At 38.8% G+C, this 121,896-nt stretch overlaps 1 protein-coding gene across 5 annotated transcripts; it reads right to left on the bottom strand.

Annotated features, from left to right (window-relative positions):
- Positions 1 to 3,440: 3,440 nt before the first annotated feature.
- FIG4 (FIG4 phosphoinositide 5-phosphatase) lies at positions 3,441 to 121,544 on the bottom strand. 5 transcript variants are annotated; one of them, XM_036248236.1, is made up of 24 exons: positions 121,315 to 121,544; positions 106,142 to 106,240; positions 104,482 to 104,605; positions 96,393 to 96,549; positions 93,347 to 93,397; positions 87,871 to 88,031; positions 84,274 to 84,402; positions 82,844 to 82,944; positions 80,587 to 80,749; positions 80,078 to 80,175; positions 73,630 to 73,763; positions 72,273 to 72,389; positions 70,485 to 70,530; positions 69,677 to 69,825; positions 68,248 to 68,414; positions 56,772 to 56,910; positions 51,049 to 51,107; positions 49,673 to 49,820; positions 46,626 to 46,709; positions 44,639 to 44,834; positions 43,571 to 43,653; positions 39,595 to 39,681; positions 3,629 to 3,802; positions 3,518 to 3,539 (listed from the first exon to the last, which is right to left on the bottom strand). In XM_036248236.1, the coding sequence occupies exons 1-24, from the start codon at positions 121,378 to 121,380 to the stop codon at positions 3,533 to 3,535; spliced, it is 2,739 nt and encodes a 912-aa protein (XP_036104129.1). In that variant the 5' UTR covers positions 121,381 to 121,544; the 3' UTR covers positions 3,518 to 3,532. The 5 variants fall into 5 exon arrangements, with proteins under 5 accessions (XP_036104131.1, XP_036104129.1, XP_036104130.1 ...); XM_036248237.1 differs by having other exon boundaries at positions 87,871 to 88,019; positions 121,315 to 121,542; XM_036248239.1 differs by lacking the exon at positions 121,315 to 121,544 and adding an exon at positions 120,205 to 120,223.
- Between the last annotated feature and the right edge of the window lie 352 nt (positions 121,545 to 121,896).

Genomic DNA, 121,896 nt, shown 5'->3' on the forward strand with positions numbered 1-121,896 from the left:
TTACAGATGTTTCTTTTTTTCCTCCATTGACTCCCTCCTCCGAAAAAGTTACTTCCCTCCCCCCCCCCCAAATGCTATTTGACATGTGAGGAGTTTATTATGTTTTGTTTTGGAGAAGTTGTTTTTCATAAAAATATTCTGTTTATATTAACATGGGATGGGTTTATTTTTAATATCTTTATACATATTTGAAAATTATGTATAATTTCGCCCTGGCCGGTTTGGCTCAGCGGTTAGAGCGTCGGCCTGCGGTCTAGAGAGACCTGGGTTCGGTTCCCGCTAAGGGCACATACCTCGGTTGCAGTTTGTCCCTGGCCTTGGTTGTGTTGTGTGACCGTTCAATGTGTCCTTTTCACATCGATGTTTCTTTCTTTCTCTCTCTCTCTCCCTCCCACTCTACCTGAACAAAAAAATGGAAAAATGTCCTCGAGTGAGGATAAAAAAAAAAAGTTGTTACTTTCAGTTTTTAAGTGTGATCAATATTGATAGACAGGACCCATATAAATGAGAGCTCTTTGGGATCTTCAATAATTTTTTTAAGATTGTAATGGGGTTCTGAGAGCACCGCGTTAGCCTAATCTCACCTGACTTACCTTTCCAACTTTATTTCCCAACCTTTCTCTTCTCATCTGTCTACCTCCTGTCCTTCTACCTCTAACTCCATGTCCAGCAGTGACTAAGGACTCTCTGGCCCCCAAATAGTCTGCGTTCCTTGTTTCTGTTGTTCTTTTGCATGCCCTCCCTGCTACCCTTATGTGTCAGGTTTCTTGTGATTCTCTTTTTAAAAGTTCAGTAACAATTTCCGTCATTTTCCTAGAAAGTTAGTAACACCCTCCTTGGGGCCTCAGGGGCTTTGTGCAGAGCAGTGATCGTGAGAATTTATTTTGCATGAGATTATTCACAAAGCTGTCTTTCCCTCTATGCTGCAGTCATCAGGGCAAGGAACAGTCTTCTTCACCCTTAACTCATTAAGCTCCAGCACCTGGCATGGCTCCCAGTACACTGCTGGTGTTGAACAAATTCAGGAAAAGGAGAAACAGAGAGGAATTTCATGTCAGTCTCCTGCCCTGACCTAATGCCTCTGGGTCAGAAGGAGGGATCTCGGCGGGTAGTGTGCAAGGGAGGCACTCCTCAGAAGACGAGATGTACTAGACACATCAGCAGGCGCACGCTCAAACCCTAGCTGCCCAGCAGACACACAAACTTTCTTTTCCCCAAACACTTCCAGAAATGTCTTCAAACACAGCCAGAGATTCCCCACACACAAACATAAGCATGTACCCCCTCTCCCTCCACACAGGAAATCACTCAGAACCCAATCCAGCTATTGCAGCCAGAGAAGCACCACGATGCCGCTGCTCCCTGTCTGCGGCACCTGGAATACACCTGGCTTAGCTATTCTGCCACCTTGGGACCAGGTGGCAAATTTTATCACCAGCCCAACTACCTCTAAAGTACAATCATGGCGGGGGGGGGGGAGGTTGTATTTAAATTATAATTCCCATATTTAAAGGAAAAATGATGGTAGATGGTAGGTGAGTGCTGGAATAATTTGCTTTTCAGCAGAAACAAAAAAAATGTAGATGGAGGCACTTTTCTTCTTTCTGCACCTAACCTTGAACCCACAGTGTCTGAGACCTTCCCCCTTTATCCAGGCCACGTTTCTCTCACTTTTCAACAGCATCCTAGCTGCTGACTGTTTGAGCAAATCCCATTTGCCCGTCTTTCTCTTGTTCTATAAACTAATGCATGTGGTTTAGTTTTGTGATTTTCTTTATGAAAAAATCTTCTTTAGCTACCGGGGATCAGTTTCAGACTGCAATTCTTATTTACCAGCTGGATGGCAATTACATCGGAGTCCATTCAGATGAATGCACCAAAGAAAGGAACTCATAAAAATACTTGTGTGTGGGTACTACAGTTAAATGATAGCTTTCTGTTCTTTATTAGTAAATGGCCCTCCAGCTTCTGAAAAAGAAAAGGGGTCTCAAGAGTCTATTGAAGGAAGCTGTTCATGTGCGGATAGAGAAACCTGACCTACGCCAGGAGCACATTAGAACACGTGCAGTTTTCAGAATAATCCTCGCCTCTTCCAAAGGGAGCAAATTCAGTCTCAATAAGGAAGCAAAACAGATAATTTTTCCTTCATAAAGGGTTCATTTAACCATACCAATCATCAGTTAGCTCTATTGTTTGTTAGGCAGGAGAGATTGAGAAAACAAATAAAAAATGACAGAAGGCAAACCAGAAAAAAAGAATATATTTTAAAACTTGAATGTATTTTCAAAGAGCAAAACGTGACTTCAAGAAACGCGTGTTTGAAGCATTGGGCCAGCTGCGCCTTCTCTGACCACTCTAAGCGTTTTATTCTGACCGGACAACACCAAATTCCTTTTGGTCATAATTTTGTTATTTTTTTCATCCTGGTTTTAGGATGCCATCAATCAAATATGTCTATTATTACGGGCTTCACTTTTTTTTTTTTTAATGTTTTTTATTGGTTTTAGAGAGGGGGGGAAGGGAGAGGGAGAGAGAAACATCGATTGGTTGCCTCCTGTACCCATGAACCTGTAACCTAGGTATATACCCAGACCGAGAATCAGACCCATGACCTTTTGGACCCGTATGGGAGGAGGCTCAGCCAACTGAGTCACACTGGCCAGGGCAGGGGGAGGGGCTTAACTTTTATCTGCAGTGTAGACTCTTCCACAGAATCCCAGCATCTCAGGGTTGGAGATACCTTCAAGGTCACTTTGGCTGATCAGTTTTTTTCTCCCATTAGATGCTTGGTTTTCTTCTCTATTTTATTTATGAGGAGGGAGAACTGAGACAACTTGGGCGGGGGGGGGGAGCACAGACATCATGAGATCAAACCATTTGTGTTTAACTGTTAGAAAATGCTGAAAGTTGTCCCTGTGACGTTGAACTGAACAGAGAACGGACCGTGTGTGTATGTGAGGAGTAGACCCTGACGACACCAGATGTCACATCACGTAACACAATCGCACAACTAATTTTTAATGTCTGATTTTATTTAATTCCGTATCTATAGAAATAGTTCAAAGAACTGTTTACTCTTTCTCAGATTTACAATGATGACTAATATTTGGCTGACATCTTGTCCCTTTATCCATAAATATTTCAGGGTTTTCAAAGTAATACATTTTTGATCAAGACACAAAGTTAACATAAAAACCATCAGAATAAAATTTAAAAATATGTTAACTACAAAGAAAAATTATCTGACTTCACTTTAAACAAGAGAGGAATTCACTGGTCTGCTTAGTTCACTGTGATACTCCCAGCCCTCCCACAGCGCCCGGCACACAGCGGGGCTCGTGGGTAACTGTTAAATTCACACTCAGTGGGACGGCGTGATACGATACTGACCATATTTCTAAACAAAATATTTTAAAAATAAAGCAAAGGTAATGACAGCAAAATATTCAGTCATTTCTTTATTACCTGTAATTTATAATTCACCAGTTTCAAAAAGAGGAAAAACCTTCTGATGTAAAGAACTGACAGAAAATCACCCTCTTAAAACGAGACAAAGCAGATTACGACATAAGCAAACTGACTTCGTTGGTCCCCCTCGGGGCCACCACGAGGACCTGCTCTCCCTCACAGGTAGCGGTTCCTGATGTATTCCCGGTACACGGAGGTGTCTTCTTTCTTCAGGGGCTGCATGACACCTTGACTGGCCTGGATGTGGGCCTGGAAGATCTCTGTAGATTTTCTGTCTACTCTTGGAGGCTGCACTTCATAGATATTATCTGCTGAGAAAGCTGAGATGGGTGTTCTGTAAAGAGAAGAGAGGGCTACATGAAAGGGAGCCGTGGCCTCGAGGCATCTGCGAGCTGCTGACCTTGAACACTCGGACTTAGTAGTAACAAGGGGCTATAGTGGCCTCTGTCCCCTCGGGGAGGCTTCCTCCTCCGCCTAGAGGACAGAGCTGGGCCAGCACCTGCCCAGGGAGCTCTCCCTGAAGCGCAGGCTGGGCGGGCACCTCCCCTGTTCCCACAGCCACGGGCACACCCACACCTGGGCTCACCTGCCTCCCTCACACGACCGGAGAGACTGTAGGTGGGGGCTGTTGACATGCTCCCTGGCCACATGGCAGACAGGCACTCAATCATTTTTTTAAATATTGATTTTGTATCCTGCAAATGACTGAATTCATTTTTCAGTTCTAATAGTTATCAATGTTTTTTAAAGGCAGATTTAGTAGGAATCAGCGAAGTAGAAAATACTAATAATTCCTACCTCTCAGGCCGATGAGAGGAGTAAATGAGTTTATGTGTACTCACTCAGCATGCACAGTGCCTGGCACACTGTAAGTAAACGTGAACCATCGTTAATAACTGTAGATGCATAATTCCTTATCTGCAATTCTGAAATCCTAAAAGCTTTCATAACCTAATGTGACTCTGCTGGGGAAACCTGACCCAACGGGGACTCATTGGCGGCACATCCTAACATGAGCTGACAACACACCTCCCGCTTCGTGTTATCATTAATGCGTTTCCTGGTCAGACAGGCCTCATGCCACACTGCGGATACCAGTGCAGGCACATGTACAGCCCCAGAGCTCTGAATTCGGAAACACATCTGGCCCCAGGCTTCAGGATGAGGACCGTGGATCTGTCATGGGCAACTTCCTTCCTTTCAGAGGTGATCTGGAAAAGCAATCAAGAATCTCTCTATTCAGAAATCCCCCTCCATTCCCCCCCACCCCAGCCTGCTGCCATGCTTGAAATTGTCCTCTGTCCCTCGGGGAAGGCTGTTTCCAGAAAGGCCTTGCCCTAATGCAGCGGTGTCTGACACACCCTCTCCTCAAGGGAGGTTGAGCACCTACTAGTTATTACACTCTTAGCTGGGGGCAAGTCCTCAAGGGATGAGTCAACTAAGTAGGTGTGCTGCAGAGTGAGTAAGTGCACACTGTGGGTGGAAGGTCAAGAAGAGGCCACCCACAGGGGAGGGTGTAAGCTAAAGCGATGTTGTGAGGGATCCGTGTACAAAGACAACACCCTCGGCCACTTGGCCGGGGCAGCTCTCCACTGCAGAGCACCCAGGTCTGCAGAACCTCCTCTGCTGGGCTGGGACCTAGTTTTGCTCATGTGCACCTTTATCGGGGGACCCAGGAGGACATCCTGGATGCTAGGCTGCTAGGCTGCTAGGTTAGCGGGGACCCCTGGAGCTAACCTCAATGGTTTTTACCTCGGTAATATATTTCAACTCAAATTTGGTATATAGTTTATGAAATACTCTCATTTTCTCAAAGCACTCTGATAATTTCTAAAAAAACCTTAGACTGGATCCTCATTTAAGTAAACAACAATCAAAGGATAAAATGGTTTATTCAAAGTTTAAAAAAAACTATCTAAGGGCTAAGGTGAAAGAATCCTGAGATTCTGAACCTCAGTTTGTACACCAGCCTGGCTATAGTGATTTTCTTCAAAATACAAATGTTACAGTTATATGTCTGTGGTTGACACATTATAATGGTGAATAATTAGGATGATTAATATATGAACTCTTCTCAATATTCCCTCACAAACACAGCAACTCTGCAGTCATTCACATAATCCAAAGTGAGATGCTAGAACCCTTTAACGGTTGATAATACTCAGTCAACTCATTTTAACCTGACCTTTAAAATGCAGCGCTTTCTGAGGTTGTCATCAAAGCATCAGCCATAGCAACGCCTCCCGAACCACACCCTCCACACCTGTCCACTATCTCCTCCTTTGCACGTTCCTTTCACATATATTCTCTTATTTAATTTTTGCACCCATCTTGGAGGCAGGAAGCACAGGGATTATCTTCTTTTTTTTTTTTTTTCAGATGAGACATTTAAAGTCAATTTTTAAATAGGACTAATGGTTTCTGTCCTGTCTTTGAAGCCAGACCTTTGCCCGGAACCCTCTGTGCATTAATGAAGAACTCTCTGGCTGAAATCACACAGACATCCCACAAATGGAGCAAGACACAGTCTGGGAACTAAACCTTAATGTAGCTGAGAAGGGAAAATGCCAAGTCACCCGGTTACTGCTTTGTCCTTCAAAGGTCTCAGCTGAAAACACAGGCATGCAGGCTGAGGGGGGTGACAGGCCCAGGGCCCAGCGGCTGGCTGAGGATGTGGGGCCAGGATGACTACAAACAGGGTCATGGACCAGCCACTTCACCCACTGCTTCGGGTTCAGTAAATCAGCCAGGAGTCCTCACTCTAGTTCTCAGTAACAGCTTCACGGCCGTATTAGTCCTGGGAAACCATTACAAATACTCTCAATACGAAATGCCAAACACTGGCCTTAAATGGTTCCAGACTGAGTGGCAGGTGGGTTCAGGCCTCTACACCCTCTCACTAAAGTTTCAAAACAATGTAGGAAGTCAGCAAATGCATCAACTGCCCCTTGGTCCTTTTTATTCTTCTAGATCCAAGGTCTATTATTAAGCAACAAACTTGTAATGTTAAAATGTTTATTAATAGATTTGGGCCAGAAAGAAGCCTAAGGCATACCCATAATCAGAATGAGTTCCTCAGTCTTAAGGCCTGTTCTTCAAGTGTAGTCCCCAGACCAGCAGCATTAGCGTCACCCAGAAACGTGTTAGAAATATGAATTCTCAGGCCCACTCCAGATGTACTGAGTCAGAAACCCTGGGGGTGGGGAGCAGCAAAGGCAGGACAAGTCCTCCAGGTGAGTTTGATACCTGGTAAAGTTTAAGAATCTCTAGAGGGTCTAAGGAGACTAAAATGCTACCCAAAATCTTATTTGAGGACAATGAGCAAAACTGACTATTTTATTCATTTATTTATTTTTATCCTCACCTGAGGACATTTTTTCATTTTTTGTTCAGACAGAGTAGGAGGGAGAGAGAGAGAAACATCAACATGAAAGGGACACATTGAGTGGCTGCCACCCGCACGACGCAACCAGGGCCGGGGACAAACTGCAACTGAGGTACGCGCCCTTAGCAGGAACTGAACCCGGGTCTCTCAGGACCACAGGCCGACGCTCTAACCGCTGAGCCAAACCGGCCAGGGTAAAATGGACTTTTTTAAAGTAAGAGCTTTCTTTCTGATACTATCACTAACCCTACATGATGTATCATCATTTAACATGTAAGTGTACAGAGAAGCAGCAATGTTAGATTCACCACATACTTCCTAGTGATTACCCTGCTGGCTTTCACGTATCCAAGGTCAGGAGGAAATACAAAGCTATCAGAGACTCTCGCAGGGGGCTGCTGGCTGGCCTTTTGTCTCTGAAGGCACTGGGTAGAAATGGAAGTAAACCCACTAACATTCCCAATACTACATGAAATTGTCTTGTTATTAGCTTATATGGCAACGGTTTCTGGATGAAAAAAAACAACAACAAACCACAGTATTTAAACACTAAATGATGTGAAAATGGTAAGACTATATTTTTTTATTCATTCTAGTAAAAAGAGTTGGCTTATTACTGTACTTTCACGGTGGGGAAAAATGGATCCCCATTTCTCTGCTAACCATAAACAGAGGGAAGACTTTTTTTTCCAGCTTCTCCTTATGGCCCCCAAAGGCATAAGAACTCTTGCCCCTAAGTCAAATGCTAGCTGTATTTCTGGAGATAAAATATTACACTTACAAATTTGCAGGCTTCTTTTCATCTATAATACCTAGTTCCATCTTTAAGAAGAATTTTGTACTTCCCCTCAAAGAATGTGACAGTCTTGTTTGGAATAATGTATTTGCCAGCTCATTTATGGGCTCCTTAACCCGTATTGCTGGGTGCACTCAGACCCCGAGGATGGATGACACTTAGCCTTGAATGCAGTTCCCAATCACAGAAGAGAAGCACTTCAGGCAGAAATCCATTAGCCACAACACATATTTTTATAAAGAAAATCTTATTGGTGCCCTTTTATGCTCTTTCTTAAATGTGGTATTACTCGCTTGGTTAAAATCTGACCTTGTCTGATAATAACCATATCTCACACTTGGATGCAGAACTAATGTTTGAATCCCTTTTAAAGTTCAATTCCTGCCCTGGCCAGTTTAGCTCAGCGGTTAGAGGGTCGGCCTGCGGTCTCCAGAGAGACCCGGGTTCAGTTCCTGCTAAGGGCACGTACCTCGGTTGCAGTTTGTCCCCAGCCCTGGTTGGTCATGCAGGTGGTAGCCACTCGATGTGTCCTTTTCACGTCGATGTTTCTCTCTCTCTCCCTCCCACCCTATCTGAGCAAAAAAATGAAAAAATGTCCTCAAGTGAGGATAAAAAAAAGTTCAATTCCTGTTGAAGTTTTTTTTTACTTATACCCAATAAACACATGCAGGTTTCACAAGCAATTATTTAATTGGTCAGATTGAAATGTCTTCTGAATTTAGTGATGTCATGATGATTTGTAGTTAGTGATAGAAAAACTAGACAATATTTGTGTAATTTCAATAATGTTATATATGTGATAGTTTTCCATATGTTAAAATCTTACACTTTTCCTATCATTAGCATTTGGGCATATATCAAACCCCATCTGGCATTTCCAGAAAACTTAGTAATGGTTCCAGACACAATATATTTCCCTTCCTGTGGTCCCTTCTACTACTACCACAAACTCCAAGTTTCCTCCCAACACAGTTGTTTTCATCTGACCAAATCATTCTTCGTTGGTCATGACTGAGTCACAGAATCAAAAGAAAAGCTTAGCTGCACAAAACTTTGCAGAAGATCTTGACCAACTCCTGTATTTGCAGATGACGGTCATCATTAGCTTGTTTCTCTCATTTTGCTACTTTCTAGGAGAAAACTATAATTAGGGCACGTTCACATTGATCAGATACTCTGAGCTCAGTGGAGCAAAACCTCAGCAAATGCTCAGATAGTACTAGCCCTTGATTGTTAATCTATTTGTCTTTGTGCCAGCTTTGTAACTTCTATTAGGAAATAACCCTCATCCTCTAACTGGCAGAGGGGCCTATGATGTATACATTGCCATGAAATGATTTTTCTCTCTTCCTTGCCTTTAATATTTCTCAGGCCCTTTGCCCTTGTTTGTGGATGCCATTCGAACAGTTGTGTGTGTGACCATCCATTGCTTGTCTTTAGTCCCCTTGTTAGGTTGCTCATCTCTTCCCAACAAATTACTCACGGAGTCAAGTCTGATCGTGAATCTCTTCTACCAAGGTGATCTAGTGACAACGAGTTTGCTTCTTTGTATTAAGAAATCAAGCGAATGTTGCATATTAGTCACATTTCTTACACAAGTGTAGACACCTAAGTAGCTCTCAAACTGCACTTGTCCAGTATGGTAGCCATTAGCTACATGTGGCTATTTAAATTTATGCTTAAATTAATTAAATAAAATTTAAAATGAGTTCCTCAGCAGCACTAGCCATAGTTTAAGTGCCTGATAGCCACACACAGCTAGTGGTCACTGTCCTAGACAGTGCAGATACGGGACACTTCTATTGTCATAGAAAATTCTATTGGACTGTTTTAGAACCACGTTGCTCTTATTTTTTCCTCAGCAACTCTGGGTACTTTTATGTCTTTCTAAGCCCATTACCCTAATATAACATGCTCCTCATAGTACTTACCAGTACCCAAATCTTTATTTATGTATGTACTTACTTGGATGTGAATGTCATCTCTATCACCCCTGGATCCCCAGTGCCCAGAGCAGCACCTGACACATAGTAAATGCTCAGTAATTATTTACTGAATGAATGAAGAAGGTGTGGTGAAGAAGGACGATTTACTTCAGGTTTTGAAATGCAGACCCTGAGTTCAGTGTGACCTTGGTCTCTCTAGCCATAGGGAAGCCAGGATTTCCCATCAGAAGCCTTGCCCTCAGTTCCTGTCCTCAAATAACCTGCAGGTTTATCTTTCCAAAGGGCAAAGCTATCAAAGGGACTCAGAAACAAGGGTGAGGCAGGAGAGGTGAGCTGTTATTCCCCTTTAGAGGTGAGAGAATAGTGACTCAGAGAGATTAATAAATTTACTAAATGGGCTGAAATCAAGAGGAAAGTGTCAATCTTCAAACCACATCTAATAAAACAAAACAAAAGGCAAAAAATATAGGATCCTAGACAGCAGGCTCTGCCTACACTTGCTTTCATGCACCCTGTCACACCCATCTCAGTGCTGGAACTGGGTAATCACTCGATTGTTTTGCTGCCTTGCCCGCCCAGGGCACTTTCATCTTTGGGTAGATATATGACCCCACAGAGCAGAGGTGGCAGGCTTGAGGGACAAGCACTTAAACGTGCGCAGGCCATTAAAAACCCATGTTATTAGCCGCTGGTGACATTCTAAACATCCTAAAGTAAAGAATATGATTTCCCTTTTTACTCCTGCTACAAGACATAAATCTATACACACAATTTACATACACACAAGATGCTGTGAATCTAATACATGATCCCCAACAGAGTCCAATTGCTTCAGTCTTATTATGCCATTGACAGATAACGAATGACACAATATAGTAAACAGATCTGACTCCTTCAGGTGCAAACATTCCATATCCTTTTAACAGCTGCTGTTGTAATGGGATGGCTGGAAGTCCTCCAGCAGAGATAGTGAAAGGAAGGTTAGAAATTTCACAGGCAGGTCAAAATTCATTAAAGCAAAGATGACAATAATGCCAATCTCTAAATAAACTACCATTAAAAGGAGCAAAGAGGGTGATAAGAAAGAAGGAAAGATAAAAATCTGTGATGCTGGACCAGAAAATGTACAACCTTGCAGACCAGGAATGCATATAAGGCCCTTCAAAGGCTCAGCAATAAGGAATCTTAACTCCTTAGAGCAGAGCAAGTCTTTAAAGATTTTGACAGGGGTAGAATAGGTGGCATTTTGGTTATGGAGAGAGTATGAGGACAGCAAGACCCTTACTGGGTATGTTTCTGAGACTTATCTGCCTCCAGCCTGTCAGGGAGCCACGTCGATGGAAGGCAAACAGTCTTGTAAAAGTTGAGGATTTTATGCCTAAGCCTAAGCGTCATCAACATCACAGAACAATTATTTACAGATGAAAGTACAAATGATCTTAATATCGCTCAAAGAAATTGATGCTTTTGTAATGACTATAACTGCTAAACTCTATCTTTTGAAGACTCATTTGCCATCAGATCCACTAAATGAAAAATTAGCATTATGTGCAAGCACACATGTAATTGATATATTTATATATAATATATATTTACATCTATATACACTGATATATTTTATATATATATATATATATTCTTTTTTTTTTTTAATCCTCACCCGAGTATATTTTTCTTTTTATCTTCAGATAGAGTGGGAGGGAGAGAGAGAGAAACATCAATGTGAGAGGAACACATCGACTGGTTGCCTCCCACACAACCCCGATCAGGGCCGGGGACAAACCACAGGCAAGGTATGTGCCCGGAATCGAACCAGCGACTGGCCTGCAGGCCGACACTCTACTGCTGAGCCAAACCGGTCAGGGCCATGTATATATTCTTTAAACACAATGCTGCGGAAAGGGCAATATATATGTATTTCAACCCTCCCCACAAAGTGATATACTTCAAATGAGTCCATGTGAACTCAGTTTTACAATGTCCAACCTAATGTGCAGATACTGAAACAAAAGTATAGTTGATGAACATCTGGGGTAAGGGAGCCAATAAATCTAGATAACATATTGTAACATTTACTATCTCTTAGAGTTGGAACATCATGCTCTTAAAAGGTAACTTTATATCTTTATATATATAGATCAATACACATAAGAGCCTTGGAGGCTGTTATAAGCTTGTCAGAGGGGAAGTGGAGAGAAGGTGGTAGAGCCCTTAGGTATATAAGGGCTACTGGCTACTGAGCATCTGTCTACCCAGGCGGTGCCTCTGGGGCAGCAGAAGTACAGCTAGCCTTAGGGACATTAAAAAAAAGACTGTTTATCAGCTATACCTTTAATGCAGCTAGTGAGCGATGTGGCTAGTACACCAAGGACCTTACTCCACTCCAAACAGGGTGCTTTCCGCACTCTTGCCTCGTGGGATTTGATCACTGCTGACAGCAGTGGCCGTTGTGCTTCCCATTCTCTCCCTTCCTGAATGAGTTTTCTTTCCCTCTGCCATTGCATGTTGGGAGCAGACAGGCAGTCTTTTTGTTTATAGGTCACTCGATTAGAAGAAGCCTCATCTGGACCTGATAAAGATCGCTGCACAAAACCCAGAGGTCTGGACTCTGTGGGATGCAATAACTTAGTGGTGGGGGGCGGGGAGTGGGTTCTACTTATAACGAGAGGAGTATGTGTGGATAACTGGACAGCTACAGGGACAGGCTGACAGATAACAGATTAGATTTCTTAATAGCCACTTGAACTCCTCTCCTAGCGTGCAGAGGCTCAAAAGCAAAAAATAATAACCCAGACTCTCTTGGAATTCAGGTTCAAAATGTGATTTAGGTTCTACCCACCACTTGTACCACAGAAGGCTCAGACATGGAACTGAGTCATACGTAAAAAAGCAAGATGTATGGTATCTGTTTTGTAGACTGTGGCAAAGGTGACATGGTCCTGAGGTGGCCACCGCAGTGGCAGCTTCCTGATTGTGGCTGAGGTGGCTGGTTTTGCAGCCAGCAGCTGCTGTGATAACTTCCTGACAAAGGCAGATGCAGCAGCCACTCCAAGAGTTTGCCATATGGTTTTGGGAGTTGTTCCCGGAAGCTTGGTCTACAGTCTGTTTCTTTGGCCCTCCAGTGATTCTGCAAACTGATTCCCTCCCATCTGCAGAGCATATTACCTCTCTTGTTATAAAATGAAATGCAGTTTTCCTCTGTTCCAGCTGTGTTTTATTACAAACACCAGAGGAGTGGCCAACAGTATTTGGCTGCATTGTTTGTAGGTTATAACTTGAACATTTCAGCTGTTGTTTAATAAGAGAACACCTAAGTGGCTCTAAGCCACTGGCCGCAGGGACTGGTTCCCAGGGTCTACCCTGCCAAGAAAGGACAGGTTGCGCATCAAGGGCATAACAGCTGTTCTCACAGGCAAAGAATGGGAATCATCCTTTCCCCCTGCCTGTGTGCAGACCTCCGCTCTCCCTTGGGGTACTGGTCACCTACCAGACATTTACACAGAGACCTTTGAGAGCAATCTGTCCCTTTTGTCCTCAAATTTCCTGCAAGAACAGCAACAATGGCCTGTCATTCCTGGAAACTCAGACCAAAGGGTGACAGTAATGGTCATATGCCTTACCTGCCATTTGGCAGTGATGACATCCTCTTACATTCTTCATGCCCATTCAAGTATTTCTACCTCTCCTTGAAAACTCACAAAGGGCTGCCCACTGAGTATGCCATGTCATATCATTACATCTCTTATAACTTTCATCTTTCTTCTAATAAACTTTTTATTTTAAAACCACTTTAGATTATAGAATTACTGTGCAAAATACAGAGAGTTCTCACATATCCCATACCCAGTTTCCCCTATTATTATTTTTTCTTTTATTGATTTGAGGGAGAGAGAAAAAGTGAGGAGAGAGATAGAAACATTGATGAGAGAACATCAATTGGCCGCCTCCTGCATGCCCCCCACTGGGGATTTGGCTCACAACCTGGGCATGTGTCCTGACTGGGAATCGAACGGATGACCTCTTGGTGCATGGGTCGATGCTCAACCACTGAGCCACACCAGCTGGGCAGTTTCCCCTATTATTAACCTCTTCCACTAGCATGATATATTTGTTGCAATTAATCAACTAATACTGACACATTATTATTAACTGAAGTCCATGCTTAGTTTGGACCTAATATCCTTTTTCTGTTCCAGGATCCCATCCAGGGTACATTACATTTAGTCAGCATGTCCCCTTCAGTTCCTCTTGGCAGTGACAGTAGATCTTCCTTACTTTCAATGACCCTGGAAGTTTTGAAGAGTATATAACCTGCATCTTCTCAGAGTTGGCCTTTTCTTAACTTAATCTTTCTTTTCTTTCTTTCTTTCTTTCTTTCTTTCTTTCTTTCTTTCTTTCTTTCTTTCTTTCTTTCTTATTTACTTATTATTTATTTCTAACAATAAGAATCAGAGAAAACTATCTTTCGGAAGCAGGTATTAATAGGATCACGAGTCTTCAAAACAAAACCTAACTATCCTCAGTTTTCAGAGACTGTGGCTTTATCTCCATGTTCGTCTGTGATGGCGTGTTGGGTGTGCTGCCCAGTGGATGTTCGGACAGCAGCTGAGGGACTCTTGGGGAGAATTTGGTGGAGTTAGGGTTCCCCAGTGGAGAATTTCATGCAGCACAGATGCCCAGGCCTCAGCCCAGGTGCACTGAATCAGAACCTCTAGCAACAGGCAGGTTAAAATTCTGTAATTTGTATCCCTTTAAAAAGAAAATAATAATGCTTATTTTACTTTTAATATAAAAAATCTCTAAAGAAAATATGGCCCATACTGTCAGTATTATTAATTTACATAGAAGTATAAATGTAGAAAATTTAAAGAGTAACCAGAAGTCCAAAATGAAAACTGAATGCCTCTCCATAATCTATCTAAGCATTTTTTAGGGACACTCATTGCTCCCCGTTTTTATTGTTGTCTTTCGTTTGCATTGGGATTTGCATTTCAATAAGCTTCATATGATACTCTGGCACAACCAGAAATTTGGAACCCACTACCACAGAGGAAAGTCACGTTGGCTGTGGAGGCGCAACGGCCCTTTCACTGCTGCTGCCCATCATAAAGTTATAAAGCCCTGCTCCTCCCCCTCCTCCCCCTCCTCCCCCTCCTCCCCCTCCTCCTCCTCCTCTCCTTCCTCCCCCTCCTCCTCCCCTTCCTCCCCTTCCTCCCCCTCCTGCTCCTCCCCTTCCTCCCCCTCCTCCTCCCGCTCCTCCCCTTCCTCACCCTCCTCCCCTTCCTCTTCTGAACAAGTCAGCCCTAAAGCCATTAAATGGGGCAGAGCAAGAAGAGACAGCCCGTGACAGCATGTGGGGAATCAGAGCCCAGGCAGGGTGCAGGGGGTGTCCCGACAGAGAACAGATCCAGCTGGGGAGTTCCAGGCTGTGGGCTGAGGAGGGCGTCCATGTGTGGGGGTAGCCTGAGGAGGTATGTTAGAGCCTGAGCAAGCAGAGGTGGGTGTGAGTATCCATGTGGAGGGGGGGCCTGCAGCCCAAGGGGATGAAGGGGCGTTCATGAGAGGTGGTGTTTTGCAATGGAGTCAGAGCCTGAATGGAGGGTGTCCACGTTTGGGAAAGGGTGATGCGGTGGAGATGGGAGACTGGTTATGGATGGAGGAATTAATCAAGTAAATAAATAAATATAATAAGGGTAAAAGGAGTCCAGTTTCTCACTGGAGAAGAAAGTACTAATATGGAAATGGAGATAGAAAAAACACTGAGGTGTCAGCATGAACTTAAGAATTTAAATATATATATTTACCTATATTTATTTACATGATATTTATAAAAACATGTATATACATATATGTATACATTTACCTATACAGGTTTGCATATATTTACATGTATATGTATATGTAAATATGTGTATGTTCTATGAATGGGCCTGGGAGCAGCAGCACCCCAATAGCAAAAGGCACACCTAGTGCCCAGATCTTGGCTTTAATATCATTTTCCACTAAAAGGAACTAGGGATCCTTAGAAAAATGACTGATTTCAGGGCTAGGGCAAGCAAAGAACATGATGAAATTAGAACATCTTGTGCCAGAAATCAAGGATGTGCTCAAAAAACGATGAGAACTTGTCCTAAGAACATAAGAGCCAAGCTAAAGGTACTCTTGTAAAATTTGGGACAATTTGAACATCAAAATAAATAATGATAGTAACAAATTATTCACCATTGAATAAAACAAGAAACTAAGATCTCATACTGAAAATAAATAAGTAAATAAACTGAAAGATTGATGAAGGGATATTTCTATAGTTTCAAAGTCTCTCCCACAAAATATTCACTACTTAAAAGAGACTAAAAAAAGAGTAACTGCACAGTGGAAAAGCCCAGAGGATCCAGAAGATACCACTTTAATCAAGGGATTGAAATACAGACCATTAGTAACGGGACGAACTGAAACAGTCTGTCACCTGATAGGACATAATAAAACGAACACATCATCACTTCTGTGCTATTCCTGCCCGTGTGTATTCATTATATACCTTAAGCCAACAAGCACTTATTATGTCACAGTTTCTGGGGGTCAGGAATCTGAGAGTGGCTTAGTTGGGTGGTTCTGGTTCAAGGTCTCTCACAAGGTCAAAGTTAAACTGTCTGCCAGGACGACAGTCAACTCGAGTTTTAACTTGGGCTGAAGAATCCACATCCAAGCTCCTTCGACATGGTTGGCAGGCCTCAGTTTCTCACTGGCTGTTGGAGGGCCACTTCAATTCCTTGCCTTTGGGCCTATCTATAGGACTGCTCACAAGATGAAGCTTGCTTCCCCAAGAACAAGTAATCCAAGAGGTCACTTTTATAACCTGATCACTTCTGATATATGCTTTTGGTCACAAAAATCAGCTCTGGTACAATGTGGGAGGAGACTGCATAAGGGTGTGAACAGCAGGAGGTCGGGCCAATCTGAAGGCTGGCTACTCTACTGCCAAAGGTTCATAATCTGAAGATAATCATAGCAAACCCAAATCGAGGGCCATTATACAACCTAATTGGCCTGTATTTTTCAAAGTGTCATGGTCAGACCAGTTGGCTTCACTAGTAAATTCTACCAAACATTCAAAAAAAAATTTGATACTTGTCCTAAAACTCTTCTAAAAAATTGAAGAAGCGGCAGTACTTTCTAACACATTTTATGAGGCCAACATAACCCTGATACCAAAACCTGGCATGATAACACTGAAAAAGAAAACTAGAGACCAATATCTCTGATGAATATAGATGTAAAAATCCTAAACAAAATACTAGCAAATTTAATACAATAATATATTTAAAAAATAATACATAATAATCAAGATGGGTCCATTCCAGGGGCACAAGGATAGTTCAACATATGCAAATCGATCAATGCAATACACAACATTAACAAAATAAAGGATAAAAATCATATGATCTTACCAATAGATGCAGAAGAAGCATTTGATAAGATACAACATCCATTTATGATCAAAACACTCAATAAAACGGGTATAAAAGGAAAGTACATCAACATAATAAAGGCCATATATAACAAACCCTCAGCCAATATCATACTGAATGATGAAAAACTGAAATATTTTCTTCTAAAATCAGGAACAAGACAAGGATGCCCACTCTCACCACTCTTATTCAACATAGTTCTAGAAGTCCTAGCCAGAGCAATCAGGCAAAAGAAAGAAATAAAAGGCATCCAAATTGGGAAGGAAGAAGTAAAAGTATCACTTTTTGCAGATGACATGATTCTGTATATAGAAAACCCTAAGAATGCCACCAAAAAACTCTTAGAAAAAATAAACCAAGTTGCAGGATACAAAATCAATGTACAAAAATTCACTCTTTCCTATATACTAACAATAAAACTTCACAAGTGAAAAAACAAACAAACCTAGGAATAAAGTTAACAATGAATGTGAAGAACCTATATAATGAAAATTTCAAAGCAATATTAAAAGAGATTTAAAAAGATACATGAAATGGAAAGATATTCCATGTTCATGGATTGGAAGAATCAATATAGTTAAAATGGTCATATTACCCAAAGCAATATACAGATTTAATGCAATCTCCATCAAAATCCCAATGTCATTTTTTAAAGAAATAGAACAAAAAATCACCAGATTTGTACGAAACCACAAAAAACCCTGAATAGCCAAAGCAATCCTAAGGAAAAAAAGGACAAAGCCAGAGGTATCACACGAGCTAACTTGAAATTATACTACAAAGATACAATAATCAAAACAGTATGGTACTGCCAGAAGAATAGACACACAGACCAATGGAACAGAATTGAGAGCCTAGAAATAAAACCACAGGTGTATGGGCAAATAATTTTTGACAAAGGAGCTAAAGGCACCCAATGGAGAAAAAAATTCCTCTTCAGTAAATGATGCTAAGAGAATTGAAAAGCCATGTGTAAAAGAATAAAACTAGACTACAGTTTGTCCCCATGTACAAAAATTAAAGTGGATCAAAGACCTAAATATAATATCAGAAACAATAAAGTACATAGAAAAAAACATAGGTACTAAACTTATGGACCTTGGTCATAGAAAACATTTTGTGAATTTGGCCTCAAAGGCAAAAGAAGTAAAGGCAAAAATGAATGAATGGGACTATATCAAACTGAAAAGCTTCTGCACAGTGAAGAAACTGACAATAAGACAAAAAGGCAATCAACAGAACAGATGTTATGTGCAAACAACAGCTAAGACAAGGGGTTAATATCCAAAACATATAACTCAACACCAAACAAACAATCCATTTACAAAATGGGCAGAGGACCTGAATAGACACCACTCCCAAGAAGACATACAAATAGTTATTGGTTATATGAAAAAATGCTCAACTTTAGCTATTAGGGAAACGCAAATCAAAACTATAATGAAGACTTCCGGTCAAGATGGCGGCGTAGGTAAACGCGGTATCGCGTCCTCCCACAACCACATCCAAGTTACAACTAAACTACAGAACAACCATCATTCAAAACCGCCTGAAATCAAGCTGAATGGAAGTCCTACAACTATGGAATTAAAGCAGCAGCTACATCGAGACTGGTAGGAGGGGCGGAGGCACGAGGGGCAGCGGGGAGACGGGCTGGTCCCACACCCACGTGTGGCGGATAAAAATCAGGAGGACACCTCGGCTGGGAAGGTCCTTCCTGAGGACTGAGGGGTCCCCGTCCCACACCAGGTGCCCCGCTCAGGGTTCCAGTGCTAGGAAGAGAAGTCCCCATCACTTCTGGCTGGAAAAATCAGTAGGAACTGAGGCTCAGGGAGGCTGAAGCGGCTGGAGCCCCAGGCAGCTCCTTAAAGGGCCCGCACGGACTTATCGGACTCTCTCCCTCTAAGCTCGGAAGGGAGGCAGCTCGAGGGGCACCAGAGACATACAGGAAAGAACTGAGCTGTTTGGCACTGGAGCAAGGGCTGGACAGGGGGCTTTCTCCGGGACAAACGTGTTGTAAGAGGGCTTTGTTCCTTTGGTGAGCCCTTCCCGGGGGCGACAGATAGTCTCCATATCTGGGACTCCAGCAACCTGGCTCACACTGGTAGCCCCGCCCTGCTGACTCCCTGAGGCCCCGCCCCGCCCACCCAACTTTCAAGCCCACCCAACTTTCAAGCCCACCCAACTTTCAAGTCCACCCAAGCTGTTGCCACTTGCTTAACCATAGGATTGGCCTGTCTTGGATCCTTCTTCAGGTTTTTCCTAAATTCTTTCAAACGAGCAGCATCTGGTCTCAGCGAGCCCCATATCTCTCATTAAGTAATACACGGAAACACAGGGAGGCAGCCAAAGTGAGGAGACAAAGAAACAGGTCCCAAATGAAAGAGCAGAACAAAACCCCAATAAAAGAACTAAGCGAAATGGAGATAAGCAACCTAACAGATGCTGAGTTCAAAATACTGCTTATAAGGATGCTCAATGAACTTAGTGAGAACCTCAGTGAACTTAGGGAGGGCCTCAAGAGCATAAAAAAGGACCAGTCAGAAATCATGGATACACAGTTAAAATTGAAGGAGGCATTAACTGAAATAAAGAATAATTTACACAGCTTCAATAATAGAGTATGTAAATCCAAGGAGCAAACCATCGATTTGGAATATAAGGAAGCAAAAAGTGCCCAATCAGAACAGCAAAAAAAAAAGAATCCAAAAAAATGAGGATAGTATAAGGAGCCTCTGGGACAACTTCCAGCGTGCCAACATTCGCATCTTGGGGGTGCCAGAGGAGAAGAGCGAGACCAAGAAATTGAAAACCTGTTTGAAACAATAATGGCAGAAAACTTTCCTAACTTGGTGAAGGAAACAGACATACAAGTCCAGGAAGCACAGAGAGTCCCAAACAAGATGAACCCCAAGAGGCCCACACCAAGACACATCATCATCAAAATGCAAAAGGTTCAAGACAAAGAGAGAATCTTAAAAGCAGCAAGAGAAAGGCAGCTAGTTACCTACAAGGGAGTTCCCATTAGGCTGTCAGCTGATTTCTCAAAATAAACTTTGCAGGCCAGAAGGGAGTGGCAAGAAGTATTCAGAGTAATGAAAAGCAAGAACCTACAACCAAGATTACTCTATCCTGCAAAGCTGTCATTTAGAATCGATGGCCATATAAAGACTTTCCCAGACAAGAAAAAGAAAAGTTAAAGGAGTTCATCACCACCAAACCATTATATGAAATGATGAAGGGTCTTTTTGAAGAAAAAGATAAAATATATGAACAAACAAAATGGCAATGAATACATATCTATCAACAATGGAATCTACAAACAAATTGAACAGGTAGAACAGAAACATTCTCATAGATACAGAGAACATTTTGTTGTTTGCCAGTTGGGAGGGGGGTTGGAGGAATGGGTGAAAAAGGTGAAAGGATTAAGAAGTACAAATGCATTGCTAGACTGACAAACCTCAAAGGGAAAGGGGTTGGGGAGGAGTGGGAAGAAATAACCAAAGAACTTATATGCATAACCAATGGACACAGACAATAGTGGGGGAAAAGGTGGGAGGGGGGCGGGAGTGGGGAGGAAGGGGTCAATGGGGGGAAAAATGTGGAACATCTGTAATACATTTTACATCCAACAATAAAAATAAAAAATAAAAAAAAAACTATAATGAGACACAGCCTCCTCACTGTTAGGATGGCTATTATCAACAAGACAGGTAATAACAAGTGTTGAAGAGGTTGTGGAGAAAAAGGAATCCTCATTCACTGCTGGTGGGAATGTAAACTGATACAGCAACTATGGAAAGCAGTATGTCAGTTTCTCAAAAAGCTAAAAATAGAGTTACCATATGACCCAGCAATCCCTCTTCTGGGTATCTACCCAAAAATCTCAAAAACATTTATTCCCAAAGATACATGCACCCCCATGTTCAATGCAGCATTATTCACCGTGACCAAGACATGGAGACAACCAAAGTGTCCTTTGATAGATGATTGGACAAAGAAAATATGAAACATATATACTATGCACTACTACTCAGCCGTAAGAAAAGATGAAATACTGCCACTTGTGACAACGTGGATGGACCTTGAGAATATTATGCTAAGCAAAATAAGTCAGTCAGAAAAAGCTAAAAACAAAATAATTTCACTTACACGTGAAATATAAAACCGAAACTCAGAGACAGAGCTAGATAACAGTGTGGTGGTTACCAGGGGGAAGGAGGTGGAAGGTGGTAGAGGGTAAAGGGGGCCAAATATATGGTTATGGAAGATGATTTGACTTTGGGTGGTGGGCACACAATGAAATGAACAGATCGTGTATCATAGTAATGTATGCTTGAAACCTGTATGACCTTGTTAGCCAATGTCACCCCAATACATTTCATTGTTAAAAGTGTCATAGTCATGAAAATCAAAGAAGAGTGGGGCACTGTTCCAGAATGAAGGAGACTACAGGGACATGACATTTAAATGCAATGTGAGCCTGGCCGGGGTGGCTCAGTGGCTGAGTGCATCAGCCCATGCACCAAGAAGTCGCTGGTTCGATTCCCGGTCAGGGCACATGCCCAGGTTGTGGGCCAAATCCCCAGTGAGGGGCATTCAGGAAGCGGCCAATGGATGTTCTCTCACTGATGTTTATATCTCTCTCTCCCTCCCCCTTCTTCTCTAAAAATCAATAAAGAAAAAAGAATTAAAAAATAAATGCAACGTGAGATGTTAGACTAGAGTTGTGGGGGATTAAAGATATTATTGAAATAACTGGCAAAAACTTGAATGGAGTTTCAATAGCTTCATCAGAGGATTAGCTAGTAGCTATGTATTGATGTTAATGTTCTGATTTTACTAGAGTGTATTGTGATTTTGTAGGAAAATGTTCTTATTTACAGGTAATACCTACTCAAATGTTAGGGAGAGATAGGATATGAGGTCTGCAACTTAGTCTCAAATGGTTTGGTTGGGAGGAATGGTTTTTCTTTAATTACAACTTTTAGATAAGTTTGAGATTGTTTCCAAATTAAAAATGTATATAAATTATAAAGACCTATGAGAGAAGTTTAAAATTGTCTAAGTTAAAGTAGAAAAATCTTAGTTCTATTAGGTAGAATTATGTAACTGCTGTTTTTATAGGTCAAAAATGTGTGTATATTGGTAATTTCATATGGTTCAACTTAATACAGAAAATCCCAACAAACGAATCACCATCAAAGATAACGAAACTATGGGTTTCAATAAAAACGCAAAACAATTTTTTGTCCATAATCACCAGCATCTGCATTTGCACAGCCCCCTTCCATTAGCACAGAGTAGCTGCTGCAGCCACTCTTATCTCAGAACAGCTTGATGTCACATTGACCTTCAGATACAATCCAATTTCTTTGCACCCCTTTACAGCATTTTTTATAAGAATGGTTTCTACTCCCCGTGTTCTGTTAATCACTTCCCATTTTTTCCTAAATTCGCTCCAAGTGGACTTGCAAGTTACTGCCCATAAACATTTTCTAATCAAGGCCATCAATAATCTTCCTGCTAATTTTTCTGTATTCAACACTGCTGCCCACTCCTCCCTTCTTTTGTTTTTTTTAATCCTCACCTGAGGATATGTTTTTTTGTTTTTGTTTTTTATTGACATTAAAGAGACAGAGAGAGAAACATCAATGTGAGAAACAACAATTGATGCCTCCTGTGTGCACCTTGACAGACTGAATCTGAAACCTGGGTATGTGCACTGGCCGAGAATTGACTCCCCAACCTTTTTGGGGTACAGGACGATGCTCCAACAAAGTGGAGTGGCCAGGGCCCACTTCTCACTCTTTTCTTTACTTGGCTTCTGTAAACCTGCACTTCTCTTGAGTTTCTAATTTCCCTCTTTGTTTACTTCCTTGTCCCCTTTCAGTCATCCTCCAGAGAGTACCCATAGTCATCTTTACAGATGTGAATCAGAGAACACCCCCCTTTACTGAAAATCCTTCAGCGTCTTCCCACTGGACAGAAGAACAGCTAAGCCCCTGTGGGACCTGGCCGCCACCCATGCCTTACTCCATCCAGAGCACATTCCTCTAGACCTGTCCTTCAGCCTTCGCAAACATGTCGGCCCGGTTCCTGCCCTGGTCGTTCAGGCACGTTCTCTCAGCTTCGAACACTCTTTCCAGTTATCTCTGGCCAGACACCTCCTTTCCGTTCACGTCTCAGCTTGAATGTTAAGTCCTCAAAGACTTTCGCTCAAAACCTAATCTAAAACAGATCACTCTCTCCCATCACCCTGGCTGATGTTCTTCAGGGTTTTTATCCTAACATGCAGTTGTCTTATTTGTTAGTTCAATGTTTGTCTGCCTACCCTAGGACATAAATCCCCTGAGGCATCTTGTCAGGCTTGTTCTTTACTGTATCTCCGGTGTCTCAAGGGGTGCCTGATACATAGTAGGTACTTGATAAATATTTAATGAATAAAGGAATCACCTTTTTGTTTCAAACTAATGATCCCAACCACCAGATGTCCCATGGCCTTGATAATAATTATAGAATCTTAGAGATGACCTACTTTCTGAATCATCTTGTCCAATCTCAGATCGAATGAAGAAACTCTCCACAACAATGCTGAAAGGTTACCCAGCCTCTGCTTTAGTACGCTCAGCAATAGAGATCTCATGACTTTTAATTAATGGACTATTGTTGATAGTTCTACTTATTGGAAAGATTTTCTCTTCAGTGGCCCTAAATCTTCTTCCCTGAATGTTCCACTTATTGGTCCCCAAAGTAACTTAAAAAAAGACTTGTTTCACCTATTACTTGGGGGACTGATCACATGACTTCTCATTCTTTTTCCCAAGATAAATACTCCCTGCTATCTCAACACTTCAGGTGACATGAAAAATTAACCAACAATGCACATGAGAAAAGGCTTCAAAATTTTAGTGGCTTAGTTTTAAAAAACAAAACCTTTCTAAGCATTTTATCTTAAAGATAAAGTTTAAGAGTACCCTTGGGTATTCGGAGAACATGGTCCCATGTCCCCTGGCTGTCTTTCTGTTTTTGATGCCTGCTTCTCTACGACACACTCTTTCTGATACTGAGAGAACTGTAACGATCATAGACAGCCAGGCCCCCAGTGTCTTTCCTGAGGACAAAGACATCTTTTTCAGAATATATTTGTGGGTCTGTGTTCTCACTTCTGAATACATTTTCAATTTTAATAAGATGAGAGAGAACTCTCAATGATGTAACTGTCTGTTAATGAGCTTTGTGGCAAGGGCTCCTAGCTGAAGGCATTAAACAGTTTATTCTGTAAGTAAAGAAAGTTTAGATCTTACTTCCCTTTGGGCTTTCAATGTGTGCACAGTACAGGAGGAAGAACACGTGTGTGGTCCAACAGGTGGCATCCTAGTGCAGCCCTGGATCTTCCCCGTGACTTCCGCAACAGAGTAAACACTATAGATAGCATGGAATGAAGGAATCCGTGGGTGAAGAAAGGAACCAATGAACCAGAAGATACCAGAACTAGCGCTCTAGCCAAGCCCTCATTTTACAGAAGAGGGAGATGGGAAGGACCATAGCTCAACAATATCAGATGTGGGACCAGACCGAGGGCTCCTGATTCTCAGGCTCAGGGTTCTTTCCACAGGTTTGTGCTTCCTCTCTTATTGGGCACCTGTGCAAATGAATTGCCAGTTAACTGGACAAGTAAAAAGGATTTTTTTCTTTCATTTTGTTCTTGAATAACTAAGTCATTGTGAATGACTTCTTCACATCCATGTCCCCCAGAACAATAACTTTAGGCCAATCACAGCCCATGGCCCTTGGCGGTGACAAGTTCAGGGATTGGCATGTGACCCAACCCAGGACCCACTGAAGCCATCCTGCTAGTAGTCTGAAGATGGAAGAGCAAACAGATGGACAGAAACTGGGCACTTTATGATTCTAAGAAGCTCCTGAATCAAGCAACTCTGGAACTTGCCCTAGGTGCAATCCTTCAGGGAAGTAGGAACTGTACATTAGCTTATAGTTTAAACCAGCTGAGTTAGACATTCTGTTGTTTGGAGCAGAAAATATCTTTAGAGGTCCAAAGAAATTTTTTGATAGAATCCTTTCAAAATAATATTTGATTCCTTAATTCTTGAAAAAATAAATAAATAAATAAAACACAAACACATAAAAAATAAACCAATATTTATTCAACCAGTCAGGAATATGCTGCTGGCCAGGACCAAGAAAGGCTACTGTGCAGTAATGCCTCGGCTGCCTCAGTGGGGGCTTTCTGACATAAACAGTCAAATATTCTGTGCCTTTTACTGTCAGAACACTTTACACTCTTTTTTTTTTAATTTAATATTTTTTCTTTATTTTTAGAGAGGGGGAGAGAGAAACAATAAGAGAGAACATCAACTGGCCACCTCCTGCATGGCCCCAACTGGGGATTTGGTCCACAACCTGGGCATGTGCCTTGACTGGGAATCGAACTGGTGACCTCTTGGTGCATGGGTCAATGCTCAACCACTGAACTACACTAGCCGGGCAACACCTTACACTCTTAAAAACATTACTGAGGACCCCAGTAAGCTTTGGTTTATATAGGATTGTATCTACTGACATTTAGTGTATTAGAAATTTTAAAATATTTATTAACTTATTTAAAAATAACAATTAATAGCCCTGGCCGGTTTGGCTCAGTGGTTGGAGTGTCGCCTGCGTACCAGAGAGTCCCGGGTTCAGTTCTCGCTAGGGGCATGTACCAAAAATAAATAAATAAATAAATAAATAAATAAATAAATAAATAAATAAATAACAATAATAAACCCAATATGAACATAAATAACATATTTTAATAAAAAATAACCATATTTTCTAAAACAAAAGATGATTAGTGAAAAGGGTAGCAATGTTTTACATGTTTGCAAATATCTTCAGTGTCTGATTTAATAGAAAACAACCAAATTTTCAAATGTGCTCTGAAACCGTCAGGACATGTTGTTTTGGTTGAAGTAGATAAGCTAAATCTGACCTCACAGAGATATGTAGTTGGAAAAAGAAGTATTTTAATAGCCTTTCCAAATAATTTTGGATATTTTTCTTTGATACTACACCAAAACTTGATATGTTTCTTAAAGGTTAGTTGCAATGTAGAATCTGATACCATACCAATGAACTTTCATATGCTTTTATCTTAAAATCCACTGGTCTACCTTGTACTTGGAATGAGTTTTCTTACCCATGGATGATTTTTAAATGCCATGCATTGGTTATTTGGACAATACTGGTTCATAGAGATCTTTCAAATCGTAACACATTTCATTATACAATATTTTTAGAATCATATTTATTAAGATTGTTACCAATCGCATCAGAAAAACCTTCAAGTATTGTTCATGATGGTGGATACAAGTTTTCTAAAATTCTGATTTGGGCTTTTATCATTATTAAAAAAAAAAAAAAAACTTCTCAATTGTTTTTCTTAAGGTAAAGGGCTTACTTTGTTCTTTTTGAGAAAGTACCTGCCAAATACCCAAGTCTGAAGAATCACATTTTTTTCTGTCATCATTTCAGTTGGTGTTCCATGAAAAAAGTTGCAAGTTCAGCTCACAGCTTAGATAATCTTACAAGTGCTTTTCCTTGAGACAACCATCATATTTGGATAATCAATGAAAGTGTTTTATGTATGTTTCCTGTTTTGTCACAATGAATACTAAAAAGACATGCATTTGAGGGTTGGTACTTAATTCTTACTGCTTCATCAAGGACTTAAGTAAAAGTGGCTGGTCTCTCTTTCTCTCTCTCTCTCTCTCTCTCTCTCTCTCTCTCTCTCTCTCTGGCAGTGAAGAAAATGACCACTCACTGAAAGTCTCACTGCTTCATGTTTATTTTTTCCTTTTCTTTGGTAACAACCAGTTGGATGTCAGTGTTTGTCACTATCCATGCTCCTGTGGGAGACTCCTCCACTTTTATCTGCACCCAATAGTGGTATGGGTTGAGAAATTCCAGTTGCCAGGCTCAGGACAGCATATTATTGGACTTAGGGTTAAGTTCCAAAGAAATAAATTTTAGTTCTAGCTTTATCATTTAAAGGTTTTGTAACTCTGATTGAGTTGCAGCCCTTCTCCAGGCCTTATTTTCTTAGAAAAATCAGAATACTGAATCTAGGGATCTCTAGGCATTTTCCAGGTCTCGGATTTTATAGTCTTGTTAGGCACTAAACGTATACTAATGGGACATTCTTAGAGCAGCATCTGGCCCCTCTCCACATAGATCTGATTGTATCTTTGTATCTCTAGAATCCATTATAGGCAGGCTTTGGGAAGAAAGATGTATATGAAAAATTCAGATGATACCAACTGATTTTCTCATTATGACTGTTGAAAAATACCAAAGATTGCAGATGTAAAAAAAAAAAAAAAAAATTAAAGGCTAAAATAAATTTAAACTAGTAAACAATAAATTTAATTTAATTATATCATTTACATGATCTATAAACAAACCAATAACTGGTTTTGTTACAGCATGAGAAAATCCAAGAAGAGTATTATTACCTACTGTGTTAAAACTGTTCAAAACACGTAAAAACAAAATATCTGGGCCAATAAAAATAATAATGAGTAGAAAACGATGTGTGGGATAAAGTTACCAGTCTGAGAAACTTCAAATATAATTCTGTTTAGCGTTCCCCCCCAATACCTAAAATAACATTTTAGTTCTTTTCTATCTGCTAAATATTTACTGATGCTTCTGAGATTATTAAAATGTTTTTCCTAGCCCTGTTCTATTATTATTTGAATGCACTAACTGTATTTTGTTAATTTCCTTTCCTGTTTTCAAACTACATGATAAAGGAACTACCAATTTAGCTATTCATCTTTTGAAACAAGTCTAAAAGAGTTTTATTTGCAAAAAAGTATTAGTTTGATGTACAATGCTTAAAAATCACTAATTGACTTTTATTTTGACATTAATGAACTTCTAATAATTATAAGCAGCAAAACAAAATGGTTTAAAAAGTCAGAATAGTCTTAATCCCTCTTTTCTTTTAGATAAGAACAGGATACATTTTGTTCAGATATTCTGGGGCTTAATTGTGTTTTGGTGACATTATATACACAGAATAGACACTGTGACCCATCATTAATAGACATGAACACCTTACAAAGAGTGCTTTGCAAGCTAACGGGAAGTGGTTTGAGAGGGAAGATTTTTTTAAATGTAAAAATTTCCATTCTTTGCAACTGAGATCAAACTGCCATAACTTTTTTAAAATATAAGGGCCTAAGAGTAAAGTATATATAAAAACAAAACAAAACTTTTAGAGTTTCCTATATTTGGAAACAACAGGCAGAGAAAAATCAGGAAATCATGGTTTAGTTCTAGGTATGTTGATCAAGGGATTTCAAGAGATGGTTATATATGGGGGAGAATTCTTTCGAAGAGCTTCAGCAATTTGGTAGCAATAAGGAATTAAAAATCAGAAAACCATGGACCAAGATGGCACTATAGGTCATTCCCCACTGCAACCACCCCCCACAAGAAGACCAACTAGCAACTACCATAGACAAGAGATCACTGCGAAAATCTCAGCACCCCCTCTACCCACAGAGATGAAGGACGACATTAGATGTAAGAGGAGTGGCAACACTCTGACCTCATTGCTCCTCCCCTGGACAGTCTCAGCACTGAACTGAGAGGGTCCCTGGGCCTACAGTTTCTATAGTGGGGGGTAAAAAGAGCCCATGGTGGCTATCCATTTCCCCCAGCAGGGTATTTCCCAGGAGTCCCACTTGGGTCTTGCCTCACAGGGATCACTGGGGAAATCTGAGGGGCTTGACCACAGAGGATCAGAATCAAAGAAGTAGGTGGAGCAGACAGTAACCAGCACTCAGATTTTGGAGACTACATTCCTCCTTGTAGCTACAGCTGAAAAGAGATCCTAGCCAGGGGCTCTTTCCAGCTGCAGAGCTAAGCTGGTGGCGCTGTTTGGCCAGGAAGCTGGGTGGAAAGTGGAAATAAAAGGATGCTAATTAATATTGCAAAAATATATGAATGTGTAAATCTCACTGGTAATAGTAAGTATATAATCAAAGTCAGATTCTCTACTATTGTAATGGTGGTGTATAATTCACCTGTAACTCTAGTTTAAAAGTTAAAAAACAAACAGTAAAAATAACCATAACTAAAATAATTTTATTGGATATATAAAAAAGATATAAACAGTAATATCAGTAACCTAAAATGTAAGGGAGAAATGTAAAAATATAAAGTTTCTGTATGCTATTAAAGTTATTATCAACTTAAAATTGGATGTTATAAATATATTTTATATAAGCCTCGTGAAAACCACAAATAACTTGTAGTACATACAAAAATGATTATGATACAGGAGTCAAACTAGAATGCTATGAAAAGTCATCCAATTACAGAAGAAGACAGCATGAGAAGAATCAAGGAATAAAGGATCTACAAACAGAAAATAATGAATAAAGTGGCAACAGTAAGTCCTTACCTATCAATAACTTCTTTAAACATAAATTTAAACATAAATTGGAGATTAGATTCTCCAATTAAAAGACAGAGTGAATGAACAGTGAAAAACGAGATCCAATGATATGCTGTCTACAAGAAAAGAATAATCTCTTCAATAAACAGTGCTAGAAAAACTAGATATTCACATGTAAAACAATGAACATGGCCCTGGCCGCTTTGGCTCAGCAGTTAGAGCGTCGGTCCGCAGACTGAAGAGTCACAGGTTTGATTCCCATCAAGGGCATGTACCTCAGTTGCAGTTTGTCCTCGGCCCTGGTCGGGGTCGTGCAGTAGGCAACCAGTCGAAGTATCTCTCTCACATCAATGTTTCTCTCTCTCTCCCTCCCACTCTATCTGAAGATAAATGGAAAAATGTCCTCACGTGAGGATTAAAAAAAGAATGAAAATGGACCCCTAATTTAAACCATACACAAAAAATAACCCAAAACAGATCAAAGACTTAAGTGTAAGACATGAAACCATAAAACTCCTTAAAGAAAACATAGGAAAAAGCTTCTGGAAACTGGTCTTGGCAATGAATTTATGGATATAATAACAAAAGCACAAGCAACAAAAGCAAAAATAAATGAAACTACATCAAACTTAAAACCTTCTGTGCAGCAAAAGAAATGATCAACAAAATGAAAAGGCAACCTAGAGAATGGGAGAAAATATCTGTAAACTCTATATCTGGTAAGGTGTTAATATCCAACATATAAGGAACTCATACCACTCAATAACAAAAAAGCAAATAATCCAATTAAAATTGGCAAAGGACTTGAATAGACATTTTTTCCAAATAAGACATAAATAGCTAACAGGAACATGAAAAGGTGCTCAACATCGCTAATTATCAGAGAAATGCAAATAAGGTATCATCTAACAATTATCAGAATAGTTATTAGCAAAAAAATAAGAGATAACAAGTGCTGGTCAGGATGTGGCGAAAAGGGAACCCTGTACACTGTTGGTAGGAATGTAAACTGGTATGCCACTATGGAAAACAGTATAAAGTTTCCTCAAGAAATTAAAAATAGAACTATCACATGATTCAGCAATCCCAATTCTAGGCATTTACCTAAACAAAACAAAATAACTAACCTGAAAAGATATATACACCCCATGTTCACTGTGGCATTACTTATAACAGCCAAGACATGGAAGCAACCTAAGTGTCTACAGATGAATGAATGGATAAAGAAGATGTGCATATTATTCAACCATAAAAAGAGAGGGAAATCCTGCCATTTGCAACAACATGGATAGACCTAGAGAGCACTATGCTAAGTGAAATAGAGCAGAGAAAGACAAATACTGTTTGATCTCACTAACAGGTGAAAATAAAAACAAAACAAAACCCCAAACTAATGGAATCAGAGAACAGACTGTTGACTGCCAGAGGCAGGCATGGGAGGTAGGAAACATGTGAAAGTGAAGGTGATCAAAGGTACAAACTTCTGCTTATAATATAAATAAGTCCTGAGGATGTAATGTTCAGCCTGGTGACTCTAGTAAATACTAATAATCCTGTACTGTATATGTGAAAATTGTTAAGCAAGTAGATTTTTAAAGTTTTCATCACACACACACACACACACACACTCACACTACGTGAGGAGATGGAAGTGTTAACTAATTTTCTTGTAATCATTTTGCAGTATGTACATATATCAAATCATTACATTGTACCCCTTAAACTTACATGTTATATCAATTATATCTCAAAAGAGCAGGAAAAATTAAATTTAACTTTAAAAATCGTGACCTTATTTTAGCGTGTCCTTCCAACATAATGTATAAATTAACAATAAGGACAGCAATAGTTTGTTAATTGAAAAAATGCTGAGATACCTGCCAAGAACTCTGAGTTGTTACATCTAAAACTGAAAATAAACTCTAGTGAAATAAAAACTTACAAACATTTATCATTTGCTTTGCTATTTGCTTCAATTTGTTAACCCTGGAATTTCTCTCTTTCTCCCTCACACTTAATTTTGCACAATATTCCTAAAAGAGGTAAAAATATTGAATATTAAATAAACTACAAATATCATTTATAATTTATTTAATGCTTACTGTATACCAAGTACTGCACTACATCCTAGGGATACAAAGCCCTGGCCTTAAGTAACTTATAGTCTTTTTCAATTTGTTTTAGATTAAAAATACCACCTACTGGGTTCTATTTACCAAGGAATTTCCATTCCTATAAAATTAGGAGAGATGGCAGAAGGATGTTTATAGAATATGAACAGTCCTTTAATTATGAAGACAATGCAATTAATTTCCATGGTAGTATTTCTCAAATTTTTTCATAAGACCATAAGGAAAATAAATAGCAATATTACAATATTAAACATAAAAATTACTTAAAAAACATTAAAAGACTATTGGTGAATTTTAAGCATAATTGGGACTTAATGAGATTTGTTACTTTATTTTCAAAACCACGTGTACAAGCCCCAAAGGGTTCTGAGTCACACATAGGATAGTAAAGCTCCATTTAAATATAAAACTGAAATTTTTTTTTTTCTTTATTTCAACCAAAAATTTATCTTAACTGAAAATACTTCTCATATATGGTCAAAGAAGACAAGGGCAATGAATACATCATACTTGGGCACACATCTTCATTGTGCAAAAGAAATGGTTGTCAGAAAGCCACGGTGACATAGCACAGGCTCAATAATCATTCCATCTGCCCCCAATCTTCCCACTTACCTTCCATACACATGGATGATCATGCGGTAAAATAACAAAATATCAAAAGGTTAAACAGTTACAAAATGTGATTCTATTATGTAGGGAGCTAAGAAAACCAGTAAGTAATAACCCTCACATGGCCGTATCAGCTATCCAAATCTGTTCCCACAGGATTAACCTGCGTGCTCATGTAAAAAATAACACAGCGTTTTATGGGCTAAAAATACACTTAAAACCATAATAAATTCTTCCTCTCTCTCAGTAATTAAAGAACTATTTTTCCCTTTCACCTGATCATGAATCTTCAGGAAATTTCAAAGCACATATAATAATCTATTTGCCTTTGAGCCCCCTCAGAGAAAGTTAAGAAATTTCACTTACTTGCTCTTTAAGTCAAGAGCGGAATAAAACTAAATTATTGAATCTGTTTAAACTAAATCCTCTCTAGCTCTAGAAAATCATCTTGAGTGCCCTATAATTGTCACAAAAAACCACCTGAGCCCCCAAATTTGGTTTGTCATGTATTTCCAATCCTGGTGACCCACCACTGTAGCAAGCCAACCAAGCTAGAAAACTCCTGCCTCTCATGTGTTCTTCACACCGATCCATAACCAAGTTTCGCCAAGTTCTACAGATTCTACATTTACAAAATAATCCCCTTCTTTATTTCAACCGCCAGTCACTTTGTCCTGTTTCCTACAGATACGTTGTTTATCTCCCTTCCTCCAATCCATTCTCCATGCTATTTCCAGAGTGACCTTTCTAAAATGCAAATGTAAGCCTCACTCCCCCTGATTAAAACAGGCTTTCAATAAAATAAGGGTCACTCTCTTTCACTTAGCATCTCCTCCTGATCCTGTTCCTACCTGTCTGCGTCTCTCGACTCCTCCTTGATTATCCCCTGGTATTAGACACGGAATTATGCATGGGTCTCCAAAAGTGCTATATGGAGCTCCTGCCCTTTGCCCTCCGAGCCTTCTTCAACCAGATAACTTCATCTTTCCCTTAGAATTTACCCCTGCCCAGGAATCTCTATCTGATTTGTATTCTTTCCTATAGTCCCACAGCCCGCTCTACTAACACCTTCACACCTCCCCACCACCCAGAACAATGGCAATGTAAACCCCACAATGTATACCCTCAGAGTCAGGGGTCTTAGCTCATTCAACTCCGTATTGTGAGCACTTAACCTGGCACATGGTGAGGAGCATTCAGTAACTACCTGCCATGTAATGCCTTCAAGGTCTTACCAGTAAGGTAAGCATACCTTACCTTACAGAGACCTACATTCCTGAAAAAATCACCACCACCACAAAAACCCATGTTAAGCTGGGTGGGCACCCAAGACCTCCTGAGAACCTGTGAAAGTTTCCAAAATAAGACAGGCAATACACTAAATTAAGAAAAAAATATGAAAGTCATTTTAAATACCTTTAATTAATAACACAAGTACCTACAATTAAATTTACATTTATTATTTGTAATAAATCCTTTCAGGATAGTCCCTGAAAGTTTCAACAAATTCACCTTTTCATTGAACTTATCTTGTTTAACATAGTGTACAGATGCTACTGTAGATAATATTCAAACAAAGAGGCAATCACTTTATCTAATGGCCTTTTCATTTTGACATTCAGCTGTAGCTTCCTGCACATGCCCGTCTCAGCTCTCAGTTTGTTCTAAGTAATGAAAGTGTATTTTCTAAGGCCTACATTTATTTTACCCACTATGGATATAACACAGAAACCTCTCTCGTGTCTTCCTGTCCCCTTTCCTGACTTATCTTCCCCTTTTCTAATTATTCCCAACAGGAATTATTCACACATCCTTTATTAAGGACCTAGGTGCCAGGAACAGAGCTAAATTTTTTAATTCATGTGGTTCCAGAAAAGGTGCATTCATATAAATCCAACCTGTGACTGTTACCTATGGTGAGAAATGCACTTTGCATGGCAAATCAGTATACACAGATTTATTTGTATGTATTGATGAAGCTACATTTATGCACAGAAACAAAATTTCATGAAATAAGGCTAAACCATACCATATGCCATGCACTGGAACTTTCTGTTGGATTCAGCCAGTTTTATTTCGTTTCACTGTGTGGTGGCCTACTAAATTAATTTTATGACACACTAATTAGTTAAAAAGTACAGCCAGAAAAGCAATATCCTAGAATATATGAAGGAAACTTGTGTTTTGGAGAGATTACTGTATTAAAAAAAAAAAATACCCTGGCCCGGCCAGTGTGGCTCAGTGGCTGAGTGTTGACCTATGTACCAGAGGTCGCTGGTTCGATTCCCAGTCAGGGCAGGGCACATGCCCCAGTGGGGGCATGCAGGAGGCGGCCAATCGATGTTCTCGCTCGTCGATGTTTCTATCTCTCTCTCCCTCTCCGTTCCTCTCTCTCTAAAATCAATAAAGAAAAAAAAAAATTTTTTTAATACCCTGGAGGGAATGGAGAGAGGATGGTGAGGGAGAAAGAAGGAAAAAGAAATAAAAGAAATGGGAGTGGAGATTTGGGATGAGGCAGAATAAGCTAAAATAGACATAGAAGATATACAGGAAAAGCCAGAGAGGGTTAAGAGAAAGAAAGTGAAAAGTAAAGGCCAGCGTGAAAACAGGGCTGAGGAGTTGTCACCTATCATCTCCTGCCTGTGGAGGGAATTAGCTGATTAATCATTGATCATGGCCTCCCAATTGCTCTAATCCTTAAACCTTTAAAGACTAGACTCCCCAGTGTTTGGGAAAGATAACAAGAGTTGCCCATTAAGGCAGAAATAATTTAGCCTGCAGCACAGAGACCAGAGCATTATCTACAGAGGACTAGATGAAATCAGTGGGGTGGGACCCCCACCGTGACTTGTATATAGGGGCACTGTATTGAAAATGCTATCATGAAAAGTAAACAAAGTTAAGCTAATCATGGCCATTGTGTCACACTTGTCTCATCCATGTGAAAAGGTGTGCTAATTCTGACTGTGTAAGAGTACCCTCTGATTTGTGAAACACTTCCCCCGACAGAGTCCATGCCCGGGTGCATTCACTCTGAGGTCAATAAATGCTTCTTATTATAAGATGTGCTCAGGGAGTAAATTCAATCTTAAGGTCCTAAAACATACTTATTTACCTTTTTTACATTTCAGCTCATCCTGCATTGGAAAAATCCTAAGTTAGACAGTATTTATACAAACTCTATGTGTTATATTTTGAACCATTTCTTGAAGGTAATTTCTAAATGAGTGAGACATATTCCTGGAATAGGTGAGCCACAGAATAGCAGGCACTAATAATATATGTGCTCATGTTCCATACTAATTGGCGTTTGCCGCTTAAAGACTCCCAGAGAACTGGTAAGAGTGTAGAATGAGAACAGGTGGGTCCCACCTGCCCCTGCCCAGCAAGTCCTTCCACTCCGGCCCTCTCTGCATTTGCTCACAGGTGCAAGTGGAAACAGAGAAAGAGGGAAAAAAAGCTAAAAATTTGGTGTACATTTTTTTTCTTTTATCAGAAGGCAGTAGGGGCACCAAAAAACAGGAGGGGGGCATAGAGGGCTTACAAGCAGAAAACAGAATGGGAGAAGAACTAAAAAATGCTCAGGGGTTGGGGGGAAGAAGCCACTGGGAGGATAGCTAAAAACAGGGAGGCACTGGGTGAGGTGGGCTTCTAGGGATGCTCAAGGGGCCTCATACAGACTGACAGTAATGGAAGGGATTGGGGGAACGAAATTCAGTCCATTTCGCTAAGCATTTACTGAGCCCTTAATTTCAGGTACTATTCCGGGGTCAGCAGGGCCATCCTCTAGGCACATATAACTGATAACCTAGTAGTATAACAATAACCCTAAATAGCAGCAGCACTGTTCTGATGATGGCTCCACACCATGTCATGAGTCAAGCAGAGTATGCTTGCCCAGGAAGCATGTCTGCATTAGGCACAGCATGCTGGATACTGGGAAAAGAATAAAAGTATATTACCTTAAAATATTTTTAAAGATTCAAGATCAACAGAGCAGAAATATTATGTATGCATACAGATTATGTCAGAGAATCAAAAGGAGGAATGTTCACACTAATGATAAAGTACTTCTATCACAGTGGTTTTAAAAGTAACTGGTAACCCCAGGCATTTATAGCTTAGTGATGGAGAGCCAGCCTGTCTGAGTTTGAATCCTGGTTCCTTCACCTGCTAGATGTCTGACCTTGGGCAAGTTACATACTTCTCTGTGCTTCAATTTCCCATCTACAAAATGAAGGTGATAGAGAGTTCTACTTCACAGGGTAATTGTGAGAATGAAGTTAATACGGGTTAAGGGGTTAAGGTACATAGAAGCATTACACACCGAGTGCCCAGTAAATGTTGGCTGATGTCATTTCTCCCTGATCACCACCCACACACTTAGAAATCGGTATGAAACAAAGGGAGGGGTCACATGCAAACAAAGCACAGCTCTGAGTGGGCTGACAGTGCAGACAGTGACAGGTTTGGGTTTAACACCCACTTCTAAAACATGTCCTGCAAGACCTTGGGTGGAAGTGTCCAGCTCCTCCATCCAGGTTTCTGCAGCTCTGCTGTTGTATTTATCTCATAGTTAGGAAAGAAATATTGGTTGCCTCATGATTTCAAGAAAAACTGGTTACATTATGAATTATACAGAGATGAGTAGATAAATATGTATGTAAACTTAAAATAAACATATTACCATTTTAAAATCTACTAGAACCTAAAACATAACAAGATGAGGATTTTGATAATCTCATATAAATCTAAATTATCTTGGTTTTTGCATCTGTAATACTTTTAACAATAAAGGCAAATTTAAAATAAAATAAAAATAGTTGACATTTTAAGAACTTACAATTTCAATTTAAAGTACACACCCATGCACAAACACACATACACAAAACAACAATAACACTCTTGGGCAGTTGCCATGACAACATAATGCAGAGCCTACCAGGCTCTTTGTTATCCTACTGATAACACACTCATGTTAGATTCTTTACTAATTAATTAGAAAAGGTTAAAAAAATCTAGATCTACATGGTTTTCATATGTGTTAGCAAGTACTCAGAAAAGCAAGTACTAAATACTTTAAGAAAAGAATTTAAAGTAGTAACTGCAAGATCAATTATGGATCAAAGTAGTCCCTATGTTAAAGAAAACAGGGGAGCCCTGGCCAGTTTGGCTCAGCATTTAGAGCATTGGCCCAAGGTCCGAAGAGTTTCTGGTTCAATTCTGGTCAAGGGAACATACCTCAGTTGTGGTTCAATCCCTTGCCCTGGTCAGGGTCATGCGGGAGGCAACAAATCAATGTGTCTCTCTCACATCGATGTTTCTCTCTCTCCCCTGCCTCCCTTCCCTCTCTCCCACTCTATCTAAAAAAGAAAAAGAAAAAAATCAATGAAAAAATATCCTCAGGTGAGGATTAAAAAAAAAACACAAAAAACGGGAAAGTTTTTCTTTGATTTTGTATGCTATATTCATTTCATCGCCTTCTCCTAAGTTGTGCCATATTATTTTAATGGAACGATCAATTTATATAATACAATTAGTTAACAGAGTCTCTTATTTTACTAACACATTTAAATACTTTTCTTCTATGGCTACATATATTTCAATTTATTTGGGAACCCAACTTCCACATGCTAATTAAACATAAGAAAGAAAAACTGTCTCTAAATTAATAAGAGTTTGTATGTTTTCATAGAAGATGGAAAAAAGAAAGAAAAAAAAATAGTGATGGAATAAGAAGGGATAAATGCCGCTTTGAGGGCTGTGCTAAATGGCCTGTTTTCCTTCCCTTTCGGTATCACCCATCTCTGCCGCCCCTGCAGGTGTCTCCCTACCTCAGCTGTCAGACCCCTCCAGACTCAGCTGTAGCTCTCTTCTCACTCTACTCTTCCCTACGTGGTCTCATTCTTAGCCAGTGGCTTTAATTATCACCCACATGATTTACATCCCCTGAAGGCTCATTTCTGAGTTCCAGATCAGTTGACTCAGCTGCTTCCTAAACAGGCCACTTTGATGATACTTTAAAGGCAAAATGATCCTTCTGAAGTGCTCCTTACCTCGGCAAATGGCAGCTTTGAATGGTCCTAACACAGATATACTCAGTACCTACCTGCTAAATGAATAAATTAATCAATCAACTAATGAAACCTGTTACACAAACCAAAATACCTAAGGGTCATCCTTGATGTGGCCTTCTTCCTCCATGATGAGTCAGGTTCCAAGTCCTGTCCACTTCACCTCCTAAATATTCCCCAAATCCATCCCATTCCCAAACTCCTCCTAGCCACTACTCTCTATGACACCAGTCTTTTCTGGATTACTATAATAGCCTCTTAACTACTGATCAGAAACAAGGAGATGTAGTACACAGTGAAGTTAAGCACTTAGTATCTATCAAATAATTTACTGAACTGATGAGGTTCGTCAAGAAAAGGGAAGATAATCTACATGTCAACTATATGCCAGGCACTAATCTAAACACCTCGTGTATGCTAACTGCCTCATTCAGTCTGCACACTGACCCATTTTCTAGAAGAAAGTCCACTGAGCATATGGCATCAGGCGGCCTCTCCTGGTCACAGCCTTTGCTTCGTTTGGTCCCAATAAGTGAGAATGATAATGAATATAAGGAAACGATGATGATGGTGATGACTACAACATATTGAGGACTTTTTCCAGACACTGGTCTAAGTACTTTGTATTCTTTCATTTAAGCCTACCACCCTTTTGCAAAGCAGGTGTGATTATTATCCCATTTTGCAGATGAGGAAACAAAGCTACACGAGACTTAAGTTAGGTGCTCAAGACAAAAACAAAAAAAACAACACACCAAGAAGTGGTACAGCTGTGATGCTGTGATTCCAGGATATGAAACTAGTTCTGTTTAAGAATTTACTAAACACCTGTTTAACTTATTGTAAGTTATTAGAACTGGTGAGGCTATACAGTTAGAAGAGACAGGGCCATCCCGGCCTTCAAGGGTCTTGCATTGAACTTGAAGAGCCTGTCTGCAGGATCCGAGCAGTTCTGTCATCCCACCTCCACCCAGTGGAGAGCAGAGTTCATAGAGAGAAGCCTCCTTCAACTCCAATCCCACCTCCTAAGGGTGCATTTAAGGACAGCCAACACTGCCCATCTCTTCTCTACCCGCACAGCTACCCAGTTTTCCTTGGATAAGGTACCAAAAGGAGATGCTTTAGTGTTTATACTAATACGATGACAAGACTATTTTTCTTAAAAAATCTTAAGTTAAAGCACTATGAATGGCATGCATACAAGTGTGTGTTTTTAAAGGTTTAATCAAGTACTCACAATTTTATAACCCCATCTGGGCACCTGGAGCAGAGCTGCTGGCTGCTCTTGTCTTGTTGATGTTGACTCTGACCCAGCTGAACGAATCTGCAAATTACAACGGGTAAGAAGTAAGCTAGAGACAAAACTACTTGCAATAAATTCGATAGATCACACAAAATGGACTGAGCGTTCAAATGACAACAGTGTGCTTACTGCAGAAAAGCACACAAGAGCACCCTATGTAACACAAGTCTTGACTCGTCAGTGGCTGCCTGATTTTAGAGTGGGTTTGTAAGAAGTAAATGAGGGTGGATTTCACTTAAAATGTACATCCGAGCCATAGATATAAGAATGACAAGAGATGTGTACTATAATGCGTTTCTATTTGCTTAAATGTTATTTAAAAAAACAAAACTAAACCAATGTTCTGAATCCAAACACATGATCTTTCAGGACCTCAATATCTGCGAGTGACTGTGGCAGGACTCATGGGGCAGCACGAGGAGAGGGGTTTGTGGTGAGACAAAAATGACGAGGACAGGGCAGGATCAGGCTAGGGATCCACCTCCTGAAGCAGGAACACCGCTGAGAACCCAGGATCTACACTGTTTCCTCAGGACCACAAGACTTGTCAAGCGTGCTCCAGTCACTCCAAAGAGTACTTTCAAGAGAGATGGGGAGGACTGAGGAGGCCACCTACTGAGCACCACTGTATACCACCCTTCCTTAGAAAGGCTGGGACAACACTAAGTCAGCCTTAACGCTAAGAGCCAGAAAGAATCACCCTGGGCCGCCCCAGCAGGGTAAGCGGGCCAGCCGCTGGTTCGCAAGAGCAGACCTGTCTGGGTGTAGCTGGCTTGCAGTTTTGCTATAATGTGCCCCGAGGAGGTTAGAGCGCAGGATTAAAGGGCTGATCCCCTTTTCAGCGTTCTACTATTTTAAATACTTTCTTTTGATGACTATAAACACTTCTTTTACATAGCTTACTTTTATCCAATGTTTTATCTTCACTAAGTGAAAATTATTGATGCTTTTTTTTGGGGGGCTGTCACATAATATCTAACATTTGTACAGAACTTTAAACTTACCAAATCACGCACACAATCATGTAGAATTAAAAAGAAAAAGGTTTGGTAGGGGTCTGAGGCTTTGAATTAGTAAGTAAATTTCTGGGTCTGGTCAAAAAAGCAAAGATATCAGAAAAGATGAGGGCAAAGGAAGGTGCAGAGAATAAAGCTCAGCAGTTAGAACAAAACTATAAAACTAAGAACTTGCCCTGGCCAGTTTGGCTCAGCGGTTGGGGTGTTGGCCTGCGGACCGGAGAGTCCCGGGTTCAGTTCCTGCGAAGGGCACGTACCTCGACTGCAGCTTGTTCCCGGCCCCGGTTGGGGTTGTGTGGATGGCGGCCAGTCTCTCTCACATCAATGTTTCTCTCTCCCTCTCTTCCTCCCTCTCTCTCTCTCTCCCCCGCTCTATCTAGAGATGAATGCAAAAAAAAAAAAAAAAAAAAACCCCACAAAAAAACAACTAAGATATCTTCATGAAGATGGTTGAGGGTCAACACAGGAAAACAGGCAGGAGAACAGGAAGTGGGAAGACAGGCTGCAGAGGCCAGTTCTCCCCACAGTGTTGTGTGGTAGCTCAGGCGGCAGCTGCGACAGGTAAGCCAGGCGAGCGCACCATCTTCACATGCACAAACTTTGGTGAATCGCCAACTGGCGGAGAACAGCAGTGGGGAGGGCTCCACACAATATAGGGCAGAACTACATGGGCTCTCGCCCTGCCCTTCAAGCTCTGCTCTCTGGATCAGAAGAAGCACGAAGAGGGCCCCAGGACCCAGCTGGGACAAGAGGGGGTTCCGATCTGTCCCTGAACGTCCTTGGCCAGCCCGTGGCACAGCTATCCACCCCCAGGTACTGATGGAGGGAGGCTTCCTCTGCCTACAGCAATGCCCATGGCAGATGGAGAGGAGAGACGGCCCTAGGAAGGGGAAGAGATGGTCAGGCCCTGTTTCTCCCCTTCCCCCAGGTCTGCATCATAAGCAGAGGCAGCTGATATTATCAAGAGAATAAAGAGAATGGCACAGTCTAAGACCAGAGATACCCAAGAAGCACAAGACAGGTCTCCTGGATAAGTCACTGAATGGCTCTTTCTGTGCTCTCAGCCTATAAAGAGGGATAATAACATCTTTTTGATCTACTACAGAGTTGTCTAAAGAACAAATAAAACACTCTGAAGTGTTATATTCCTCAAAGGAGGAGGTGTTGCTCTTCAGAATACCAAACACAGAATCTTATTCCAGATCATGGGTTCCTTCCTCCCTGCAGTCATCACTGTCCTACAGGACTTCCCTTGAGCCCTTCTTTGATGGTTTCTCGGGGGTGTTATGGCTGAACAAGGCTGTATCTCACTCCCCAAGAAGGGAGAACTAGAAGTGGGCCTCAGGGGCAATCTGAGCCCAAAAGACCGCAGGTGAAAGTCATGCCTGAAGCAAGAGACACTTTTTGCTTAATTAACGTGAGCCAACATTTCGGTCCTTGACATGTACACTCATGCAAAGTCATATTATTCAGTCACTAACCCCCGATAATACATTCTTCCAGCCTGTGTTCCCTACAAAGGCCCACTTTAACTGATACAGAGTTTAGCTACACTGTTGTGACAAGGGATGAATAAGCCACTGCAAGTCTTTGTGTCCAGGGATGAGGAGGGTGTGGCTGAGCTCTGGATGACTAAGCTGACTTCTGGTAAGACAGTGATGCAGTCATACCAGTGCTTTTGCAGACAAGAAATGATGTGCATTTTTATGTTACACATTATATAGCAGATCTTACGCATTTGAAGTAAAAAGCTGACAATATCCAGTACGACGAATTCTAAAAATGAAATGCCCTCCTTAAAAAAGAATGGAAGATCAGTGCTCACGTATGTTACAGAGTTTACATATGCCAAACTTATATGAATGAGGGTCTCTTTATAGAATTATCATAGCTCTATATTTAATAAACGCCTCTGCAATTGTGTTTTGATTGGAAATTCCTTTAGTGTCAGTTGTTTAGAAGCTAATGTTTGCCAGAGAAATTCACATCCATAGAAATATGTCATAGTTTCATGGAACTTTGTTTGAAGGGGCACTGTGCACACAGAGTTCATTTCTAGTTTGATAGAATTGTACTCAGTTTTCTATTATCCTTGACTTTTTAAGAGTTGTACTATAATGAAAATAGTTCTATCTTACTGTTAAAATCTAATTACTTATGCTTTAGGATTTTCCAAGACAGTCCTTTAGGTCCAGTAAATATGAATTTTGACATAATAACTGCTAATAAAATTATACTGAAACAGTGAAAAAAAATTAAATCTTCTCAATGCATGTATTAGGTTGGGGGGTTGTTTACAGTGGATCCATCGGTTTCTTGAGGATTTCTAGGTGAGAGATTTTTTTTTGAGAATCTCATATAATCTTCTTAAAAAACACACATATACACAAAATTATGTAAGTGATTTCAGGGAATGCCTTTCGGTGGATCTCTCCTTTCAGCTAATTCTGCCTAACAAAGATCTGTAACATTCTGAATTGGCATCCTTATATCATTGCTTTCTTTCTCCTCCGCAGACACCCTCCCGCCAGCAGCCCAGGGCCAAAGAGACTGCGAGGTCCTCGGTCGGCAATATCCTGGGTTTGTTTTGTACCTGATCTTGAGGATGTTACTGCAGAACTGTGTTTGTACTTCGGCTTATAACGCAGGCAGTGAAAATACATGTACACACCATAGATTTTTATCACTGAGAGGCACTGACAGTCCTTTACCTCCAAACATAAATTATTTCCAAAGTCTTTCTGAATTTGACTTTCGAAATGCTACCACTGTATTCCAGATAGTATTCATTTCCTTCTGTATTGACTACTTTAATTTTTTTAAGTTATACTAGATATGTTATTGTAATAATACATTTGCATTTTTTCCTCACTCTCTACCTGGAAATAGTTTACCTTGAATAAATGGAGAGATCTTCCTCTGAGAGGCCATCGAAGAGGTTGATTCCATACACCTCTTTCATCGGCTGGACCACATTCTGGGGTTTAAAAAAAAAAGGAAATCAGGAAGAGTTTTCAGACATCTAGCATATTAATTATTTCCAAAGGTGAAGAAAATGAACCTATTTTTCCACAAAGGGAATCATGTTTCTTCAATCTATTCATTAAACTTCTCAGTTAATGGTTTTTGTTTTTTAAATCTGATTTTATTTCCACTAAAAATAGTTTGTTTTAGGGTAAAAAAAAAAAAAAGTTAAATAATTGTTAGTTGCTTTTGTATAATACAGGAGCTAGCAAGCATTTCTGCAAAGGGCCATACAGTAAATATTTTAGGGTCATACGTAAAATATTTACTTTTCTACAGCTACTACTCAACTGCTTTCACCAGGCAAAAGCAGCCACAGACACATGTAAGCAAGTAGACAGGGCTGTGTGCCAAGAAAACAGACAGTGGGCGGGATGTGGCCAGTCGTCTGTAGTTTGCCAACTCCTGGGATAATGGATTCAGGTTTGTATTATCACATTTTATTTGTCATGTCGACCTCTAATAACTTCTGGCTATTTCTAGAAATCAAGTTTCCTCCAAAGCTAGATTTTCTTCTTTGGTTGTTTACTTCCCTTTTGTTTTCCCTTACTATACTGGTAATACCAAACTGAACAGGATGAGCCTCCCACCGGGGCTGTGCAGAGACTAAGGCCCAGGTCCAAACCTGCATCCCAACAGTGTCCTAGCAAAGGAATGAAGGAACCGCAAGTGGGTGAGCTGCTCAAGACAGGCAGGACTCTGAAGTCAGAAGGATTTCACTGTTATACATGGGAGCAAATACACCCATTTTATTTCAAAATGAAGTCCTTTTTATTTTGTCTGTCTATGCTAAATCTATTTATCTCCACAGTGCCTCAAACACCACACATTAGAATGGTGTGACCTTGTCTTGCCCTCAGCCTTCTAACTGAAAGTGGACCTTTAGAGATCATTCTCTAGAGCTTCCTGCTGGGCCACACGAGCTGCTCTCCCCGCACCTCAGTCACTTTGGCACTGTCTCCCGCATCGGTCATCTTCACTGGAGTGGAGCGCTGAGACACAGAGCCCTCGTCTTCCCGGTCGGTCCCAGAGTCATCCTCAGAGCTGCTGGACACAGCCTCCTCGCTGGGGGGCGGCGGGGCACTGGCGGCCGTTTTCCGCTGTAACACAGCTTCTTCTCTATTGCTTTTGTTTCTTAGAAAAGATAAATATGAAGGTGAAGCCTCTTTAACATTCAGCACTCACTGTGCATCACTCTGTCCCAAAGCCTTAGTCCTAGTGATGTCTAAGACAATGACTGTGAGAAACCAGTTTCTGAGTTCAAGTTGTACTAAATGGAAAGTCTTAATATTTTACCATGTACAAGCACAGGCCTTATATGAATTTCAACCCTGTTATAAATTCTGGAAGTAAACCAGTATGTGAGTGTCAGAAAAGTCTTCTGACCGACCACTGTGTCTTCCTTGGGTAGCTGAAATCAATACTTTCAAAATGTATGGTACAGTAACAGACTATATGTTTTGAGATACTACCAAAATTACCTATAACTTGTAAAAGCTTCAAGAGAAGGTCAAAAGCCAAATCCATGTATATTTTCTTCTCGCCTATGATTTTTTCAAAGTATCAGCTGATTATTTGGACCAGAATAATGAGCAACTGATGAACATGAACTAAATTTTAAAATGTATTGTGTTATTAGTAAGTAATTATATTTGCTAAACATCTCTTCTAACACTAGGGACTAGATTGGGGGGGCAGAAAAAAATGACACATAGAAGTATTTATTTTCATTTTAATTCTAAATTTAAGAGTAGTATAAATATTGTTTTTTAATTCACAAAATATTTTATAATAATATTTTGGCTTTTATGAAAAATGTTTAATATTTCACTCTTTGAAAAAATTATCTACAAGGGACCATAATATTCCATAAAATACCATAATATTCTGAAATGTTCTAGTAAAGGAAAATGCCATACCATGTGACTATGGGTTAGATATTATACAAAATAAATTAGTTTCTGACTTTCTGCAACTGAAAATTAAAGTTGATAGCATTTCTGTGCCATACACAAATTCAGCTGGTCGTTTATGTATTTGTCCCAGGAAGTCCTTGAATTCTACACTCCTGAGGAAATTCTTTCTTTTAAATTCCTTAGCATCTGGTCCAGGGCTTAACATGTAGCTATTTAAAGTAACTTATTTAAGCCATAGAAATGGTGTGTCTGGAAAATAGCAATATATATCCCATTGTATGAATCACATGGAGCTAAAATCCAATCAGGACCCCATGCACACTCCTAAATACAATTAGGATTTAGTATCTACAGTCTGGCCAGGGTTTCTGGTCAGAGCCTAGAAGAAGCCTTATCACGGGGATTATTCAGTTCACAGGCAGTAACAGAGATTCTTATGCTAGAACACAACACATTCTGCTCCAGTCTCTAAGCATGAAGATGTAAACTAGATTTGTCTTCTTCCCTGTTATTGGATATAATAAATTAACAGTCTTCCCCAAAACAGTGTCACAATAATACACAGAAAATCTATTAATCTCTCTGAGCATGTTTGCTTTAATGTTTCCTCAGGATGCAAACAAAAATAAATACTATGAATAAAACAAAAATAAATACTACAACTATCAATTTTTACTTAAATATTTTATGTTCAGAGAAACAGAGGATGTTGAGTTATTTATAGAACATGGCACATAACAACTGCTACCTGTCTTTATTCCATCTGTGATATTCCTAATTTAAAATAATAAAATGCACCATGTTGCTTAAATTCCCATAAATTCTACTTTCCATGTTGAATACTTTAGTGATCCCAGTGCTATAAATAAATTACCTGTATAGATGCAATAAATGGACTGTGCCCCCAACTATGTGACTTAAAGTTATTAGTTCTGGGTGGAAATTATATTGCAAGTGCTGTATTATTTTACATGAATCTTTAAAATTTCATTCTATATGCAAATCTTACCCCAATACTGATTTTCCAGTTTCATCTGGTTTACGCACAGTAAATGGACTTGGATCGATACCAATGGTCTTAGGCATAAAGTCACTGAAAAGGGGGGGAAAATTCCACATGAATCATTGTACATCCAGATAATATTAGCTTCATTTCAACTCACGTTTTTCTACTATTCCTTCTTAGCCCTTGGAGCTACATACAGAGATGGGGCAAAAGTAGGTTTACAGTTGTGAGTACACGAAACAGAGTTAATTCTTGTATTATTATTTATTAATTATTATATTGTTATTATAACTGTAAACCTACTTTTGCCCAACCCTGTATATTCTGAGTCAAATGTTCAAGGGAGCTTAGGTGATCAGGATCATAAAACCCCATGAATTAACAACACTGGGTAACTTCAATTTTATCAGTCTTCACTATAAATTTCCTTTATGATTATGAGGCCCAATGGTTATGAATTTAAGACTGTGTTCACTGGAACAGAGTTGATATCTGAATTACTGCTACGGGTACCTTCTGGTTATACATCATGATTAGTTTTCAGGTAAAATTAAACTCATAAATATGAATGACAAAACACTAAGCCACCCAGTTTTATAGACACTGTTTTTATTACACTATACCACCTAAGGAGGCTGACATAATGATCAAAAACACAGTGGAACTAATTAAATATCAACATCTACCTCATTAGGCTAAGGTTAATTCATGAAAACACTGTTGGAACACTTTAAACAGAAACTTTTAATTTACCACCTACTAAGAAGCTGAAGCTACTTCCTCACTATGCAAGGCTTACCTACCTATTACTGCTGAAGCCAGACCCAACTCCTCACTAGATACTAAAAAGGCAACAGTTACTGGCAAGGATACTGCTCCAAGTGTGATTCACTATTACATCTTTTTGAAGGAAAAGAAAGTAATATTGAATCTGATTCAAAATACCTCTTTTTAAACAGTCTGAAATGTTTTTGTTTTTTTTAATTTAAGTGGCTTAATTTCTCTTTCTTTTGAACATATACAGTTGATCATCATTATTCGTAGACTCCATATCTGAGAATTTGCTTACTCACTGAAATGTATTTGTAATTCCCAAATCAACCCTCATAACCCTCATACGCATGTGCAGAAAATGAAACATTAGAGTAACCTAACACTCATGTTCCCAGCTGAGGCAGAACCAGGTCACATCCTGCCTTCATACTGTTAACAAGTATCCTTTTCATAGTCTATTTAGTGCCATGTTTTTCACATTTTTGTGCTTTTTTTGTGTGATCTCACTGGCTAAAATGCACTCCAAACACAGTGCTGAAACTGTCTTGTATTTCTAAGCATAAGAAAGTTGTATGTCAGAGAGAAAATAAGTGTGCTATAATAGCTCCATCCAGGCATGAGTTATAATGCTACTGGCTGTATGTTCAATGCTAATGAACTGACAATATATATTAAATATGGTATCTTTAAACAGAAACACACAAAGCAAGGTTATGTACTGAATGGTTGAAGAAATGTGACCAGAGGCTTACAGGAACCTAACCCTATATTTCTTCTAGGAGCAAAGATTCAATGTTCTCTAATTTAGTGTCTGCAGGAACTTTATAGAATATAACTTCTGCAATTAAAAAAAAAAATCAACTGTGTATCTGTCTGTATACATACATGTAACATCACTCATACTTTGTTGAATTGAAAACTTCTGGAAATGACAATGACCGTATGGTTAAAACAGCTCAACTTTAACAAGATTAACTGAAAATCAAGCATGTAAAAATTCCAAATTTCCATCTAAAACGGGAGCAAAATGTAGAGTAATTTCTAGGAAACAAAACCATAAAATATATTTCTACGTGACATTAAGCTTATATCACATTTCAAGAAAATTTAAAATACAAAAATGCAAACTTTAGTATTAAACATGATAATCAAGAAGAAGTGATTTGCTCTGCCTGCTTTTCTTATTGTGATCTCATCCTTTTTCTCAGAGGCCCCACCAAAATTTAAAAGAGGCACAGAAAAATAAAGTATGTTCAAAGGTGGCAAATTAGTACGGAAAGTCTGAAAACAATGTCACACGAGTTATAAAAGAAAGAATGAAGGCTATTTACCTTGAAAAAATTAATTATGCTTCCCGAACTATCTGGAGAGCTATCAGACAGAAGAGGGACTAGATTTGCCCTATGAATCCCGAACTATCTGGAGAGCTATCAGACAGAAGAGGGACTAGATTTGCCCTATGCCTAATAAAAACTGTAATATAGCCCTGACCAGTGTGGCTCAGTGGCTAGAGTGTCAGCCTGCTCCACTAAAGGGTCTCAGGCTCAATTTCTGGTCAAGGGCATGTACCTGGTTTGCAGGTTTGATCTCCAGTTCCAGCTTGGGTGCATGTAGGAGGAAACCAATCAATATGTCTCTCTCACATCAATGTTTCTCTCTCTCTCTCTCTCTCTCTCCACCCCCTCTTCCTCTCTCTCAATGAAATAAATAAATGGAAGAAAATATCCTTGGGTGAGGATTAACCAAAAAAAATTGTAATATAATGATAGCCACCATTTAGCAGTCATCCATCTGTGTCTGGTACTATATTAGGCACTTGATATATGTATGAATATATATGTGTGGTGAAATGAAGAAACTGAGACTTAGATAAGTTAAATAATCTTCTTAAAGTAACACAAGTAGGCATTGGCTGGTCTAAGATTCATATCCCAACCTTTCTAGTACCAAAGACTATGCTTTTTCCCACTAATTATGTTAGCTCTCAATTTCGATGTTCACTTTTAAAAATTGAGTTTATTTCAAATGACAAATTAGGAGCAATGGGAGGAAAATTTCAGCTTATCAAAAGGTAGACACTAAATGCAGTTTTCTAACAACAGAGGGGACTGTCTCCTGAAGTAGCAGGCTCCCAATCACAGGAGGTATTCAGTGGCTGAACAACCACCTGCTAGCAGGCTTGTAAAATAGATTTCTGGTAAAATAAGACACATCTACATAATCTAGAAAAACTATAGTTCCCAAATCCTTACAGTATCAGAGTACTCACAACATACCGTGCTGAACTTGTCATGGCCAAGCAAAAGGTATCATCAAAACTACTCAGTTCATACGGTCGGAAGAACTCATTGTGGATGTCAATCTCTTCTTCGTGTTTGTGAAATTTCTTCACTATCAACTTCTTTAAGTTCTCAGCACAGATAACTAAGAGAGATATGGTCTGTTACTCTTGAAGTCTTTAGATGACATCTAGTGAACATCCCTGTAATAAACTGCGTTCCCAGAGTGCACGGAGCAAAGTCCCGCTCCACCTCTGGCACTGACACACCATGAAGAGACGAGATGCGGACACAGCCCGCACAATGCAAAGCTGAGTGGGACGAGGAGGCAGGAGAGTCTTTGGAGTCAGGGTGGGAGCAGGGAGTTGTTTTAGAAGTTAAATCACTCAGCTTTTTAAATTATTTTTTGCTCTTAAATAAATACCTTCTGCCTTCTATGTATAACTCATGTAGTTATTTCACTAAAATTTCCTTTATATTTCAAATTCTGTTTATGGTCAATTGTTAGACTGCTAAAGTCCTTTCCTCTGTTCCAGCACAACCAAATCGTCATAGCAATATGAGTTAAGACTTTACCCAGAATTTCAAGGTTACAAATGATTTTTAAAATCAGTGAATAATGGATTAAGAACTAAAAATCACGTTCGATCTTCTTACTTCATGGCCTTCATCACCCAAAGTTGGATGGTTGACCATGACTACATGAGTCCTCAACTACAGTGCTCCAGCTTGGCAACAGATCTTTCTCAGTACTCTCTCACAAACGGGCTCACCCAGAGTCAGGGAAGTCGATGAGAGCCAGGATTAAACTCTATTTAAAACTGGGCAATTATTTACATTTGGAAACATCATCCTAATGTACTGTACATTTGAGGGTATTCTTTTAATACAAAAATTTTCCTGCCTTTGTGACAAATTAATACAATTTAAACTTTAGTGACTAAAATATACTTTTATACACACAATTATACCTTTTTTAACTGCTTAGACACAGGAAAAGTTTTTATTTCTCCTTATGAATGGTCTTCATTTCCTCCCCATTCTCCCCAAATACCTAGAAATATAATCAGTACTAATTTCAAATGACAGAGTAATATATCTTCTAAGTATTTGAGGAACATACCTAAGAACTGTAAGACACAATACATTGGTCAACTTAAAAAGAAAAGAATTATAACACAATCCCTGACCTTTAAAAAGCTAAGATGTCACAATATCTTAGCTTATCTATTCTAACAGCAACACAGTACTGAGTGGCCATTCATTTCTTTCTAATAAAAAATTACATGCAAAGAATTTAATGCTTTGAGCTCATTTAGAAACAATTCCAAAATATGTTAGTATACAAACTAAAAGAGAAACAGTGTACCTACCTTCATCATAAGGCAATGGTAAATGTTTTATTATCTCTGGTGTCCACCAGTAAGTATAACTATAAAATTAAACAAACAAACAAAAAAAAAAAAGATAAGATGAACCAAATGTAAAAGTTGGTTTTCTACAATTTACTAGATAAAAAGGGATGTATGGTCTATAGTAAGATACTGCCTCATAGGGCAGTTAATTTCTTTTTTTAAAAAAACATGTTTATGCTGGTGGGAATGCAGACTGGTGCAGCCACTATGGAAAACACTATGGTGTTACCGCAACAAATTAAAAATTGAATTGCCATTTGACCCAGTGATCCCACTCCTAGAAATATACCCTAAGAAACCTGAAGCACCAATCAGAAAGAATATATGTACCCCCATGTACATAGCAGCACTATTTACAATAGCTAAGATCTAAAAACGGCCCAAGTGTACATCAGTGGACAAATGGATAAAAAAGCTGTGGTACTTATACACAATGGAGTACTATGCCGCTGTAAGAAAGAAAGATCTCTTATCCTTGGAGGGAACTAGAAAGTATTATGCTAAGTGAAACAATCCAAGCAGAGAAAGACAAGTATCACATGATCTCACTTATTTGTGGAATATAATGAACATAACAGTCTGAGGAATGGGGTAGTCCCAGAGACATGGAAGTGGGGTACAGACTGAAAATCCCCAGAAGAGGGGGTGGGGGGGATAGATAAACCACAGAACTTATATGCAAGTTTGCATGAACAATGGACATGGACAACAAAGCTGGGGACAGGGCGGGGAGGGAGGGTGAGGAGGGTGTCAATGGGGAGAAAAGGAAAAACATCTGTAACAAAAACCAATAAATAAAATAAATAATTTTATAAGTGATAACGCCCAAAGTTGGTAATGATAAAAGAAAGTGAGAATCTCATATATTGGGGATTAGAGAATTAAGTAATATAAGCTTTCAATAACAGTTTGACAATAACCACCAAAAGCTTTAAAATGGTTCATACATCAGTTCTCCTTCTGGAAATTAACCTAGTGGATTACTACTAAAGTAAGTGAGGATTTAATTTTAAGGTTGTTTATTAGAAATAAAAAACAATATAGAAAACAAATCTTATGTACCAAAAAGATGGTGACTGCTTTATATGTTCATATATTTATATTTCATATATTAATATTTTACATATATTATTTCACACATATATATTCATGTTTCACATAAAACTGCTAAAAACATAGTGGTGTACTTATAAACATAGGAAGGTGTTGATGTATTCAGTGAAACGAGATTATAAGATTACAGAGTATTTATTTTTGTATATTCTAGTATCTAGCAGAGTGCTTTCCAAAAAGTATACAATATATGTTTATTGAATGAATAGACGAATGTCACTCTTGTCATTTTAAATTGGATTACTGACCATTTGTGCACTGTGATACTCACCTAGGAGTAAATGTCATGTTACACAAATTCTTTTGCTAATTTTATTTTTGTTAACTTTTGGGTTATGTCTGAAATCTGTATACAGAGTTATTTTTGAAGTCACTTCCATATTTATTTATTCACATTCTCTCTACTGTATTGATGAAATATCTTTGGTTTTATCTCAATATAGTCTTTATACTTTTTAATGTATTCTATTTGCAAGTGAAATATTATTGTGGTAATCAATAAAGAAAATATTTAATTATTAAAAAAAAGAAAAAATCATGTTTGTGAAACTTTGGGCACAGTAAGTCTTCAACATGTTAATTCTCGTCCAAACCTCTTTCTTGTTTCAACTATGTCACAGATCTACAAAAATGCCACAAACATATCTGAGAGTCAAGATGCTCTGATGTACTTACTTTTATTTTATTTTATTTTTGTTAATCCTCACCTGAGGATATTTTTTCATTGATTTTTAGACAGAGTAGAAGAGAGGGAAGGTAGGGGGGGAGAGAAGAGAGAAAGAGAGAGAAGGGTGAGAGGGACACATCGATTGGCTATCTATCCCCTGTACAACCCTGACCGGGGCCGGAATTGAACCTGCAACCCAGATATGTGCCCTTGACCAGGAATCAAACCCATGACCCGTGGGCCAATGCTCTAACTGCTGAGCCAAACCAGGCAGGGCTGATGTACTTACTTTTAGATAATAAAAGATCTGGGTATACTCTGCCAGACTCTATGAGCTGCTGTTTACTCTCCCCAGGGACTGTGCCTGCATTATTCTGCCACCAGTAAGAAGCAGGGCCTTGACCCAAGTCCCACATCCAGGATTCTCTTGCACGTAGTTATCTGAGAACTAGATTACTTTTTCTACTCTGCTCTGTGTATATGGGTCTGTGCGTATAGTTAACTGAAAGAGTGGAGCAAAGTCGTTAAGTGAATGGACAGCCCTAAACAACAAGTTCCCTCAGAAACTAGTATAAACTATGTTAATCTCTAATTGCAAGTATTCACTACTTGATCATAGGGGCCAGACAGAGTAAGGTAGGCAATTTCAATAATCTGGATTTTTGCTAGAACACTCATCTGTTATGAGCAGAGAATCAGAAAAAAACCCTGAACTGCCTCAGACCAATGAATTTAATTCTAAATCAAATTCTAATGAAATAGATATTTATGAGAGCTAGGAAGGGGAATGATGTGAAATGGTACATCAAAATTTTTTCAAAAGGTGAGAAAAAAGACCCTATTGCCAAAAATGCTAAAAAAATATAATTTTAAATTAATGAAAGTCTTTCTAAAAATAAAGTGCTGACATTAAAATTCTGAATAATCCCAATAATGAAGAATGGGGGAGTATTTAAATGAAACAGGCAACATAAAGAACTCCCTTAGAGATGGCAAGCGGAATACATAACCAATGATGATGAAAAAAGGAACATGAAGCCTAATGAACTGTGTGTGGAGGGGGGGGGTCACCGGATTTGGGGGGGGGGCTATAATAACAGGAAAGGTTCCTAAGATTCTGCTTGAGACTGAAGTTGTACTTTAGAGCAGTACTTCTCAAAATTCAGCACACACGTGAATCATTTTGAGATCTTGTCAAAAGGCAGATTCTGACTTTTGTGGGGCCTGAGATTCTGCATTAAGACAGGCTCCCGGGTGGTGTCAAAGGGGCTGCTCCTCAGACTGCTTTTTGAATAGTAAGCTTTATAGCATGAAAAGAATAGAAAAGGGATAAGTCTGCTGCTTTCAGACTTATTAGCCTTTCAACATTTATTAAGCATCTGCTGTGTGTCAAGTACGGCTCTGTGTGTTAGAAATGCCACGTTGAAAATAATGACAGAGAGTACAGCTACTTAATTCCAATACTGTATTTATCTTTACCAGCCATGGTAAGTTTTATGCTGATAAAAGAAAAACCTAAGATAAGGGGGAACTATACACAGCCTAAGGGACAGAAGAAAGCAACAGAGCATCTCTAAAAGCATTCAAGTGTCTTGGCACAGTTGAGATCAATACTATTTTAAGGAACAGTAAAGAGTGGAACTTACACTGGAAATGGGCAAAAGTAGTCTTGATGCTCAGAGGCAAGAGGGTGATCTATTCCAAAAGCTATACATCACTGAGTGTGATGTCAATCCCAGCAAGATAATAGACTCAGGTATTCACTACAGATGTGTTGTGAGTAACCTAAAGATGACCAGTGATTTCTATGAACCCACATATATTCACTGAAACGAGACACACCAGGCTAATCTCACTTTCTTTTCTGGTAGGAGAATAAGGCTATCAGATCAGGGGAATGAAAAAGACATGGACTAACTGTTTAACAGGTGTGTGTGTGTGTGTAAGAGAGAGAGATAAGTTCTATTTTGTGATGAGCTAACTTTGGCAGAAGAGGAAAGTAGAGAAAGTACCAGGTAGTATACAAAGAATTTTGCTCACAATTATGTTACTTAGAAAAAAGTAAACATTATTAAAAATGTGTTTTAACTCTGAAGGAACCATGTGGAGAAAAAGAATTATGAGAATTGTATTAGTGATTTGAGACCAGGCCATAAGTTTTTTAAAAATATTACTAAACTGTGTCCCTAAGCAAAACAAAGCAACTTAATACTTTTTTAAAAGTCTAACTACTGAGAGTAGTTCTCAGCAGCAAAGAGGTCCTGGAGAAATATCTGCCCTGGGGAAGACGAGCTGAGATGGGTGGAGGATGAAGAACGTCTGAGAGGACTAAACCTAGGACGGGAATCATTACCTCCACCAACAGTACATTTACTCAGAGAAGGAGCACCTGCGCCAGGACAGATATCTGCTTTGGGACCAGGGATCAGAGGATGAAGACGCATTTTGGTGCAACCCCTTCCTTTGCATACAGTTCCTAATAAGTAAACATCTTTTCTCTTTTTCATTCCTTAGTATTAAAAGTGCTCAATTCCACTGGCACACAGTGGATTCTTTAATTCCCCTAACTAACTTGAGAGTCCTCTGAAAGAACGTACATGGACTTGGGCAAAGCAATCGATACTTGTGAACAAGATAGAGAAATGTGGGCAGAATGACAGTATAATTAAGTAATGACAATATGGTAAGTTACAGCTGTTTAAATAATTCCCTCCAAAAATTATGAAACAATTTTAAGGGGGGAGAAGTGGTCTGGTGGTATCCCACAAGGGTCTGCTAGCTACCCTATTCTACTGAACATTTTTCATCATGGACTTGTATTAGGATCATGATGACCCAGCTGATTAAATCTGAAGAAGCTACAAAAGCACTAGGTGCGTAATTAATAAAAAGGATACACATTTAAATACCTTTTTGGAAGCAAGCAGAGCATATATGAACATGACAAGAATGGTACAGATAAGGCATAGCAGTAGGACATGTTAAAAAGACGTAGGAATAGTAATAGGAAGCTCAGAGAGTTAACAATGCGACGGCATTGCTGAAAACAGCTGATGTACTCTAATACTTAATGATAACAACAAACTATCCAGGACAAAGAGAGGAGTGGTCCTAGTGGCCCCACAATAGTTGGCACAAATCAGACCAAACTCCACTATCGGACTTAGGTCTGGGTACCACTGTTTAAAAAATGTTGACACTGACTAGAATACACACAGAAAAGCATTCTGAACACTAATGATGCTTGGAACCCCAATATAGAGAAGGAACAGCTGAAAAGGGTGGGGCTATTTTACTTGGAGATGATGAGATTTTGAGAATGTGTGAACTTGTCTTCAAATATTTAAAAGACTATCAACTGGGTGAGGAAATCATGTTCTTAAGGTCTCAGTGGGTTGAACAAAGATTAGTAGGTCAAGTTACAGAGAAGCAGATCTCAGCATGATATGAGAAAGAACTGTGTAGGTCCACTGTCCACAAAAAACTGCCTCCTCAACCAGACTCATCCTGGTTGACGAACCAGGACCAGCCAAGCACAAACCCAGTGACCTCTTCCTGGGAAGATACAGAGGGAACTCACATATCAGAGAGAGAATGGAGCCAGGAAACCTCTCAACAGAGCCAATAAAATAGTTAATGCTTAATATATATCTAAGAACTCTTGGTGACATTATAAGCACTGGTTCAATAAATAGGATCTTAGATGATATATGACATAGTAATCTAATTGAGAACAAAGCTTCAATTAGAGGTTAATGTGAGATTTTGAGTAACAGTAGTAAGTTACCTACTGACTACTTTAGCCTATTTGATTATTTCTAAAAAAAAAAAAAAAAAAAAGAAGTATCTCATTTTCAAAATAATATGAAATCTGAGTTTACATAGTAGGAAGAAAAAATACCTTCTTGTTGTTGGTAAAAGCCGCATGGTGTTTTTATGATGCAAATAAAAATCTGTTGGGAGTTCCCAGAGATGAGGTTTTCCTTCAGTGGGATGGAAAACTCCCAGGAAGAGATTAATGGAATCCTGTCTATCAGCATCTAAAAAGCAAAAATATATATTTCAGAAATTCCATTGCTGACATATACAACTCAGAGAATATTTTCTCATGAAGATATGGGAACAACTGTAATTTCACAGAATATACCTTTGAAAATAATAGTATATATACTTCAAAAATCATATACACAGCCCTGGCCGGTTTGGCTCAGCGGTTAGAGCGTCGGCCTGTGGTCCGGAGAGACCTAGGTTTGGTTCCCGTTAAGGGCATGTACCTCGGTTGCAGTTTGTCCCCGGCCCTGGTTGGTCGTGCGGGTGGCAGCCACTCGATGTGTCCCTTTCACATCGATGTTTCTCTCTCTCTCCCTCCTGCTCTGTCTGAACAAAGAATGAAAAAGTGTCCTCAGGTGAGGATAAAAAAAAAAAAAATCATATACACAAACAAAATCTAACAAGTCACCAAGATTTGGAGCAGAATTCAAAACTGCTTCAAAATGTTTCCTTTTTATTCCATACCTCTCATAATATAGAGGATAGTGCATATGAACTGCTTCTTGAATTGTCAGACTCTTAAAAATCTTAAGCACTGCCACAATATCATAGTGATTTTAAGTAATTTTATTTATTTATTTATTTATTTATTTATTTATTTATTTATTTATTTATTTAATACTTACCCGAGGACATTTTTCCATTTTTTGTTCAGACAGAGCGGTAGGGGGAGAGAGAGAGAGAGAGAAACATCGATGTGAAAGGGACACATCGAGTGGAAACTGCAACAGAGGTACGTGCCCTTAGCAGGAACCAAACCCAGGTCTCTCTGGACCGCAGGCCAACACTCTAACCGCTGAGCTGAACTGGCCAGGGCTAAGTAATTTTATTTTTAAGAATAAAACATATTCTCACCATTTGTTGGTGTTCTTAAAACAAATACATCTCCACTTTATTGCAAAGATAATCAGAGACATTAGAGACATAAAATAACCCAATTACTATCCATATTCTGTTGTACAACTTGAACAAGTTGGTTTTGCATAGTTTCTACTTTTAATCCTTAGAAATGTCTTCTCCATTTCTTTGTTTTTAATCCTCACCAGAGGACATTTTTCCATTTTTTTGTTCAGAAAGAGTGGAAGGAAGAGAGGAAGAGAGAGAAACATTGATGTGAAAGGGACACATCGCGTGGCTGCCACCCGCACGACCCAACCAGGGCCAGGGACAAACTGCAACCGAGGCACATGCCCTTAGCGGGAACCGAACCCGGGTCCCTTGGGACTGTAGGCTGACGTTCTAACCGCTGAGCCAAACTAGCCAGGGCTCTTTTCCATTTCTTTAGCAAAGAATATATTTACAACATTTTCTGTCCTCCCCGCCCCAGCTATGGACCTGGCCCATTCCTTTTGTGTTAGATAATGAAGACAGAACAGGCACACAGATAACCACCTCGTTCTAACTATTCAACCACTCCAAAATCACTGACTACATATATATGTATATATTGTATTTCCTCTTAAGTTTATAGGTAAATCTTGGTAAAAATGATGATAAGCACTGAAGTGGCCTCATGAACCACCCTCTCAGTCTGCACTGTCTTCTCCCTAGCATCCTTCATTCTTTCCCTTCATTTCCTCCTTTCCATTCTTGTCTCAGAGCCCTGTGTATTCAAATTTGGGGCAGACATCCACAGTGTAAGTCACCTCTTTCTAAAAATGAGTACAGAACCCAAAAGAAAGCACAGTAGTAATGAGTGCTTTTGAAATAAGATAACATTATCATAAAATCAATTTTCTTCCAACAGCAATTGTGAACACAGACATATCTGAAATTAGCAACACTGTTTTCATTGGGCTATTTGGTCATTTCAGTAAAAGCAATAAATGAAATATGGTCCATCAAACATGTATTTTCACAGGAAGCATTCCATTAAAACAGCACTTACCTTTCAGGCTAACATTAATATATAAAGGCATGTGTTTATATGATGAATATCTTTGGGGGCTTTTTGTCATTTGCTGGGAGAAAACATCAAATATTAAATGATGCAGGCATTATCACACCCTCTTCACACAATACGAAAGTAAACATATGGTTTTCACAGTAATTACATTCTTTATGCTTCTGGAATAGCTTTAATCACCCTTATTAATTCATCTATGTGATACCTCAAAATACCTCAATTGTATCTAGAGAAGCTTTCCATTTTTGCAGCTGTGTTTTCAAGGAATTTCTTTCATCCTTTAAACCTAATGGTAGCTTCAATTTTAAGCAAATATGATAAAGCGCAGGATGTGAGAAAAATAACCAAATAAAGGATATTCTTTCAAAGGCTCACAATGAAGACTTCTTGAATGCACTGCTGTGGTTTTGTTTTTTTTAACTTAAAATATCTCTGTGGAGTTTATGGTTACTTACTAAGCTTGGACTATCATGCCAGCTCTCGTGAACCCGAGGATCTTTTCCTGGCTAATTTTGACTGAAAGTAAGACAATCACTCTCAGAAAGACAGTAGTACTTTGGATATGGACAAGAGGTTCTCTGTAGGAAAAAATGATTCTCTATTTTTGTACTCAATTGTGCTTTAAAGGAAAAGAGAATATGTACCACTTAATCTCCATTCATACAGCTAAACATTAACCCATTTTATTATGTACTACATTTAAATGGACCAGGTGTGAATATAACAATTCTTTTTAATTGGCCAAAAACTTTATTTTGGAACTAAAGTATCCATTATTAATATATGATATTAATATTAAAGTTTGTGATAAAGTGGTCTCTGAAATCAGTAATAGAAAGAAACATTATTCGACTGCGATAAAAGCTGCTGAAAGGTTGAGTAAAATAAAGACAAAAAAAGTGAGCACTGGGATTAGGCACTGTGGAGATTGCTGGTGGTTTTGATAAGCACAGTTTCAGTGTCATGATAAGGCACATGCCCAGTGAAGCCGTTGAAGTAAAACAGAACATGAGAGGAAACAGGCATGTAGATGACTCTTTCCAGAGGTTGTGCTTATGCAGAGAAATATGACGTGTGATCACGGATAGAAGGAAAGGTTAGATGGAAAACATTAAGGTGTGCTTTTATGCTAATGAAAAGAGGCAGTAAAGAGGGAGAAACTGATGATGTACAGTAACAAGCATATAATTACAGGGACTGCAGGAAGGAATGGGATTCAGAGCACAGTGGACGGGTTGGCCTAAGATGATGGGACAGGGATACTCCAACACTGTAATACAATACAATGTAGACGCTATGGGTGCAGATAAAGACAGGCTCTGCATGTGGTGATAAGATGAAGATGGAGTTCACAATGACTTATTTTCTCAGCAATGTATAAAGCAAGGTCATCAGCTGAAACTGGGGTGCTGTGGATTTAGGTAGAGAAGACAGGCATGAAATGGTCATTTTGGAGGGTGGAAGAATGGACATACCAGAGAAATGTGTGTCCATCAAGCTGTATTGAGTGTCCTTTGGAGAAAGAAGTGCAGTTTAAACTAAGAGTAATAAGTTACAGTTTTTTCTCTTGCCAAGTTTAATTGTAGGAGAGATGAACAGTTCATTTTTAATCAGTTATTAATGCTATTTAAAATGTTATTAAAGCAACATTTTTTGAATTGTTTTCTTTCTGCTATAGCCACACAGCTTATTCACCCTAAACCTGCCTAAGAGGGATGCCCTTAGAAAGCTAACTCACTATTCTTTTTTTAAATTAAAAAAATTGTTTTTAATTTAAATTTTTTATTGTTGACACTATTGCAGATGTCCCCCATTCCCCCACCTTTGCCCACCTCCATCCAGCCCCTGACCTCCTCTCTTAGCTCTCCCCACACTATTGTCTGTGTCCACGGGCTATGCATATGTTCTTTAGCTAATCCCTTCACCTTCAATTATCCAGTCTTCCCCACCTCCCTTCCCTCTGACATTTGTCAGTCTATTCCATGTATCCATGCCTCTGGACCTATTTTGTTCATCAGTCTAGTTTGTTCATTAGATCCCACATATTAGTGAGATCATATAGTATCTGTCTTTCTCTAGCTTATTTCGCTTAGCATAATACTCTCCTCGCTCAGCAGGTTCATCCATGCTGTCACAAAGGGTAAGAGTTCCTTCTTTTTTACAGCCATGTAGCATTCCATGGTGTAAATGCACCACAGTTTTTCTTTTTTTTATCCTCACCTAAAGAAATTTTTCCATTTATCTGCAGATAGACTGTGAGGGAGGGAGAGAGAGAAAATCGATGTAAGATACATTGATTGGCTGCCTCTTGCACGACCTTGACCAGGGCTGGGTACAAACTGCAACCCAGGTACTTGGCCAGCATCAAACCCGGGACTCTTTGGTCCAAGGATCAACGTTCTAACCACTGAGCCAAACAACCAGGGTGTACCACAGCTTTTTTATCCACTCATCTACTGATAAGTACTTGGGCTGTTTCCAGATCTTGGTGATTATAAATAGTGCTACTATGAACATAAGGGTACGTATATTATTTCTGATTGCTGTTTTGAGATTCTTAGAATATATACCCAGAAGTGGGATCACTGGATTAAAAGGCAGTTCCATTAATTTTTTTAGGAAACTCCATATTTTTCATAGTGGCTGCACCATTCGAAATTCCCACCAACACTGCACTAGGGTTCCCTTTTCTCCACATCCTCACCAGCACTTGTTTGTTGATTTATTGACAGTAGCCATTCTGTCAGGTGTAAGGTGTTACCTTATTATAGTTTTGATTTGCATCTCCCTGATGATTATTGACCTTGTGCATTTTTTCATATGTCTACTGGCCATCTGCATGTCCTGTTGAAAGAAGTGTCTATTCAGGTTCTTTGCCCATTTTTAATTGGATTGTCTGTCTTCCTGGTTTTGAGTTGTATTAGTTCTTTATATATTTTGGAAATTGACTCTTTATCAGATGAATCATTGGCAAATATATTCTCCATGTGGTGGGTTTCCTTTTTATTTTGTTGATGGTTTCTTTAGCTGTGCAGAAACTTTTAGTTTGATGTAGTCCCACTTGTTTATTTATTTTTTCCTGTGTTTCCCTTGACCATAAAGGTGTGGGTTGATTTCTGGGCTCTCTGTTCTGTTCCACTGATCTATATGTCTGTTCTTGTGTCAGTACTAGGCTCTTTTGAGTACAATGGCTTTGTGGTATAGTTTGATTTCTAGTATTGTGATCCCTCCAACTTTGTTCTTCTTTCTCGAAATTGCTGAAGCTATTCAGGGTCTTTTTTTTGTTTGTTTCATATAAATTTTTGGAATATTTGTTCTACATCTGTAAAATATGCCATTGGCATTTTAATAGGAATTGCATTGGATAGTATGGCCATTTTAATTCTTCCATCTATGAACATGGTATATGCTTCCACTTATTTCCATCTTCCTCTATTTCTTTCTTCAATGTCCAAAAGTTTTCTAATCATAGGTCTTTTACCTCCTTAGTTAAGTTTATTCCAAGATATCTTTTTTGTTGCTGTTGTTGCAATAGTAAATAAGATTGTTTCTTTAGTTTCTCTTTCTGAAAGTTTGTTATTGGAGTATAAAAAATGCCACCAATTTCTGAATATTAACTTTGTATTCTACTTTGCTGAATTCATTTAATAGATCTAGTAGAAGTTTTTTTTGGTAGTGGTCTTTAGGGTTTTCTATGTACAATATCATATTATCTGTGAGTAATGACAGTTTTACTTCTTCTTTTTCAATTTGGATGCCTTTTATTTCTTCTTCTTATCTGATCACTGTGGCTAGGACTTCCAGCACTATGTTGAATAAGAGTGGTGAAAGCAGACATCCCTGTCTTGTTCCTGATCTTAAGAGAAACACTTTCAGTTTTATTGGGTTTTTTAATCCTCACCCGAGGACATTTTTGCATTTATCTTCAGATAGAGTGGGAGGGAGGGAGGAAGAGAGTCAGAGAAACATCAACGTAAGAGAGGCACATCAAGTGGTTGCTACCCACATGACCCTAACTGGGACCAGGGACAAACTGCAACTGAGGTATGTGCCCTTAATGGGAACCAAACCTGGGAATCTCTGGTCCGCAGGCTGATGCTCTAACCACTCAGCCAAACCGATCACGGCAAAACACTTTCAGCTTTGCCCACTGCGTATGTTATATTGGTTGTAAGGTTTTCATATATGGCCTTTATTATGTTGAGGTATGTTCTATTATCTCTTGCTGCCTTTAAGATTTTTTGTCTTTCGCCTTTGCCATTTTAATTATGATTTGTCTTGGTGTGGGTCTCTTTGGATTCATCTTGAATGGGACTCTCTGTGCTTCCTTAAGTTCTGTGACTTTTTCCTTCACTAGTTAGGGAAGTTTTCTGTCATTATTTATTCAGAGAGGTTTTCTATCCTTCGGACACTTTCTTCTCCTGGTACCCCTTGAATGTGGATATTATTATGTTTCATATTTTTCCAAAGTTCCCTTAAACTATCTTTGTTTTCTGTGGGGACTTTTAAAAATTTTTTCTTTTTGTTGCTCTAATTGGGTATTGTTTTTTTTTTTACTTGTCTTCCAAATCACTGATTCAGTCCTCTGCTTTATCCAGCCTACTTTTAACTCCTTCCAGTGTATTCTTGATGTCAGATGTGGTTTCTTTGTATTTTTTCATACTGATGTAGTTCCCATTAAGTTCTGTGTAGTTTTCACTAAGTTCCTTGAACATCCTTATAATCATCACTCTGAACTCTACTTCTAATAAATTGCTTGTCTCTGCTTCATTTAGCTCTTTTTCCAGAGATTCTTCCTTTCCTTTCATTTGGGGGTTATTTCTTTGTCTCTCCATTTTAGCTATCTCTTTGTGTTTGTTTCTATGTATTAGATAGAACTGCTATGACTCCCCATCTTTGTGGGGTGACCTTATGTAGTAGGTGTCCTGTGGGACCGACTGGCGCAGTTTCTGATATCCTGATCTGGGTGCTTCAGGAATGTCTCTTATGTGCATTATTTGGCTTCTCCTATTGTAACTGGTCTTGATTGTTGTCCCGTTCATGGGTGGGATATCCTCTTAGGCTGGCTGACTGTGAGGTTCAATGCTGACCACATCATGTGAGCTGTTGTATAGGTGCAGTCTCGAGGTGCTTTCTGCCCTTCCTTGTTTAAAAAGTCTCCTCTTCAGCTAGTCTTCAGTTGGTAATTCAGGGTGAATGTTCCCCAAGTTAGTTTTATTTCCAGTTTGGTTTTAAAAGGAGGTGCAAGAAAGATCCACCTAGTCGGCTACCATCTTGAAAAAACACTTTATTTTTTTAATCTTCAACCAAGGACATGCTTAAAGAAAGAGAGGGAGGGAGAGAGGGAGAGAGGGAGGGTGGAGAAAGGGAGAGAGAGAAAGAAAGAGAAACATCGACTGCTTGCCTTCCATACATGCCCCAACCAGAATCAAAACTGAAACAGATTCGATTTTGGTACACAGGATGACACTCAACCAACTAAACCACTCTGGCTAGGCAACATCCACTATAATTTAAAAATAAGTTGTAAACCCTCAATGATACCATGTTTCTCAAAATAGAGTCCATTTTAGTCACATTATTTGTTAAGTAATTTCTATCACAGTAGTTCCTCTTTCAATTGCACATAATTTTGCTCTGCTTTTCTATTATATACATGTTGCTTTTTCATAACCATCTTCCATCTTTTAATAGTACTCCTTTTAATCAATGTTTTTATTGATTACAGAGAGAGGAAGGAAGAGGAAGAGAGAAAGAGAAACACAGATAAGGGAGAAACATTGATTAGGTGCCTGTTGTATAACCCCTACTGGGGATCAAACTGGCGACCTCCTGGTGCATGGGTCAATGTTCAACTACTGAGCCAAAACAGCTGGCCTACTCCTTGTTTTTTTAATCATGTACAGATACATGCTCATTCTCCCTGTCCTCTAGTCTTATTACAAAACAAACTATGTGGTCCTTAAGTATTAATAACACCTCCCATTACTGGTACAACGATGACAGAAGGGCAGAAGAGTAAATGTTGGTTCCATCAGGAAAATTTTAATTTTTTTCATTGTAACACACGCCTAGAGGAATATGCATCTGTTGGCACATGACATACACAATTCAATTCAAAAATTGAATTGTGTCCCCTAAAAAGACATGTTGAAGTCTTAAGCCCGATACCTGTGAATATGACCTTATCTGTAAATTGGACCTTGGCCAGTTTGGCTCAGCAGTTGGAGCATCGGCCCATGGTACAGAAAGACCCAAGTTCAGTTCCCACTAAGGAGACGTACCTAGGTTGCAGTTAGTCCCCGGCCCCCGATGGGGTCATGTGGGTGGCAACCACTCGATGTATCTCTCTCACATCAATGTTTCTCCCTTCCTCTCATCCTCCCTCTCCCTCTCCCTCTCGTTCTATCTGAAGATAAGTGCAAAAATGTCCTCAGGTGAGGATAAAAAAAAATTGGGTCTTAGTAGATAAAATCAAGTTAGGATGCAGTCACACTAGAACAGGCTGGATCCATAATCCAATATGACTGGTGTCCTTATAAAAAGAAAGAGACACACAGGAAAATGCCTTGAAGACACAGACACAAGGGGAGAATGTCTTGTTTCCAGAGGTAGAAATTAAAGTGCTGCAGTTGTAAACAAGGACCAGCAGAAACCATCAGGAGCTAAGAGGCAAGGATCAATCCTCCCCTGGAGCCTTCAGAAGGAGCACAGCCCTGCTGACACCTGAATTTCTGACTTCCAGCCTCCAGAACTGTGAGACAATCCATTTCTGCTGTTTTAAGCCACCAGCTTGTGGTATTTTGTTACAGAAGCCCTAGGAAACTAGTAAAACAATACAGCATAGCCAGTGAGAATGACTTTAGAGAGATAATGTTAAAACTGTTCTTATTTATAAAAACAAACAAAACATTTGTAAGTTTGTTTTTAGCTATTGATAATAATCAATTATTTCCAACATGCATTATAGCCAGTTGAAATACATCAGTAATATTAACATCTTTACTGGGAACCAGAGAAGTAGGTATAATAAAGGATGATAGAAATACTTTAATATTTTCACTTTAGAAATCTAGAATTTAAATTCATGCCACTGATCAGAATTTCTAAATTCTATTTTCCTAACTTGTAATTTTGGCTCAAAAGAATAGAATTTGATTTTTTTGTTGTTGTTGTTGTTAATCTTTACCTGAGGATATTTTTCCATTGACTTTTAGAAAGAGTGGAAGGAAGGGAGGGAGACACCTCAACTGGATGCCTCCCACATGACTCTGACTGGGGCCAGGGATCAAACCTGCAACCCAGGTACATGCCCCTGACCAGAATCAAACCCTTGATCCTTTGGTCTGAGGGCCAACGTTCTAATGGCTGAGCCAAACCAGCCAGGGCTAGATTGATTTTTAAGTTCCTAAACCCAGTTCAAGGAATAATGCAAAAAAAGGAATATCTAAATACTCTTCATGTCTATAGTAGACTCTGTGGTTTATGTTATACTAATACAGATTTCCCTTGTGGGTGGGTGAGATCCATGATTTACTTCTGAGCAATGGGATATGGCAAGGGGATTAGACATCACTCCAATGATCACATTATGTTCTATAAGACTGTATGCTAGTAGACTCATTCTAGAGACTCGTTCCTTTGTTGGCTGTGAAGAAGCAAGCTGTTCTGAGTCCTAAAGCCCAAGGAACTGCACGGAACTGAATTCCATCAACAAACACATGAGTGGAAAGCACCTCCTTCCCTAGTCAGACCTCCAAATGAGACCAGAACCTGGCTGACATCTTATCTGCAGCTTTGTAAGACTCTATACAGAAACTCCAGCTAAGTTATGAATGGACTTCTGACCCACAGAAATCATGAGATAATAAATGCATGTTATTTTAAATGCATGTTGTTTTTAGTAATTTGTTATATAGTATAAAAAAATTGCCCTGGCCGGTTTGGCTCAGCGGTTGGAGCGTCGGCCTGCGCGGTACAGAGAGACCCGGGTTCGGTTCCCGCTAAGGGCATGTACCTCGGTTGCAGTTTGTTCCCGGCCCTGGTTGGTCGTGCGGGTGGCAGCCACTCGATGTGTCCCTTCACATCAATGTTTCTCTCTCTCTTCCTCTCTCTCCCTCCTGCTCTATCTGATAAAAAAAATGAAAAAAAAAAAAATTAATACACAGTCATATAGCAAATTGGCTTTGCATTTTCTCTGGGCATGAAAAATGTTGAAAGATGACTTTCTTGTAGATGCCTTCATGCTCACGTCAGAGGTTCCCATCACTGGGGACTCTCTGGCAGTTCCCTTGGTGTGGGCACAGGAATCTTTTCGTATCAGTCCATTTCCTGCAACTCCTTCGTTATGAATCCAGTGGTCACTTCCTGGTTCCTGCTGCTAGGGTCCCTCTGACCAGGACTTAGGCCAACCCCATATCAGCACCCTTCCTCAGGAGCCTATATCTGGTCACCAGTAAATACTCAAGGACCTTTTGGCCCAACCAGCTCTAGGAGAACAGGCAATTTCCAACATGGCAGCCCTCTTCTCGGCCTGTCCCTCTGCTTCAGCTTTGCTACACGCAGTCCAAAGCCAACAGCTCCATGCGGTCCTTCCAGCAGTAGGATACGGCATCAAGTTTGCCCAGAATCCTGTTGAAGCCTGCTCTCTCTAGGCTTGAGGTAAAGGAGTGGAGTGGTAACAGTCACTGCCTGGCAACAGTTCATTTCAAAGAATCTCTTTACCAATCTTTCTTCTCCACATTCTGTAAACTTTTTTATGCTTGACCTAGTTCAAGAACCTAAGACTCACAGAATCAGTTCATGTAAATTTTGTGCATGGGGATTTGCCTCATAATCACTTTGGTCTGTGACATCTATCGCATTGGAAATTCCATCAGAATGGAGGCAGGAAAAGTGCCATTTTAATAACCTGTTACTTTTAGTATTCACAAGTCATAAAATAAAAAAATTACTTTGTGTCAATGTTACCATTCATTTACAGCTGGTATTTTAAAAAATCAGTGATATTGACATTCTTAGACAATTGTCAAGACTATGAACCCTATTCAAAAAATAATGATTCAACACCCTCAAACATTTTTAATCTATATATCACAAGCAGAAATACAGAGACAAAAGCCTGGGAATCAAAGTATTTTCTAAATAACTGTTGCATTATATAAAAGTTCCAGTCATGGGTGGCAAAATGCAAACACGCCCTATTTAAAATATAAAGGTTATTCACGCATTTATTGAACAAATGATTATTGAGTACTGTCTAAGTGACAGATTCTATTTTACTTAAACTTTATAAACATTTGATTTTGAATTTTACTTAGCCAGATAGCTAAAAAAAAAAAAAAAAAAAAAAAAAGTATATGTATTAGAAGGACAATGCACATTGGAATAAGCTTAGTAATGCTTAATACTACAATATTACCTGAAAAAGCATTGCTGTAATATCTAGACAGTGTCTGCATGATATCTTTTGAGTGCTGGGTCCACGGTGCTATCTTCCTGTAGGTTTTTACACGATGAACAAGTTGAGAACCACCATACTGAAGGGACAGAGTGTCCCCATGATCTTCATAGAGTTCCTCAAATAACCTAAGCAAAAGAAATATAAACATTAAAGAAATTTAGAGAAAGTATTACATGTTATGCACTTAGTCAGAGACTCAAAATGTCTTTTACTTTATAAATGCTCTGAACCATCCCTTTCATGTAGACTCTTCAATATCTTGAACGTAAACACAAATGCAAAATATTTTATATTTTATAGCAATAGTGTAATGAGCAACAAGGTCACAGAAAACACTAAAAAGGAAGCAGGAGCACCAAAAACATAACCCACCAAAGCCAGATCAAGTTGGTTCTAACCTTATTAAAAGATGACTAACTTTCTGCCGCCTGCCAGGTCAGTTTATCTCCCATGGCAGACTTTTCTGTTTTCTCAGAATTGCCTTTTTAAAAGAAGAGCATGCTCTGATCACAGACAGATAAACCATATTCTTTCCTGAAAATACATGTTTGAAACTTGTGTTTCTTCAAGCGCCTGTTAAAGACTTTCAGTGCATTGTTATCTGTGGATCCGCCTACTTGCAAGCTGATCACTTCCCTTGACAGCCTTTCTGACTATCTCAGATGACCAATAACAGCTATCATTGTATTTTCAAGAAACAGTACTTCATGCAATGCCATGGATCCAATGGACAGTGAATGAACCATTCTTGAATGAAGACGCAATCATTTATATGTCTTCTATTTTAAATTCAAAATGTATGAAACCATATTTTATTTTGTCTGGATTCATTTTTAAAAACTTACTAGTTCGGATTTATTTAAAGTATTTTGGGTTTGTCTAAAAAACACTGTGTCTTTTTTTATTTTTTATTAATTTATTTCTTTTTGTTACAGATGTTTCTCCTTTTCCCCCACTGATTCCCCCCTCCCTCTCCCTCCCTGCCCTGTCCCCAGCTTTGTTGTCCATATCCACTGTTCATGCATAAATGCATATAAGTTCTGTGGTTTATCCCTCCCCCACCACCCCCTCTTATGGGGATTGTCAATCTGTACCCCACTTTTTCGTCTCTGGAACTACCCCATTCCTCAGACTGTTATGTTCATTATATTCCACAAATAAGTGAGATCATATGATAGAACACTGTGTTTACTGATAAATTAACACAAAAAAACATAGCAACAATATACAAGTATTTAATAAAAATATTTATTACAGGGTTAACTTGAATAATAGAAATGTAATTTTTGAGAAGCTAAAAGTCTAAACAGTACATAAAAGTCCTTATTATCAATCAGGTTTGCTTTCTGTCATTACCAGCAATTAAAAGACAGAAACTAAGGCTTACCTGACTGCGTCTGTATCAAACTGCAGATTAGGCTTGTCAATCAATCCCAAGGAATACAGCTGGTAAGCCAGAGCACATTTTCCCACCATAAACTGCGCTGTGTTGGTGCGATCTAAACAGTCCACACAGTTGGTTCGAAGAACGCCAGTCTAAAAGAGAAATACCTTAAGACTTTTCATCATTATTCAGTCACCAAAATAACTTCTACCCTACTTAGATTTCTTTTCTTTAAGAAGTAGAAGAAAAGCTACAGGCAGGGCACTATTCCTGAACAAATAATGAACACTTCTTAAATTATGAAAGGTCACAGTTGCTGCTCACTGCCGCATCATTTCACCTTCTAGTCTAAATCTGAATTTTCTTCTTTAGTTTAACGAGATGAAACACATTTTTTCCACATGTATCAATTAGTAAAATATGTGCTTTTTCCCCCCTGATATGTCTCCTTTACTGTACAAACCAAATATTCAGTGGTTGAGGCCATATATCTCTTAGAGCATAACAAGTATATATAGTGATCATACCTGGCTCATTTTCCAAAGTCATTCTAACTTATATTTTTCACGTTTCTATTTATGTTTCTATTTCCAGTAATAAAATTTATGATATATACAAAAAAAATCTATGGGCCATTATTATTTTAGCTGTGCATACTTTGTAGGAGTTAAACACCAGCAGTAAGCTTTTTAAAATTACTACCAAACGATGAATAATTTTGTATTAAGAAAGAAGCATGTCTCTCAATGGTTGCTTTCAGAAAACATATACTATGATACAGATTCTATCGTGAATATAAGGTTGTCTATACCTGTAGGCGACCAGTGGGAATCACAAATCCTCCTAGTTCATTCCACCTGTTTAAAAATATATGCTTTAAAAAAATGTTTAATAATATACTCTGTATTCATTTTTGGTACTAGATTTTTATTAAGAATCAAGTGAATAGAGTTAAATGTGCCAACATAATCAACTGATTCTGCTTACTTTCATTCTTTCGAGCAAGTTAATATGCATATAACTGAGATGGAAGGCTGTCCATGCTTTCCTCAAAGAGAGCCCAGGAAAGAAGCATCTTGTCCCAGGACCCCACATTCTGGCATTCTGTCACCCGTGTTCAACCAAAACTTCTCTTGCTTTAATTTCAGCTAATTTCTTGCTTGGTTTCTACAGAGATGAATAATAATTGCAGGGCATCTTTCTAATAAAATAAAATCTTCCAAGCCTTATCCTTCTCCCCTCATTATTAGGATTATCTACCTCCTCTAGCTTTTCTTATGGAGCTTTGTTATGTTCCTTTGGTTGTTCTTGCAGACTTCCTTATTATGTTCCTTCTACGTATGTTCTTTTACATTTGCTAATGACTGCATGGGGATATGTTCTAAGCACACTATAATATTAATATTTTATTGTAATTATTGAAAAGGATATGCAGTGCAGAAAATAGTTAACATAGGAATCCTGACTGCTATCCTCAGAAAGGTCTGCTTACAAGGCTGGCCACTGGCTGGCATCTGAGAACTTGAGTTCTCACCATCCCAGAACAGATAAGAGTGGCTCACTGGGTCTAAACTGTTTGTAGAAACAATATGGTTTTGCTGAATATCCCCTTTCCTTCTGGGAGTCTAGAACTTTGGTATATGCCAAGCAGACTGCCTATGGGACCAGCCTCCAATAAAAACAAAAACAAACAAACAAAAAAAAAACCTGGCACTGAGTCTCTAATAATCTGTCCTCTTTGGCAACATTTCACACATGCTGTCACAAGTTGTTTGGGGAATTAAGCATGTTCTGTGTGACTCCACTGGGAGTTTGCGTCTGATGCCTCTGGACTTTGCCCCAGGTGCCTTTTCCCTTTGCTGATTTTGCTTTGTATCCTCTGACTGTAATAAATCACAGCCATGAGTACAATAGGCTGAGTCCTTACAGTTCTCCTAGTAAGTCACTGCGCCTGGGAGTGGTCTTGGACACCCCCATTACAGGTGCCATAAAATTCAAACTATAAAAAAGGATTACCTCCAAAGACATACACACTACTAGTTGGTTGTTTTTTGGGGCGTGGGAGGGGATTGCACCATTATAATCAACTTTGTTAATGGAAAATATATAATATTGGTTCCTTAAAAGGTAAATAAAACTTGGATCCTTAATCTGAAGAAGCTCACAAGCATTTTGGTACATAATGGTAATGAAAAAAGATTTGTGAACAAAAAAACTAACTACAGTACAATGAGAAATACTATTTTCATTAAAATGTTAGCATTTCATCTATAAGAAAAAAACTGTCCTGCTCCTATTTAATACTAAAAAAATAAATTCACTGCAGAAAATGTACTTTACAAGAATATGTTATGTACTGTGCATTGCATGAAGCAGGATACAAAGACCACATGGCTTCCACCTTGGGCACAGAACCACTCGGGGAAATCTGACGTCCATAGTGAACACTCATCACAATCACACGAGCAGCTTGTCTCGTCTGCCCAAAGGAATAAGTTCATTCATCTTCCGAGTACTACAAATTGTTCATATTTAAAATATTTTTATCCACAGAGCAAAATTATTTGATTTATTTTAAATTTTTAAACACTATACATACTTTTCATCTGGCCGCAATACGTTACAGTAAGAATCGGGACGGTTTACAAAGAAACCTGTTTTCTTCACCACACTCTCTGCAATCACATTCAGTCGATCAAGAACATTACACAGCTTGCTGAGGAGAGGAGGAAGAGGAGAAAAATGAGAAGAACCCCAGTTTTAACACATATTTATCCTTGCATCTAAAGCAAATAAGTTCTGTAGTCATGATATTCAGGAATTTAATTTTTAAAAACTCTGGTTTGTACTCAACAGGGACATTGTAGCAATTTCTAGAATATAATGTACACTCAATAACTAACAAGATTTGGTGCAAAGAGACATGAAGGGCCTGGAATTTAATATCAACTATTGCCAAGCCTTACTCTTGGCAAGAGCTTTTCCCAAAGCCTTTCACTACTCAAGAATCAAGTCAGTCACGTCAATACACATTCATAAAATTACTGTGACAAGAGCACAATGCATAGTGCAGGTGGCAGGTGAAGGAAACACTGGAAAATTAATATGAATGGCACCAACCTATAATCAGGCTTATTATACTCCAGGAAAGTGTGTGTGTGTGTGTGTGTGTGTGTGTGTGTGTGTGTTGTGTTTGTGTGTATCTGACTACATAAAATGATTTAGAAAATGGTATAATGAGTTAAGTGTAAAACAATACAGTAACATTATTAAAAAAAAAAAGACTTCAAAATAGACCTACTTTTTGTATGATGCCTAGTAAATGAGTAAAAAGACAACACAAGGTTAATGAAAGAAAGCTCCTTGGAGATGTTCTGAATCAGACCATGACAAGTAAGAGAGGTGGGGAAGCACCTGGGGAGAAGTGGAAGGAAGGTGGGGGGCCAGTAGCAAGAACAAAGACTCAGAAATGGGACTTTGGCTACCACATTGGGGGCAGAGCATGAAGTTGTTTTTCAGGAACAGAACAGCCCTGGGAATAAAAAAGTGATTATATTCTGGAACCAACCAGGTGATGGGGCTTCAACGTTACATCTAGAGTTTAGATTTATTATAAACACTGCAAGTTTATCTACGAGTGAGATATCTGAGTCAGAGAAAGTGACTAAGCAGGGAGAGAGAATAAAACAGAAAGAAGTGAAATGAATGCCTTTAAGGAAAGGGAGTGGAGTAGTGATCTTATGAAATGACTAGCTACTTCAAAAAGAACTTGTAAATGGTATAAAAAGTGGGCAAAAAAAACCTGGTCTATTATTTTAAGCTCTCATCAGCCCCTTTGCAGGTTCATAAAAGATATTTAAAAGAGTCACATTTACTTTACTTTATCATAGCTTTCCACTATTTTACATCACAAGAAAAGAAAAATATCACAACCAGACATATTAATATCTACTCACCTTTTTGTGTACTTGGCCATATCCCAAGGAATGTAAATAATAGTGTGCTCAGGAGGCAGAAACTGGTTGAGGTAAGTCACAGCAGCTACAAGTTCTTCACTGAGAATTCTTTCATGCTTTCTTTTCTCTCGTTCCTTTGTCAAAAATTAAACATTCCAGTGTTCTAATTACTTTAAATCAAAGGAACAGACTTTTGACATTTTTGCTTTTCAGACAAGATAAGACAAAAAGCCTGTCTTAAATGTACTGAAATAAAACATACCTATGAAGATTAGAAAGTTGTGGTACATTTACACAATGGAATATTATGCAGCTATTAAAAAAAAAAAAGGAGCTCTTCCCCTTTGCGACAGCATGGATGGACCTGGTGATTACCGTGCTAAGTGAAATAAACCACTAAGATAAAGACAAGTAAGACCTGATCTCACTTACATGTGGACTCTAATGAACAAAATAAACTGATGAACAAAACAGGTCCAGAGGCATGGATGCAGAGAACAGAAAGATAGATCTTGGCAGCAGGGGAGAGTGGGCGGGTGGTGGTGGGGAGTGAAGGGGATGGAAAGAGATTTTAATACACATTTATCCTTACATTCAAAGAAAATAAAAGTCTATAGTCATGATATTCAGGGTGTGTACTCAATAGGGACATTGTAGCAATCTCTATAATATAATGTATATTCAATAACTAACAAGACTTGGTGGAAAGGGACATAAAGGACCTGTAACTTAACAGAAACTATTGGCAGGCCTTACTCTTGGCACATTACATCCTTGCAAGAGCTTTTCCCAAAGCCTTTCACATACATGCATATATGCATAACCCATGGACACCAACAACATGTGGGGAAGGCCTGGGGAGGGGTGGGACTAGGTGGAGGGGGCAAAGGGGGCAAAAATGGGGGACTCTGTAATATGTCAACAATAAATAAAGAAATAAATACTTTATTGAATAAAAGTCAACAGATAAAGTATCTCTAAAGACTCAAGGAGATCAGATTTCTTCCTAGTAACTTCCTGCAGCCCCAAGAAGCCCAGCTCATCCTCCATAGGCTTGGTCTATATACTCCATACCCTACCCTGGCAGAGGAGAACCCCCAAGGATCAAAAGAAGGGAATCCCAACTCCAGCCCGCTAAGGACCAGACAGAGCAACTGGGTCTGGGTGGATAATCCCAAACTGGCAAAGCAGAGAGCGCTTTCGCAGCCTTTACATGCTTTTATTTAATTTATTTATGATTTTTTAATTGAATTTATTGGGGTGACATTGGTTAATAAAACTATACAGGCTTCAGGTGTACAATTCTACAATACATGATATATATACTGTATTGTGTGTTTACCACCTCAAGGCAAGTCTCTGTCATCACCATTTATCACCTCCTTTACCTTCTTCTACCTCCCCATCCCCCTTCCCTCTGGCAATCACCATACTGTTCGTCGTGTGTTTGTTTTGATTAATACTCACCTGAGTACATTTTTCCATTTATTTATTTTTTTAAGATAGAGTGGAAGGGATGGGGAGAGAGAAAGAAAAACATTGATGTGAGAGCGACACATCGGCCGGTTGCCTCCTGCATGACCCCAACCAGGGCTGGGATCAAACCTGCAACCCAGGTACCTGCCCTTGACTTGGAATTGAACCCATGACCCTTCGGTCTGCAGGCCAATGCTCTACCCTCTGAGCCAAACCTGCCAGGGCACCATACTGTTTTTAAATTTGACTCTCACAAAATACCCTGTGAGGAAGCCACACAGATACCTTTCCTTTTTAAACCTGTGGTTGAATGATCTGAACTTGCGAGGCATTCATGGGACTAACCCTTACTTTCTCTCTCCTGGCCTGCTTGCCCCCTCAGACAGTACACGGCCCCTCACCCAGGAGGCGCTAGTGCATACTGTACAGCCTGTGGTTGGAATGCTGGCTCCGCCACGTGGCCTTGGACAAGGTTTGCAGCTTTCCTCAGCCTCCATTTCTTCATCTATAAAATGGGGTAACAACAGTATCTCCTTTATGGCATTAATGTGAGGTTTACATCAGGTAAAATATGATAATTAACATCTAGCACATAGTAAGTATTAATAAAAATTAACTATTTTATTGTCATCCTGATAGGTCTTCACTCAGAAACATACAAACAAGTTAATTCCGCAGCAGTGACGCCGGCATGGCCACTGAGGCACAACCACGGCATCACAGTAGGTCTCTGCTGTTCTCAGCTGTCATGAATTTAACCAGACAAAAAGGGGATCTACTTTGTGCAGCTAAATAAGTCACATGGAGAAATCAGAACAGAGCTGACTAAAATCAGTGGTATATCAGTTTAAGATAAACATATATTTAGTTTATTTTTATATCTGAGAAAATTATGTATCTGGAATTTTTCTTAAAAGCACTTTAAATCAACTAGGGAAACAAAACCTTTTTGAAACTCTTATATGAAATCTGACATTTTATGAGATGGAAAGAAAAGATTATGTAATCAACCTTTGATCATTTCTAGGCAAAGAACCTGCTTTATGGACTGTCTGTCCACAGTGGGTTAGTGGTAGTGGATTGGTTAGTCAACCTCCTTAGGGTCACAGATCCCTTTAACAATGAAAACTTCACATACACAAGTGATTTTGAGTATCACTTCAAAGGGTTCAGAGAATCCCCTAATGGCCATCCATGGCCCTCAGATTAAAAACCTCTGATGAACAGTTATGCTTGATCTCAGGTTGACTCTCTATGGATTCCCAGGCATATGGATTGCTGCAAAATGTCTGTCAACCAGTGCCCTTGAACTTCCACGGTCAAGATGTGAGGGTTAGGGGTAGGGAGCTCACAACACAGGGAAAAAGAGAAAAAGAAATCAAGAAAAGGATTTCACTTTAGTAACTTCACATGGAGGCAGAATAAAAAGTGAATAGCCTTGGTATTATTCTACACACACATTTTTTGACTCCTTAGTCACAAGTTAATAAGGATGTCTTCTAGGTAAACTGAATAAACATCTTCTTCTATCCTATGAATAAAATAACTGATGACAAAAGCAACAAACTTTTTCTTTCTATTCCACAAAATAGCCACTTAATCTCCAAACTATTTTGAGTTGATCTCTAGTTATTGCCAGGATTTTTATGACAATGAGACAATAGACTGGCCTTTAAATATTAAAAAAAATAAATAAATAAACACCAAATGTACTTTTGAGAAATCTGGGCAAGAGAGCACTGTACAAAATCACATGTATCAGACATTATTTTTTGAATCTGTGTATTTAATAGAGAATTATTTCAAACATCATACACTGAATCTCCATTTAACTATAGCTTCTAACCAACTATCAGGACTCTGCAAAACATGAAGAATATCCACAATTTACGTCAATGTTTACATTCTGATAATACATTATAATTTAGTGCTTTAGCAGTAATTTATTTCTATACAATCAACATTTTATTTTATTTTTTTAAATTGTTTTTCTTTATTGATTTTTAGAGACAGAGGAAGGAAGAGAGAGAAACATTGATGAGAGAGAACATCGACTGCCCACCTCCTGCATGCCCCCAACTGGGGGTTGGGCCCACAACTTGGGCATGTGCTCTGACTGGGAATCGAACTGGCAACCTCTTGGTGCATGGGTCGACGCTCAACCAGTGAGCCATATCGGCCGGGCAACATTTTATTTTCTATACATTTCTAGAAAAGTGTTCGTGATGGTCTCTGTTATTAGAGCTATCCTACTTTAGTTTTTCAATTATATATATTATAGCTACTGTTCAATACTAGGCTGAGGTTACAGATCATCCAGCTATTGTCTTATATTATTCTGAGCTGACAGGAGGAGAGACCTGAAGATAAAATTTCTGAATTAATGTGAACAAAAGTCTAGAAAATTAAGTATTTACTATCTGAATGATTTCTTTGTCAAAGTCAATCCCTGGTAGGATGCAATAATTATATAAACCAAAGAGCAACAAAGGAAGAAACGAAGCTCCTGCCTCACTGTGCAAGGCTTCCCTCCTCATGAGCCTCCCTCCCTGTGGCCTGGCCACTTTCAGACTTCCAGGCCCTGTTCCTCAGAACCCTTGGTTTGAAACACACACACACACACACACGCACACGCACACGCACACGCACACGCACAGCCCTGCACCCTTGCTATTCTCTGAAGTCCCATTAACATAACTCCTCCCTCAGTGTTTCAGATTTCCTCCTTCCCTCCTTTCCTAAGTACAGGATGCCACTGATCATCTTTCCTCTCCTGTGCTTTTTAACTCTCCTCGAGGGCCTCAAATGGATCCTTCCCAGTCTTTTAAACACATCATTATGATCTCTTTTTAAACACTGATGAAAACACCAACTCTTCTGCATTTTTCACTACCTACTTCCCCTACCCCGCCCCCAGCAGAGGGGGGCTCGGCTCACTGCCACCGATGCCAGCTTTCATCCCACACCTCAGTCTGCTCAGCCAGGGCCCTGGGTGCTGCCAGCACCAATCAGAACATCTGCCCTTTTCATCTCACCCGACCTGTCAACATTCTCCACTGTGGACCACTTCCTTCCTTCATCATAAAATATGTTTTCTCTTGTTTTTCATGACATAGCACTCATTTGGTTTTCCTCCTTTTGTCTGTTTTTCTCTCTGATTCCTTTACAGACTCAGACCCCTGTAACTGGATATTAAGAGCTGGAGGTCCTCAAGACTGGACTGAAGGCTCTTCCTCTCCTCTCTCTATAACCTCCATATGGGCAGCCCATCCATATCCATGCCTTCAAATAGCACCTGTACACAGATGAATCATAAAAATCACAGCCCAGACCTCTCCTGTGAGCTTCCAACTTGCAAACTGAATACCTACTTGCATCTCCTTTAGAGCCTCAGATACTCATAAACCTCAGCACGTCCAAACCATACTCACAATCTACCCCTGCCCCCCACTCCCTGGACTGAGCCAGCATCAAGGGCATCACCATCCATCTACCTGAGCAAATCAAAAACCTAAGAATCAAGGCCCACCTCAAATCCTGTCTTTCACCAAGTCTACCTCCTCCATCCACTTCTCTACACCTCTACCACACTACCCTAGGACAAGCCAGAGTCATCCCTTTTCTGGTTAATTATAACAGCCTCCTATGTGGTCTTCCAGCACTGACTTTAGCCTTGCACCAATCTATGTGTTCTCTATGTGGATGTCAGGACAATCTTTTCAAAACGTAAATCATTGACCCTCTCAACCATGCAAAACCTTCAATGGTTTTCCGTTACTCTCAGGATAAAGACCAGACTCATTAATGCACCCTACAAGGTTCTGCACGGTCTCACCATAACTTTCTGCAGCCTCATCTCACAACAGGCTCACCTGCCCTCACTCTCTGGGCCCCAGCCACAAAGACCTTTTCTACCTCAAATATACCACATCCCCTCCTCTTTCAAGGCCTTTGTACCCACTGTTCTGAGTTGAAGACTATTCTCAGGCTTTTTGGACCAATTAATGCCTCTTCCCCCTTCCTTCAGGCTGCACCGACCCATCACTTCCTCAGGGAAGAATCTTGGTACCTCCGCGTTACTTCACCATCTCCTCCATTAGACCGTGAGCTCTGTGAAGGCAGGAATGGTTTCTATGATTGCCTTGGCACAAAGGAAACCTTCAAAAATACTTGTTAAACAGTGGAATAAATGAACACAGAATTCCTTGATTTTTCATTAAATTGAGTTACATTTATTAACCAACCTCTCGACACTAGTAGGCTGCTGGCCACTGCCACAATAATACAATGTTGTTTTCCATACTCTCCTGCCTGCAGGCTGAGATTCTTTCAATTCACTTGGTTGCAACAAATAGAGATACAATTTCTTATCCTGTCTCCCTATCCTCCATCCTAGGCCTCTGATCTGTGTGCCTACTCATACACGAGATACGGTGACCATGGTGTAGTCTGACAAGGAAGCACAGAACTAGGAGGCCAAGCCACCACTTTGTCCACCTGAACCTTAGCCACAACAGCACCCCAATTTCTGTATCTAGCCTTGAGGTCCTATTACTATGTATTAACTTGCCCAGGAGATCTTGTGGATCGTTAAGGGAACTGGCTGTATCAAGGCTGGGCTGTGACTGTTTGATCTCCATGCTTCCTTCTCCACACTGTCCTGGAAGCTAAGGCAGAATTTCACCCACATCTACTTCACCCAAGGAAATCAGGAGTCTGACACACTGCATAACACTCTTCCCCTGGAAACAGATCACTGATTCTCCTAGGTACCCATGGAAGAGGCCACATGGAATCTGAAGTCAGAGGACAGAGGCTCAGACAGCTCCCACCCAGTGAGTATCAGAGCCTGCTAAGTCTACAAGTCCCTCCTCTGGGGAAAAGTAAAGCAAGGCTGTTACACCCTTTGTGCTGAGGAGAAGGCTGTCCACTGTGGTTGAATTTCATAACCAGAAAGGCGAGCACATCGTACCTTCACTAAATTCAAGATGATGATGGGGGAGCCGAATCTCTGAAGCATCTGGTCAAAGTGAAGGGCAGCCACATGTGCAAACGGATCTGCCTGATCCACTAGGGAGAAAAAATGAATAAATACCAGAATGAAGACTATAAAGCAAGAATAAAAGGATAGAGTTTTGTTTTGTTACTCAATGTTTATAGAAATGCAATTCAATTAATCCAGTAGTCTCACTTCCCAAATTCCTGTCCAACCTATCAAGACACTCATTCTTCATGTATTTATTGAAGTTGAATGATTTTTACATTTCTGAAGTAAAATATAAATAATTTACTTGCAGCCAATATTAAAGAAAAAATATAAAGCTACTGCATAAACATAATAGAATTATCTTCTAAACTGCCTTCTTTCCAGTACTAAAACTTTGTCAAAACATAAGCATTTATGAGATTTTTGTGACAATAGTCAATTATCTCTAAATGTGGTTAAAGTAGAGTTACTATTAAAAAGATTGTTGCACGTACATGTAATAGGTGGTTTAGGCATCATAGTTGAAATGTCCTGAGACCAGTACAAAGGAACTGATCCTCTAACTTGTACATAAGAAGAATAACTTCCTGCAGTAAAAGACATCACAGAAGCATCACAGAGTATTTGTTCAGTCTCCACTTCATTTGCAACATCACCCTGAAAAGAAAGGTACATTTAAAGATATTTTATGTTCTTAGAATTTTTAATAAAAAAAAATCAAGTATACAATTGAATTATAATTTCTCTTCTTAGAATGTTATGAAAGAGATAAATTTGTTGATCAATATTCCCTGTGTACATTAGAAAAGGAAAACCACTGAAGTACAATAAAGGAAGGCAATTAAAAATATCAGAGAATATGCCCTCGGCTGGTGTGGCTCAGTGGTTGAGGGTTGACCCATGCACCAAGAGGTCACATGCCCAGGTTGTGGGCCCGATCCCCAATCAGGGGTATGCAGGAGGCGGTCAACTGATGTTCTCTCTCATCGATGTTTCTCTCTCTCTCTCCCTCTCCCTTCCTTTCTCTCTAAAATCAATAAAGAAACAGTATTTAAAAAAAAAAAAATAGCAGAGAATAGGCTAGGAAACATTAAATGAAATAGCCATAAAACAAACAGCAGAGAACATCTTTTTTTTTTTGTATCCTCACCCAAGGACATTTTTTCATTTTTTGTTCAGATAGAGTGGGAGGGAGAGAGAGAGAGAAATATCGACGTGAAAGGTACACATCAAGTGGCTGCCACCCACATGACCCAACCAGGGCCGGGGACAAACTGTAATCGAGATACGTGCCCTTAGCGGGAACCGAACCCATGTCTCTCTGGACCACAGGCTGATGCTCTAACTGCTGAGCAAAACCTGCCAGGGCGAGAACATCTTTTTTTTTTTTTTAGTGTTAACAGTATGACAGATGTCCCCCATTTCCCCCACTTTGTCCCCCCTCCACCCAACCCCCCACCCCACCCCAGTCCTTCACCACACTATTATCTGTGTCTATGGGCTACACATATATGCATATATGGTAGAGAACATCTCGAGTGATACAAATAGCAGAAAGGGAGAGAAAAGAAAAACAACTACATGGAATTATATAGGAGGTTAGGAAGATCAGTGGAATATAAAAATTTAATTCCAAAGAAGAAAAGAAAGGACAAGAGTGAGATTCACATGTCTGATGGACAGAAGGGAAAAAAAGGGGGTCCTGGGGTGGCTTTATCTATAAAAGTATATAAGGATATGACAACAAATGGTTTTAGAGGCATTAATAGCAAGCCTGTCGGGTTACCCTTTGAATATTCTAAAGTAAATAATATAGCTACAACATTCTGATTTTTTAAAGCACCAGTTACAAATATTTTCATTGTTGATATAATTTTAAGAACAATGTTACTATTTTGACATTGGATCAAAACCCAGTATCTCACTGCCCTGGCCGGTTTTGCTCAGTGGTTAGAGCCTCGGACCAGAGACTAAAGGGTCTAGGGTTTGATTCCTGGTCAAGGTCACATACCCGGGTTGTAGGTTCGATCCCCAGCCCCAGTCAGGGTTTGAGAGACAAACAATCAATGTGACTCTCTCACATCCATGTTTATCTCCCTCCCTCTCTTCCTCTCTCTCTAAAAATCAATGAAAAAATATCCTCAGGTGAGGATTAACAACAAAAAGAAAACAATGTTTCACTCAATCTGTCTACTCAATCACACATTTGTTTAAGACTCAACTTGTCTACTGAAAACAGAGACCAGGGGATTCAAGACTGATGACAGGGTAGATGAATCTTGGTTGTTGTTATTCTAGTGGTGAACAGAATAGGTTCTGCCTTGAGCCAAACTAAAGCAGAGGGAAGAAGATAGTTTCCCATGTCTTCCTCTCCTTATTGTTCTCATCAAGGATGCATTTCCAAGTGCTCCCCTCCACTTATTCCTTGAATGGAGGTGCTTTGCTATTTTAGTCTCTACACAAAATATGTACTACATTTTTTTCATATATTACAGAAATGGTTCATCCTCCAAAACATTAGATATTTTATAACTCCCTAAGGCATTGCATAACTTACTCTAAGACAGCTGACTCTTCAGAACATCTGCATATTAGTCATATTCTCACAAATTTCAGATACTCTGGAAAAGTATTCTCTTGATAATGTCCCAAACTAAGACATTCCACTTTCTAAAATTCGACATGGTGCATCTGTCAGCAAGGCTGCTGGAAAGGTCCAAGTGCCAGCAGTGTGGCTGTTCCCCATCTTACCTCACAGTTTGCACCTCTCTTGAGAAAACGGGTCCCGGCAAACTTACTGGATCGTCTAGCTATTAGAGTGACATACACTGGTCGTCCATAGATCAACAGTTCTTAGAAATTAAGTTAAAGCTGTTCAGTATTCATGACTGTCACACCAAACCAAGTGAATCATTATACCTTAAATGCACATTTAACTACAACTTGTTGACTGGGTTAATACCAAAAAGCTCCACCCAAGAAAAAAGAGCATTGAGTTCAACTGTTCTTCCTAATTGTGCAGGTATTTAAGGGAAAAACAGACTTGCTTAAGGTGTGGTTTCTAAGAATTTCGGAGGAAATGGTAACCAGGCTGTAGGGATACTGGCCTAGGGAAGACCTAGTCTGTCCTTTTAGCCAGCTAAAGCATGTAAACAGGTACAACTAATCCTTCCTTCGTCTTTAGAGACCAGCCACCTCTCAAAGAAAGCACATGCCACTTGACAGGATACTTAAATTATGACGCAATATACAATACTGAGGGGAAGGCATGAGGATGAAAGCAATCCAAAGCTGTCACCTAACTGCAAAAACTGAACTGAAGAAAGATTTCAACACAGCTAGAAATTAAATGAAAGAAAAAAAGTAGTTATAAAATTGAATTCATCAGTTTAATCCAAGGCTACTTCTATTTAATCTATCATACTCTTTCCAATCAGGCCTTCATTACTCATTACCTTATACCTGAACCACTGTGATTTTTTCCCTCACTCATGTCCTTTGTTCTAGTCTCGTTTCACTTAACTGAGCTTGAAAATGACTGTCAACTCAAGTTTCCTAAGTACTACTTTGTACATCACATTCTCGAAAAAATAAATTTTTTTTCCAAAAGTTCTAGCGCCAAACCCAAAGTCCTTAGCCTGACCACCAAAGCAATCTGGTGACTGGCAATCTGACTCCCCCCCACCCAGCTCCGTCCCGCTACACTGTACCTCCCAGGGTTTTAAACACAAGCCACAAGAACACTCTCAAGAACTTCACCTCTACACTCATGGTACTTCCCCAGCCCATGATCTCCCTCCCTGCTCTCTGCTAAGGCCTGACTTTTGTTTAGGGTCCAGGTCAAGTTTGACTTTTCCTATGAGCCTGCCCCACCCTCCCCACCTGTCAGTGTTTCTGCTCCCTTTCTCAGGGAAGAATATTTATCACCTATATAATTTATGATGCACACAGCATTTGCTTCCTTGATTTTTTTTTTTTTTTTTATCTTTCTGCATACGTAACAGATCTGTTCAAATGATTTGCAATCTTTTATATTTTTACTACATGGTATCATGGGTGAATTCGCCTGTTAGGCACATAGTGTGATAATTATAATCTTGTAATTCATAGATAGCTTGCTACAAAAATTGGTGCAGCGTAAGTTTAATAATACATTATCTTAATTTTTTAAAAAAGGATACTTGACTGCCCACAGAACCCGTGAATAATATACAACAGCCAGTCACGATGCACAGTATCCTTAATTATAGCCAGAAGTTCACCATTCCACACATACTTCATATAAGGCTCACCACAGATCCCAAATACACCTGAAAAACAAAAGTTGGTATCAAAAAGATAGAGAAATTGGTTGACATCCAACTCATTTTTAAGACCTTAAGCTTCTGTTTTTAACTTCAAAATAAGATGCCTGATTAACAGCATTGCCATTTCAGGGAATATAATACATATTACTGTCAATGTGTTCATACTACACAAAGTCAAAGAAAAAAAACACAATTTCTGATTTGTGAGTTTTTAACCTGAGAGAAAAGAAAATAACAGGGAAAACAAGGACATGTACAAATACATGAACAAGGCTGACAGGCAGCACTGAGCAGTTTGGGAGCACCGCTCGGGTCAGAGTGCCTGGGTCCAAATCCTGACTCTGCCTCTCATCATCAAGGTGACAGGTGTGACCAAGAGTGTTACTTGCTACCTCAGTGCCCACTTTCTCACCTGTACCTATATCATGTGGCTCTTGTAAAGATGAACTAAGCTGATAATGCACACGAAGTGCTTAAAACAGGTTCGGTGCCTTAGCGATACTTCCATAGTGGTAGTTATTATATCAGGCTTTTTCTATGTGAAGAAATTAGTTTTATCAAACACAATTTCAGCATATTGAGATACATTTATTGAACATCAATGAATTTTACATAAGTTATATAAAGTGTAAAATAATAAATAAGTATATTTATAAGATAATGCTTTAAAAAATTGTGACAGTTCTGGATAGCAGACAATCAACACTATTTTTCTTCTCAAAACATGATATACCAAGAGTATTTGTATACTATGACGAATACACTTGTTTTAATGCATTACACAGAACATGTAGAGACATGGATTGGAGTCCTGTCTTTGCCACTCTGTGACCTTTGGCAAGTTACTTAACATCTCTGAACCTCAATTTGCCAAATTGTAAAATGATGATACTATAACTACTCACCTCAGAGATACTGTTCAGATTAAATAAAATAATATATGCTGACTAATACATTACTTGAGACAGCAGAGACTTTTAAACATGTATCATTTTCCTTTTCTACCTATCCCCATAGCTTCTACCCTCACTCTCTGCTTACTATTAGTTTCCTCGTGTGGTAGGAAAATAATGATCCCCCATGTCTATGTCCTAATCACCAGAACCTGTGAATGTGTTACATCACACAGCAAAAAGGAATTCAACTGCAGATGGAATTAGGTTGCTAATCAGATGACCCTGAGATGGGGAGATTATTTTGGATTATCCAGGTAGGTCCAATGTAATCAGTCCTTATAAATGAAAGAGAAAAACAGAAGTGTCATAATAATGTAACATAAAAAAAACCTTGGCTGCCCACTATGGCTTTGACGATGGAAGGGGCCATGAGTCAGGAAATGCAGGCAGCCTCTAGAAGGTGGAAAGGCAAGAAAACCAATTTCCCCTTGAGTTTTCAAGCAAAGAATGCAGCCCTGCCGACACCCAAATTTTAATCCACTGAGAATTATTTTGGACTTCTGACTTCCATAAGATAATAAATTTGTATAGTTCTAAGTCATTATGTTTTCAGTAATGTGTTATAGCAGCTATACACACCTAATACACACTGTTATTCATATCTATCAAGAAGAATTGCTCTAGAGATAGTAAAGATTAAGTGGCTGCAGAGATTTAATTCAGATCCCAAAATATATATTCAAATTTTTACTTAGGAAGACACATAGTGCAAATTTAATACTACTTCTAGCTTTTCTATTACTAAGGATGATATTTAGAAGAAATGATGCAAGCAAATATTCAGGCATATTACTTTACTCTCCACCTGTCTCTAGTAGTACAGGTTACAGTTCACATATCTGAGTCAGGGCAAAAGTATGTGATCTGGATGTTCTGGAGTAAGGAGGGTGCACTGGGTTTGATCTTACCTCAAGTGATAGTCGATCAAATAAACTAACAGGAGTTAAGGGCAATGACAGAAATGGCATTTAGTGTTAGTAATAGTCTAAGTCTTCTTAGAATAGACCAGAACCTTTGGCAAAATGCTCATAGAGCACAGCCTCTTCTTGAGGGTCCTGCAAGGATGAACTTTCTAGAACTTTACATTACATTCTACCTCCTACACCCACATCTTCATCAGTATCACTTAAGCCACTTAGAGAGAAACAAACAAGACACTAATGACGCCCTGGCCGGTTTGGCTCAGCGGTTAGAGCATCGGCCTGCGGTCCGGAGAGACCCGGGTTCGGTTCCCGCTAAGGGCACGTACTTTGGTTGCAGTTTGTCCCCGGCCCTGGTTGGTCGTGCGGTGGCAGCCACTCGATGTGTCCCTTCACGTCGATGTTTCTCTCTCTCTGTCTCTTCCTCTCTCTCCCTCCCACTCTATCTGAACAAAAAATGGAAAAATGTCCTCGGGTGAGGATAAAAAAAAAAAAAGACACTAATGACTTACTACATTTCCACAGTAAGTCCAATTCAGCTAAACTGTCTTAACTTTGAGGTTGAAATGATTCCTTCACAACATTCACTTTAGCAATGCCTCTGGTTTTAGAGATCTAGACCAACTCAAAAATCTAGGGATAAAGCTACTGATTCTGTTGTGTGACTGTTTAGTCCCAAATCTCCAGGGTTACCCTAGACTAGTCACACAATGCTCCTGCAGTGATCCTGACAGAGCAAGGCCTATGAGGGACCAGTGGGTCAAGGGGGGACCAAAGTACACATAGCCTCTGACACGCTGCACTTGTTGCTCTGGACACCGGTCATGTGATCTTAATTTCGGCCCTCAGGTCTTTATTTCTTTAAAAATATATTATACCGCCCAGCCAGTGTGGCTCAGTGGTTGAGTGTCGACCCATGCACCAAGAGGTTGCCAGTTCGATTCCCGGTCAGGGCACATGCCCAGGTTGTGCGTCCGATCCCCAGTGGGGGGCATGCAGGAGGTGGCCAATCAATGTTCTCTCTCATCCATGTTTCTGTCTCATCGATGCTTCTCTCTCTCTCTCTCTTCCTTCCTTTCCTCTCTCTAACATTAGTAAAGAAAAAAAAAATTTTTTTTTAAGTATAGTATACCAATTAAACAGTTTTTGTGAGGATTAGGGAATTTGTATGTAAATATCTAAGACGCAACAGAGCACCCATGGTAATCTTTTTTCTAAAATTCAGCTCATATTGAACTGGTGACCATGAAAAAAATAAATAAATAAGGTGGTAGGATGTATTCTCCAATATTTAAAAATGAAATTCCTATTTTAACTTCTCTAAAGTGTAGACCTGAATAAATTCCATAAAAAGCACATAAAAATTTGCTATGAAATGTCACCATATAATTTTCTGGCTGGCCCACAGAATCACCTGGTGATTAATGAACTCTGTAAAAATGAATTGGCCAAGTTCATATATCTGAAAGAACCTCATGTAAGGACAAAGAGCAACAAGGAATGGAAATATATGAGGGAAATATGAGTGGATTTAATGAGATGCCATTTCATGGATGCCACAGTAAGATACAGTAAATGTGTTAAAAATCACCTACCACTTCCACCCTGTGTAATTAATCCTTCATCTTCAAAGATGTCAAAACTCTCCGGGCGAGTCTGGGTTGTTTCTGACTTTAACATCTCCAAGGGCATTCGCAAGACAGTGAGATTATACTGAAGTGAGTGGGATAAATCATAGCTGTAACTGAGAACAGAACTGAAAGTGAATAAGAATTACAAAAGCAAAACATATTTCCCAGTCTTGGCTACCATATGGAATTAAAAGGTGTGAACTTAGCAACTGTTAAGTTAACTAAATTACTTAGCAACTGTTACTTTACCTAAAAGCAATGTTGTTCAAATGAGCACTGTAAAACATAATAAACCATAAATATAACTGGAAATTTAAAAATCACTGCATGATCAAACAACAAGTGCTGGTGAGGGTGTGGAGAAAAGGGGACTCTAGTACACTGCTGGTGGGAATGTACACTGGTGCTACCACTATGGAAAACACTATGGTGTTACCTCAAAAAATTAAAAATTGAATTGCCATTTGACCCAGTGATCCCACTTGTAGGAATATACTCTAAGAAGCCTGAAACACCAATCAGAAAGAATATATGTACCCCTATGTTCATAGCAGCACTATTTACAATAGCTAAGATCTGGAAACAACCTAAGTGTCCATCAGTAGATGAGTGGATAAAAAAGCTGTGGTACATGTACACAATGGAGTACTATACAGCTAAAAAAGGAAGATGTCTTATCCTTTGAGATGACATGGAGGGACCTGGAGAGTATTATGCTAAGCGAAACAAGCCAAGCAGAGAAAGACAAATATCACATGATCTCACTTATTTGTGGAATATAATGAACTAAACAAACTGATGAACAAAATCGACTCAGAGACATAGAGGTGGTGTACAGATTGACAAACCTCAGAAGAGCAGGTGTTGGGGGGGGGGTAAACCACAGAACCTACATGCATTTATGTATAACCAATGGACATAGACAACAAAGCCGGAGATGGAGTGGTGAGGATGGGGAGGAGGGTGTCAATGGGGGAAAAAGGAGACACATCTGTAACATCTGTAACAAAAACAAATTAATAAAAATAATTTTTAAAAATTAAATTAAATAAATAAAAATAAAAATCACTGCATGAGTTTGGCATTTGCATGGTTAGAAATACACAATGCAATGTGAGTAACCTATACTCATTGATGTGTTATGTGCATTCTTTGCTTCACACTGAAATCAATCTAACTTCACGGCCTTATACAAAGGTGTCACACTTCTCTCGTGTATCTGAATGGAGTTCTATCGACGTTACAATTTCCACTGCAACAGTGCATGGTCTGTATTCCAGTTTAACTATGAACAAAAATAATTGTATGAATTATTAATGGAAGTACCATAACTGACTTTGTCATAAAACGGGAATAAGAATATAACTTAAACCATTACAGTGAGACGTTTTAGGAAGTGACAGCCACCCAAGTAATTATAACAGTCTGAACAGTCTGTGCAAATAAAATTTGGCCTTTGAGCCAAAAGAAATCTTTTAAATTCTGATTTAATATAACTAACAATTTTTATGAATATCTCTAGCTATATATATTTTAGCACAGAATTTCATAAATCATCTAGACTTCTTTACATTTGTACATTTGTACAAATTCATAAAATATTTTATTATTATTTTAAGATGGTTACAATTCTGTCTGGAGACACACATTATTTCAATTATTATTTATTCATGTAATTTGGCTGAAATTTATTTGTTTCATCTGTGAAATTCAATTTTACCATACTTGCTTGATGATAGAGCAATTGATTTTACTCAATCTATGTGAGCCACATAGATAAAAACTGTTGGTTTTTCAATCTCATTTACAAGAACATCAGAAAAAATTAAAATACTTTGGAATAAATTAAACCAAGGAGGTAAAAGCTCTCTATGCTAAAAATTATGACATTGATGGAATAAATTAAAGAAGACATAAACAAAAGGAAAGATATTCTGTGTTCATGAAACAGAAGAATTGATATTGTTTAAATGCCCATATTACTCAAAGACAGGTATAGATTCAGTGCAATCCCTATCAAAATTCAATGGTATTTTTCATAGAAATTTTTAAAAAATTCCAAACTTCATATGGAATCACAAAAGACCCGTAATAGCCAAAGCAATCTGGAGGAACAAAGCTGGAGACATCACACTTCCCGATTTAAACTTTATTATAAAGTTAAAAAAAAAAAAAAAGTGATAGCATTCAAAACAGTATGATACTAGCATAAAAAGACTCACAGACCAATGAAACAGAATTGAAAGCCCAGAAATAAATCTACTCATATACATCCAACTACTATCTGACAAGGGAACCAAAAAGATGCAATGGGGAAAGGATACTCTTGTGGTGATGGGAAAACTGGATAACCCCCTGCAGAAGAATAAAAGTAGACTCCTGCTTACACCACTCACAAAAATTAACTCAAAATGGATTGAAGACTTAAATGTAAGACCCCAAACTATAAAACTACTAAAAGAAAACATAGGTGAAAAGCTCCTTGATATTTGGCAAAGATTTTTTGGAAATAACACCAAAAACATAAGCAACAAAAGCAAAAATAAGTGAACCTACATTAAACTGAAAAACTCTACACAGAAGAAACAGTCAGCAAAATAAAAAGGCAACTTTGGAATAGGAGAAAGTATCTGCAAACCATCTATTTGATAAGGGATTAATATCCAAAATATACAAGGAACTCAAACAATTCAATAGCAAAAAAATAAGCAATCCAATTAAAACATGGGCAAAATGGGCAAAGGATCTGAATAGACTTGAATAGACAAAACATAGAAATGGCTAACAAATTCATGAAAACATTTCAACATCACATTAGGGAAGAACAAATTAAAACTATAATGAGATATCACCTCACACCTCTTAGAATGGCTACTATTAAAAAAAAAAAAAAACAAGAAACAAGTATTGGCAAGAATGTTAAAGGAACACTTTGCACTGTTGGTGGGAATGTAAACTGGTATGGCCACTGTAGAAAACAGTATGGAGATTCTTCAAAAAATTAAATGTAGAACTACCACATGATCCAGCAATCCCATTTCTGGGCATATATACAAAGGAAATGAAGTTACTATCTCAGAGATATCTGCACCTCCATATTCATTGCAAGATTATTTGCAATAGCCAAGATGTGGAAACAACCTAAGAGTCCATCACCAAATTAATATATAAAGATGTGAACACACACACACGTGCATGCATGCATAATGTGAGATTATTCAGCTATAAAAAAATCTTGCCTTTTGTAGCATCATGAATGGATCTTGACAGCATTATGCAAAGTGAAATAAGTCAGACAGAGAAAGACGAATACTGTATGTTCTCACTTGTATTCAGAATCTAAAAAAACAAACTACAGACAGTAGAACTATAGTTGCCAGGAGTGGGGATTGGGGTTTGGGGGTGGAAATGGGAGATGTTTGTCCAAGTGTAAAAACTCCCATCTATACGATAAAATCTGGGGATCTAATGTATAGCATGGTAACTATAATTAACAATACTGAACTATATACTTGAAATTTGTTAAGAGAGTAATTTAAATGTTACCCCCCACACACAAAAATCAAAATTATGTGGGGGGTAACAGGTGTTAACTAACCTTATTGTGGTAATCATTTTGTAGTAAATACATGTATGTAATCATCACGTTGTATACTTTGAACTTACCTGTCATATGTCAGTAAAAACTCAATGAAGCTGGCAGAAGTTTTTTTACTTGTAACTGTCAATTCTTCCTATTTAAAACAATTGTTTTATTCTAGCTGAATCATAAGAATGTAGTAGAGTGTTTTTTAAAGCTTACTTATGAAACAAAAACTTTAGCCTGTATATTTTTACTTATGGAATGACTTGATCAGAAGTCAAAATGGGCATGCAGACAAAGCTGAAGAACAGGAAGCAAGAGAAGACTATTTCTAACAGTACCACCAAACTTCAGAATTAACTCACAGATGCTACAAACATAAAATTAGCAATAAAGACTGAAAGCTGATGACTGAGACAAATACAATGGAAATGTATATTCAATAAACATTTGTGAAAGTGAAAAATACTTCTTTAGGAGTCCTTCACTACATAGTGTTACTGTTAAAATAATTAACTTCCTTCAGAGTTTCACATCGATGAAGACATAGTCCACTCTGTATAGTAGATATGTTTTTTTTTTTCTTCAGAAGTAAATGGTTAATTATATTAAGAATTTAAAAATAAGTTTAGCCCTGGACAGTTTGGCTCAGTGGTTGGAGCGTCAGTCTGTGGACCAGAGTCCCGGGTTCGGTTACCGCTAGGGGCACGTACCAAAAAAAATAAAAAATAAAAATAAGTTTAAAATAATGCAAATTATCCCATCAGTATAAAACACCAATAGCTACAACACTGTAGGTCTTCTTTTAGTCCCTGTAATCAAGTCCTTATTGGTGCACGCTATTTTATGTTCTACTTTTTAGTTTTCACATTATAGCTGATAGAATTTTCCATTTCGCACAACTCTGTATCTATTTGGCCTACATATTGGTCACATCAGTGGTGGTATAATACTCTGTCATGTTGCTCTACTATAATTTACTTGCCTGCTATTCAATCATCAATATTTGGGTCGTCCCTGTGATGACAGGTTTGCCTGTTTGGGCTATGCTAAATAGAAACTACAACTGTCTCTACAGATAGGGATTAATATTTTCTCTCCTGGCTTATTTCCTTAGAATACATTTTCATATATACTCAACGCTATATTCCGCTCCAGAAAAAGTATTCCTTTACAATGCCATTAGCAGTACGTTGGTATTACAACAGTTCTTCTGTTTTGAATTTATTTTTACCTAATTTTACTAAATTGGTAACTAAAACCTGAAATGTATAATTGTTAGAACTCTGTATTAGCAATTGAATGCAAATTCATTTTTAATTCAAAATTATAAAATAAAAATATTTCATTAAAATCCCATCTAAAACAAAATTGATTTTTTTTTTAATCCTCACCCGAGGACATCTTTCCATTTTTTGTACAGATAGAGTGGGAGGGAGAGAGAGTAAGAGAGAGAGAGAAACATTGACATGAAAGGGACACATTGAATGGCTGCCACCCACACGACCAACCAGGGCTGGGGACAAACTGCAACCAAGGTACGCGCCCCTAGCGGGAACCGAACCCAGGTCTCTCTGGACCGCAGGCCGACGCTCTAACCACTGAGCCAACCCGGCCAGGGCCAAAATTGATTTTTATAGTGAGAATAATTAACCTTTAATTTGTCCATTCAAATACCAATTTTTTAACAGAAGGAAATACCTGTATCATTGCAGTCTTAGATGAAATAATTTGGCTATTTAGAAAAAATAAAAAATAGAGGAAGTTCTAATGTGTCCTCTGATTCTGTTTTTACCTCCTGGAAAATAATATAAACATTTAAGTGGCTGATAGGAGAAAAACCAAGCTCAAGCTTACCTGAAGTAAAAATTGCTAGATAGGTCTACATTTTGAAATATTCGTAGATACCTAAAAAAAAAAAAAAAAAAATCAAAGCATATTACTATAATTTTTTCATGGCTTAACATATACTCAAATATACATTTATGTTTGTAAATTCACTCATTAAAATTGAGGAATCCGTACCGGAATAAGGATTTCATCTGACACAATTTCTAAGTCTGTTGATCATCCCTTCAGAGACTCCTAACCTGACAGTTTGACCATTTCCTCATCACTGATTGTGCCACAGAAGGAAAGTCATGCGCTTGCAGGGGACACTTAGACTTGGGGCAAGGCAGGAGTAAATAAGTGTTTTTGTTTTTACAGCATGCTTCATAAATGCTTTGAGGTTGGAGACAGGAAGAATAACTAAAATATAATAACCAAAATTTTTGTGAATCAGCATAATTTTAAATTGCAAAGTGTTTTAAATTGAAAAAAAATTTTACAGGAAAAAAATATCCACATATCTACTATTCAGCATTAAGAAATGTTAACATTTTTTTCATATTCATTTTAACTTTTTAGACATTTGATCACAAATGGGTATTGAAACAGTCAAATACAGTTTCTACAAATAAGATAATCATATTTTTTTCAAACAATATTTTAATGTGGTAAATTATTCTAGCAAATTTTCTAATGTTGATACAACTATGTATTACACTCAGGGGTAGGGCACCTTTTTTCTGCCAAAACTAAATTATCAACTTAAAAATTAGCCTGCTATATTTGGTCAGGCTAATCTGGTGAGGCGTGTGATGTTAGCTGGTATTGATTCCGAGGGCCTTATATGGCCCTCAGGCCAAACATTCCCCACCCCTGTACCTCTACTTGTCATTATATATGAAATGTTTGTATGAACTGTATGTATGAAATAGCACTGTATTTTACTTTCTAATATTTACCAAATATTTTAACTTAAATACATTACTGGATTATATCATTTTATAAGTCTTGCCCTGGCCGGTTTGGCTCAGCAGTTAGAGCGTCAGCCTGTGGTCCAGAGAGACCAGGGTTCAGTTCCCGATAAGGACGTGTACCTCGGTTGCGGTTTGTCCCAGCCCTGGTTGGTCGTGGTGGCAGCCACTCGATGTGTCCCTGGTGGCAGCCACTCGATGTTTCTCTCTCTCTCTCTTCCTCTCTCTCCCTCCCACTCTACCCGAACAAAAAATGAAAGAATGTCCTCGGGTGAGGATTAAAAAAAAAAAAGTGTTACCTAGCTAGTAATAGTACTTCAGCCTACCTATAGCATGTTATTAATACAATTGTATCTTATTCTAGATAATGTCTATTTGGAACAGAGTATTTCACTCTTTAAAGATAGTCAAATCACTATATAGAACAACATAGTTTGTGTTACTATTCATAGCTAAAGAATCATAAAGGTGGGTTTATAAATAATTTAGACCTCTTCAACTTTTCCCATCCCTTGGATTCATATGCACTAGTATAGCTGAGTCACTTTAATCAATATCCTATGCCGGCCTTTGTAAGCTATGTGGGATACCAATTTACTCTACCTGGTAAATTCTACTTACCTTCATCTGAAACAAATTATTTTTTAACAACCCCACTTCCAAATATCATCAAAGACAATGTCACAAGAGTCCAGAAAGCTACTATATAAAGGGTCTTTTAGGGAGCCACACCATCTTTAAAGTGTGGTTCATGTATCTAGGACAACACTATAAAAGTACAGAGTGTAATGAAAATCTATTGTTACCATCTCTAAGAACGTGTAAGCATGGCTAACTTTCTTCCATTTAACTTTTACATTATATTTATAATAAATAAATTTACTTATTAAAATAAAGCAATTCTATTCTTTTCCTCATCAAATTATTAGTAGCCTTTTCCCAAATTACCAAGGCTCCAATAATTTCCAAAAAAATTTTTTTCAAGATTTCAAAAAAACTGGGGAGGGGGAAATAGCACAGTGAATACCAGTATGCCCTTCAGACCTTCATCTGGATTCACTGTTAAATCTCTCTCCTTGCACGCACCTCGGTTGCAGTTTGTCCCCCGCCCTGGTTGGTTGTGCGGGTGGCAGCCACTCGATGTGTCCCTTCACATCGATGTTTCTCTCTCTCTTCCTCTCTCTCCCTCCTGCTCTATCTGATCAAAATATGGAAAAATGGCCTCGGGTGAGGATAAAAAAAAAAAAATCTCTCTCCTTAAACAAACACATATACATTCTTACTAAGTGGCAGACATGATGACACCTCACTCCTAAATATTTTAGGATATATTTATTATAACAAAAACAATCTCCTAAATAACCACAATATCATTATTAAAATTTAATGTTGATTTAAATTTTGCCTAGTCTATAATCCACATACAAAGTATCCCAATAAAGACCTTACAATTCTGTGTGTGTACATGCACATGCATTCATGCACACGTTTTAATTCAGAATTCAACAGAAATTCTATTGTTGTATTTGGTTGTCATGTCTGTTCTAAATCCTAAACAGTCCTCTGGCTTTTTCTGTCTTTGATGACATGGACATTTTTGAAGAGCCAAACCAGTTGTCTTACAAAATGTCCCACAATATGGATTTGTTTGATTATTTCCTCATGCTTAGAATCAAGTGAAATATTTTAAGCAAGAAAACTATACAGGTAATCGGTGTCCTTCTCATTGGTTCACATTAAGAGGCAAATAATGTCAGTTTTGTTTCATTATTGGTAATGCTAAGTTTGATCATTTGATTAAGTATGTTTGCCATTTTATTCCTCTTACAAATAATAAAGAGATTCATATAGTATATGTTGAGAGTGAGTGAATATTTTGTTTCTCGATAATAAACTCTCTTCTAATGGTTTCAACAGCCACTGTCTATCCTCACCTAATCAATTGTTATAATGGAGGTTTTTCATAGTCCTTGAACAAAAGTTGGAGAATTCTGAGACAGTATTTTACATTTTTAACATAACATTTATAATCTTTTGATCATATTTTGTTTTCTAATCGATCTACCACATTAAAAAATATAGTAGTTACCACCAGCACATACCTAGCTTCATCAGGATGAGTAATTCGTACAGAATCATTGGGTATATAGATCATGTTTGTATCTTCAATCTTATATATTGCATGACCTCCAATATCTGCCATCTTCCTCCTTTTAGTTATTAACACAATATAATAGCCTTCTAAAAACCTGACAAAACCTACAAAAGAGAGAAGTATGTTTCCTAAACATATCAATGCTTTTAGATACACATTTAAAAGGCAAAATAATTTTGACACATTTCCTACTTTATTCCACTCTTTGATTTATTGCCATACAAATTTTCAGTCATCTTAGAATTATTCTCTAGAAATATCTATAAGAACATTTATCTCACTTAAAAATCTTATTCTAGACAATTTTATTTAATTAATTTACCCTTTTATTTTTACTCTCATTCCAAATAGGACTGAGGTGCTGTAAGCAAAAATATATACAAGATTAAGAGGAGCTGTTGTTCAATGGGTATAGAGTTTCAGGTTTGCAAGATGAAAAGTTCTAGAAAACTATTGCACAAGGAACATATAGTTAATACCACTGTACTTTACACTTAAAAATGGCTAAGATTCAGAAAAAGACAAATACCACATGATCTCACTTATATATGGAATATAATGAACATAACAGTCTGAGGAATATGGTAGACCCAGAAACATGGAAGTAGGGCACAGACTGACATCCCTCAGAAGAGGGCATGGGGGGTGGGAAGAGATAAACCACAGAACTTATATGCATGTATGCATGACCAATGGACATGGACAACAAAGCCGGGGATGGGGCGGAGGGATGGGGAGGAGGGTGCCAATGGGGTAAAAAAGGAAAAACATCTGTAACAAAAAATAATTAAAAAATTTTAAAAAAATGGCTAAGATTCTAACATTTATATTATGTTTTCTACATATAAATATAAATCAATTATTAGTAAAAATATTTAAAAACAAAAATCATGTAAGTTCTTAGAAACTTGTGGTACTGTGCTAACATGTACTGTGAATCTCATGGGGGATAAACATTAAGCACCTCCCTATATTTGTTTAATCATGAAATTTATTCCCCTTTTTCTAAAAAAGAATTTAGCCAATGGATAAATGTTCTGAGAAACATACTTTAAAATATGTTGCTCAAAAGTACAAACTTCACTAACTCTTGATTGATAACTACAGGCAAAATCCAACTTGAACCAGTTTTTAATAAAGGAATTAATATCAAGACTACTGAGGTGATCCATGACACCAATTGGCAACCAATATGATTGAGCCTCAGAAAAAAACTTAGTCAAGATGTATTTCTGAACATGTGCTCTATTCATCTCTCTCTCCACAGACCAGGCTCCTCCACTTGTCTGGATCACAGAGTGAGAAACACAGCTCCAAATAATTCCGGGCTTTACATCTAAAAAACTTCACTGGGAAAAAATAAATTTTCCATCAAGTTCAATTCCAGAATTCCTAGGGAAGAACTTGGATTGGCCCAATAGGGGTTGGGTGCCCAACCCTTGACCAATCAACTGTGGCCAAGGAATAAAGTCACGTTTCATTGGAAGCCATATATTTATACAATAACTAGGTGACTTAGATGGGGTAGGGGGAGGTCCCAGAAAAGTGATGGCATTGAGCAAATAAAACAATAAATAAAACAATATATCAGCCTTCATGCAATCGTCACAAATACCACTTCTGATAGCTAAGCTTTTTATGAATGTTGGAGCATTATAAAATTATATTGTACATTACATCATTGGAATATATGGTCTATATTGGTGATTTAAAAAAGATTATATGGCCCTGCCAGTGTGGCTCAGTGGATTGAGCATCATCCCATGGACTGAGCATCATCCCATGGACAGAGAGGTCCCAGTTTGATTCCCAGTCAGGGTACATGCCGAGGTTGTGGGATCAATCTCTGGTAGGAGGCATGCAGGAGGCAGTTGATCGATGTTTCTCATCACATGGATATTTCTAGCTCTCTCTTCCTTCCTCCCTCTCTCTAAAAAATCAATAAAAACATGTATTTTCAAAAAAAGAAAGGCTACATGTACTAATGTTCAGTAGGACTAAGTTACTATATAGTCTTGGTCAAAATTTTTTTGTCCCTTAGACATTTTGCTTTGGGAGTTAAAACTAAGTCTCTGGCTGGTGGTGGTGGTCAGGGCTCATTCCCAAAATAGAAACATGAGAAGCTCATCACAGAAGCAACCATAACTGATGAAAAAAAAGTTTTTAAGTGGCAGTTTCTGGAAATGATGTTCAACAAATGGAGAAACATTTATTCAAGAAAATCAACTAAATCTTGGTAAGAACAGCAGGTCTGTGGCATCTGAATCATAACCTGCTTTTCCCCACACTCCTCTTCCAGTTCAATGTGACAAAATATCCACTCCAGGCATAGTGCTCCCCCCTCTCTGCCCAGCTCTTAGTCTAGGGACATGGTTTCTGCTCAGGAGGTAGAGGCCACCAGAATTTCTCATCCCCTCCAACTCTGTGTTACAGAAGCTTGATTCCAGGTTAATATGGCTGAGATCTGGACTCCTTTCTTCTACCCAGCTCCTTCTCATAGAGTAGAAGGCTCTATCCCAACATGACTGGTCAAGAATATTGGGTCCCAATCCTCCTCACCTAGCTCACTCACAGGGCTAGTCAGATACAGTCACACACAGCTGACTTCCCATTAGAAACAATGGAGGCTAGACGGCTGTGGGATAACATAATCCAAAGCCCTGAAAGAAAAAACTGTAAACCAAGAATCTTATATCTAGCAGAAATATCTTTCAAAACCTTCTTGTGCACACACGTGCATATTCATTCTCTCTCTCTCTTCCTTTCCCTCTCCCTGTTTCTCTGTCTCCCTCTCAGAGTGTTATATCTATAAAGTCTGAGCTAGGATTTTAGTGCTATGAGTTTTTGCTCTAAAATTGACAAATGTCTATTATCTATGTCTTGTTATTCTCAGCTGACAAAAAAGGAAACTACTAACTGAATACATTAACATAAATGAGCTGAAATATATTGGAAAGATGCCTTAAGGAGTTTATGAATCATGTTACTGAGCAAATGTTATTAAAACAAGGAAAAATACTTATATTTTAGAGATCCACAAAGCACAAAGTGCATTTTTTAAAAAATGTTCCATTTTAAAGTCCTTTCCTTACCATAGAGACAAGACAAAAATTCCCTGACTATAGCTAAAGGACACAGAAATGTGAAGGGAAAAAAAAGCTGATGACAATCTCATTAAAAGCAAGTTCGGAAGTATTTATCCTTTTCAATGGATAAAACTTACAAAAGTAAGACTCTCGGAAGCATCATAAAAACACTCAAAAAGCATCTAATTGGGTTTAAGTAATAAATAGTTCTAAAATAAATGAGTTTCCCTTTTATTCTTGCTATATATTTATTTTTTATACAAAAAAACCTCTCTATAATAATTTCTTTCAACCTGCATTTCAACTGAATTTTATGTTTTTAGCTCTAGACTTATCACTACCTTTCCTTTTATACTTTAAATAAAGGAAAGTAAATATACTGCAAAAAGGATATACTTTTCTACTAGCACAAACGCTTTCACATATTATAGATGAGATCATTTTCTTCTTCCTTTTACTACCAATTGAAAATGTCACTCTCTCTTTAAAAGGTTCCTATCAAATATGTACAACCAACAATTAAAAGGCTTTAGTTTGGCACAGACATTTGCCAAGAGTCAGTCTATTCATCACTTTAGCACACTGAAAACCAGAATAAGTTTTTTCATCTTCATTCTATGTACTTCTGATCTCAGACCAATTTCATTGAGAACTTCCCAGAAGCCTAGATGAAAGTCATCATGCTAAAGTGATTTCCATCTCTCCAAGTAGGGAAGACTGTGGCATTTGAAACACCACCAAGCAAAGTATATTAAAAAGGACAGTATGAGAGGATGGAGTAGTATGGAGTTCTTGTGGCTAGAGAGGACAGTCCCCCCAAGCCCAACAACAGAAAAGAACGCACTATCCCATTTAGGAAGCTCATCAGGCCAGCTAGTCATTATTTTGAAAGCCTATATGGAGAGCAGCACTCTGGCAGAGAAGTTTGAAAAACTTTCACAAAGTACTTTGGGCCTTTGCACCACAGAGCCCTCAGGAACCAGTGATTCTCTAAACCAAATTATCTACTCCATAGATCAGACTTGGTTGTTACTTTTGGTGCTATCTTGGATTTATAATCAATTTCTAAGGGTATTTTTAAAAATAATAACTGAATCTATCACTTAGTCTGCTACAATAACACTTCTTATTCTACCACTCCCCTCCAACATACTAGCACCTTAAAAGAGTATCCTCTGGCAAATGATACAGGAAGAAAAAAGACATAGATTTGAGGCTATGTATCAAACAAGGCTGGGTGGGTTACAGAGCTAAGAGTAGTAAGTACTACGGACCACCAGCCACCAAATCCATTGATGTGCCCCAGGATCAGATAAAACAATTTTATAAAGGAATGCTCATGATACCATCTAATAGTTTCCCAAACCTCTTGATGACCATCAAATAACAACAAAGAAGGTCAGAAATGAGCATGGTAGCTGTAGCTATAGGACTGACTAATCCATGTCTAGGACCAGTGATGGTCCATAAACTTTCGGTACCAGCTCATAAAAAGACAAATAAACAAACTGAAAGTAAGGGTTTAGTAACTTTACAGCGATTTAAGATTGCCATCAAATCTGAGCACATGATTAATGAACTTGCCTCAAACAGGGCACAGCCTAGTTGGGTACAAATTACTAAGCTTGTGTGATGAGTCACATGTGGTCCAAGGTGCAGACAAGTTCTGCACGGTAGGATCATGTGTTGGTCTGTGACATCCTGGTGGAGAAAAATCTGGTCCTTTACTACAAAGAGTTGAGAAGTACTGCTCTAGATTCTTAAAGATTGTGAACTAAATTAACCATGATAACAATCCAAAACATTCCAGTGAAAATACTATTCACAAATAAAGAATACTGAAAGAAGTTAATGGAGAAAATACTGTAGCCCCCAGAATAGAAGACAACCATTCTAATCATTTCATACATGTATTATTTTGACAACCAGACTATAAAGTATTCAAAAATGAGCATTTTGTTTTGCTATTTCAATAGCCCTCATTATTTCTAAGATAGTACTAGATGAATCATAGATTTTTATTAACTCCTTGTTTATTCTTCATTGATTCTAAGCTTAATTTGCACGGTTGAACTATAATACATAAAATGCATTTCTATAAAAATAATAAATGCTTACTGAGTAGATTACTGCTACTGGTAGGTCAGTCTTTTAGTGACTTCATCAGCCAGAAACAGTCTCAAAAGTGAAAGGCCTCTAATTGCAAAAGAAGCAACTACCACAACATCTAAGAATGTCACCTTCAAAGGAAACATGGAGACACCTTCAGCCCTCACTCAGAGTTTATTAACTAACACTTGTGCATTAAATAAATATCTGGTTATAAACTTTGTTATCAATTTGATTAAAATAAAGCTTCTGGTTAGACAAGCTTAGTTATCAATAGGTTTAAAATGAGGCAGGTAATAGTGTTAAAAGAAAACATTCCAAGAATGATTAGGAATGACCAAAGTACCATAAAAACAAAACAGTAAAGCAGTCCAGGGGCCATTTAATGTAAAGGCAAATTGCCCAATATAATTCCAGAATATCCAAGGGCAGCTATTTTTAAACACAGTCAATAACTAATCTTTACTTCCTGATACCTTATCATCAAAGAAAGCTAAATTTTGAATAATAGACTCTGGCTAATGAGACATTCAATATTACATAGACCATTTTTTAAAATTATAATAAAGTACCAGCATTTAAAGGAATAAGTTTAACCTATTAAGCAACAATTTACACTTACTGTATTTCAGACACATTTTATTTCCAATTTTTTCTTTAAAATATAAGCAACACAAAGTGAATTTTAACATGCAGAATCTATGGAATTTAAGCACATGAAGTCACCTGACATACACATACATGTACAACCCCACAAACACTTAGCTATTAAATATGTAAGTAACCTCAAGGGACTTGCCAAGACCTAGCAGAAGGCATAGAAAGGGGCCAGTTTCAAAGAGATGAACCATACTCGTGATCTTCCCTGGCAGCCACCTAAGACAGAAAATGGACCTAAAGGAGTAACATCTGAAGAGTCCAAGAGCACACTGAGAAAAACAAACCTCAAATATGGCAGAATATAATCAAAGTATCAATAAATATCAAGTCACAAAACAGAAAGTGCTAATCAGAAAAACCAACAATTTGAAAATACAGAGTGGGGCAAAAGGAAGTTTACAGTTGTTTATATGGAAAATAATACAATAATTAATAAATAATAATACAAGAATAAACTCTATGTTTCGTGCACTCACAACTGTAAACCTCCTTTTGCCCCACCCTATATACAGCATAGTTCATTCCTTTAGTTTTGTTAACATCTTTAGATACCAATCACTCAGTCAATATTGTGTAGAGTCTAGTCAATTTGAGAAGCACAGAGCTACCCTGGCTGGTGTGGTTGAGCATTGTTCCATGACCAAAAGGTAACCGATTCAGTTCCCAGTCAGGTACATGCTAGTATATGGAAGGCAACCAACTGATGTTTCCCTCTCATATCAAATCAATCACTCTCTCTCTCTCTCTCCCCCCCTCCCTCCCTCCCTTCCCTTCTCTTTGAAATCAACACACACACACACACACACACACACACACAAATAAAGAAGTACAGAGATAATTTTTAAGTGTTAAAAAAAACTAGACTCAAAATAAGGCTCTGCCAACAGAGAAGCTGAGATACAATTGCCTTCTTCTTGGCTTCCAAGGCCCCAAGCAATCTGGCCTCACCCAACAACTCACCAACATTCCAGGGCCCAAGGGAAATCTTCATGCCTATGCCTCTGCTGTCATCCCTACTACAGTTCTCTCCTCTCTTCCCCACATCCATCCAAATCTTGTTCTTCCGTAGGGTCCAGCCCAAGTCTCGTCCTTTCCGGGAAATCTTTCCTGGCCAAGTAACATACCTCCAACACCATTTAACATTTACTACACAGCTTGGCTCTTAATTACATTCTTGGAGTTGTTTCATGTGCATTGATTTTTGTCCCTCATCCTAGTCCAGTAATCCGAAGACCTCCCTTCCCCTCTCCACAGGGAAAAATCCACAGTACAGCAAAGACAGATTTATTGACCCACTGAAATAAGGTACAATGCACACCAGAGGAACTGTGGGGCACTCACAAATGCCCCACAAGCCAGACAGCAGACTCCTTAAAGGCCAAACCCATATCTGTCTGCTCATGTGTAAATAAAGTAAAAGAGTTATAGGATTTAAGGGAAGAGCTTAGGTAACATTTAAGTGAACAGGCACAGGTCAAAGTAGGACTGTATAGAAAGAGATCGACATCAAGCCAACTCAGAGTCCTATTTCCCTGGAAAAAAGAGCAGCACAGCTGTGGACTATTGTCCCCAGAAACCCCTTATCTGAAGCTCTGCATCTGAGCTGCAAATCAAGGAGGCTTCTCGGTGTCAAAGTGCCCTCCACCATCCAGGCAAGAGGGGAATGTTTTCTCTCACCGACAGAATTTCAAACAGCAAAGTTCCACGTAGTCTGTGATTCTAGAGGACAAAGTTTCTCAGTAAGTAAGAAAGCAGCAGTCATTCAAAGACAGGGTTATGACACTTCATGCTGCAGCAGGTCCTGGGGAGAAATTCCTGTTCATTTTAAAGCTGGTTTTACCTGTATCTGTTTTTTCAGCTGATAAATGACAGGGCAGATGTTCACAGTTCAAGCTCACTTTTACTTTTCACTCCTCAACAAGCCAGACAGTGGACTCCTTAAAGTCCCAAACCATTTCTATATTATTTGTTCATATCCTATATGATACTGAGTACAGTACTGAGCACATAGCAAATGCTACGTAAAGGCTGTTTGATGTCTGACTGATGGATAATTAAGTTTTAAACAACGACCACCACAGATGATGGGTTATAATTATAAAGATATATATGCTTGCAAACTATAAGTAATCTATGTAGACTTCTAAAAAATAGGTAGTAAGAGGGAGGTACATTTCTTACCTACAACACCAAAAGCAGAAACAGCTCGAAATAACCCAGAGGACCCTTTCTGTCCCATCTTTGTTCTGTTTCCTAGGTCCAAGCGGCCAAGAAGCTCTCTCACTTCTTGTGGAGTATATACATGCTAAAAATAAGCAAATTTCATCTGTAAGGCTGTGCTTACTTTCCAGATTATTTCTTTACCCATGAAAATGTAAAGTGTCCTACAAGAATCATTAGCTATTTCACAGAGAAGTATATAATAATTGCAGGACTATGCTACAATTTTAAAAAGTAGACGAATTATTTAATACTAGTAATTAAGAGTAGTTACTGGATCATATTGCTATACTAAAAAACTATCAAAACCATATCTTCTGAACCAGAGATTTAAGAAATCCACAGATAAATTCAAAAATTCTGTAAACCCCTTAAAGTTATATGCACAGTTTTGGTTATATGTGCATATGTGCATTTTTATAAGAAGGCCCACAGCTTTTCATAGATTCTCAAAAAGATCCCAATCAATCATTCCCACTCTCAAATAAAGCCAAAAATTATTACATTATATTAATAAAAACTCCCAGATTTGGAGAGTGGGAGAGACCATAACACCTAGGAGTGTAGAAAATCACAAAATAGAATTTATCTAAAATTATTATAACACAGAAAATAGTTTTGCAAGAGCGTAGTGAAAATGAGTTCCAAACTGTAGCTATTAATATATTTGAAAAATCAAGAAACTACATGGATTCAGAAATATTCACAGACAGGAAGTTTAATACAAAAGGTATGTTAGGTTCTCTCATTTGAAAGAGTTAAAAGTAACTTTCAACACCACCATATTGTATTTCTCTTTTGACTAACAGCCTCATATTTTTGTGCCACCTGAATTAAGTCTTGTATTCCTGACTCTGGATAATATAACATCTGGATAAGAACAGCTTAACATTTCTCTAGTACATAGCAAGTCATCAGAAGAGGCCCTACAGGTGATTTTTAGCACCATTATAAAGTCTGCAGTATAGAAGTCCTCTCTGACTTCAAGTACCTTCATATTTAAAGCATAGTAATAAATTAACTCTTTGGTAGACAAAATATTAAGAGTTAATTAAATTATTAAAATGTCATCCCTTTAGCCCTGGCCGGTTTGGCTCAGCGGTTAAAGACCGTTGGCCCATGGTCCAGAGAGACCTGAGTTCTGTTCCCGCAGGGAGCACGTACCTCGGTTGCAGTTTGTCCCCGGCCCCAGTTGGGGTCTTGTGGGTGGCGGCCAGTCGATGTGTCTCTCTCACGTCAATGTTTCTCTCTCTCTCTCTCTTCCTCCCTCTCTCCCTCCTGCTCTATCTGAAGATGAATGCCAAAATGTCCTCGGGTGAGGATAAAAAAAAAAAAGAGAATGTCATCCCTTTAAGAAAATATATTCTTAACTTATCCAGTGAGTCTGCTTTGTAAAACAAAATAAAATGAGAAACAAGGTGCAATTCCAGTATACTACTTGACATCAGTAATTTCTAGAAACCACATTAGAGATTCAAGTTCTAGCCAACCATGAAAAATAATTATAATTTTTAGATGCATAACTTAAAAAATTATATATCACTAGAAGGTGTAGAGATATTTTATATCCTTTAAACAAGTACAGAGTTTCTGTTTGTATTCAGGTTTGCAAGATACTTACCCTATCATCAATTATGACCAAATCCTTTGGCTCTGTTCTATCAATTTTCAAAACACGATATTTTGTTTCTGCATGATTGCTCCCAACTAGAAAGTATCTCTATTAATAAATAAAAAGGAATGTCATTAGTTTTTAAAGGCATTCTGCTTTATAACCACGTTTAATAACCACTTCAGTGTTTTAAATTAAATACATTAATAAAGTGAGATTACTTTTTAAAAGAAATATTTCTGCTAAGTATAACTGGCAGATTAAAAAAAAATCTGATTCAAAGGGTCAGTTTTAACAATAAAATATTCTTAGTGGTATAAGCATCAGTCTGATATATGAAATATACCCAATAACCAGATCAGATTAATTTATATTATATAGAGATTAACCTAACTGATGGGAGACTGGTATTTAAACTTTGCCAGGAAGGGGCAGCTCTGGTAAGAATTAGAAAGCTTAACATATAATTAGGAATGCTGAGACAATTATCATTATTAAAATATTGATATTTTATCATATAAATCTTTACATATTTTCTATAGAAGACCGAAAGTAACTTTAATATAACAACTATAAAAATCTACCCCAAAGCCCTGCGAAGGTTAAAGTGAGTGTGCTTTCCTAAATGGCAGAAAAGGGAGCCACCTTCTTGAGGACCTCAGGAAAAACAGTTCCTGGGAAAGGAAATAACAAGTGCAAAGACATAAAAGGGGAAGAAGCTTGGTGAGTTTGTTAGAAGAACAAGATTAAGTGACAAAATGCTCATAAAACACCTAACGGTGAATAGTGTTCAACACAAAGAAGCATTCAGAGTGTTAGTTCCTTTTCTCTCCTTATTTATAAGACATCAGCAAGTCTATGCCACTGTATTGGAGAAAAGGACCAAAAACAAACAAAAACCCAAAACCCAGGAAAGAAGAGTACCCCAAAGGAAGAAAAGCATGTGCAGAACCAGAATGGAACCAGGAAATGGAAGAATGTACAAATCTATTAGTAATCAGTCTTTGTCCTCAGGAGAGAACATGCAAAACAACCATGAGTTGTTTTGAACTATAATAGAGGTATGAACTGGACAACACAGGAGGGGAACTTAATTCATTCGAGGAAGGTCAGAGCCAGCGATCCAAAAAGGTTGGTGTGGTCCTGATGTTGTGTTTGGCCTTGAAGGACTACTAAACAGGACTTGCTACACTGAGCCTAAACAGGACAAGTGATTACCCATCATCTCCACCTGCAACAATCTTCTCATCACCTACCCCATCAAAACACTGATTTATATCTAAATTTAGCACTTACTTCTGAATTCGTTGTCTAAATTTGCTTGGGGCATGTCTGCCCCCTTCACCTAATTCTAAGCAGCTCAGGAGAGTGCGGCCAACACCCTACACCTCTGTGGTTTTTCTTTCTACCCTAGTTGCGCAGTCTAGTTCCACAGGCATTGGGTAAATGTTAGGTGAAAGGACAACCACCTATCACAGACTAACCATTTAATTTGCTGGGTAACTTGCTACAACATTTACACTAACTCATCGTTCCTGAGTAAGCACAGAGAGATGGCCCTTTTTAGTCAACCACTCAGTAAGTAAGGCACATCACAGTTTTAAGGGAGGTAAAATCCCTGAATGGAATTCCTAGAATTTTAATAGATCCTAGGAAACCTAAAGATCAATTGCAGTAGAACTACGATTTGCCAGTTTGTAATAAAAAGACAGGTAGAATTCCTGAGATCCTAGTGGGGAATGCATGACTGGCTTTTGGAGCAGACACAAAGGAGGGCACATCTACACTTCCCACATCCAGACCCCTCCACAGCCTCCAGGAAGCAGAGGAGCCCAAGCTAAAATCCACAGAATTTAGAAGCAGATCTGAGTGGAGAGAAAGAAACAGGAAGCAGTCTATCTACATTTTCTCTTCTAGGAATCCTAAAAATGTTTTGTGCAGAGAAGAGCGACCTCATGTGGAGCCAGTTATGTGGGAAAGAAAACCCCGGTCCTCAGCTGGCCTGCGGTGGACAGAATTACTCCCCTGCACTGCCCTCTCGTGGGCAGCTGACCATGGACTGTCACACTCAATTTTTTAAAAAGAGGTAACTTTTCCAGAAAGGCCTTATTTCTGTTCTGCTTTATTTCCTTCCTGTTAACTATATCAACTCTAGAACTATGTATATCCTTAGACTTTGTTGCATTTAAAATTTTGCTTCAAAATGCATTTCAGCATTTGCGGGCCTAAAAATTGTCCTGAAATAGATTTTCCTTAAATTCTTCTCCACTGCTGATTTTTTCTAACTTTTTATTTCGAAAATTTTGCAAACCTACAGTAAGATGAACAGAATATACAATGAAAAGCCATATACCCACCCTTCACCTAGATTCACCAATTGTTAACATTTTGCTACATGTTTTCTCTACCTTCCTCCCTTTTGAGATGTTTTTTCCTTCTGAACCATCTGAAAATGAGTTGCAGGTATGATAATACATCACCCCTGAAAACTTCAACCTGTATTTCCTAAAAACAAGGACATCCTCCCACATAATCATGAACTACTGATATAGTATTACGTACATACAATCTATATTCAAATGTCCCCAACTATCCCTATAATATCCTTTATATCTGTGTTTGTTTGTTTTTAGTGAAAAGACAGATTTTTTTTTTTAATTGAACTTGGCTTTGACGAGTACTGACAAACCCTGAAGACACTAATACAAGCTGGTCGTAAACAAACCTGGTTTTTTAAAAACCAGAAACCAATCACAGATCATGCATTGCATTTGGTTACCGTGTCTTTTTAAAAATCTTTTCATCTAGAATAGTCCCGTCTGCCTTTCATGACCTCGACATGTTTAAAGAGTCCACATTTTTTTACATCAATTTTCCTGGTTTTCTATTAACATCCTTTATTTGACTATTTACTGGTAAATGTCTCATATGTGCCAGGCACTAGGCTAGACACCTGAGGGAAAAGATAAATTGAAGATAGATTTAAAAAATATAACTTGCTGGTGGATGAGCTCAAAAAAGGGATTAACTGATCCAATTACCTTTGTTTGAGCAACTAGCTAAATAGCTGTACCACTTACTGATGTAGGGATGATTGCAGAAGAAACAGGTTTGAGGATGAACCAAGAGTTCTGTTTACAACATGCCCAAAGAGATCAAATGGGAACTTTGTATAAATCTGGAACTCAAAGGACAGCTATGAGTGAGTGTTATCAGCACATGCATGGCATTTAAAGTCATGGGACTGGCTTAAACTAGTCTGAGACATGGCATTATTAGAGGCTGGATATAGAAGGAACCAGCTGAGAACACTGAAAGGAAGGGCCAGTGATGAGGAAAATCCCTGGACAGCGTACAATCATCAAAGCAAAGGGAGGAGATCATTTGGAAAAGGAAGGAGCTGTCATGTGCACATCAAATGAGGCCGAGAGGAAGAGTGAAGAAGATAGTGGCAAAAAAAAAAAAAAAAAATCACTTAAAATGGAAAAACAGCCCTGGCCAGTGTGGCTCAGTTGGTTGGGTGTCGTTCCATGCCTCAAAAGGCACATGCCTGGGTTAAAGGCCTGATCCACTGTAGGTGTACAGGAAGCAACCAATTAGTGTTCTGCTCTCACATCAATGTTTCTTTCTTTCTCCTCCTCCCTTCTTCTCTCTAAAAATCAATCTAAAAATCTTTTTTCAAAAAAAAAACACTGAAAAACAGACCTACGCTGGCAGTGAGGAAGCCAAGATACAATCCAATTGACAACATGGGGACCTCCAAAAGATGTGGCAATTTGTGGCATCTCTTATTGCTGGAAGTAGAAATATAAAATTTCAGAAAACTAAAGATAAAAAGAAGATAGCACAAGCTTGTAAAGAGGGAAAAAAAAGGCTTCAAACTAAAGATCAAGATAAAATAACATTAGAAATTCTCAACAGCAACACTGGAAGGTGGAAGACAGGGACACAATACCTTCAATTTTTTTTTTTTAATCTTTATTGTAGAATGTATTACAGATGTTCCTCATTTTCTCCCCACTGGCCCCCTCCTCCCCACTCCCGCCCCCCTCCCACCTTTTCCCACACTGTTGTCTGTGTCCATTGGTTATGCATATAAGTTCCTTGGTTTATTTCTTCCCACACCCCAACCCCTTTCCCTTTGAGGTTTCTCAATCTAGCAATGAATTTATACTTCTTAATCCCTTCACCTTTTTCACCCATTCCCCCAAACCCCCTCCCATCTGGCAACCAACAAAATGTTCTCTGTAGCTATGAGAATGTTTCTGTTCTGTCTGTTCACTTTGTTTGTAGATTCCATTGTCGATAGGTATGTATTCATTGCCATTTTGTTTGTTCATATATTTTATCTTTTTCTTCAAAAAGACCCTTCATCATTTCATATAATAATGATTTGGTGGTGAGGAACTCCTTTAACTTTTTCTTGTCTGGGAAACTCTTTACATGGCCATCAATTCTAAATGACAGCTTTGCAGGATAGAGTAATCTTGGTTGTAGGTTCTTGCTTTTCATCACTCTGAATATTTCTTGCCACTCCCTTCTGGCATGCAAAGTTTCTTTCGAGAAATCAGCTGACAGTCTTATGGGAACTCCCTTGTAGGTAACTAGTTGCCTTTCTCTTGCTGCTTTTAAGATTCTCTCTTTGTCTTGAACCTTTTGCATTTTGATGATGATGTGTCTTGGAGTGGGCCTCTTGGGGTTCATCTTGTTTGGGACTCTCTGTGCTTCCTGGACTTGTATGTCTGTTTCCTTCACTAAGTTAGGAAAGTTTTCTGCCATTATTGTTTCAAACAGGTTTTCAATTTCTTGTTCTCTCTCTTCTCCTTCTGGCACCCCCAAGATGCGAATGTTGGCACATTTGAAGTTGTCCCAGAGGCTCCTTACACTATCCTCATTTCTTGGATTCTTTTTTTTTTTGCTGTTCTGACTGGGCGTTTTTTGCTTCCTTATATTCCAAATCAATAGTTTGCTTCTTGGAATTACGTACTCTACTATTGAATCTGTGTAAATTATTCTTTATTTCAGTTAATGCCTCCTTCATTTCTGACTGTGCATCCATCATTTCTGACTGGCCCTTTTTTATGCTCTTGAGGCCCTCACTAAGTTCATTGAGCATCCTTATAAGCAGTATTTTGAACTTAGCATCTGTTAGGTTGCTTATCTCCATTTCGCTTAGTTCTTTTATTGGGGTTTTATTCTGTTCTTTCATTTGGGACCTGTTTCTTTGTCTCTTCATTTTGGCTGCCTCCCTGTGTTTGTTTCTGTGTATTACTTAAAGAGAGGTATGGGGCTATCTGAGACCAGATGCTGCTCGTTTGAAAGAATCTAGGAAAAACCTGAAGCAGGATCCAAGACCGGCCAATCCTATGGTTAAGCAACTGGCAACAGCTTGGGTGGGCCTAAAAACTGGGTGGGGCAGGGCCTCAGGGAATCACCAGGGCAGGGCTACCAGTGAGAGCCAGGTTGCTGGAGTCCCAGATATGGCAACTGTCTGCCGCCCCAGGGAAGGGCTCACCAAAGGAACAAAGGCCTCTGACAGCACGTTTGTCCCAGAGAAAGCCCCCTCTCCAACCCTCGCTCCAGTGCCAAACAGCTCAGTTCTTCCCTGTATGTCTCTGGTGCCCCTCGAGCTGCCTCCCCTCCACGCTTAGAGGGAGAGAGTCCGATAAGTTCATGCAGGGGCCCTTTAAGAGGAGCTGCCTGGGGCTCCAGCCATCTCAGCTTCCCTGAGCCTCAGTTCCCGCTGGTTTTTCCAGCCAGAAGTTATGGAGATTCTCTTCCTGGCACTGGAACCCTGAGAGGGGCATCTGGTGTGGGACGGGGACCCCTCAGTCCTCAGGGAGGACCTTCCCAGCTGAGGTGTCCTCCTGATTTTTATCCGGCACATGTGCGTGTGGGACCAGCCCGCCTGCCTCCGCCCCTCCTACCAGTCTGGATGTGGCTGATGCTTTAATTCCGTAGTTGTAGGACTTCCATTCAGCTTGATTTCAGGCGGTTTTGAATGACAGTTGTTCTGTAGTTTAGTTGTAAGTTTGATGTGGTTGTGGGAGGACGCGATACCGCGTTTACTTATGCTGCCATCTTGACCGGAAGTCCCTTCAAATTTTTAAGGGACAATTAATTTTGATCTTTAATGTAACATTACCTCTATCAATCAAACATGAGGATAGGATGAGGACATTTCACACATGCATGAGCTAAAAAAAATTACTGTCCATGAACCCTTTCTCATGAAGCAATTGAAAGAGGTGCTCCACCAAAATGAGGGCAAAAATCAAGAAAGAGAAAGACACGGGATCTGGAAAAAGAAGGACACCAGGAGAGACTAGATGGTGGTGAGGGAGCAGGATACCAGATTTACTGCAGGCCTTGGGAGCAACCAGTCCAGATATGAGCCATTGCTTCAAGATGAAACTGATAGGAATACCCAATGTGTGTGAATGTGCTGACAGAGGTTTACATATCTGGGAAAGCTTAGGTTGAATTCATTATAAATTCTTAGTAAGAACTAGGGACTATAGAAAGAAGGAAAGATCATCTCAAGTATTAGCAGTATGAAGTTCAAATAATGAAGGTGGAAAGGGAGGTAAACAAATGTCCGAAAACAACAGAGAAGGAAAGAGAGTGGTAACTAGAGTGTACAGGATTTCCATAAATCAGGCTTGCATCAGCTGGACTTCCTGAATGCATTCATTACATGAAGGCACAGATGAATCACCTCTGGGGGCCACGTTTGAGTGTGTGTTGTAGATGTGTTAGGCAGGTGGGGGTGGCTGGCATTAGGGTGGAGAATTAGTATACCAAAAAAAGTTATATTAAAATGCCCTTTAAGATAGAAAATGATCTGAGCATCTGAAAGGTGAGCATCAGTGTTCAAGAAAATGCTTAAAATTTCAATATGTAATTTTAAAAGTGACAGTATGAATGTATTTCAAAAATATATACATGAACTCCAAATGGAATACAATAGGTAACCCATTTAACAGGAAACTCAGTATCTACTAACATAATTTCCTTTTGTAATGACAGGCTAATCTATCACCTACTTTTTATCTGAGGGAAGAAAATCAGCCTTCTTGAAAAAGAAGAAATTTTAGGTTGTCTGACAGCTTCAATTGATGTTAACCTTTATTTGAACTTTCAGAATAAAGATATTGTTTTTAAAGAGCATCATGAAGTTACTTCTCACAATCTAACAGTATTTCAGGCCTGCCTCCTCAATTAACCCAGCAATCCCACAATCAGTAATGCAGCCAGAAAGGGAAATGGGCCCCTGATAATCAAAAGTAATGTCTGCAAGTTCACTCTTTATGGATTCAGAGCTTTACTGATGGGGAGCTTCCAATCCCCTCTAGAAACAAGTGTGAAACATTGGCACCTCCAACCACACCTTCCAGACAACTATGCTTCACTCTCCCACTTAGATCATTTACTTCCCTGCTCCAACCCCTTCGAGTACTCCTATATTGTGCTATTCCATTGCCTCATTACACAAATCAAGGCTAATATTGAGGCTGGTTAGGTAAGTTGCATTCCTCATGATGTGGTTCTTACTTTGTTCTATTTTGTATGATGGGGTGGGGAGGAAGGAGAAGTGTTCTTAAATGCTTTTAGAACAAGACAGAAATTAAATAAATAAATGCATACCTACCTGCAAACAATTTTGAGCTAGCAAGAATTATCCTAATAACCTCATCCCTACAAAATACACATGCAGACACAAAAATTTGCCACAGTTCTGTTCAGCTACCAATTTTAAAGTCAACCACTATATTTCTTTGTTATAAAATGGTCACTTATTGCAATGGGAAGATCCCTAGGGCATCATATATTAAGCAAGGACTATAAATTGGAAAAAATCTCAAGTAAAATACTATTTCACCCATGATAACTTCAGGATGCTAAATCTCCTGAGCTGTATGAGCATTAGGCCTGGATCTGGCCTTAGTTTATCTGTAGGCTTGGGTCACAGGACAGATAAAGGCCAGAAAAGGGTTACAGGAGTCAAAGGGCAGCATGCAGGTCTTAAGAGCCAGACCTAACGGGTAAGTCTGGGAGAGAGCAGACCCTTCACAAGGTGATAACTAACTACACCTTCTGCATGCTATCTACAAACCCACTTTCCTTTCCTCTCCAAACAGTCCTCACCTCTAAACACAGATAACAAAGACAGCCTGAACTTTACCCAATTATCCTTATGAATGAAGGCTCAGGACAAGAGACAGCCCACCTTGTCCACTGTCTTTTTGGTTTCTTAATGTGTATCCTAATCCCTTCATAGCCAATTAATACACTCCCACCAACCAAAACAAGAATGTCTACTTCTTTCATATACTTGCTGACAACAACGTTGGTCAATTTTTCGAATCTTTGCCATTCTTTTTTTTTTTTTTTTTTTAAATTTTGTTCAGATAGAGTGGGAGAAAGAGAGAGAGAGAGAGAGAGAGAGAGAAACATCGACGTGAAAGGGACACATCGAGTGGTTGCCACCCTCACAACCCAACCAGGGCCGGGGACAAACTGCAACCGAGGTACATGCATGCCCTTAGCGGGAACCGAACCCGGGTCTCTCTGGACCACAGGCCGATGCTCTAACCGCTGAGCCAAACCAGCCAGGGCGAATCTTTGCCATTCTGACATGTGAAAAATGGAAATCTTTTTTTCTTTTATTGCCTTGATAGCAACTTGAATATCTTTTCATAATCATACTTCTTTTTGGCAAATTACCTATTCATGTCTTTGTATTTTTTGGTCAGGTGTTTTTATTTTTTCAGACTAATTTACAAAAGTTTTTTTGCATATAAGAATATAGTACTTTATCAGTTGTTCAGGCTATTAATACATTTTCCGTAGTCTTTTGACTATTTTTCTATTTACAATTTAAAATTTTTTTATTAGAAAAGAAAAATCATTAAGTCAATGATATAAATGTCTACCTTATGAAGCTAGAAAAAAATAAACCAATTAATCCAAAATCCATAAGAGAAAGAAATAAGCTTAAGGGCAGATAATGAGTAAATAGAAAACAAAGAATAGAAAAAATTAACCAAGTCAAAATTTGATTCTTTCAAAAAAATAATAAAATTGATAAACACCTAGCAAGACTAATCAAGAAAAAAATGAGAACACAAAATAACAATGTCAGAAATGAGACAGAGAGTTTTACTACAAATCCTACAGACATCAAGCAATTGGAAAACCAAATTTAAAATGCCATTTAAAATAGTATCAAAACTCATAAAATACTTAAGAATAGATTTTTTTAAAGGTACATAAAATTTCTACGTGAAAACTATAATGAATTGCTGAGAGATATAACTAAATAAATGAAGAAATATACCATGAATTGAAAGATTTAATATTTTTAAGATTCAATTCTCTTCAAATTGATCTATATATTCAATGAAATCCAAATCACAATCCCAACAGGCTTTTTCATAGAAATTGATAAGCTGATTGTAAAATTCATATGAAAATGCATAGGATCTAGAATAGCCAAAACAACTTTGGAAAAGAATAAAGTTGGAAAACTTACACTTCCTGATTTCAAGGCTTGTTATAAAACTAATTAATCAAGACAAGCTGGTAATGGCATACAAAAAAACAAACTGATCAATGGAACAATAAAGAGTTTAGATATCAACTCACATTTATTCAATTAATTTGTCACAACAGTGTCCCCCAAAAAATCACTTAGGAATAATCTTTTCAAAAAATGAAACTGTGTAAATTGATGTATTAATTTTTTAAAAAGTAAATTTCAGTCCCTATCTTGCCAGCTTCTAAGAACCCTAATCTCCTGGCATTACCCTTGTATAGTCCCCTCCCACTGAACTGGGCTGACCTGCATAACCAACAGGATATTGCAGAAATGATGGAATATAACTTCTGAGGCTAGGTCAGCTGTAAAGACATTACAGCTTTGTCCTTGTTTCTCTTGAGTCACTTTCTCTAGACAAATCCAGCTGCATATCATAAGGACACTCAAGAGTCCTATGGAGAAGTCCTTGAATTGAGGAACTGAAGTCTCTTGTCAACAACCAGCTCAAAGCATGTGAGTGTGCCATCTTGGAAACAAACCAGCCCAGTCAAGACTTCAGATGACTGTAGCCCAGTTGACATCTTAACTGCAACTTTATGAGACCCTGAGCCAGAACTACTCAGCTAAGTCACTCTCAGATTCCTGACCTACTGAAACTTTGAGAAATATTTTTGTTCAAAGGCCCCAAGTTGGAGAAATCTGTTAAAACACTATAGATAAGTAATACAATTCCTACATCACACCACAAACAAAATTAATTTAATATGAAATACCCCTAAACATAACACTTAAAAGTTTAATTCTTTTAGAGGAAACACAGGAAAATATATTTGTGATCTGGGAATAGGCAAAGATTTCTTAGCTAAAACACAGAAAGCAATAACCACAAAAGAAAAATAGATAAATCAAACTTCATTGAAATGTAAAACTTCTGCACATTAAAAGATCATTAATGTATATACATATATCAAATCATCTCATTGTATATTTTAATATCTTACAATATTGTCCATTATACCTCAATAAAGCTGAAAAAACAATCATTAAGAAAATGAATAGGCAAACCACTGACTGAAAGACAATATTCACAAAACATATATGACAAAAGGACTTTATTTCATAATATATAAAGAACTACAAATAAAAAATAAAAAGACAAACAGTCTAAATTTCAAAAGTGGGCAAAAGACTTGAACAGACACTTCACAGAGGAAGATATAAACATGGCCAATAAAGACACGAGTAGATGTTCAACAACATTAGTCATCAGGGGAATGCAAATTAAAGCCATAATGAGATACCACTATACATCCACTAGAATAACTAAAACTAAAAGGACTGACAATACCACATGCTGGGAAGTATATGAAGAAATGGAGATTTTTCACACATTGCTGATGGTAGTGTAGAATGGAACAACTACCTAAACATCAACCCTATGACTAGCAATTTCATTCAGAGGTATTTACCCAAGAGAAAGGAAAACACATGTCCACATATACTTGTTCAAGAATGTTCATAGCTGGCTTAACAAAAGCCTAAATGAGAAACAGTATAAAGCAGTGGGGAAAATGGATAAATTAATTGTGGAATATGTATACATACACTTCTACGCATTAATAAAAAGTAACAAACTACTGATACAACAAGATGGATGAACCTCTAGGACATCATGTAAAACAAACTAAGCTAGACTTAAGAGAGTATGTACTGTACAGTTCCAGTCATATAAATTCTTGAACGGGCATATCTAACCTAAGGTTAGTTAAAAAATAGAATATTAGTTGCCAGAAAGGGAAAGGGAACAGAAGTACACAAGAGAACTTTTAAGGGGTGGGGGGTTGATCTTCACCAGCAGATTATTTTTCCATTTATCTTCAGATAGAGTGGGAGGCGGGGGGCGGGGAGGGACATATCGACGTGAAAGAGACACATCACCTGGTTGCCTCCTGCACAACCCCGGCCAGAGCCAGGACAAAACACAACCGAACAACTGAGGTTTGTGCCCTTGATCGAATCAAACCCGCCACTCTTAGGTCCTCAGGCTGACACTCTAAGCACTGAGCAAAGTGGTCTGGGCCACAGGGAACCTTTTGAGACAATATATGAGTATGGTTTACACATATGCATACTTCTGTCCAAATTCCTGAGCTTAGATTTGTGCATTTCAATTTATGTAAATTTTAGAGGAAAAGAAACATAAAATAATTGGTAGGTAGAGAATAGAACAAGTTACAGATTATAAAGGATGATGAAGTGTTGGTAATTTTGAATCTGGGTGATGGATATATGTTTATCTCATTATCTATTGGTATATGCTTGAAATTTCCATAATAAAAAGGCTAAAAGAGCCCTGAACAGTTTGGCTCAGTGGCTAGAGCGTCAGCCGTGACCAATGAGCAGCAGGTTCGATTCTTGTCGAGGGCACACACCTCGGTTTCGGTTCAATCCCCGGCCCTGGTCGGGGTCATGCAGGAGGCAGCCAGTTGATGTGTCTCTCTCATGTCAATGTTTCTCTCCCCCCCGCCCCCACTCTATTGGAAGATAAAAGAAAAAAAATATTCTTGGGTGAGGTTTTAAAAAAAATTTTTTAAAGTGACATACAAACCACAGACCAAATGTTCTAAATTATCTGATCCATCAGAAACACAATTACTCTTTTAAACCACCATAAAGTTTGTAATCATTTACTCTTGGTGTCTGTAGATAATTGGTTGCAGTCCAGTTGGCAGTAGTTCCCAATCACATGCTCAGTAGCACTGTCCTAATCTCTCTTTGCCTCATTTTTTTCTTCACTAAAGAATAAAATAATAGTAGCAATATATCAACATTTACCTCTTAGATGTTTTATGAGTATTAAATAATAAAATATATGTAGAGTGCTTTGAACAGATGTGCTCCATAAGCACAAGCAATTATTCTCATTAATACAACCTGCTATAGTTTGCTTTCTAATTCCTAGAATCTAATTCGTTTCCAATAATTTTATGCCTTTTTCTAAGTTATTGACATCACTCAAACTTTGAGCTTATTACTCAAAAAACCTTTCTGCTTATATCTTTGCTTAAGTCAAAAATATAAAAAGGAAGTTATCGCCTACTGTACTGATGAAGAAACTGAACAAGGTTCAAAGATTAAATGCAACAGATGTTTCTCAGGTTTGCCCTGGCCCAACCATTCCCTGAAACAAACGGATGTTCCCACAAGACAAGTCATTACTGCCAGACCCTTCCTGGCCACTATGGTTTGTCTCCACAGAGGCAGATTCCCAATCACAGCTGAGTCCATCAGATTCCTTCTCCCAGCATAATGCTATGTCCTTGGCAGCACTCTGGGAGGTTCTCAAATCCTGCTGTCTTGTTTCTGCCTTTCCCCAGGTTGGGGAGTGAGGCTCCTTCAATGATTCTTTTATGCAACAAATTCTCTCACGTCTTTATGATAAACTCATCTTTGACCTCTAAGTTGGACAGAGTTAGTTTCTATTACTAAGATGAATGACAGGCATCACAGTGGAGTTCTAGAACTCACATCTCTTTGTCTTAAACCCCCTCAACCAGCACTTACTGAGAGCCTACTCTCTTTACAAGGCACTGTACCAGATCTGTGTTGTGAGGACCAGTCAAGTGTTGACAAGAGAAGAAGAGATGGGACATCACAAGGTGAGAGAACAGCAGAAAAACACAGACATATAGGGAACTGAAAGAAATACAATTTTACTGCAGACTAAGGCACAGTAAAACACATAGTTAATCTTCAATAAATGTTTGCTGAATTAATGTTAAATTAGATACAAGACCAGATAGATTGCCCAGGATGGTTTGGCTCAGAGGTTAGAGAACCAAAGGGCTAAGGGTTTGATTCCTAGTCAAGGGAACATGCCTGGGTTGCGGGTTTAATCCCCAGCCTCAGTTGGGGTCATGTGGGAGGCAATCAATCCATGTGTCTCTCTTACATCAATGTTTCTCTCTTACTCTTTCCCCTCCCTCCCTTCCACTCTATCTAAAAATCAATGGAAAAATATCCTCAGGTGAGGATTACAAAAAAAGAAAAAGACAAGTTGAGGACCAATCACAGATGGCTTTGAATGACAAACTAATAAATTCATTGTTAACACTCCTCAGAATGGGGGCTACTGAAGGTTTCTGAACAGAAGAGCCCTATAAAATGAATTGTTCTTTAGAAAGAACACTAAAATCTCAGCCAATCCTCATGAATGCTCAGGTTATTGATGGGCTGAGATTTCTGTGTTTTCAGTATAGTATTTATGTTTCTAACTAATCTATGTTTCTAACTACTTACCAGCCCATTGTACAAAAAGCAGGTTTTGCTTCAATGTCAAATGATACTTGTATATGACTCCCCTCAAAGAATGGAAATATTTGCAAATGCACTATATTAGATAATTTTATCTTCTATATCTGGATCTACGCAAAATTAATTTGGGGTCAACAGTGTTTCTACACTAATGATGACCTGAGGCAGACATGCTATTAAGACTATGTTAAAATTGAGAGACTGTTAAGATAACTACCTTCTTGTACTCTGTCTAATGAAGACAACCCAAGTTCCAGTCAATGTTCCTTATAATACATTCCATAGTATAAGAAATCTTGTTATATGCAATCTTGTTATCATGAAGTGTAATTTTAAACGCAGACCCTAAAACCCAATTTAGAAAAGTTAGACTTTATTTTCCAACCATACAAATAATAAAAAATGTACTATATTTCTATAAACACCATTCCCTAAATTTTAGGGGGCTAGTAACCTACACATAAAAACTGACATGCTGCCCTGGTCGGTTTGGCTCAGCAGTTAGAGCATCAGCCTGCGGTCCAGAGAGACCTGGGTTCAGTTCCCGTTAAGGGCACGTACCTCGGTTGCAGTTTGTCCCTGGCCTTGGTTGGGTCGTGGGGGTGGCAGCCACTCAATGTGTCCCTTTCACGTTGATGTGTCTCTCCCTCCCTCCCACACTATCTGAACAAAAAATGGAAAAATGTCCTTGGGTGCGGATAAAAAAACTGACATGCTTACCTGGCTAGTAACTAATAACATGGCCATCTAAAGTAATAAAACAAACAAACAAAAAAATGTATTGGGGGGAAAAAAATCAAGTGAAAAGCAAAATAATTTTATCCAAACAAATCAGCTGTCTTCAAACAAAATAGTTTTCCTTTTCTTACAAATAAGGAAAACCTAAAGTTTCAGCAATAAAAGTTCTGGTGATTAACATCAACCATAGTGGCAGTATGCCATGGAATAGGAAAACAGACAAGTTACCAATTCATAGGTCAAATATTTTCTCACACCCATGCCTGTACTGTAACTAGTGAACCACAGAACTGGAACAAACTTTCTGAAAGTTTACAAGAATCCAGTAACTCCTACAGAACCTCATGAACAGTTTCTGAGCTACTACAAGCACCTATTTCCAAAGTGTTCCAACCATGGCATTTAAGTGAAAATACGTACAAGGAAAAGCACCAGTGTCCTGGGACCACTGAGGAAAGCCCCTCAGGCACATTCCCCAAGGCTGGGACTGGGAAACTGAGGTGTAGGGGGGATGCTGCCTCTGCCCCACTGGCCCACATCCACTCGCCCGCCATCCTCCAGCCCGCGCCCCGCCGCGCCTGGTACTCACAGCTCTAGTCTCATACAGAACCAGCTTCTGGACCGAGCTGATAATGGGGGCGGCGGCCACAGGCATGGTCGGAGCAAATGGGAACCCCCACGACAAGGCACCAGGCCGCAGTCTAGGTTGCGGCAGCCTCCGGACCGCCCCCTGAGACCCAGAAGAAAGACACCTCGGTCCCTAAACACCAGGTCCAGCCAGGAAAAACACCTCCTGGGCACTCAAAATAAAGATAAATACATAGATGACTGGCTGCTGCTCAGGTGCTTCCGGATCCTGACACTCCACCTCCAGGCAAGCCCCGCCCCAGGACTAGAGGGCCGGGTTGGAGGGTGTACCATAGAGAGGTCGGGTGGAGAGGCTCCCAGAACCTGCGTGCAGCCGAGAGAGGAAGCGAAGGGCGCCATTTTTGATGAGGGCAGGAGACAAAGTGGGCGGAGAAGGTAACCAAGGTAGCTGAGTCTCGTTTATCTGGTCCTTCTCTTTGGAAAAAAAGCAAGGTTTGGGACTGGATTGCTTCTTTTGAAGCGCTTCTCCGAGATACAGGTGGATTCATTCCCAAGTTGGTCTGTTTTTTCCGTCTACTTGTGC

This window comes from Molossus molossus, unplaced genomic scaffold, assembly GCF_014108415.1.
Source record: "Molossus molossus isolate mMolMol1 unplaced genomic scaffold, mMolMol1.p scaffold_m16_p_8, whole genome shotgun sequence".
Classification (NCBI taxonomy): Eukaryota; Metazoa; Chordata; class Mammalia; order Chiroptera; family Molossidae; genus Molossus; species Molossus molossus.

Bases quoted from the DNA above. Each gene is read 5' to 3' on its own strand.
- FIG4 (XM_036248236.1), bottom strand. From the start codon at position 121,380: ATGCCTGTGGCCGCCGCCCCCATTATCAGCTCGGTCCAGAAGCTGGTT. The intron at 56,911-68,247 runs GTAATATTGTAG...TTTGCTTTTTAG, and splicing joins TTACAGCAATGCTTTTTCAG to ATGCTGATAGACAGGATTCC. The intron at 44,835-46,625 runs GTAAGATTTGCA...ATCTTTTCTAAG, and splicing joins ACTGGAAAATCAGTATTGGG to AAACAAAAGCAATAGAGAAG.